Below are 144,179 nucleotides of genomic sequence, written 5' to 3'. Positions count from 1 at the left end.
AAGGGAAAATGTATACTTTGATTAATGTTTATGCACCAAATGTTAAACAAAGAGAATTTTACGAAGAGGTATTTAGGGAGATAGAAGAATTTAAGGAGGGATATGTTATTTTGGTGGGAGATTTTAATATGTTTATGGATAATAGAGTAGACAGGTCAAACCCCACTAATGTAGAAAGGAGAAATAACATTACTATTAAATAAATTAATTAAAGAAAAGTATTTTGTTGACGGTTGGAGAGTTCTTAGAGGGGCGGAGCCTGGGTTTACTTTCTATTCTCCAGTCCATCATACATATTCTAGGATAGATCATATTTTTGTCTCCGGAGAGTTTGTAACTAAGCTATGCAGAATGGAATTAGGGTTAATTAGAGTAACAGATCATGCATTGGTAAGTTTAGACTTTATAGTTAGTAAGGATTACAAAGAAGCGTTAAGGTGGAGATTGAATACTAAGATACCAAAGTGGTTGAAAAAATGCAAGAGGAATTGTCAGAAACCTGGGAAATAAATGAAAATGGAGGAACAAGGACGGCAGTGGTTTGGGACACCATGAAGGCTGTGACTAGGGGGATCTGTATTAGGGAAACGTGCAACCTAAAAAGACAACAGGATGTATTGCAGGTTAGATTAGAGAAAGAGATAAAAAAAGTTGGAAAAAGAATATTGGCAAACCAAAAATAAACATAATTTAATAGAACTACAAGCAAAGAAAAAGGAATTAGAGAATATGAATTTAGAAGAAGTTCAGAAGAATTTAATTTATATGAAAAGAGAATATTTTCAAAATAGTAATAAGAATTCCAAAATGCTTGCTAAACTCACACAAAAGGAAAAAGCTAAAAACGGGATAGGATCAGTAAAAAATAAGCAAGGCAATTATTGTCACATGATGAAGGATAAAATAAAAAAATATCAGGAATTTTTCGAAGATTTATATAAAGAAAAAGACACCCAAAAGAAGAGGATGGAAGTGTATGTGGATAAATACTTGAAGAAGGGACTAGAAAAAGAGCATAAGGAAGTAATGGACAAAACTATATCACAAAGTGAAATAGAGGAGGTTATAGAGCAGCTGAAAGTGGGGAAATCACCTGGGGCAGATGGTCTAGGACCAGAATATTACAAAATTTTCAAATCATTAATAATGCCAAAATTATTGAAATTATATAATGCTATATTGGAAGGGGAGAGGATTCCAGAATTATGGGAGCATTCGATAATAATTTTAATTTCGAAGCCGGATAAGGATTTGACTCTCCCTGACTCATATAGACCGATATCGTTAATAAATCAAGATGCAAAAATTTTCTCAACTATTTTGGCTAAAAGATTAAATAAATTTATAGCTAAGTATGTAGGGGAAGACCAATGTGGTTTTATAGCAGGAAGACAGATGAATACTTTAGTGAATAGAGTTTTAAATGTAATACAGGGGATAAAAAAGTCAAAGATTAAAGCTGGTATTTTAGCGTTGGATATTTTTAAGGCTTTTGATTGTGTGAGTTGGCAAGCATTAAAGATGGTTCTAAATAAAATGGGATTTGGGAACAAATTTAAAGCTATAATAGAGCAGTTATACTCCCAAAATACAGCCGTAGTGGTAGTAAATGATGGAGTTATGGATAAGATACGACTAGCCAGAGGGACAAGACAAGGCTGCCCACTCTCTCCTGTCCTGTTTGTATTGGTTATGGAATTATTGGCAAATGCAATAAGAGATGATGGGGAGATAGAAGGGATAGGTAGTAGTAATAAAATAAAATTGAATATGTTCGCAGATGATACCTTGGTAACCATTAAAGATCCTGTAGGGAAGATGGAAAGAATTAAACAGCAGTTGAAAGAATTTGAAGAAGTTACTGGGTTAAGAATTAATTGGGCAAAATCAGAACTGATGTTATTTAATTATACTAAAAAGGAGGAAAAGGAGTGGGAAGGGAAAGTTATAGAATTGAGAATTAAAGAAAAAATTAGATATTTGGGAATTAGAATTACTAAGAATCTAGAAGATTTAGAAAATGAGAATTTAAGTGGTTTGAAAAAAGAGATATTAGAAAAATTGAAAATATATAAAAGACTGAACCTTTTATGGTTTGGAAGAATAGCATTAATAAAGATGAAGATTTTACCTAAGATTAGTTTTGTTTTTAGGATGCTACCAATAAGAATTTCAGATACAGAGTTAAAAAGTTGGCAGAATATTATAAATAATTATTGTAATGCGGAGAAGAAACCTAGGATTAATAAAAGCAAATGGTATTTAAGCCAAAGACAGGGAGGATTGGGACTCCCAAACATTAGTTCTTATTATCTAGCAAATAGGTTAAGACATATTGCTGAAGCAATTTTAGGGGTAGGTGATTTAGATTGGATGGAGGACAAAACTACAAGTAATATGGAATTAAATTTGCATAATATATTTTTTAAGGAAAGGGGGGGGGAAATAGGTTGATGATGTAGGTAATCAGCTCTTGAAGTTCCATTGGGAACTTTGGAACAAATATAAAAATGAGTTGCTTCCAAGCAGCTCCCCTTTAACACCAGTGATAATGTTAAAGAATTTTCCTGAAGATTTAAAGAATAGATTAAGTAAAGTTCTAATAGAGAAAAATAAAATGAAATTAAGAGAATGGTTAAGAGGGATGAATACAAGAGAGAAGATGGAAGAGGTTTTAAAGGATAGAAAATTAACTTGGTTAAATTATTGGCAATTGGAACAATGGACTAAAAATTGGGTAAGAGAAAATGGAGAGTGTAGAGAAATGATGAAGTTTGAGAAACTAATTGATAAAAACAAATGGATAAGGGACAAAATACAGTGACAAAAGGTTTAATGAGTTAATTGTACAATATATTAATTGAGAAAGTTTTGTTGGATAGTGTAGGAAAATCGGTTTGGGAGACAGATTTGAAGATACAGATAGGACAGCAGAGTTGGGAAGGACTATGGAGACAGAGTGTTGAGAAATATGTTAGTAAGAATAAAGGAGAATTATTATAAAATTTTATGGAGGTGGTACCTAACTCCGGTTAGATTAAACAAGATCAATAATCAGCATTCAGCAGATTGTTGGAGGGGCTGTGGTGAAAAAGGAACGTATTTACATATGTGGTGGGATTCTAAATATGTGCAAAAGCTGTGGAAGATGGTGTTTTTAGAGATTGAGGAAATTGTTGGAATGAAAATAGAAGATACACCAAGAGTTGCATTACTCTCGCTGCAAGAAGATTTTAAATGTAGTAAAGAAATTAAGGAATTGATAACGAATTTACTGATAGCTGCAAGGTTAATCGTAGCTAGGAACTGGAAGATTCAAGGTGATTATTGTATTGAAGAATGGTATAAAGAAGCGTGGGATATTGCTATTAATGACAAATTGACATGTAATATTAAAGTGAAAAGAGGTATAGTAAAAACGAATGATTTTGAGGGAATTTGGAAAAAGTTCCTAGTATTTGTGTTTTCTAAGGGAAGCGGGAAACCACCAGCAGAAGAAACTATGAGTTTTTGGAAACAGGATTGAGATCCCGAGGTGGGGGGGGGGCACTTTTATGTTGAGTATGATTATGTCTAATAGATTAAGTGTGAATATATGATATAAATGTTATTTTGTGGTTATGTATTATGTTCTTTTTTTGTCAATTGTATTGTTGTAGGTAGAAATCAATAAAAATTTATTTAAAAAAAAGAAAAAAGAAAAAAAGAGAGGTTTTGCTATAAAAAGCCCACTAGAGGGCGCTGTCTCATTAAACTGAATTGGCCACGTGATTGCTTCTCTTCCTGCTCTCTTCCTCCATGTAATTGCACCTCCTTGCAGAAGTGGAAGTGATGCAGCTTCAGAGCCAATGGCAAGGGAATGCGATTACCTCACCCCCTCTGTCTGAAGGAGCTCTATATCCAACCAGAGGCCACCAGTGAGGGAGGAAGCAGCAGCCAGGCACCTCTCCACCGTGCCTGAGTCCAGCTCCAGCTGAGAGCCCCCTCCCTCCTGCTACCAACTGTCTCTGCAGAGGCCACCAGTGAAGGAGGAAGCAGCAGCCAGGCACCTCTCCACCGTGCCTGGGTTCAGCTCCAGCTGAGAGCCCCCTCCCTCCTGCTGCCAACTGTCTCTGCAGAGGCCACCAGTGAGGGAGGAAGCAGCAGCCAGGCACCTCTTCACCGTGCCTGGGTCCAGCTCCAGCTAAGAGTCCCTTCCCTCCTGCTGTCACCTGTAACTGCTGAACTTTCCAACTAAGATTGTAGTGCCTGAATTTCCTTTCCTTTCCCCCCTCCTCCTCCTCCCTCCCAATCCCCTTTCCTTTTGTGTCATGTCTTTTAGATTGTAAGCCTGTGGGCAGGGACTGTCAAGAAATACTTTTGTAAGCCGCCGTGAGAGCCGAATGGCTGAATGGCGGCATAAAAATCCTTAAATAAATAAATAAAAAAAATTATGACAGGTCCCAGGTCCTGTCATAATGTCATAAAGTCCAGGGCCCCACTCAGTAGAATGGGCAGAAGGGCCTCCCAAATACACTCAAGCAGGCCTACCACATTTTGAAGTAAGTGAAATAATAAACATTATTATCTAAAATAGGGTGGGGGCATAATGCCATCAGGTCCAGAGTCTAAAATTGCCTAGCTGCACCACTATTCCCAACCACATGCTATCCATTCTCCCATTGTAAAATGAGAGGGAAAATCTATACAGTTGCTTCCTGTTTTCATCACTGTAGCCAATTTGACTGTCTTGCTTCATTCAGATAATTTGAAAGGCCTTCTCAAAAATGATGGGAATGATCACACTTCTTTTAAATATAGACTCAAGAAATACTAGATTAGGAAGAATATTCAATGATAAAGGGAGGTTGGAAGTTAGTGATTCAGCTAACTGAAAAGAAAAGCAGAGCATAAAAACACCATAAGAAGTAAAGCGATAGAATTGCCAGATCAGTTTAGCACGAACAACAATACACTTCTATCATTAGAGCCCTAAGCTATTATTAGAGATTTACTCACAGCGACAACAGAGAAGAGTGAAGACATTTGAAAAGGGAATGAATAAAAGAAGAAGAGGATATAAACAGAACATCATGTGGTGGCATAAAGCATGAATCAATACAATGAAAGAAGAATGCTAGGCTGAATTTTGTATGCTACTACCAACCTTTGGCAGGCTCAAGTGTAGGACATTCCAGTGGTCTTGACAATAAACCTCCTGGTCTAGTTTTTAAAATGTAGTGGAAGCACACACATCAGTGTGCTGGGCTGGAAATTTTGACCATCCCATTTTCAGCATTTCGGGGGGTGGGGGTGGAATGAAAACTCAGATTTAGGTCATGGCTAGACCAGGTCTATATCCTGGGATTGTCCCAGGATCATCCATGTGCATCCAAATGACACATGGGATCCTGGGAGCAGTCAGAGATGACCCCTCCATTTGTCTGGGATAATCCTTAGGTCTAGGGTGACCATATTTTGGAAAACAAAAAGGAGGACAACATGGTCGCCCCCAAGGGGGCGTGTCCAGCACCAAGGGGGCGTGCCCACCCGAACATAGTCTTGGTCACATGTCTGATTTTACAGCACACATTTAAGACAAATCTCTTCTTCATAACATCTTAATGTTAAAATCACTGAAATAAAGAACAAGTGAGAGATTCAATGTATCTGAAATTAACTTCACTCACTCCTACTTTTGTAGGTTTTGCTGTACTTTGAAGCTTTTGCTATACTCTTTGTGTTATTTTATTTATTTATTTATTTATTTATGTATTTTATTACATTTATATACCGCCCCACAGCCGAAGCTCTCTGGGCGGTTTACAACAATTAAAAATAGTAAACATTAAAAGTATACAAAAATTTAAAAAACAGTATAAAAACAACAGTATAAAAAGTGTTACATTCTCCCCTTCCCTCAAATATTTTTTCTGACTGTATCTTCACTCATTGCAAACTGCTGTTGTTGTTAACAGGGTTTGCTACTGGCCCCAGATCTGTTTCAAATTTGGTATGGCTAAAGCTCTACCTAAAAGCTATCATGGTGCCAACTTTCAGCTCTTTATCTTTAAAAATGACAGTTTAAAAAATAATAATTTTAAAACCTCATTTTTAAAAAAATTCCTTAAAAATCAATGGATGAATGGATCTCTTTCAAATTTGGTGTGGCTAAAGCTCTACCTAAATCCTATCATGGTACAAAGTTTCATCACTTTATCTTTAAAAATGACGATTTTAAAAATAATAATTTTAAAACCTCAATTTTTAAAAAATTCCTAAAAAATCAATGGATGAACGGATCTGTTTCAAATTTGGTGTGGCTAAAGCTCTACCTAAGTCCTTTAATGGTGCAAAGTTTCATCTCTTTATCTTTAAAAATGATGATTTAAAAAATAATAGTTTTAAAACCTTAATTTTTAAAAAATTCCTAAAAAATCAGTGGATGAACAGATCTGTTTCAAATTTGGTATGACTAAAGCTCTTCCTAAGAGCTACCATTATGCCAAGTTTCATGTCTTTATCTTAAAAAATGACGGAGTTATAAGCATTTATGTTAATTCCCATTAGAGCTGCTCTTTGTAAAAAACCGGATTTCCCCTCCCCCTCCCGGATTTGCCGGTTTGCAACAAAAATCCGGTCATATGGTCACCCTACTTAGGTCTAGCTAAGGCCAAAAGATCTGGGAGAGGTGAGAATTTCTATCCTTGGGGAGGGGACAGTGTTTCCACATTCCTTTTTAAATGTAGCCTGTTATTGAGTGGTCTTTATGTTTTTTCAAAACACCCTTGGCATTTGCAGGATCTACCCTACTGCTTTAAAATGATTTATAAAAGTAGTGACAATGATTGAGGCCCAGGACACACTCCATGTACAGTTCTCAAAACGTTTTCAAAGTGTCATAGCCTGCTTGGTGTAGATCAGTTCTTCTTGAGTGCTTATTAAAGAGGGTGAGGTCACATGGTCTCCAACAGCATTCACATAGAACTGCTGGGCTCCTCCAAATGCTGAGTTAAGTGGTTTGTAGTTGTTTGTTTTTTAAAAAAAAAAAAAAAGAAGAAGAAGAAGAAGAAGAAGAAGAAGAAGAAGAAGAAGAAGAAGAAGAAGAAGAAGAAGAAGAAGAAGAAATCCCCTCAGCAACTGGAAATCCTGTCCCCTTCCCCAAGGAGAAAATTCTCCAAATTTCCCCTCTCCCTGTGAAAGAGGCAGGGAAAAATGCCTCTTTCACAGGGAGAGAGAAAGTTCCAGAAAGTAGGGGCAGGATTTGGCCCAGCACTAGTATTAACATTACTCTAGGATAAGTGCCTTGCAAAAAGCATAAATATCTCCTATTTATTTATTTTATGAAATAAATATCTTAGCATCTGAAATGCGTTCCTTAAGTTGTTTTTTAAGGGGTCCATTTGAAACTTCTTCTTTTTTTTTTAGAAAATGATGACAGTTGTCATTTTCTTTCTTTTTCCAAGATGAATAAACTTGTTACATTTTTCTTTTCAGTGCATTATAGTAGATGACAGGGGGATGTCCTCTGTGGCTATGACTAATAACGGAGTCGGCAACCATGAGCTGAAAGAGGATGAAGAAATAATTGTGACCTTGTGAGCACAAGTAAACAAGATCAAAATGTTAAACGCCCCCCCCCACCCCTGTCTGTCGAAGTTAGAGACAACTCTCACGTAGCATTGCAAAATCTTTCTACTCCCATTCAAAATACAGCATTGCTTGAACCACGATGCTACTAAAGTTCAACCATCTTCACTGGTAACTATATTCAGATATTTACTTAGATCCTGACTGATCTAACTTAAGCTCTACATCTCATATAGGCAGTTGTTAGGAATGCTTAGGGTGACCCTATGGAAGGGAGGACAGGGCTCAGAAAAGAGAATTTCAGCAGGTGTAATTTGCAGGAGGCCTTCCCCCTTTTGTATCTGGTGAAGAGGACAGGGCTCCTGCAGCTTTATGTGTTGTGATGAAGAGGGAATATCACCAGGTGCTGCATGCATACAAATGACACCTGCTGAAATTCTCTTTTCTGTACAACTGTTAAAGATACAGGGGCCCTGTCCTCCTTTCCATATGGTCACCCTAGTCATGCTGTTGTAGGGAACTTCACAGTTGAACAATGCACTGTGTGAAATTGTACTTCCTTTCATCTTTCCCAGGAAAATCAGGAAAGACAAAAGGAAGTACTTTTTCATACTGCATGTTGCTAAACTATGGAATTTGCTATTGCAAGATGTTGTGACACCCACCAATTTGGATCATTTTTTAGGAAAGGAGATTAGAAAAATTCATGGAACACATGTGGCTATATGTTACCTCCAGTATCAAAGGCAGTATGACTCTGTAAACCTATTGCTGGGAACATGAACAGGAAGGTACTCATGCACTCATGACCTGCCTATGGGCTTCCCATGGACATTAGGTTGGCCACTGTGTCTGGGATAATGCTGGACTGGCTAAGCCTTTGGTCTGATCCAGCAGGGCTCTTATGTCCTTATGTTATGTATTAGCACAACAAAGTTGGCTATTCTGAAGTGCTCCAATTTCACTTTCGTTTGCTTACTGTTAAAAGTGTTTTTAGAAATTATTTTTTAGAAATTATTATTTTTCTTTCCTATAGCATGTAAGTGTTCCATTCTTCAACAGTAATGCTGTTCTAAAAGTCCAGATTTCGATACTTCCACAAATCTTATTTTAATTCCACCATATGGATCTACTAGCAAACTACTGCATATGTTTAGCATCTCACCATACTTGATGTATTCCCTCATAAATTTACAAATATACGTCTAACAAAATTAATAACATAATCAACACAAGGGCATGATCCAGACAAAGTTAAGGACTTTTAAGTCCCACTGACATCAATGAGAAACTTATAGCACAATCCCAGAGTCTACTCAGAAGTATTCCCCTTTTAGTTCAGTGGGACTTACTCCCAGGAAAGTGTGTAAATGCTTGCTGCCACAATTTAGTGGTGGTTCAGAATTCACATTTACCCATCTCAGAACACTCAGCCATATCCTTAACCACCACCCCTGAATTTCCTACTTCTGGAAAAACAACATCTGTCAGCAGGTGTGGTCCAAGGCAGGTTGCCACCTAAAGCAGGATCTGCCTGCCACTGCCTCCTCCCTGTGGCCTCCTCATCCCCCCTGGCCTCCCCCTCAAGGAACACCCACTTGCTAGCCCCCACCATGCCTCCCTGTCACACTGTACCTGCTAACCGTGCTGGCTAGCCAGCTTACTTTTCCTACCAAAAGGTCGCACAAAATCAGAAAGACCTTACAGGCAGTGCATGGGCCCTCACTCGCCCCGCACCTTCCAAACCTTCTGGTTTACTTTCCTTTTCCTTAGCACCAGACCTGTAAGGACTTCAGGAGCTGTGCAGCCCGTGTGTCCAACAAGATATTTCTCACTTGGTGTGGGGCAAGCAAGGCAAAGCGGGGAGGAGTGAGATGGTCATGCGAGTGGGTAGAGGATGCTTCTTGGTCATGCCGGCTTCCTGCAGGACCAAGCAGTGGCAGACCCTTTGGAGGGGGAGAGCGCCACTCTTACCATCCTCCTCTGCCTGCTGCACTTGCTTCCTACTGATTCATGGTAGGGCCTGCCCTCCCTGTCAGGAACTTTGGAGCAGGACATGAATGCTTCAGGAAAGAGGCCTGTATGGGTTGAGATGTGAAAGGAGGACAGAGAGGACATAGAAAGGAGATCTCATCCCTTCTGCTTCTTCTGCCATTCAGGCAAGTCAAGGTAAAAAGGGGATGACAGTGACTTGAAAGAGGACAGAGTTTGAATGGGACATTAAAAATGCCATTCCACTTTTGATGCTGTCATTATGAGTACAACAGGTTTTCGAAATTTGGAAGTGGGCTATTGACCTATTTTTCTGATATTTGGGGGGAATGGGTTACTGAATCCAGTCCCAAATAGATCTAGTGGGAGCAGGAGAAGACAATAATCCATCACTTATGCTCAAATCTTAATTTTGTCTGGATCATGACCTAACAGATTAACCAACACCATCCTGGTAGTGTTGCCCCTCTGACCTCCAGGCCATTCAGTGGGTAAAGAAGGAAATTCACATGTTTGTAGCCTGATGGCAATTAAAAACACTCAAAACTTCCTTTCTTCCAACGTTCATCCATCCCTAGCTGTGTGTTCCAAAAATGCTGAGAGTTTGCAGGAAAGGGAGGTAATTTCATACACAGGTTCCCCTCATGGGGAGACACCAGTTGCACAACTAAAATCCTGTGTGAGTGAAACATACTTCACACCAAAAAGGGGCAGCGGCTCTAAACCCTTGAAAGTTTCTTGGAATGGGAGGAAATTTCAAACACAAGTTCCTCTCATGGGGAGGCACACAATGCACAGCAAAACCCCTGCATAGCTATGCAGCATGATCTGTTGCTAGGCAGATCTCAGAAATAGAGATCACTTGAGAGGAGCAGAGCGGTGGCAGTGACTCTATAGGTGAACAATATAAGCCGTTATGTGCAACAGATGACACACTAACTCATGATGGGTTAAATAACCTCTACTACAGACTGTGGCTGAGTTTGGATGACACACTAATCAACTGGGGGGAAGGGTTAATAGGAACAGAATGGGAAACAACCGTTGATTTGCGTGTCGTCCGAACTCAGCCTGTGTGTTATCAGGGTGGCTTATTTGGGCAAAATAAGCAACAGTGGGTGGGAAAAGAGATCACTTGGGTTAAATAAACCAATATGGGTTAAATAAAACAACTTCATGGGTTATATGAACTAACCTGGTTTATTTAACCCATCATTGGTTAACATGTCATCCAAATCCAGTCAAAACCTTGAGTTCCTAGAAAAATATAATTGATCTTAGAAAACCTCACTAGACTTTTTCAATGGTTTTTAACCAGTGGCATATGCAAATAATTTATCCCAATAGTGTTTTCACTTAATGGTATGGTGCAGTCTGTTCAGCTTTGGTTGTGTTGCTGTAAAAGGGAAAAAAGAATGTACCACAGCTGCTTAATATATAACATAAGCCCTGATAGTTTATCTCTGGATGAAATAATAATAAAAATAATCTCACAGCTTAGAATTTAACATTTTAAAAGAAGACTCTGCAGTCTATCAAATATATTCTATAATTTTGTTTTTAATTGGGAAATATATGTTTACAATTTGTAGGAGACAGGCAGACACTTCCAGAGATGACTCATCTCTCCTGGCAAAGGTCTTTGTGGTATGAATGTTGTCTAACAGGTCCCAGAGAAACAGACTCTGGAGACTTGAACTGAAATCTAATCTAAGACATGGGTTTACTGATGATAAATCACTACCCCTTAGCCTCAGTTCACCATCTGTCACACAGGCATGCTAGCGACCCATCTCATAAGGTAATAGAAAAGAATGAATTAGGAAAGAGTTGTACATCATGTAGCAGAAATGCTCCATATTTTATAATGAATAAAAAAATGTAGAAAGAAAAGAACAGAAGGTTTTTGAGCATCCACAAGCATGTGCTTTTCATTATGTAGCCAAGACAGGTAGCCAGGTTTGTCCCTACAAATTATAACTTTCTTCACTTAGTCTAGGGATGGGCAGACATCAGACTTCATGACCAAAGTTGGCAGGGGGCACTACAGGGATGGGGAGGAGGCACTGAGAAATCCCCATGCCCCAGTGGAGGGGATGGAGAGATTGTGGATGGCTGTGCAAAGGGGGTGATGCTTACACTTCCATGAGGAATTGGTGGACTGTGCCCAAACTCGGTACATAGCAACGCCCCCATCAAGGTTCAACCGTGCCACATGAGAAAGCTAAGTGGAGCAAACAGAACTTAGTAAACATGAGGGGGCATCTTGGGAAGGGAGTTTCAGGTAGCATACTCTGTACAGCACCATGTACATTGATGGTGCTATATAAATAAATAAATAATAATAATAATAACATTGAATTTTCCACCCCCTTTATGGTGCAACATCAGGTTTATATTGACAAGCGTGTGGTGAATCACTTCCCCCACCAACAATCCCGTGTAGACCAAGGCATGGAATGGCATGGGTACCTGACAGTTGCGGAGCATTTCATGGGCGGGGTAAGGGTGCGACATGACAGGGTTCTGTTCGCAATCTGTTACTAGGCAGATTTTGGAAGTGAGGTCTGGTGGCTGGACTAGAGCAGCAGCTGCTGTTTTGGCTGCTCTTGCCAGGAGATTCTATAGTTGCCTAAAATAACCAACAGTGTGTATCGATAAGCAGGGGTCAAAACTAGGGCTGTGCAGGGATCCCCTGACCTGGATCTGAATCCAGAGCGAAATCTGGAGATGCGAATTTCCCCCATAGACTTACATTGGAAAAGAAAAATGCCTATAACTTTTTTAGTTTTCAAGATAGAAACATGAAAATGGGCGCCACAATAGCTTCTAAATATATCCTTAGTCATGGCCAGTTTGAAGGAAATGGGATCATCCCTGATTTTGGGGAAATTTTTAAAGTCCCCCCCCCCATTTACAGAACTGCATTCATCTCCGTCATTTTTCAAGATACACACATGTAACTGGGCACCATGATAGCTTCCACATAGGACCTTAGGCATGGCCACTTTGAATGAAATGGGATCATCCCCTGATTTTGGGGGAATTTTTAAAGTCCCCCCCATTTACAGGCAATCATAAGGTCCTATGTAGAAGCTATTACATTGCCCAGTTACATGTGTGTACCTTGAAAAATGATGGAGATGAATGCATTTCTGTAAATGGGGGGGAAACTTTAAAATTTCCCCCCAAATCAGGGGATGATCCCATTTCCTTCAAAGTGGGGGGATGGTTGAGGGTTAAATCTTTAAAAATTCCCTAAAAATCAGGGGATGATCCAATTTGCTTCAAAATTGGTGTGACTAAGGATCTATTTAGAAACTTTTACATGTGTGTATCTTGAAAAATAAAAAGTTATAGGTGTTTTTCTTTTCCAATGCAAGTCAATAGAAAAAACCCGGTTTGACCCAAAATGGCATCCGGAGCTCCGAACAGATTCAGACCTCCCCTGACCTGATTTGGATCCAAATTTAGGGGGTCCGGATCGGCCCAATCTGCTCTGGATATGGGGATCCAGAATGGAGCGGAGCACAGCCCTAGTCAAAACTGCCTTTCCAGTACTGAAGGCTCTAGGTCTTCAAGCTCACATTCACAGAGGCACAAACTCTTGTGACAAACGACTATTTGTCCTTCTGTCTTTGAAAGGAGGGAGATATATTGCCATTTCTGTTTTTAAATGGTAGAGAGGAACTCAGACATTACTGCAATCTGGCCATCTCAAGTAACTTCACAGATAAAGATGATATGAAATACGGTACAATCAATATGAGACCTCATTAAATAGGGAAAAGTAAAGAAAAACATACCTTGTAGTTCTGCATCAAACAAAGAGTTTTTATAATGTTATTCAGGGTGTGTTATTACCTCTGCTTTAAGAGTTTTTTTCCTCCCTTCCAGCCATGTTAAAATCCCTTCTATGTTCTATGCCTTTATAGCTAAAGCATTTTCAGTTCAATGATAGGGGTTGGTACTTTAGACTGTCTTTCTTCCTGCTGGCCACTATAGACTACAGATTCATTATGATAGTTAAAAAAAAGAAACGAGATCTGTAATTTTTAAAAAAAATAGAAAAAAAATCTTGCAAACAGTGGGATCGTTTTTATATTGCTTGTAACAACAGAGTCCTTCCGTGTTCTTCTTGATAGACTTTCTTTTCTTTTTCCTCCCCTCTCCCCCAGTGGTCTTTTCCATTTCAGCTCAGCTTCTGGGTGCTGGTAAGATCAGAAGGCTAATGTTAAGATATATAAACGCATTGAAAGAAGACAGCATAAAGCATTGTTCATTTAGAAGCTAGTCATTTCTCAGATCATACTGCAGCAATATGAACTGCAATATTAAATTACATAAGCTAAAGTTTTCTCACAAAGAAAGCATCGGCAGTCAATTTTCCTTCACCGGATGGTTCTTCTATTATATTTATATTTCAAAGGTCAAATCATTCACCCAAAGTTCAACACGCTTAGAACTCACCTTGGCACTCAACACTAGCCATTTCTGGGATGCTTCTAAAGTCCTTTTTCTATATAAGGTAGGGTAATTACTGAAAAAGAAAAGATACCCTTATGACAGTGGTTTCTTTGAAATACATCAAGCAGTAGCTAGGAGAAAAAACAGAAAAGAATAGAATTGCACTTAATAGAAGCCCTATTCAGGCACATACATCTGGGTTTACTAGAGGGAGTATGGGATGTTCACACAAGTCCACAGGAATGCTGACTCCAATTCAGACCTTCAGTAGAGATGGGCACAAATTTGTTCACTTTACATTTCAATGAACTTACCCAATTCCTACTTCCCAGATCTAAACTAGGGCTGGGCATGCTCCCCTGATTCACCTCAGAGGCTGGTTTGGACCCCCCAAAACAGCCCCAATTCGACTCAGGGGGCTTTGGGGGTTGCCCACCTTGCCTCAATGCCAAAGCTGAGGCAAGATTCGGGGGCCCTGAGGCATTCTCTTATTTTGCTTGGCTACTCATTATTACTTTTAAAGCTGTAGTCCTATGAGACACATTTACAACCAATAAACTGTAGGGTGAGGTACAAAGGAGATCAGTGGGAGGAGGCGACATCGAATTTCAAGGTGAACAGCGGGATAACAGCAATGCTACAGGAGAGGTGTAAAGAGGCTTAGGACGTACAAGCGCACAGGTGTAAGTTTGCAAGCTTTCGTATGCTATGGAAATGAAGTGGGTATGTGTCAATGGGCCCCAACAGTTGTAAGTGCATTTCAATACCACTATAAAGCAGTAGTGTGGCTCCTGCTTTCATACCACTTTCATAGTGCAATATCCTGCTTGGTGTAGATTAGACCTTAGAGCAGTACGACATTGGAACCAGTTACCTAGAGAGGTTGTGGGCTCTCCCACACTAGAGGCATTCAAGAGGCAGCTGGACAACCATCTGTCAGGGATGCTTTAAGGTGGATTCCTGAACTGAGCAGGGGGTTGGATTCAATGGCCTTATAGCCCCCTTATAGCTCTACTTTTCTATGATTCTATGTGCTGCTGCATGTTTATGACAGATTTCCATTAGAATGAAGCTGAAATGAGCAGTGTGGAAACCTTTTGGGAGTGCACACAAAGAATGATAAAGAGTTAGCCATTGTGCAGGGGATGGAAATTCAACTCTCTATTGCCAAGCCAACCAGGTAACACCCCTCTTATTCTACAATGTGGTGTGTGTGTGTGTGTGTGTGTGTGTGTGTGTGTGTAAGAGGTGCCAATGATCTTCACAGTAAAGCACAGTAAGAGAGAGAACACATCCTTGCATCACTGAGGCCACTCTCTTGCCACACTGTATGGAAAGTTTCATTGCTCCTTGCAGCTTGGCACAACAAGATAATGGATGTGTCCTCCCTTTGCCAAGGAAACCATAAGACATTCCCTGAACTGCAAGAGTGAACAGTGAAACTATCCTTACTACACAGAGTAAAACTCTACACAGAGTTTACTTTGATGCCTCAGCAATTCAAGCATGGAGACACTCCCCGCTCTCCACTACGGTGAACCAGCTTCTTTGACCCTCAGTGGCAATGCTACACAATCTGGGCTGATTGGTTACATAATACTGTGATATAATCTTGTGGTCCCTGATTGGCTGGAAGAAGAAAAAATGACATTAGAGAAGCAGCATCAGCACAAGAAAACCAAGCAGTTGAAAACAGTAATAAAGATGGGGTGGGCGATGTGCATTTTCCCTATCTCTCTCTGGGCCTTGCTTGACCTACCTGATAATCCAGTGGGGAGTAGGGGTGAGGCCGCATTGCAGCTAGCGCGGGCCGTCGCCCCTAGCTAGATGTAACACGTGACGGGGTAAGGGAAAGCCCCATCACGTCTGCCATTTTTTATCTTTAAGGGGCCATGTGCGCAGGAGCGCACCAACGAAAAGGTAAGGTTTTTTTTTAAAAAAAAATAAAGGGTTCCCCACTCCCCCTGCCCCCAATTTCCCCCCCACAATGTCTGATACCCCCCTGCCCGCTCGCTTGCCTGCCCATCCCCTGGTCACTCGCCATGTCTGTCCCCCGCTCACCATGTTCGTCCCTCGCTCACCATATCCGATGTCCCCTCCGCCCCCCCCACCCGCAATCTCCCCACCTTGGCTCTGCTCTTCCAACCCCATCTCTCCTGCCAGGTCTGCTCTTCCCCCCTGGCCCCATCTCTCCCCACCATGAGCGCTGTGCCCAGTGCGTGGCTTTTCCCAGCTACTTGCGAGTAAGCCACGTAGCCGGGAAAAGCCACGGAACCAGCTAGACCTTCTGCAGCCCTGGGCTCAGCTGAAAAACCAGGCCACAAGTGGATCCGGTTATCCCAGGTCAAGGGAGGGTTTAGCCCAGGCTGACCCCGGGATCCCCTGTGCGTCATCTGCATGCACAGCAGGGAGCTCAGGCCTCACACCGGGCTAAACCCTCATCTAGCAATGGCCTCTCTCTGACTCTGTGTGCGTGTGTGCGTTTAAATATCTCCCCAGATTATCCTTTTGTTCTATAATTTTTCATGAGGGAAAGAAACATCATTAACTACAACTAACTTCAGAATAGGATTTTTCCTTCACAAAAGAGGCCAAAGAAAACATTTAAGGATTTTCTGGAACAAGAGCCATCATTATTTAAGCACCACATATAAATGGTTCAATGAAGAGAGCTCACAACCCTCTTAGTGATAATTGGTTAACCATTAAAAGGAATCACACACAAGCTAGGGGACATTTCAATATTTAAATCCAGTGTAAAAAGATAACAAGCGGCAAGAGAAAAAAATGACACCAAACAATATGTGAAGGTGATATGATTTTCTATTCTCTACCAGGCATTTACTTTGAAATAAATAAAATAAAATGAATCAAGACTGCACTCTGTACCACTGGAGGTTTGTCAAACCTCCTGCAACATGCAAGCTACCAAGTCACCAAGTTAAACAAAAAGCCCTCCTCAGTAACAAGGCAACATGAAATACCATCACCCACATTTATAGCGAGGAACATTTTGACAATAGGAGAGGGGTGAAGAAATGCCCCGCTTTGACAAACTCCCACAAACTTTCCAACTTAGAAGGCTGGCAGGTAACTAAAAGGATCAGTAGAAACAAAAGTGGAATATACACAAAACAATCCTGACTCATCTTATGCTATGCTTTAATGCATAAAGGAAAGATACACTTTTGCTTTATTTAGACTCCTTGCATGGGAAGCTTGCGGTGACAAGTACAATTTGAAAATGCCAGAGCTGGGTGAAAAAGCATCTGCAACCTGAAAATTAGGAATTAATGAAGGTTAAAAAATTAATGAAATTTAGATGACACTACTTAAATAGATCATAACTCTATCAAAAATGTTTTAGTTAGTTGGGTCTGTTTAGACATGATTAATTGATTAAATTAGCTTACTTGTAGCAATATGGCTTTCATGTTTCCAGCTGAAATGCAGTGAATGTAGGTCATCAGGCTTAAAGAAAAGCACTCAAGGGGTGTGTGTGTGTCTTTGTTTCTTTCTAATTGTGGTAAATGGATATGCATACCAAAGGCCAGCTTCTTCCTTAAGTGTTATGAAATACACCGTTCTGAATTTTAACAGGATCACATCTGAATATTTATAACCTTGCCTGGGAAAGGCATTTATGTCCCATATATATATATATATATATGATTGTTTATATCCCTCTCTCTGCTATAAATTCCCAAAGTGGCCTATAATATAAAACTGCAACAATCAAAGCATAAAATATAATAACACAATTTTTAAAAACCAAATAATAATAATAATAACAACAACAACAATGGCAGAACCAATAAATGAAGAGAAATAAGTAAGTACATTAGCAGGCTCACCTTCCAAAGGTATAACAGAAAAAGAAGATTTCGTCCAGTTCCCAGAAGAGAAGGCAGAGAGGAAGACACATGAGCCTACCGTAGGAGTGCATTGCAAAGTCAAATGTACCCAACATTGACTCTTGGTCTCTTGCAGGCCAAGAGACCAAGGATCCCCAGAAGCCACAATTCATGAATCTGAGGTTTCTGATGACACAAACACCTCCCCACCTGGGGTCCCAAACTTTGCATCGCCAGATCACAAGTGCAGCTGAGAAACCAGGGTGGAATTAATGGAGAAGAGACAGAGTGCTAGTGTCTGAGCCAATGGAGTGGCCTTTCAAGCTCTCCACTCCTGAAAGGGAAGAGGCAGGGCTTGAGAGGAATAATCTGGGCTGAGAAGGACGAAAGGTCTAATTTGGACTCCAAATCTTGTCAAGTCATGCTGTACATTCAGAGCTTTCTGAAGCCTTGCAACTCCAACCTTACCAGCTGGACAGCACCACCCTCAGGTGTCCTGGTTGACATTAGGGTCTAGGATCCCTGCTTGCAACCCACACCTACAATGCCCACCACCACCACCACCTCCACCACCACCACAGTTACTGCCTTCTTCTCCCCACCCCCAGGTTCCTACCAAACTTACCTGGGATAGGAGAAGGAGAAGGCAGCACCATTGCAGGTGTCTCCAGCTCTTCAGAAGCATATCCTTTCCTATGAGAAGTTTCATTTTGGCAGTCCCCTCATCAGTGGGCAAAGACTCCACAATGAAAAACTGGAATACCCACTGCAATCATAGTTTTTCTCACCTCTAACTTCTTCAGGCCCGGCTATGCTTGGTGGGCCCTTAATGACCAGGGGAAAGGGGAAATAGCTGCAAAGGCGGCAGTGGGTGCTTCAAGCTATGGGGAAAGGTGCTGGGGACATTTTGCACAACCACAAACAAAAAGGGTCAAGCAATCTCCTCTCCCCTGTTCCCCATACGTACATACTGTTGTTCCACTCAATATTATAGCAAGCCATAGCTGCATTTTGGAAAAGTTTAATGCAGCTGTCTGTATATAATGTATAGAAGTCTTCTATCACTAACATTTCAGTAGATTTTCTTCATTGTTTGACACTATTTGTTCTGCTCGCACAAGAGTGGCAGATGAGGCAGGCCATTCTGAAATGTTTGTTTATCCCATTTTCCTTAACAAGATTATTTGTTAATCAATTGTTCTCGAACCATTTCAGCCTTACTTATGTTTTTTGTCTCGTTCTTATTGATTTGGCCGTAGAACGTACATGTTGCTGAGCTATTGCATTTAAGAATGGCTTATGAATCGCTTCTCATTGATTTACTTTGTACGGAATATGTTGGACATCAAACATGGCAATTTAACATTCTGTCACAGAGATACAGGCTTTCTCCTTTTTTCTTCTTCTTCTTTTTTTCTTTTTTGAGTAGGAAATTATTTCCTGATGGACTCCATTTATTTCTGTAAAGAGCTGTAAGTTCTATGAATTGGGCAAATTTGCTTTTGCAATTTATATTATAACACAACTCACCCCATCTCATACCCTAATATTAAGGCTGCTAAATGGCTTTTACATCATGCTAGGGATGGACAGAACTGTCAAGCTCAAGCTCAATGAAGTTTTTATGTTCCACCACTAAGATCATTTCCTCCCAGTTTTGTAGGGGAAGTTTTCTGCACAGGAATCCATGTGCATTTTTGTGCATGTTTTTCAAATGTATGCATATTTGTATACATGCACCCATTGATTAAACTGTGTTGGTATGCACTTGAGATGTAAGCAGTTTTCTTTGGGCGTTTTTCAAATGTGTGTATGTTAATATACCCCAATTTTTGTTTCGCTTTGCAAAGCACAGTGCAAGTTCAGAAATGTACTGATTTCCAGCTGCAAATTGCATTCAGGTCCATATTTCGTTCTGGGAGGTACCAATCAGGCAGATCCTCTTTTTAAAAACAAAACTCAAACGCCCCCCAGATTTATAGTATCATGCTATATTTTCCCTTACCTCTGGATCTACAGCTCCCATATTTCTCTATGGTAGCACTCTATCATTTTAAATGCCTCTTACTCAAATTTTTGGTCTAGTCTGTGTAGCATCTCCATGCCAACACTATTGTTTGATTTGGATGCAATATACATGCAATATACAATGTATACAATATACATTGTATATCCACATATACACTACATCAGGGTTGGGCAACATGCTGCCCTTGGATTGTAGGCAACCCCTGCAGCCCAACAGTGAGCCCCCCTAACCCTCCAAAATGGGGGGGGTTCCCAAAATATTTTTAAGATTATTTTTATTGCCAAACAAAATGACTCCTGGAATTGCTATGGGGCACCAAAATGATCAACACTACTTGCAAACAAGCTAATTTACCTTTTGATGCTCCACAGCAGCTCCAGATGTCACTTTGATTTTGTTTTATTTTATTAATTTGTGTGGAGGGGGGTTGAACCTGTGGAGGGATGGAGGGGGCAAAAATGTTTCCAAACTTCTCAAAATTACCCAGCCCTGCACTACATGTATGTGTACTCAGACATGGACATGTTTGCATCAGAAGAAGAAAAAAGTCTTAGGACTTCAATGGAAAAGTCATTATCCCTGGACCATCCCAGGAAACACCTACTGAAACAACCTCTCTTGCAGAAAATTCCTCAGAGGAAGAGGAGTGCCAAAGGGAACATGTTTTCTTTATTCCCTATCTAAGAATGTTTCCTTGTCAACATCCTCTCTCGATATTATCTGAGTTCCCACTTTCACACCATGGCAATCCTAGAATTACAAGAGACTAGCTTTTTGCTTAATTTTAGTCCTGCAATGATCTACAATATTAAACCATATTTAAAACCACATAAAATATTATCACACAACAGTTAATGGCAGTAAAATATCACCTATGACTAAACCGGGGGGGGGGGGCTACATCCCATGGCCAGATCTTTAGCCCAAAGGAAACCACATGGACTAGTATGTTGGTGCCAAACTCCCCTTGTTGCCTATTTCTTTGGCTCTTGTGTTTTCTGGCTGCCTGCTCTTTAGCCTGGCCTGGCCTGACTGTTCTTGCCATCTCTCACCTCTTCACTTTGTTCTTAGATCCTGGTTATAACTGCCCACAGAATTTACCTCATCTATTTCTGCCACTTCATCCTTTTCCTGCTGACTGGGCATGGAAATGAATCACTGATGTCACAAAGCCATTGCTTAAGCCCACCAACCTCTGGTGATTAGCATACCTGCCATATCCCTTTAGGCCAGGGGTGGGCATCATGTGGCTCTCCAGGTGTTTTGGCCTCCAACTCCCATCATCCCTAGTCAGCATAGACAATGGTGAGGGATGATGGGAGTTGTAGGCCAAAACATTTGGAGGGACACATCCCTACTTTAGGCAATGTTGGGTCATCACCACTTGGTTACAATAATTTGTTTGGTGGTTTTATTACATTTATAAAAAATCCTTCTTCAACATGCAGTACCACAAGATGACTAAGACATGAACATGAATCTAGCCTCCTATCAGCATGCAGTCAACCCATCCTATGATTGTTCAGATGGAATGCCAATAATGTACCTTGTTCAGATTATCATCCAAGAACCTGTGGGCAAAGACAGCAAGGTATCCGTGATCAAAAGTATCCCGTTCCAAACTTTACACTATGGGAATGAGATGAAGCAAATGACATTCCTCAAGCCTACTAAGTAGAAATGAAATTCTCATTCAGCGCTACCTGCCAAATGCAATAGGTCCAGCTCTTCCCAGCATGGAGAGGACCATATTGTATCTGCCTGCCATATAGCTGCTATGGATGAGTAGGTAGCAATCCTAATTCAGCATTAAAAACATGGCTGAATACAAAGCCAGACTTTTAGGACATAAGTGCGCAAAGTCCTGGGTATGGATGCATGAATCTCTCAGCTTTGGTTTCTCCCACATTTGTTTTTGTTTTTTTAAAAATAAAAATCTCAAGTTCTGTTTGTCCCAAATATAGATAGATAGATAGATGATAGATAGATAGAGATAGAGATACATATTTCCCCTCCCCTACAACCATACTCTCATAGCTGACTGGTGCAAGAGAATATGAAAGGGGAGCTGCCTTTGGGCTCTGCTGATAACATCACATTTTAGACTGTCTAGCCATAGTGACTTGAGGCCGTCTGGTGGGCAGGTGAGGAGAAGTATGCATCAGTAATGGACTGGTCTGTTACTTGAAGCCAATCCGCAGTTGCCCAAGTACTATAGACAGTGAGAGAGATCATCTCAGCTCTCATTTTAAGATTAGGATACCTGCACCGGGGGGGGGGGGGAGGGCAGGGGTGGATTTAGCCTTTTGCCATTACAGTTTATTGACCCTTATTATGCAGAGCTTAGAAGTTAATAATGCTGTGTCTCTGTTTTCCCATCACAACAATTCTTCATTCCATTTTGGTGGCTTAAGACAATATAGTATTCTGATAGTATACAGGCTATTGTATACTGGTTAGTATACTGGTTTCATATCATTCTTATAAGTAGTTTTGAATATACACAATAAAACATTTTTCATGAGCAAATAAACATCAATAAGCAAATAAACATCAATAAGATGAGAATAGGTGTGGTGCTCTGTCCTAAATATATCATCACAATTAAATATTTCTGGAACTTAGATATGAATTAGCATTGCAAAAAATAAAATAAAGATTTTTATTTGTGTGCTTAAAAACTGCATGAAATAAACCCTGATTGTGACGGCTTTTCTGTGGCTTCTTTTAGGAGTTGAGGAGGAAAGAGTGAGGAGACAGCCACAAATCTAAATCCAACCTCTTATGAGAAATGTGCATTGAGAGAAAACCATAAGGATGTTTGGTTTTTGAAAGCTACTACCCTAAAGTTGTGTCATTGGAATGACATTTGTATTTTCCTAGAGCTGTCTGAAAACATCTTGTTGGAATAGTTAGTGTCATGTTTTGCTTTCGATGGGAGGCAAATGATGAGGCTTGCCAAGTAATCTACTAAGCTTTTATTAAGTAACAAATGTCTCTTCTACCTGAAGAGAGCCTAACCTCTTGGAAACGTCCCCCTAGGCAAAACTATGCAAACTAAGCAAGACAATTGTTTGCTCAAGAAGAATAGGAAGCCACTTCCCAAACGCCCAACGCCCGTAACTTCAAAGAGCCTGGTGCGGAGGCAGGTTCTGGCATAATCAAACTGACTTTCTCATGCCTCCCTTCCGCCCCATGCGTTTGAGCTTCCGGCGGACCCTAGCATCAGCTAGCTTGTCGGGATGCTCACCTCCGAAAGAAAGCTCACTTCCCACTGAGTGTGTAGGATTTGGCCTTGAGGACAAAAGCTCTGGAGAGGGCTGACTCCCAGCTGGGGAATCACCCATGAAAGCTTCCTCCTCCACTGGTACAGGCTGGCTGGTGTCTAGCACTGCGTCTTCTAGTTCTGAATCTGATTCTGATTGATTACCTGAAACGTCTTCTCCCAAAACAGGGGCAGTAGGGTTAGACATGACAGTAAGTACACATGAATAGCTCAGAGATGGATGTGTGAACACTCAGGCCATGGCTAGACAAGGGGGTTGGAGGGCGACGATCTCACGGTTTTATGATCGAGAGAACATCACCCTCATCTACACATGGCGTGCGACATCACGGCTGCCATTTTGGTTTTTTTTTAAAGAAAAGGAGCGCATGAGCGCTCAAATGCAAGGTAACTGTATTCCAAGTGTGGTATTGGCTGCATCCTGGGCCTTGTGCGGCTTCATCTAGGTTGTTTTAATTGTGAAAGCTCTTCCTACAGGAGCAGTGTACAGTACATGTTTATATAAGGTGACAAAACCGACCCTAGTTGGTTCTTCAGCATAAGTGCACAATAAAAGTTGTATGGTAATATAAGGGACAGTCACCTGAAGGGCCATCACGCTCAGCGTATCTGACCCTTATCACATTGGGGAACCATCAGCTGATCATATGAGAGAGGCTTATACCACTGGTGGGGAACTTCAGACCCAGGGGCCCAATCTGGCCCACCTGGAGTCCTAATTTGGCCCTCTTGAATTCCCTAGGTGTTCACACCCACTTCCCCATAGCACCATTCATTTGGTGGTGTCCTGGCTTTTGTGGCATTTCCCCCTCATGCTAAGGCTATGCATGCTATTTTTATTTCCCTCCAAGCTCGCACACAGAGACCTGATTCAGATCAGGATTCTAGCACTTCAATAAAGAAGTTTTTAAGGTTGTTCTCCATCTGTTCTCATCCCTAGCTAACACCACCTCCCCATGGGGGGGGGCAGGGGGGCAAGCCTGCATTGATTCCATGCATGCTTCAAAAAACATTTAGTATGACCCTACTAATTGGATATGCAATCAGTTTATAGCCACATGAAAGAACTAGTCTTTTTAATGCATCTGCTGCTGTATCCAAGAAATGTCAGATACTGCCTATTGAAAACACACAGCACAGAACGGCTGAACACACTGCTTCCTGTCAAAGAGATTGAGTCAGGTTACAACAGGCAGCGATTTTTCATATCTGACACTATTGTGTAATTGCTGTATGGGATAAAGATGAAATTAGTCACGGCAGATGGTCCCTGCCTATCTCCTGGTGGGTAGATTTCTGCACTATCTACATTCCAGGCAACTAACTGCCTGAAAGGTCATAATAATCAACATGTGGGAGCAAAGTAGCTGCCACGTTCCTCCCCAGGAGTGAGTGTGCTTCAGTGATTGCACGTTGCCCAAGTTATAAAGCACTTGGGAAGCCTAGAATGAAAGGCAATTATAAACGACACCAACTTCATCTTTATATGAAATATGCAACTGGGAAATAATCATAACTACCTTTCATTTTGTTATAAGTCACATCCATTGTCACTATTATGCTAGTCTTCTATTTATATGCTTGCTGACCATAAATCATTAAGATATCACCTTTAACTAATAACCCGGATAACTCATTTGCACTCGTACAACTTCAACGCACAAAGACCATTTTGTATTTACTAAGGGTGCTTCCGGAAGAAGCTTTTATTTGCAATTGCATTGCCTTGTTGGTGAATTTACAGAGGGTCCAGATGACATCACCTTTCATTTGTAGCTCCCCATGTTGCCCCATCACTTCTTCTGTCTTTTATCAGGAAAAACCCATTAAGGGGGAAAAGATAGAGTAATGGCACAATGCGTTTTCACTATTCGGGTACTTGCAGGTGGAGGGCTCCTAGCACTGAGTGTCATGCCAGATAATCTTTAATATGTGCACGAGACAAGAAGGTAGTCTAGGTAAGAAAATAGCTGGGTTCAGTATCAATTCACACTTGTGACTTTTGTAATATACTATCTCACCAAGTATTAGTGCACACGCACGCGTGCGCACACACACACACACACACACACACTCATACTTGGTCCAATTGCCTAAGGGGGCTTGTGTTTCTGGGGGGTGGGTGGGGGCCCACATATCCCATTTGTTGTTTATTCGTTCAGTCGTTTCCAACTCTTCGTGACTTCATGGACCAGCCCACGCCAGAGCTTTCTGTCGGCCGTTGCCACCCCTAGCTCCCCCAAGGTCAAGTCTGTCACCTCCAGAATATTATCCATTCATCTTGCCCTTGGTCGGCCCCTCTTCCTTTTGCCTTCCACTTTCCCTAGCATCAGCCTCTTTGCCAGGGTATCCTGTCTTCCCATTATGTGGCCAAAGTACTTCAGTTTTGCCCCTCAAGTGAGCAGTCTGGCTTTATTTCCTGGAGTATGGACTGGTTTGATCTTCTTGCAGTCCAAGGCACTCTCAAAATTTTCCTCCAACACCACAGTTCAAAAGCATCTATCTTCCTTTGCTCAGCTTTCCTTATGGTCCAGCTCTCGCAGCCATAGGTTACTACAGGCAGTACCATTGCTTTAACTATGCAGACCTTTGTTGTCACTGTGGTGTCTCTGCTCTTAACTATTTTATCAAGATTTGTCATTGCTCTCCTCCCAAGAAGTAAACGTCTTCTGATTTCCTGGCTGCAGTCAGCATCTGCAGTAATCTTTGCGCCCAGAAATACAAAGTCTGTCACTGCCTCCACGTTTTCTCCCTCTATTTGCCAGTTATCAATCAAGCTGGTTGCCATAATCTTGGTTTTTTTGAGGTTTAACTGCAACCCAGCTTTTGCACTTTCTTCTTTCACCTTTGTCATAAGGCTCCTCAGCTCCTCCTCGCTTTCAGCCATCAAAGTGGTGTCATCTGCATATCTGAGATTGTTAATGTTTCTTCCTGCGATTTTAACTCCAGCCTTGGATTCGTCAAGCCCAGCACATCGCATGATGTGTTCTGCATTATTATCCTTCCTATACAGATCTTCCGTATATTCTTGCCACCTTTTCTTGATCTCTTCTGTTTCTGTTAGGTCCTTGCCATCTTTGTTTTTGATCATACCCATTTTTGCCTGAATTTACCTCCGATGTTTCTAATTTTCTGGAAGAGGTCTCTTGTCCTTCCTATTCTATTGTCTTCTTCCACTTCCGCACATTGCTTGTTTAAAAATAATTCCTGATCTCTTCTGGCTAACCTCTGGAATTTTGCATTTAATTGGGCATATCTCCCCCTATCACTGTTGCCTTTTGCTTTCCTTCTTTCTTAGGCTACTTCCAGTGTCTCAGCAGACAGCCATCTTGCCTTCTTGGTTTTCTTTTTCTTTGGGACGTTTTTTGTTGCCACCTCTTGGACAATGTTGTGAACTTCTGTCCATAGTTCTTCCGGGACCCTATCTACTAAATCTAGTCCCTTAAATCTATTCTTCACTTCCACTGCATATTCATTAGGAATATTAGTGAGCTCATATCTAATTGATCTATGGGTCTTCCCTATTCTCTTTAGTTTGATTCTAAATTGTGCAATAAGAAGTTCATGATCTGAACTACAGTCAGCTCCAGGTCTTGTTTTTACTGTCTGTATAGATGTCCGCCACCTTTGGCTGCAAAGGATGTAGTCAATCTGATTTTGGTGTCGGCCATCTGGTGAAGTCCATGTATAAAGCCGTCTTTTTGGTTGTTGGAAGAGAGTGTTTGTTATGCACAGTGAGTTGTCCTGGCAGAATTCTATCAGCCTATGTCCCGCTTCATTTTGTTCTCCTAGACCATACTTACCTGTAATTCCAGATGTCATTTGACTGCCCACCTTAGTGTTCCAGTCTCCTGTAATGAAAATAACATCTCTTTTTGGTGTATTACCAGTAGGTGCTGCAGATCCTCATAGAACTGATCTACTTCTGCTTCTTCAGCATCTGTGGTTGGGGCATATATTTGGATCACTGTGATGTTAAATGGCTTACCCTGAATTCGAATTGAGATCATTCTATCATTTTTTGGAATGTATCCAAGCACTGCTTTAGCCACTTTATTATTAATTATGAAGGCTACTCCATTTCTTCTGTGATCCTCTTGTCCACAGTAGTAGATCTGGTGGTGATCTGATGTGAAGTGGCCCATTCCAGTCCATTTCAGTTCACTGACACCCAATATATCTATATTTAATCTTGACATTTCACCAATAACCACATCCAATTTGCCCTGGCTCATAGATCTTACATTCCAGGTTCCTATGGTGTGTTGATCTTTAGAACATCGGATTCGTCGTTCACCACCAGCACTGTCGGCCGCTAGCCGTCCTTTCGGCTTTGAGCTAGCTGAGTCATCACATCTGGGGCTAGTTGAACTTATCCTCTGTTCCTCCCCAGTAGCATTTTGACCATCTTCCGACCTGGGGGTCCCATCTTCTGATGGTATATCGACATATCTCTGGTTGTACTGATCCATTTAGTTTTCATGGCAAGAATACTGGGGTGGGTTGCCATTACCTTCCCCAGGGATCGTATTTAGTCTGACCTCTCTACCATGACCTTCCCGTCTTGGATGTCCCTTCACGGTTTAGCTCATGGCTTCCTTGAGGTGCTCAAGCTCCAGCACCACGACAAGGTAACAATCTCCTTTGCTGGAGCACATATCCCATGCTGCATGCAAAATGCTGAAACTGAGCAGACTTTTGAAATATGTTGTGATATTGCATAGAGCACCAGTGAGCAACAAGTGGGCCATGGCCTACATGCAGCCACCTCTTTTCATGGTTCTGCTGCCACCTCTCCCTGCACAGCCATGCCATCAAATGTGGTGATGAGGCAGCAAAAAACCCAGCAGTTTGTCACTAAAATTCCACAGTGAATCACTTCAGAGCCTCAGAAAGGCCCACATTAGCTTGCTGTCAAGTTAATCCTGCTCTGCAGCACTTTGCTGCCAAATTTCAGTGGCAATCCACCAATTTCTGTGGTATTGCCTCTGCCGTGCAGCCAAATTCAGTGGTGGAGTGTAGCCCACATGACAGGAGAGGGGTGGAGGCTGAAATTTGGACCCAGACTGTCAAAGCTGCCCACACCTTGCATAGATGCTTCCTATAAAAAGAAACAAAGCCACAAAATAAGCCTTTGGATCTCAGTGGAACTCTACACTCAACCTTCTGCTAGACTAATTAAAAGCAAACTGGATATTTGGCTTTGGATTTTTGTTGGTGGGTGGGTGGGGATTTGGTTAAGGACATCCTAGAAAAACATAATTATCTTAGAATACATTATCATGGCAGGCTTTGCACTGCATGATCCCTTAGGATTCAAGTGAACCAATTTGCAAGAAAAGATCAGACTCCCATCTTCCTCTTCTATGGAGAAAAAGCATCCATTATATATGTGTGTGTGTGTGTGTGAGAGAGCCAGTCACAATTGTGCACCTCAGGTGTGTTGAAAGGGACTGTGTAGGTCTGGCAACTCTTAAAAAGAACTGCAGGGATGTCTTGATCATGAGGTTCAACATATAATTCTAGAACTGAGAATCAGATTATTCTGATTATTCTCAATAGCACTGACAGCAGTCGGGGGAACAGAATAAAAGCAAAATAGCTCCAGCCGCTGCTGCCATTGTACATAACAGTGTGTTGAGTTCGTATCTGCTGAACTTGAAGGGCTCAAAAAATCTGTTTGAATTTTCTACTGGAATTCACTCACCCACCCAGCACAGATGTATTTACCTGCTATCCTGCACAGGTCAGACCATGCAATCCAGACATCAATGAGTCACATGGAGAGAACACATGCACAATTGTGATGTGGCCATAGCAGAACAAGAGCTCCAAACATCCTTTATTATGGGGGAAATGGTGGCATCTATGATCAACCCTAATTGCCAGGTTGTCTATTTTGTGGTTGTTTTTCAAGGTTGTCTACATCATTCCAAATGCCTTCAAAAATATCAGAGTTGCTTATTCTACTTCGTATGCAACCCACCAAGCACTGCATTGGATGGTGCCCATTCATGTTAATTGTTTCCTCTTTCACACCCAAACAGTATATTTCAGCTTTGCAATATGTAGGTGCTGTTTAGATTTGTTAGACATTCTGTTTGCTTTTATTTGTTTTGTTTTTTAACTGTGCTTTGGATAAAGCATTTTGACTCAAATCAGCTTATTCTGTTGATATTAAACCAACTCCCTGAAACAGATTACTGGTTTTGATATTTATGAGTTAGTAATTCATTTTCTAATGGGAACAAACAATGAATCGTCTGTGGATTTAAATGTACAAACAGATGGGAAATAACCCATAGTAATTTCTGAATATGGTAAATGGGTCAAGCAGATGGGGTTTTCTTCTTCATCGTCTTCTTAACATGTTATCTATTAACTTCTGTTTTGCGTAGTGTTATTAAGTGTTATATATTCTTCTGTAAAAAAACCAAAAAACCCCTCTACCCTGAGACCTAGTGGCAGCATAGAAGTATAGTATAAATAGCTAATTAGCATTAAGGAAGAAATATCAACATTATTTGGTGTTTTACATTCAAACCAAACACCACAACAAAATCTCTATGTTGTACAAAATTAATATTTGCTTCAAATACAAAAATATAGCACCACCCCACGTACCTGTTTCCCTTGAATTATCCCCTACAGCACTAAGCTGTCGCCGTTGTTGTTGCTACCGGGTGGATAGATCCGTTGCATACCAGGAAATGGTTTTAAGGGGGGAAATGTAAAAAAATCATTAAAAAATCAACGGATGACCCAATCCGATTCAAATTTGGTATGCTGAAAGCTCTCCTTAATATCTATTACTGTGCCAATTTTGATGTCTTTGTCTTTAAAGCTTATGCAGATGTAAGCATTTGTTTAATTTTTCTTCAAATCCTGCTCCTGCGCCCCAGTGGCCGCTCAGAAAACAACAAATGATACGCTCGAAAACTTGTAGCAAAATATTGCACTTCTTTTGGTTAAGAAGCACAATTAAAGCAGGATGCATGGGAGTACGTCACAATAAAAGCAGATTATAAACTGGAAAACTTCGGAGTCCTTTGCACACAATTCACAGTGATTGCACAGTATAATGCTGGTGTGATAAAGCTCATAATATTCTGTGTTGGTATTTGAGAATCTAGCACGATTTAAAATATATTTTTATGTATTACCTTTATTGCTCATCTTTCTCCTAAGGACCTAAGGGTGTTGTTCATAATTTTCCCCAAGTCCCTTTTATCTTGTCAACAAACCTGTGACATGGGATAGGTTGAGATTTGAGGAAGGTTCACATGACCCCCATGAAAGTATATTGGGGGGGGGGGGGTGATACAGAGTCACAGGGGCTAGTCCTCTGCCTCCAGCCACCAGCAGTATCAACCCTCAAAGCAGAAATGCTTCCCTGTCATCCATGCATTTGCTCAGGGTGGGATAAGACTCTATGCATGTATTGATGTACAAGTGCAAAACTATTCCTTGCAAGGAGGGAAATTACCCCATCAGGGTCTCCTATTACATTGCTGAATTCCACACATGTATGTGTGAAGAGGCCTTTCCCACACCACCTGATGCTGGGGAAAATGTTTTGTTGTGGGTGTTGGGGATGTAGTTATGGCATCCATCAGCAGTGGGATGTGAGTAGCCCATAGAACTCTGGGACTCCATCCCATGTTCATTCAATGCATAGGGAGGTCATTGTATTCCTATGCTCTAACCGCTACCCCACACTGGTTCTCCCTCTGCACCCCGTGGTTCATGTTAAATTATTCAAAAACTCACCTGTTCAGCCCAAACTCTCTTATAACCCCCAGTGGAAAAATATATGTTTTGTCTTATCAGTAATATGAAACGGTGCTCCTGCCTTCAAAGGTGAGGGAGCAGGTGTAAAGCAGACAGAGCTGTTTCTATAGCAGCACCAAGAGTTTGAAATGCCTTCCTTGGTCATATCTGTAAGGCACATATATTCTTACATTTCAGGCAATACTATATCTATTTATCTATCTATCTTTGGCAGAATTCCATCTGTTCCCCACCTCCACCCCTATTTGTTATCTTCAGCTGCTGGAGTTGCCATAGGTTTTTCTTTCTTTCTTTCCAGTGTTCTAAATTAGTTCTTTTCTTTTGTAATTATTTGTTGTGAACTGCCCATGAGGCCTATATTTAGTAGAATGGTGGGGTAGAAGTGTTTTAATTGAACTGATCGATCAATCAATCACTATCTTTATAAGCAGTTTGTTTCTGTCTAAGAGCCAAATATCTGTGGAGGAATTGCCATGGCTCAGTGTTAGAATGCATGTTTTGCCTATGCTGTGAGAAACATCTGCAATACTTCAACATCTGGGTAGTAACAGTTTAAATCCCACCAACTTGAGCCTTAACAACCTGTGTCCATTTTGGAAGGAAGAAGTATCTGGTACTTTAGTAAACCCTATGACAAGTCATGTGCATACAATCCATTGACCTAGTCCGTGTGTGTGTGTGTGTGTGTGTGTGTGTGTGTGTAGCCAAGACTATGCTAATAGTCTTGTGAACCCCCCAGAGAGCTCCGGCTATTGGGCGGTATAGAAATGTAATAAATAAAATAAATAAATAAATAATAGTGTAGTTTAATGAAAATGAACCAAGGTAAGACGAACCCAGTCATATCAAAATTCTGGCCATGGATCCTTAGGTATATTTGATTATCCAATTTAGCAATCAAGACCCATGAAATTTTCAGAAGTATAACACCAATGCCTTAAAACAGAACAAATTTGAAAGTACAACATATCTCTGAAGATTTGTGTCATGTGCAATTTTTTGTCATTTCACTTAGTGAATATTAAATAAGCTATATGGGCTGCAACTGCCAGGAGTTTATTTCATCAACTGAATATTCTAATAATATTTTCATTAAATATTTATATGAACAATCAAACACTGAATATGAAGCACATATCCCTTGACATTCAAGATGGGTTCCAGGCTTATATCAGCAATTTCTAATGTTCATAAGGCTCATTTGCTATAGCTTTGAATGATATTTCCCATTAGCTTGGACGATCTTGATTCTGACCTTACAATCGGTATTATTCATCATATGTCTTCTGCTTTCTCTATTTCAGTCCCTCTGTGAACATTTAAATGTTGTGCATTGAACGTACAATATCATATTAATTAACATATCTTGTTATTTTGAAAGTCTGGAAAGTTTAGGGGGGATATATTACATAAACTCACAAAGAATGTCATAAATTCTTATTTTAAGCAAACAAACAAATTCACTGCATTGTTTGTAGAATGTTTGATAGATATGCATGTTCTTAGACTGCATTCCTGAGCACACATGCTATGGACTATCATTGAAAACAGTGAGACTTGCATCTGAATGAAATTGCACTGTTAGCCTGTATGGGGTAGTAGAAAAGTGTGTCAGGCCAGGGTGACATTCACATTCTCACTTTGTCTTGAAGGTCACTGGACTTACCTTGAGGCAATCCCTCTCTTTTGTTCACATGTTACTGTGAGGATAAAATGGGGGGGGGGAGACATGTACACCTCACTGACTTCCCTGGAGAAAGTGTGAAATATAAATTTTGACTTAGATAACAATTAATATAAATTATAATTAAACTTTTTGGTTAGTTTACCATTGTGGGTTGGTCAGAAATTGATCCTCAAGATGAAACATAGTTACAGTAAACTATATGTCAAGTTATTTGCCATTTAAGATTGGTCATTGAGCTATATTTAAGAGCGGAGGTTGGATTCAACCTCCCCTCTTAAATATAGCTCCAAGATCAATCTTAAATGGATTCATGGGGGCACGTGGGCTGTAAGAAAGGAGGGAGATTAAACAAAGCCAAAGAAGAGGATTTGGAATGATTAGCTTTATAGATCAGAAAAGTTCTAATGCATTGTTAAATTTTGGAGCTTATTGTTCATTCAATTGGTAAATCGTGTTTCAGATAAAATGGTGATCTGGTGGCATGCACATGAAAGATAGGGGAAGCTTCACAAATAAATAGATATATTATTATCAGCCACTGTCATTGTACCATCCCATTTCCAACCAAATTAGGTACGAAGCAAAAATGCAGCCAGACCACTCCAATATAAAAATACTCCTGTACACATTTTAAAGGGCAAGCCCAATCAAGGTGAGCACACACCCCTGAATACGCTGTCCACAATTGGGCTTGCAACCCAACAATCCTGTTTCAACATTCTCCATGGATCACAATAAAGGTTCACCTTGAGGAAAGGGGAAAAATAGGTGACAATGGGAAACTCCCTGAAACCTGGGCCAGAACTACACCAAGCAGGATAAAACACTTTGAAACCATTTTGAAAACTGTATAGGGAGTGTGTCATTGGCTCCAGCAGTTGTCAAAACTGTTATAAACCGTTTTAAAGCAGAAGGGTAGATCCTGCCCTAGAAGCAAAGAGTGGATACCCAGCAGCTGGAAAATGACACAAAGAGCATCACAGGCAGGACAAAAAGACCCATGATTCTTTGACAGGAACTGAGGTCCACTGTCTCAAGTTGCAGCCATTGAGATGTCCATGCAGTTATGCAAGCCAAACAAGGTGGTGTATGGCAGGGCCAGGCTTCCCGTGACGCACAATAAATCCCCTGCTCAGGTGATGGAGTAGGAGGAATGGTGGATTATGCCCCTCCTGCTGGAGGACTGCTGGTGGCACTCTGGGAGAGCAGCCACAATGGGACAGCAGCCACAATGGGAGAGTGGCCAGCACGGCTCTTTGGAACATCTGCCTCCCACCCACCCCGCCTGCATCTCTCACTCTAAAGAATCTCTCAGAGTAAAAGATCAGGTGGGCAGGCTGTCCTGAAACCTTCACTTTAGGAGAGGGTTCAGAGCAAGAGATCAGATGGATGCCTGGATGCCCACCTGCCTGCCTAATGTCTTAGTTTCTGGAGAACCCTGCCCAATCTCTCTCTCTTTGAGGACACCCTCAGGGTGGGAGATTGGGTGGGAAGGTGAATGGGTGGCCTCTGTACAGGGAGTTTCCAGGCCCACCTCCCAATGCCTTGTTTCAAGGAAGGACTCCCCAAGACACGGCATTCAGGCCTGAGCAACTCTCCAGAGAGGACTCTCATTTGGAGTGATGGGGTGACAGTGGCAGGCAGAATGATGGGAGGAGCAGCAGTGCCCATCTCCCACCTCAGGCATTGGGATATCTTGTGCCACCAGTGGTGTTGGCCTTTCATAAACAAAATACATGAAACCCCATAGATGCTGGGCAAGTATTTACAACCCTGATTTGCATGTTTGCTCAGAAGGAAGTCACACTGTAGCCCTGGTACAAATGGATAGTGAACATGCAAAGGGGCTCTCCAGAACACATTGGCTAGACCCACCCTCAAGACACCAACACATGTGTAGGCCACATTCATCGACCACCCCACAATTGGTATCGTACTGAAGGGGGTGCATGTGTATATGAGTGCCCATGCTTAGGGCTTCCTCCACAAGAACACTACTGATGCCAATTGTGCACCATTTGGGGAGCATGGCCAACATGTGGGTCAGTGTTTACAAGAAAGGTTACTCTGCTCACTCTCAGAAGCCCCTTCATGTGTTTGTACTAAGCGCCTGGAATGATGCTTTTCAGCAACGTTGATCACTTCCAAACAAGTGTGCACTGGATCGCAGCTCTAGAATCCAGACTTTTCTTTATATACAGGAATTTGGGAGTGCACCCATTGGCTCACTCACTTCTTAAAGGAGGGCACTACAACCCTTGTCATTCTGGGTTCCATCCAACTATGGATGCATTATGTAGAAATATGGAATAGTCTTCTTTTTTTGTTGCTGCCTCTTTATGATCCCTGCAGATCTCTGCTTAAACATTTCCTTTTCGATCCTGAAACAATCTCACTCTGACATGAAACTGTATAAGCAGATATGTAAATCCAGATATTATCAGGGGGGAAATATGTTGTACATTAGATAATTTTACCAAAATGTTCAGACTTTCTCAGTGATTAGTCACTTGCCAAAGCTAAGGTAATGTTTGTTTGTGGAGTTCAATGCTGTCAAGAGTTTGTTGCACCCAAAGTAGCTTAAAGCAGTAAATGCATTTCCTGCTGTGTTGCACTTCTCTATACTTCTTGAACTAATTACCATAAGTCCTGAGGAACTGTATGGGGCTTCTTAAATAGTTTATAGCTAATCCTTCTTCTTCCGTAGGCTGTTGCAGACCTTGCTTTTCTTATCCCGCCTCCCCCAAGCAACTTTGCCTATCAAGATTTACAGTATTAAGCTTTGCGCTATAATGGCGTCAGCTCTTCTCATTCTCCCCCAAGACATATTTATCCTGATAACTACGATCTTAAATTCTGTGCCTCCAGACTCATCCGAACACATCTGCCCTGCCTTGTCATTTTCTATCAGAGCTTTGAAACTTTGCTGTGTTGCTCATCTTTCTCTTCCTATGTACCACCACATTCATCATTTATTGATTCTTTAAAAACCCTCTTTAATAGGAGGGGCTTCACAATGCCAGCCATGCTCAAGTTAGAGCAAAATGCAAGCACTCAGTGGTGAGAGCAGCAAATCCAAATGAGACAGAGCAAATTTCATTTCAATTCTCCATCGTGGTTATAACGTATTTCAGGACCAGTGGATACAAATCAATGCATTGCAAAGAAGATATTCCAGGTTGATAATCAAACTGAGAATCAAAGGAAGGAGAAATAGAGAGGTGTATCAAAAGAGACCATGCTGCAAATACCTACTAGGCAATCTTGTCTATATAGCTATTTATTTATTTATTTATTACATTTATATACCGCCCCATAGCCAAAGCTCTTTGGGCGGTTTACAAAAGTTAAAAACAGTGAACATTAAAAAGTTTACAAAATTTAAAACCATAAAAAACATAAAAAACAACAGTATAAAAACAACGGTATCCATTTAAAAACAACAGTTCTGGGGTCCGTTAAAAAACAAACAAACTTAGCATTGTTAAATGCTGTTAAATGCCTGTGAGAAGAGAAAAGTCTTGACCTGGCACCGAAAAGATAGCAATGTTGGTGCCAGGTAAGCCTCATCGGGAAGATCATTCCACAGTCGGGGGGCAACCACTGAGAAGGCCCTCTCCCTTGTTGCCATCCTCTGAGCTTCCCTCGGAGTAGGCACTCGGAGGAGGACCTTAGATGTTGAGTGCAGTGTACGGGTAGGTTCATGTCGGGAGAGGCATTCCGTCAGGTATTGTGGTCCCAAGCCATGTAAGGCTTTATAGGTTAAAACCAGCACCTTGAATTGGGCTCGGAAATGCCTATGACATACCTTGGCTTTCTTGACAGATGATAAGGTTAGATTTCAAACCTGTTACCCACCTGAAGATTAAACAAAGACAAGTATAGACAGCCAAGCTCTCAAGGCATCCACTCAAACCAGGAAATCAATTATGTGAACACTGCAAAAGCTTTAGGGATGCTTATCTCCTGTTCTTGTGATTTCCTAAAAGTAGCTATTAGGAGTCCTACATGCCACAAGTAAGCAACAGACATTCAAAGATCACTATACAAATAAAAGCTCAATTCTAAATTCTGATACAATCTTCTAGTTTTCAATAGAGGTGAAGCCCAAGCTGGGAAGGAGCACAAGCAGAGGTATCTTCTGTGAGCAAAGCTACAGGTATTTGTTAATTTGTTAAATTTCCCATTATAAATGGGGAAGAGACTTGAGGCTTCAGAAAGGTGGCAAGGCAAGGTTCTTTCTCGGATCCAAACTGTCATTCTGAAGCCCCAAGACAAAGCGACATGTAATCCAAGCCATCCAGTTGAGTTCTGAGGCAAATATTCTTTCTGTACACAGCTCTGGTAACTGGCTTACCATGCTAACCTGGGCAAAATCAAATCTGGCTGCAGCCTTGTCACCCAAGAACAAAGCCAGATCCAGGAGAACTCCCAAGGCTGAGGAAGACCAAGTCTCTTTCTCCATGCCTCTCCTAGCATGGAAAAAGGCAAAATGGGCAGCGGGGATGATGTCATGCCCAATGATGTTATCCAGCCAACAGAGAGCCCACTGGGGAGCAATTTATCCCTCACCTAAAACATGTTCTGTACCCTCGATCTAAAGGGTATCATTAAAATGAACACATTGCAAACCTCAATTTCTTTTATTATCCCTCAGATAGATTACAAATACTAATAAAAATACTAATAAAAATCTGTTAGTAAAAAGCAAAGCTATCTCTCTGTGTATACATATAACCACTATCTCAACAGGACAAGAAGACATCGGGGAGTACAGAAACAAGAAAACCTATACCCTGCAGTGATTTATATGACTAGCTTGAAATTTGCTCTTTCGGTTGTAATTACAATTACACATGACGAGGTACACTTTTCAGTAGGGCCTTTGTTTCAAGAGCTCTCTTTTGACGAAATATGATTATACCTGAACATGTTTTTACACATACTCAATAACAGCAAGGTTATACCTATCTGTCTCTCTATCTATTTCTTGGTAATTTTAACCGGTCAAAACAACAGATTTGTTACGGCATCCAGTTTCATGCACTAGCATCCATCAGTTGTTTTCAGCGGTTGAAGTAGGGCTCTAGTTTACAAAACCCTGCACCAGAATACATTTGTTCATCTTTTGAAATGCCATGGGACACTTTGTTGTTTTGTTGAAGCACAGACTAACACTGTTGCCCCTCTGGAAATTAGCCCATAATCCATCCTTTCAGTACACTGCAGGTAAGTACAGGTCAGAACTCAGCCGTTCCACTTCGTTCAGGTGACATTTTAACACTACTGAGAAGAGGCTCTGTCTCTGAAACTCTTCGCTCAGTTTATTCCACCACCACCACCCACCCAAACAAAAATTAATATCAGGCCAAGTATCCGTTTTTTCTGAGTTGCCAATGACTTGGCCAATGGCAAAACGAACAGCCACATGGGAAGGCTGGTTTTAAGGAAAGCGAGAATTCAGACTGGCTAATAGCTCCCTCTAGTCTTGTTAGAAAGCACAAATAATGAACTCCAGTTCATGCCCTGTTAAGAACTTCCTTGCTGTGTATGAGTGTAAGTCATTCACAACAGATGCTTACTTCCCACTAGCAAACTAGATTACTATGCTCCTCTTGCCCAGATACCAAGAAATGATGGATGAACAAGAGCAAAAATCTAAGTTAGAATTTTAGGACAGGTAACACTACCAGTGCTTTTGCATGGAAGCTTTTCCGTTCATCCTTCTGGTAGCAGCTCCTGAGTCCCTCCTGCCAGATCCCCAAATGTCAGCAGCGCCCATGTTCAGAAGACACCTTAAACCAAGACTTTAACCATGGCGAATAAGGCAAAAAAAAAAAAAAAGCCTTATGTACCACGGTTAAAGCTGTGGTTTAAGGTGTCTTCTGAACAGGGCAATGGTAAAGAAAAAATAGCCCTTTCACATCTATGTTCATGCAGGAGAAGTGTGTGTGTGTGAGAGAGAGAGAGAGAGAGAGCATATGGCAGCCTTCCCTGACCTTATGCCCTCCAGATGTGCTGGACTATCACTTCCATAATCCCCAGCTGGCATTACCAATGGCCTGATGACTGGGGATCCTGGAAGTTGTAGTCAAATCTATCTGGAGTACCCCAGGCTGAGGAAGGCTGGCAAAATGGGCATCTCTCAATGCCAAGTATAGTTTTTTTAAAAATCCATATGAAAATGTGTGGCTCCCAGACAGCATCTGGGAGTGTAGGATGCTGAAGATTTCTTCCTCAGTGCCTGTAGACAGAGGAAGGAGATCTGATGGTGGATCACAAGATGGAGAGGGGGAAGTGGGCATGCTGGAGGACAGGGGAGAGTAAGGGCTGGGATATGCCATATCCTATGGCCTCACCAATCCCCACCTCATGCACTGAAACCTAAGTCATCTAGTCTGTATTTTAAACGGAGGAATGGGAGCGAACTCTCCTTTGTCCTTCTTTCACCTGTAACATGGTATAAGATGTGCAGAGGACCCTGAACTCGGAGTCCTCTGACTATTGGATGCACACCCATAGGATTGTGCTCAAAATATATTGAATACTTCCAACTTAAACTTCAAAATACCTGTGAGGGATTTTTGCTTTCTTTTTCTAAATAGGTAATACAGCTGCTTGGATCCAACATAGTACAAGCAGAAGTCTGCTCGCACAAAGGGACTTCTACTCATGCAGCAGGACGTATCTGTACATCTGCTATGGCAAGGTATCATAGGACGTTACAGTGATGGGCGGCACAAAGCCACCCACCACTGAACATGGTGCTACTACTGCAGCTGCATCTTGCCAATGCTAGTAAGTTCACACGGGTGAGGGGGGAATTGATGTTGGATGGGTCTGTCAGAGGAAATTTGTCAGGGGCTTGTCTCATATCGAGAACCAGCTCTCTGTATAGAGAGTGGTTGGGTCAGGATATGCCTTCCATTGATGGAAGGGCTTTGTTCACAGAAGATGCCTCTGCCCTATTTTTGGAGATCTGCCTTCCAGCCTGAACTACAGCTCATCCCATTCGGCAGAGTTCCCTGACTCTCTGTGTTGCATTTTCAGGGGGATGGAAGGGCTGAATTGAGAAAGAGGGGACTAGGAAGTCCACTTCTGCCAGCCTAGTTGCATTTGCCCAAATTTGGATCCAATCCAGAAATTTCCGTAATCTACTATTCTTGAATCATCTGTCACTAAATCATAATGAAGGTGACATAAATAATCCTTATTTTTAACTTTTAAAAAGTGGGAGTTTGTTCAGACCTGTTGTGTTATCCCATCACCACTATGAATATCAAGCATTACCCTATTTCAGCTGTTCTTTCACATTTCCAAGATCTGTTCTGTTTTATTTCTCATATTTCAGAAGCATTGTGTCCTATCATAACTGCCCGTTTGGATCTTCTTACCTCTTTTTTAAAACTTTGTTTCTCTTCCCATTTGTATTTTGCTTACTCAATCACACTCGGCTGCTTACTCTGCCTTTGAAAGCACTGAGTGCTCATTCCCTGAAGAATTTCTCTTCCTCACATCAACACTAGAATGGCTCTTCACATTGAATTTTTGTCACTGAGGTGCATCTGCAAGAAGGCAAAATGGTGAAGGGCTAGATGTTGAACAACTCAAGGCAGGGGTGAACACTAGTCTGACTTGGCAGACTGACTCTGGTTACACAACTGAAAGACTCCTGAGATTCTAGCTATATGTGAAACACATTTCACTCTTTTGCAAACATCCTCCAAAATAAAAATTTGGGGAGGAACATGCTTCTGGTTCCCTCTACTTTTGCCAAACCACAACTGAAACCACTTTTAAAATGGGATGGCAGGAAGAACATTGGCAACCTTCAGAAATAACAGGCATCAAGACATAATACTTACAGATGTCAATATATACCCTATTTCTTCGATTCTAAGACGCACTTTTTCCCCATATAGACATCTCTAAAAATGGGGTGCATCTTAGAATCGCGGGTGTGTCTTAGGGTTTTTTTTTTCTGTTGGTGGTACTGAAATTAGTGTGCATCTTACAATCGATGGTGTCTTACAATCGAAGAAATATGGTAGTAGAAAAATCTTGCCCACAGTTCCACCCAATGCATGTAGCTAAACAAGTCTCTAGCAATTCCTAGTATATCCACTGTCTTGTTAGTCCAGTATAAACTATTGCCCAGCATTTTGGCCCTAAGCTAATCACAGAGTACTCTAGAACACCGATTAGGATCCAGGAGTGGAAACCTCATAAAGGAGTCTTAGGAACAACTTGAAATATGTCCTTAATGAGGCTATTGTACCTTAAACATAAGAAACTCCATTGTACATACAGAACCTGTTGCATGTCCATCGATATATCACTGGGATTTGTAACCTAATTTTGATTAAATGATCATTGACTAAATACCATATCACTTAATAATTTTTAGAACTGCCAGATTCAGGAATAATAGAAAAGCAAGGTTGGCATGTTTTGTGGCTTAAAGTTTAAAAGAGATGATGATGATGATGATGATGATGATGATGATGATGATGATGATTCAGTATTAAGAAATCAGGTAACTGAACCAGAAGAACAGAACATGATGTAGGATTATGTTCAGCACTGAGACCAAAAACCATCTAAAGCATGAATGCACTTGTACAAAACTGGCACTCCATTTAACATGTAAATTGTAAAACCTCATCTCTAAATGGTATATGAATCCCCTTCTTAATTCATACCCAGTAGCACTCTTTTAAATGTGAACATCGGGTGGTGGGGTGGTATGAAATTTGTCTAGGTGAAACAGAAAAGTGGCCAGCTAAAAAGGATAGAGAACATCTGGGTAAAGGAGACAGAAACATAAATCAGAGTCATATTAGGCAGGTGCATACATAAAAGGATTTATTCTACACAAATCTACATTTTAATCCCAAAACAGTGTCAAGGTTCAACAACCTATACAAATGGTAAATAGGGAGAGAAATTTTGCAATGTGTGAAATAACCTGAGGTACTTGCACAATGCCAATATAAAAATCATAATTGACCACGGATACCTTCCACTTGCAAGTTCTTCTTTGTGCAGAAGCCTTGAAACCATTGGCAGCTGCGTAAGAATATGGTGGTTTTTGCAGATTTCATTCCAGAATAATTGGATTTTATTCATAGTTCCAATTAAAGGTTAAAAAATGTTTTCTAAATATGATCCGCAAAACTCTGCCACTGATAGCAATATTTATTTTTTGACTCCTGGTAACTGAGCAATTTATTTGCAGTCTATTTGCTATTGACACAGGAATCAGAACAGAAGGAAAGGATTTTTTAATGTAAATTTTCAGTGCAAAATAACTTCCCGAGTTTGTATGCTCTGTGGCAAGAGAGAGGAGTTCAAAGAGATAAAGCTGTAGGTACACTGAGAGTTATTGCAGAGTGAAATTAACCACACACGCATCATCATCATCATCGTCATCATCATCATCATCAATTTATTTATTACCTGCCTCTCCCTCTGGATTGAGGCGAGGAACAACATTAAATACAATATAATACATAAAACTAGTTAAAGATACAGGAGCCCTGTCCTCCTTTTCATATGGTCACCTTACCCATAGTGACCAATAAGTTTAGACTTCAAAATCCTAGTTCTAAATTAGGAAGAATAAGGCTGCAGTCCAAAACATGCTAACCTGGGAATAGGTTCCACTGGTTTTAGCTTGATTAATGGTTTAATTTGCTTTTAGCTGTGTATATTATTTATTGTTTTATATTGTTGCATAATTTTATCTGTATGCCACCCTGATATCCTAGTGATATAGGGAGGGATACAATTGTTTTAATAAAAAAATAAACAAACTCAGTGGAACTTACTTCCGAGTAGACATACATACGATTGTCCTATAAAAGAGTTAAAATGTTCACTCTCTTGTATACATGCATGAGGTTGTCTGGATAGCAGCCACGGTTGTTCAGACTGATATTTAATTGGTTTCCTGGCTGGGCTAAAGAGCCCATTAATTGCATCAGTTCAGTATTTCCTAGTCTTATTTCAGGAGGATGCAATTATTTCAGATTATGTGAGCCTGCACAAAGGATAGTGGCATGCTGTACCATTACTGGGCAAGATGCTGACAATTTCTGACCTTCTAGCATTCCGAACTGTCAGATATTTTCAAAGTGACCTTTTATGCTGCAATTTATTTGCCACTTGGTGTCAATCTCGGATTACCCTGGCTCTTTTAGACCACAGAACGGTTGCTAATGTTACCTTGCCACCTGAATAAGTGACTTAAGGCATCATTTTAAATGTTTACAAACCATTAAATGTGCAACAGCCTGAACTCTGTGGGAAAAGATGACATCATTTTAGCCTTTTTTCTCAATTTTATAACACTACTTAAATGTTTTAGAAGATAGGTCACTACTACTATGTTAGTAGAGCAGAACATTTTTTTTCCAGGCAGATATCAGAGGGAGAAACCTTGTCTGGATATAATGATAAGTAAGAAGGCTTGTCAAATTGGGATGATCATATGAAAAGGAGGACAGGGCTCCTGTATCTTTAACAGTTGCATAGAAAAGGGAATAGCAGCAGGTGTCATTTGTATGCCTGCAGCACCTGGTGAAATTCCCTCTTCATCACAACAGTTGAAGTTGCAGGAGCCCTGCCCTCTTTGTATCTGGCCAGTCTAGCTAAAGAGGGCAGGGTTCCTACAGCTTTAACTGTTGTGATGAAGAGGGTAGCCCTGTGGAGCTTAAATAGTAGGAAAGCATTTCTGCCATGGGTGACAGGGGACATCGCATGGTATGCATCCATGGTAGGGGAAGGACTATCCTAAGCAGCCCCATGGTCACACAGGATCACACAGCTGTCCTGGGTTTATTATGCTAATTTAACATCAGTAACTGAAGAGAAAACCAGTGTCTTGCTAGAAGTCTAAATGAACAGAATCAAAACTGCTGAGAAATTCTAGTTCATACCATTTCACACTGGAGGATCTCTTTGAAGTCGCTTTGTTGAAGACTATCTCTTTATAGTAGAGGGTGGGGATCACGCGGCCTTCCAGATGTCATTGGACTGTAACTCCCATCATCCATGATGAGTGGCCATGCTGGCTGGGGCTAACTTATGTTTTGAAATTTGCATTTCTCCAAATTTTGTAAAGCAGTTCCCCAAACAAAGCATATCTACAAAAATGCATGTTTTAGGAATAATATCATTAAATATGCAATATATTAGGAAAATTACTTGCCAAAAATGTGGACGTTTAGCAAAACTACATAAAAAGTGCATGTATTAGGAGAAGTGTGAACAAAAATGTACATTTATTTATTATTTATTTATTTTTAAATGTTTAAATTTTAAATTTAGGGTAAGCTGAATTTAAGATGGGAAAAATGAGAAATTGAGACAAACTGAAATTGGCAGGTAAGTCCATTCCTAGGAGTAAACTAGACTTATATGCAGATCATCCTAGTATATGACTCATAGGTTGCAATTGGTAATTGGCTTTGTCCCCTGAGCTACCATTTTGTATCTGGCTCCAACCCACCCACTGCTATTATGGACCTGGCTGCGATTGACAGACCTAAGGATTCAAGTTTTTAGAAACCCAAAATAGATCCGTGGAACCTGAGGTCTGCCTATGCCTGCTGTAAAGCCTTGGGCTATTGAAGAAATGTGAGTATGACAGCTTAATGTATGCAAACATTATCCGTCACATATGGATTGGAGCAGATGTTACATTTGGAGCGTCAAATTTCAACCATGTGGCAAGGTCTCGACACACATATCTATATATCTGTAATGTTTATAAGTAAGCATTATGCTTACATGTTTACATCTCATTATGACTCTCTGGGCCCGTGCTTCCTGCCAACTGCTTGAGGGTGGCTTAAAACATGGCAGTGCCCCACGTAATAAATACTTCCAAATGTTACACTTGGGCAGCGGAGGCTTGTGGCTCAGATTTCGGTGGCGCTGTGGATCCATTCTGAGTTTTAGTCAGAATAAGCCAGAACTCTAAATGAGCTATTCAAAGTGTTAAAATGTATCCCCCCAAAGGGGTTCAACACCTTAGATCGCTTCTTTAGAGTTCTGAATGTTTCTGACTGAAACCTAGAATGGATTCCTAGCCCCACTGAAATCTGAGCCACAAGCCTCCACTGCATTGGGGCTGGTGAACATGCCACAGGGAATTAATGTCTGAAATGTATCCTAGTCCTATGTGGAAATGGATAAGATCTGGAAGGCACAGTCTATGGAATTCTGAAGACGTCTAAGATTGAGGGAGAAATTTGTTCAGTTGATATTTTAATGAGAACTAACCTAATTTCTCATTTTCAAAACAATATGCAAACCACAACTCAGTTATCCTTCAAAATTTGCACTTCTTTGAATTTTGCAATATGGTTTTCCAATCAAACAAATGTGGATATTGGGGAAAAGCAAACACACAAACCCTATAGTCATGACAATAACATTTAAAAATGTTTTGCATTAGGAAAACTGCTTGTAAAAATGTATATCTTAGGCAAAATTGTGTACAAAATTCGTGTATTTTAATTTGTTGTACACAACTTGATTTTTTTATCAGATAAATCAGTATATAAAATTAATAATAAATAAAATAATAAAATGTATTAGAAGAAACATGAAGGAAAATGTGTACAGATTTTCATATGAACTTTTAAAAATATTATCAAAGGTTGAGGTAGATGAAACATAAGATCAGAAAAATGAGCAACCGAGAGAAAGACCGGCCAACGCCCAGCCTAAGTTTGGGCGGGAAGGCCAGCAGTTGCGTTTGGGGAGGAGCGATAAAACGCTCACCCCACACTAGGGCTGGTCACGTGGACTGACTGGGCTGGGCTGCTATATAAGCAGACAGCCCCCAGCAACTCGGCCTCTTTCAACGCGCTGACTGCACGTGTAGCAGTCAGCTGTAAAAGTTGGAAGAGGCAGTCTCCGGGAGTGGAGCAGCAGCAGCAGCAGCAGCAGCAGCAGCAGCAGCAGCGTTGTCGTCGTCGTCGTCGTCGTCGTCGTTAGCAACGACCACGTGGCTGAGCAGGGAGCGTTTGCCAGCCGACGGAGCTTCTCCAGGCAGCGCCGGGCTGTCCCTCGGCCCCAACAGAGCCAGTCTTCAGCCCGTCTGGGCTTGGTTTGAGAGGGCGCGAGTTTCCCGCAGGGGCGGCTGGTGACTCCGAGCCCCTCGATCTAGTTGGGCGGCGATTTTCTTAGCCTTGCCCTTTTTGCATTCCCTGAACTTTCCCGGGTTCTGGGCTTGGGGAGGGCTGGGAATGGGGACCTTGGGGGGAGGTTTCCCCAACATCTTTCACCAACAGAGCCCGTCTTCAGCCCATCTGGGTTTGGTTTGAGAGGAAGTGAGTTTCCTGCAGGGCGGCTGGTGACTCCGAGCCCCTTGATCTAGTTGGGCGGCGATTTGCTTAACCTTGCCTTTTTGCATTCCCTGAACTTTCCTGGGTTCTGGGCTTGGGGAGGGCTGGGAACGGGGACCTTGGGGGGGGTTCCCCAACATCTTTCACCAACAGAGCCAGTCTTCTAGCCCGTCTGGGCTTGGTTTGAGAGGGTGCGAGTTTCCCGTGGCTGGTGACTCCGAGCCCCTTGATCTAGTTGGGCAGTGATTTTCTTAGCCTTGCCCTTTTTGCATTCCCTGAACTTTCAATAATAGGCTGTAAACCAACCACATTCAGTTAGTAGGCCACTACCTTAGTTTCACCCTGATTATTAACTGTTTATTAGGCCAATTGTATATTAGTTTAACCCACATTTCCCGCATCACTTTCCATATTGGTGTAGTCAGTTGGCGCTTGGGCGCAAGGGCATCCAGTGTGGTTTAGCGGCCACCCACAGTCTTTTATCTGTAGGCTTTTGGCCTAACCTGAGCATAGTGCCATGGCACCTAAGAAAGGAAATGGGGGCAAAAAGGGGAAGGGCAAAGCACCCAGCACTCCTGCCAAGCGGCCACCCCCCCAACCTCTAACATCATCTGAGGAGGATGAGCCTGATATGACTCAGGTGCTAAAACGCATTGAGGCGTTGGAGCAGGATAACGCCAAACTCAGGCAACAGCTCCAGTCTCGCAAACCTAAAGTGATGAAAAAAGCCAGCTATCGCAACCCTCTTTACAGACCTCTTACTTCTTCACCTAAGCAGGTGATGACCACATCTCAACCCCCAGCTGGTGAGACTGAAGAGCAAATTCAAACAACGCCAAGGCAAGCTGAAGCTTTAACTCCAGGCCCTGCACCCTCAACATCTGCAGCTGCTGTGATCTCTGACGTCGTTCACAGTGAGTATTCATCGCACAACACGGCCAGTTCATATCCATGGCCAGCTTTTGGTTCTTGGGGTGTCCCGCCTTGGGCCCTTGGACAAATGTGGCCTTACTCACCTCCATTAGAGCAGGATGACAATAGGGAATTCAGTACACCACACAAATCTGTTACAGATGCATGCACCCAGGTTTGGACGGATGCAGGTAAGGCTAATGAATCCAGGGCCACCTCAATTTCCCAAGGCACACAAGTGGAGCAGGGCTCAATGCATAAGCCTTCTATCGACACATCTAGCACGGTGCAGGCAACCCAAACAGGACCTGTAGAGTCACCTGAGGCACCGACGGACCCATATGCTTCAGCGATGGGTTCACCAATTCCCTATGGAGCTATATCCACCCCGGTGGGATATCATCTTCTTCCCGCCACGAAAGAAAAGATATGGAAAGGGGAGTACGTGAACCTATTTTCACTACTCTTCAGGGAGGAGGAGAAGACAGAGAAGGACAAGGAGAAGGATAGAGATCACGAGGTGGTTAAGCGCAAGAAAGTCGAGAGAACCTGGGCCAATTGGTTGGCCGGGTACATTATCTTCATGGGGGTGGCTTTACAGAAGCACCCCAGTAAAGCCACAGTATTGATTAAGTACCTGGACATCATATTCCGTTGCTATACAGAATATTTGGGTCCGGCGTGGTTGGCTTATGATGAAGCCTTTAGATTAAAAGCGGTTTACACTCCAGAGATTAAGTGGGATGTGAAGGAGCCGGAGCTATGGCTTCAGTTCATGACACCTGCTAGGCCCGTAACGGGGGACCGAGCTGATAGTGGGCACATTTTGTCACGCCCGGCGGGCCCCTCAACTAGTAGGGGCTACGCCGGGCAGTCGGTTCAATCCCGACTCTTCTGTTGGGAGTTTAGCTCCAAGGGGGCATGTGCCAGGGCACAGTGCAAGTTTAGGCACGAATGCTCACTTTGTGGGGCAGCCCATCCATGTTCAGCATGCCCACGGCTTAGAGGAGCCAAGGCAGGCAAAGAGCTATTTGCGGCCAAGAAGTCCAACAACAATGGACCTTCTTTCAAAGGGCCCCAGTCCGGTGCGGGTGGAGGTGCTAGCTAAATGGCTGAGTAAATACCCGCACCGTGAACATGCGCAGTTTCTGTTTGAGGGTTTTAGTTTTGGATTTAGAATACCTTTTAAAGGAGTTAGGGCCTCCTTCTTCGCCAAAAACCAATCATCCATTCGCGGAATGGAGAAGGTGGTTTTGGAAAAGATTAATAAGGAGGTCAAGGCCGGGCGGGTTCTGGGACCCTTCCAGAGCCCGCCCATGCCTCGTCTCAGGGTGTCCCCGCTCGGCATAGTGCCCAAAAAAGCCCCTGGTGAATTTCGTTTAATTCACAACCTCTCACACCCGGTAGGGGAGTCGGTTAATGATGCTATTCCTGATGAGTTGTGCACCGTACGTTATGCCTCGTTCGACAGTGCCGTCCAGATGGTTCGGCGCTGTGGAAAGGGGGCATTGATGGGAAAGTGCGATATCAAATCTGCCTTTCGCCTATTGCCAATTCATCCGGAGGACTTCGAGCTGTTAGGATTCCAATTTAAGGGCATGTTCTTTGTGGACAGGGCACTGCCTTTCGGATGCGCAGTGTCCTGTGCCACATTTGAGTGTTTTAGCACATTTTTAGAGTGGCAATGGAGACAGAGAAGTGGTTCAGATAACAACATTCATTATCTGGATGATTTTTTGTTCTCTGGCAGTCCAAACTCCAAGCAGTGCCTCGAATTCATGGCTGAATTCGAGGCAATGGCGGCCGAGCTAGGCGTACCGCTCGCTCAGGAGAAGACCGAAGGGCCGGCTACGGCCCTATCCTTCTTAGGAATCCTCATTGATTCTGTTGAGCAAGCGTGCAGCTTACCTGCGGATAAGTTGGAAACCCTACGTACGTTAATAGACGAGGCGTCTAGAGCCAGTAAGTTGACACTGCGGCAGGTGCAGCAGCTCATTGGACACCTCAACTTCGCATGCAGAGTAGTCGCCCCTGGGCGGGCTTTCCTCAGGCGCTTGTGCGAAGCTACAATCGGGGTTAAGCGGCCCCATCATAGAATCAGGGTTTCTACCGAGATGAAGGAAGACTTGCGGGTATGGCACTCTTTCCTCCAGGATTACAATGGTGTATCATTCTGGAGGCAAGAGATTAGGCTGGAATCGCAGTTCCAGGTCAGGTCAGACGCCTCGGGAGCGTTCGGTTTCGGGGTCATTTTTAGAGACCGGTGGTGCGCCCAGCAATGGCCACGCCATTGGCTGGTAGGGGACATATGCCGGGATCTGACTTTCCTGGAATTGTTTCCTATTTTAGTAGCAGTTTGGCTCTGGGCGGAGCTTCTCGCATCAGCAACAGTGCATTTCTGGTGCGATAACATGGCCACTGTGCAGGTAGTGAATTCCTTATCTTCAAGGAACCGCAGGGTTATGAGACTTGTCAGGGCAATGACAGCTCGTTGTTTAAAACATAACGTGGTTTTTTATGCCCGTCACATCCCGGGACTGGATAATGGAGTGGCTGACGCTTTGTCGCGTAACCAGATATCCAGATTCCGGGAATTGGCACCCTTCGCCAGACGGGAACCCGAAATTATGCCCAAGGAGCTTTGGGATCTTGGAGATCCGAAGCCATCGAAGCGATGAATATGTCTATCGCCCCTAGAACCCGAGCCCTGTACGAAAGAGCAGGTAGGGAGTTCAGCGTTTTTAGGGGGAAATATGGCCTACCAGAGTCCTGGCCGATTCCTATCGACCACGTCTTGCAGTTTTGTGTGGAGCTCCATCGCAAGGGGCTATCCACCAGGACTTTGCGGGGAAAATTGGCTGGCTTAGCCTTTCAGGCAAAAGTCATGGGTTTGAGCGACATCACAGCGGACTTTAGGGTGCGCAAGATGCTCGAAGGTTGGGCTAGATTTAACCCACCACCACCTGACAAGCGCAGACCCATCACGCCAAATATACTTTTGGGATTGTGTGCGCAATGGCCTAAGCTTTGCATATCCAATTTTGAACAGTGCCTGTTCCATGCAGCAGCACTAACAGCTTTCTTCGGGGCCTTCCGAATTAGCGAACTCTTGGCAGGCTCCAAGGCCGATAAGTCAGGCAGTGCTTTCCAGTGGAAGGATCTGCAGCTGGAGGGACACCGAGTGTGCCTACATTTGCGCCACTCCAAAACAGACCAAAGGGGGCGAGGGACATGGGTAGAGCTTGCCTCAGCCGACAGGGAGGAAATCTGCCCGGTGGCAGCCATGGCTGCCTTTATTGCTCTCAGGGGTAGATCAGAAGGGTTTTTATTCTGCCATCAGGATGGCAAGCCCCTTTCTAAATACCAGTTTTGGGCCGTGGCTAAGAAGGCCCTAGCTGCAATCGGTTTAAGCAGCGATCAGTTTGGAACACACTCGTTCAGAATCGGTGCAGCGTCAACCGCAGCTGACGCTGGACTGAACGACGAGCGGATAAGGTCAATTGGCAGATGGCGATCTGCAGCGTTCAGGACATACGTTAGGAAATAAACATTTTTCTTGTTCAGTTAATAGTTCACATTTCTTTGGCAGATGCTGGGATGAGACCCGAGCCCATTAGGATCATCATATGCGGCCACAGCATGGTTTTCTGGGCATGCAACAGAGCCTCCAGATCTGCAGTGGGCACGCATTTGGGACTACAACCGGACGCCACCATTCAATGGATTGGGCGTCGGGGATTGAGATGGGGCGGTCTCATGCATCTTTTGTTCCGCTCTGGTGTTGTGGTTCGCCCGCCGCAGGTGTTGGTTATACACCTGGGGGGCAACGATCTTGGTTTACTTAAGGGGAAAGCCCTGATCCTCCAGGCCCAAGCAGACTTTGAGCGGATTTGGGAATGTTGGCCAGATACTTGGATTGTATGGTCCAACATGCTTCCTAGGCGCCAATGGCGCGAGGGGCACAATGCATGGGGACTAAACAGGGCGGTCAAGAAGGTGAATAGGGAACTTCGGTTGTTTTTGCGGGGTAAACGGGGATGGATCATCCCGCACCCAAGCATACCAGTTTGCAAGCAGGATTTATATAGGGCCGACGGGGTACATCTCTCCGATGCAGGCAATGACTTTTTCCTACAGGATCTCCATGTGGGTTTGCGGGACTGCCTCCCTGGGTGGGGTAAGTGAGCCTAAGCGGAGGCTTGGCCCACTATCATGGCAGGGTTGTGCGGGAATTGGTTAGTTTGGATAGGGTTGGCAAGTACACTGGCACCCATTGGGGGGTGATGGGCATAACCAGATGGCCTGCTCCACGGGGCTTCGCGGCCCCCGTGTCAGGATATGGAATGCCTTTGGAGCCCCTCAGGTTTCATCTACTTACTGCCGTTATGGCAATAAGCGGGGGTGAAATCTGGCGGACTCCCCACACTTTAAAAGTGACGGTCAAGGCAGGAGCCGGGGAACCGCCTTCTGCCTTGGAGTGTGTCTTGCCCTTGACAGGCCTAGGGGCCTGAGAGAAGAATGAATTCCCGCACAGGCACATGGAGATCCGGGGAGGGATGTTACTACCATGTTATAAATAAAGAGGCCCAAGTTTAACCCACATACGTTGTCTGTGTTTTATTTCTGCTTCCTTCTCCAACACGCAAGACCGGCCAACGCCCAGCCTAAGTTTGGGCGGGAAGGCCAGCAGTTGCGTTTGGGGAGGAGCGATAAAACGCTCACCCCACACTAGGGCTGGTCACGTGGACTGACTGGGCTGGGCTGCTATATAAGCAGACAGCCCCCAGCAACTCGGCCTCTTTCAACGCGCTGACCCACCCGCCCTCCCTCTCCTAGAATGGGATTAGCCAGTCGCTCTCTTTGGAGAGGGGGCTAAGTAGGAATTTTTCCCCACGGGGTTTTCGCTAGGGGTGTGCACGGACCCCCCGCTCCGCTTCACTTGCAGATCCGCCATTTTTCGGAGCGGGTCGCTCCGCCCCGCCCCCGCTCCGCCCACTTCCGCTCCGCTCCGCCCGGAGCTCCGGATCGGATCCGGAGCTCCGTTTTTGCCCCCCCATAGGCTTGCATTGAAAGCTAAAAAAGTAAACAACTTTTTTTCCGTTGAAGTTAGAAACCTCACGTTTGGCACCATGACACCTCATGGGCGTATACACACACACGCCAAGTTTCAAGGCAATCCCATCATCCCCTGATTTTTGGCGAATTTTTGAAAATCGGGCACCCCATTCACACCCCTTGGGATAGCTCCGTCAATTTGCATGTTACAAACCTCAAACTCGGCACCAGGGCAGCTTATCCATGTGTCCACATGCACGCCAAGTTGCAAGCAAATCCCATCATCCCCTGATTTTTGGCGCGGCTCTACCCTCTAACGCACCTCCCATAACCCTAATTCACACCCCTTTAGATAGCTCCGTCAATTTGCACGTTAGAAACCTCAAACTCAGCACCATGATAGCTTATCCACGTGTCCACATGCACGCCAAGTTTCAAGGCAATCCCATCATCCCCTGATTTTTGGGGAATTTATGAAAATCGGGCACCCCATTCACACCCCTTGGGATAGCTCCGTCAATTTGCATGTTAGAAACCTCAAACTCGGCACCAGGAGAGCTTATCCATGTGTCCACATGCACGCCAAGTTGCAAGCAAATCCCATCATCCCCTGATTTTTGGCATGGCTTAACTCACCCCAAATTGTCCCATTCTACAACTACGTCAATTTGCACGTTAGAAACCTCAAACTCAGCACCATGATAGCTTATCCACGTGTCCACATGCACGCCAAGTTTCAAGGCAATCCCATCATCCCCTGATTTTTGGGGAATTTATGAAAATCGGGCACCCCATTCACACCCCTTGGGATAGCTCCGTCAATTTGCATGTTAGAAACCTCAAACTCGGCACCAGGAGAGCTTATCCATGTGTCCACATGCACGCCAAGTTGCAAGCAAATCCCATCATCCCCTGATTTTTGGCGCGGCTTAAACTTTTTAACTCACCCCAAATCAAGTCCCATTCTACAACTACGTCAATTTGCACGTTAGAAACCTATCCTTTGGTCCCATGACAGCTTACCCATGTGTCCCCATGGACACCAAGTTTCAAGGCAATCCCATCATCCCCTGATGTTAGGGGAACTTTTGAAATTTGAACACTCCAGTATGTCAGGGATTTAAAGTTGCAATTGCAGACAGCTCAATGGGGCCAGTTCCAAGGCAATCCCAACATGCCACGAGATAACCCTAAATCTTCTGGCACATTTGAAAAAGGGATTATTGAATTTGATAAAGTCTAAGTGAGCGCAGGAAGGACTTCTCCCCTTAGTCAAAGCAAGACACATACACCATCGCTGCAAGGCGGGAAGGGGAGAATTATTATTATTATTATTATTTATTTATATAGCACCATCAATGGAAAGCAGGCAGGCAGCATGCATTGTAGTGCCGCAAGGATGGCTTGAGCACTAACGCATAGCAAACCAACCCATAAGTGGGCGCAAAGTGAGGCAAAGATGGCTGGTTGTTTCTTTCTAAGCCAGCAGTTACGCCTTGAGGGGCACAGAGGAGGACGATTGGGAGCAAACCAGGCACCAGGCGGGCAGAGAGGCAGGCAGAGTAGGCGAGGAGTCAGTCCTGGCAGATGCCCCACCACAGCAGCACCCCGGGGGAGGCGGGCAGGCAGGCAGGCAGGCTGCGGGCATTTCTGGGGGCACAAGGAAGTGATGGCTGGTTTCTAAGCCAGCATTGCAGTTAGTCACGCATTGCAAACGCAAACCATCCCAGCGAGTCGGTCACCGAGGAGGACAGGCTAGCAGAGGGGCAGGCAGAGTGACATGTCATAGATCTAGTATTGGGGAGGAGTCAGTCCCGGCAGATGCCCCAACACAGTAGCACCCTGGGTGGGCATTGGAAAACGCCATCTTGTGGGTCAATACTTCCCCCACCCCATGTCCTGCAGGGTTGCCTGCCTAACCCTTGTGGGGATGGGAGATGGAGAGCTTAGAGTGGCAGTGCCAGCAGCAGCCTTCGGCTTTCCCCTGGAACCAGTCGCCTTGCCCGCCTCTTTCCCCAGCAAGATCGCCTGGTGCTGCCTATGAAGATGCATCTTCATGCTGCTGGTTCCATAATGCCCTGTCGATGAACCCCTGCTTAGGCTGAGTTTGCAGTGGCGACAGACAGCAAAGCGGGGATCCGCTCCCAACTCAAAGTGGTCCCACACGATGCTTGTCTTTCGTTTCTGTGGTGACACCACCAATTGCCCGCCTGAGCTCTCTGGTGTTGCCACAGAAACAGGGGTGTGGGATGAGACTGGGGAGAGAGCCTCGGCCTGCTGCTGCTCCTCCTCAGCCCCCACATCCTGGAGGCCCACCGCCTCCTCCTCCTCCCCCCCCTCCACTGTGCTGAGGACCTCGTCTAGGTCCATCAGCGGGCTCGTGGGCTGAAAGGAGAATGAAGGAGTTGGGGATACTCCTCCTCCTCTAATGGCACTGCTGCCACGTGCCTCTTGCAAACGGGCACTTTTCCCATTCCCACCCTCAAAAAGAGAACGCCGGGCACAAGTTGCAGAAGAGAGTGGCTCTGCCTGCTGCTTGTCCTGCTTCTGTTTTGGAGCAGTCAGCCAAGGAGTTGCCCGTTTGAGTTTCACAGGAGGAGAGGAAGCCCTGCTGGCAGACTGAGCCTTGCTGCTTTCAGCACGCCTGCTTTCTCTTTTCATGATGACTAACAAAATATTAATACTACTAATACTATGTATAAGGTACTACTAAGAATATGTATAAGAAGAATATAATATGTTTAAATGTAGGGAAATGGGACAAGAACAATAAAATATACTACTACTAATATGTATGAGAATATACTACTAAGAATATCTACAAGAATATAATAATATGTTTTAGAATATTACTAATAAATGTAGGGAAATGGGACAAGAAATGGGACAACCACTACTATAAGAAGAACAAAATATGAATACTACTACTAATATGTATGAGAATGTATACTAATAGACTACTAAGACTATGTCAAAGAATATAATAATAATATGTTTAAGAATAGGGAAATGGTGTGCGTATGCTTTCCCCAAAATGCTCAATCTGTGGCTGCCTGTTGAACTTGACAAAAGCAGCCCACTCCGTCGAAGTTACACAGAGAAGAAAAAGAGAATCCAATTTTTTTGGTATATTTGGTATATAGAAGATAGAAGGAAACACAATCAGGATTTAAGAGAGGGGAGGGGGAAAAAGAACCAACCACTACTATAAGAAGAACAAAATATGAATACTAATATAATATGTATGAGAATATATACTAATGGACTATGTGAAAGAATATAATAAAATATGTTTAAGAATATAAATGTAGGGAAATGGGACAAAAAGTGTGTGTATGCTTTCAAAAGAAAGCTTTCACAAAAGCAGAACAGTCAGGCTTTAATACAGGGAAGGGGGGGGGCAACCAACCCAACCACACACTCCAAAATTCAAAAATAAAGTTTATATTAAATCAAAGTAAGGGGAAAACACAGGGCAAACTAAGCTACAAGTCAGAAAGAAGCAAACAAACACACACACGCGCCAAACTAAACCTATATTAAATTAATCTATCTCCAAAGCAGGAGCACTAGCTAAGTAAGTGTTCCCTCCACGAACGCCAACCCACAAAGAGACACAAAACAGAAAGTTCTCAGGGTGGGTCTGCCTTAGTCCCCCCTCCAACGCTGGGATTGGAGGAGGATGCTTTCTGAGGAGATGAATTCTCATCAGGATTGGGAGTTGAATGTGCCTGTCATCGCTTCCAAAAAAATAATAATAATAATAAAAAAAAACCCAAACCCCGATTTTTAAAAAAATATTGCACGTGAACCACAGCACGCAGAAAGTTGAGAGTGGTCTCAAAATGACCCCCATCCACGACTCTCTGTGCACAAGAATTTTCAGAACGATAGCTTAAACCCCCCCCCAGTTATCCCCGATTCTTTCCCTCAATGCAATCCTATGGGCGAAAAGCCGAAACGCCGTTTGAGCCCTGCGGTTGACCCGATTTTTAAAAAAATATTGCACGTGAACCACAGCACGCAGAAAGTTGAGAGTGGTCTCAAAATGACCCCCATCCACGACTCTCTGTGCACAAGAATTTTCAGAACGATAGCTTAAACCCCCCCCCAGTTATCCCCGATTCTTTCCCTCAATGCAATCCTATGGGCGAAAAGCCGAAACGCAGTTTGAGCCCCGCGGTTGACCCGATTTTTAAAAAAATATTGCACGTGAACCACAGCACGCAGAGAGGTGAGAGTGGTCTCAAAATGACCCCCATCCACGACTCTCTGTGCACAAGAATTTCCAGAACGATAGCTTCAAAAACAACGTAGTTATGCGCGATTATTTGCCGCAATGCAATCCTATGGCGAAATGTTTTCAAGATGGCGACCGGAGCGCTCCGACTGAACTCGGAGCTCCGAAAAATGGTCGCTTCTCTTCGCCTTGCTTCTAGGGGGTCCGCGGTCCGCTCCTACTCCGCCTCTGGGTAAGGCGGAGCAGGCCAATCCGCTACTGCTTCTACGCTCCTAATCGGAGCGGAGCACATCCCTAGTTTTCGCCTACTTCATACTGGGAGCATAAAGAGGACGGGTGAATAAATAGGTTAATCCGTGGCAGGGTTGTGCGGGAATTGGTTAGTTTGGATAGGGTTGGCAAGTACACTGGCACCCATTGGGGGGTGATGGGCATAACCAGATGGCCTGCTCCACGGGGCTTCGCGGCCCCCGTGTCAGGATATGGAATGCCTTTGGAGCCCCTCAGGTTTCATCTACTTACTGCCGTTATGGCAATAAGCGGGGGTGAAATCTGGCGGACTCCCCACACTTTAAAAGTGACGGTCAAGGCAGGAGCCGGGGAACCGCCTTCTGCCTTGGAGTGTGTCTTGCCCTTGACAGGCCTAGGGGCCTGAGAGAAGAATGAATTCCCGCACAGGCACATGGAGATCCGGGGAGGGATGTTACTACCATGTTATAAATAAAGAGGCCCAAGTTTAACCCACATACGTTGTCTGTGTTTTATTTCTGCTTCCTTCTCCAACACGCAAATGAAACTGTCTGCAATCCATTCATCCCTAAAGGAGAATATTCAGTCTATTGTATCCCTAGGCCAATATCAGCAACTCTGCTGAAATGTTCATAAATATCAAATCTAATCACATTGTTTAGTATAAATGAGAAGTATTGTTCTGGTTATTTATTGCTAAACACGGGAACATATTTTCTGCTTCAAAAATAAACTAGCTCTGGGAAAACAGAGCTTAATGAGAGGCCGCTAGCATCATAATGAGTCTCTTCTAAAGATGATTCAGAGGTCAGGGTAGGTTAGTTTCAGTACAATCTGCTAGACGGTTACTATAAGGACATTGCATTCCACCACTGAACCTATGCTAAAAAGCATGCACAGGAACAGATCGCAAATTAATTCCATACGTAATTCCCTTTAAATGAATCACATATTTTTGGAGAACACTGTGAAATAAATATTTCCTGCTCCATTGTCATAAACAAAGCACAGCATAGATAATAGTTCTTTTTTTAGAATAGCAAATGGGGGAAAGGTACACATTTGTTTGTTTTCTTTCAGACAATCAATTTACTCTCAAGCAGAAGCTCAAAGACCAGGGAATCTTAAAAGAAGAAAGAAGGGGAGGAATAGGAAAAAAACCTCTGCATTGTACCTTGAAGATTTTCGAGTCAGTTCCTGAATAAGCTGTGGACAGATCCTACAGAAACCTCCTCCTGATTTTATTTGAATGGTAGCTCAATCCTTCTTTGCACTTTCAGAGCTGGTGTATGTGTATTATAGGGATGGGTGAATTTATCAGTTTTGCTTCCTCCCACATTTGATTTTTTAAAATCGTAAGTACTTAACAACCCATCTATGAAGACACTGGCATTTTTTGTATGATTTCTTACTAAAAAAATAAATAAACTGAAACAAAATTATCACCCATCTTAACTGGCCAAATTCATAGGTACAGATATTCTCAGCATGGAGAGGACTATGGCCTTAGCTAGACCTACAGTAAAGTCCGGGGGAGAGGAAGGGAGACCTCGCATTGTGAATAACATGAGATCTCGCCCTCGTTTACACACAAGGCTCGACGACCTCAAGAAGAGAGGCCCACCATTTTTAAAATTTTCTTAAAGGGCCAGCTGCGCACGAGCTCTCGAGCGGAAAGGTAAGGTTTTGTTAAAAAAAACAATTATTTCCCTGCTCCCCCCACCCTAGCCCCGATGGGTACAGCGCTCCTGAGCACTGCGCCCCGTGCACAGCTCCCAGTTCCATGTGAGGAATTGCGCGGAGCCAGCTCAAGCCGCAGAAACGGGACACACCTTCTGCAGTCCCAGGCTCAGCCTGGGACCGCGGAAAAAGTGGGCCCAAAGTGGAGGGTTCTATCCCGGGGCAAGGGAGGGATGATCGCTCCCTGATCCCGGGATTCCCTGTGCATCATGTGGACGCACAGGGACAATCCCGGCGTTTACTGGTCTAGCTAAGGCCTATGTTGGAGCTGCCTGCCATACAGATATTGAAGAAGAAGAGCCTGTCAGGGAAAAAAAGGTAGCACAAACATGGGGCATGTCTAGATGAGGGGGATGGAGGGCAACGATCTCGCAACTTTATGATCATGAGATCATTGCCCTCGTCTACACGCAGCGCACGACGTCCCAGGGAGAAGAGGACATCATGGCTGCCTTTTTGTTTTTGTTTTTTTGAATCAGAGAGAAGCACAGGAGCACTCCTGTGCAAACTGTAAGTGCTTTTAAAAAATACCTTGTGCTCCCCCCCACCCAGGTCCCGGCTCCCTGTGGTTACTCATGAGGAGTCAGATGGAAACAGGACAGTGGGCCACACGTTCTCGGGATCATCCCAAGAATGTGGAATAATTGGAATTTAATGGTAGGGAGGTGTCCTGGGCCAAGGAAGAGATCTTCCCTCCATGCTCCCGGGATCCCCTGTGCACCATGTGGACCCACAGGAACAATTCCAGGACCATTACCGGGATATCGCCCCATCTAGCCATGCCCATGGTTGAATACATAAGGGTTCAAAGCCAGACTTTTAAAAGCTAAGCATTCAAAGCCCTGGGCATGGATGTATGAATCTCTGAATAGGGAAGTCGCAGGAGCCTAATTAGGTCCAAGAGTTTGGTGGCCTCCCTGGTGCCCCTCCCCAGACCCAGCTCGCTGACCCACGGCGCATTTGCCAGCCTGCTCCATGGCTTAGTGACTGCATGGCAGTCCCCTGCCCTTGTCTAGGCCCACCATTCATGCCTTTAATGTTGCAAAAATAGGGCCTTTACATCCACCATTTCTGCAACTTTGGAAATACGCAATTTCTGGAGCCGCCATTGTCAGGTGCTTGCAAGGCCTCAAGGAAGCTTGTGCAATGCTGCATACTGGGGTGGGTAGTGGCAACAGCTTGACAGGTGCCTGACAAGAGGGAGACGGGGTGAGTTCATGCATCCCTATCTGTCAGCTTTGGTTTCTCCTCTTTCCATGACATTTATGAAGAAATTCATGAATTATGGTAAGTTCTTATAAAAAGGGGGAAAAAACAATGAAATTCTAACCAATCCCTTGTGTGCTTTGTCATTGGTGCACTTTCCCTTTAACTTCATATTCTTGGTGTTTCTTTTGCTTGAAGTCTTGCCAGAGAGTTACATAAAGCCCTATTACTTTACAAAGTGCCACGTGGTCATTAAGTTCAATAGACAAGTTTTAACAGACAACACCATGAGACCAAAAGCAGTGTCACATTGGAGAGCTCTCACTGAAAGTCAATGATCAAGATTGTTCTTCTGCAAATCGCAAAACCATAATGTACAAACGAAGGAAAGGAGCTATTTCCCATTAATTTCTAATATCACATTGATCACATGACTAGGATATTGGTGCAAGAGTTATTTGTATGGCTTAGCCAGCTGCAGCAACATCTGCACCAGCCCTTAAAACAGCCTTCCCTAACCTGGTGCCCTCCAGATGTTGTGGACATCAACTGCCATCTGCCCCAACCAGCATGGACAGCAGTCAGGAAGGCTGCATGTTATTGTCTAAAACATCTGGAGGACACCAGGTTGGGGATGGTGGCATTAACAGTGCTGAAAAGTGGAAATTCAAAAAAAAATGTGGGGCAGGGCTTTGCAGGGTCTGTGCTCACCATTCATTTAAGAGATGTCTTGAAATGGTCAAGGATCTGAGGTTTCACGGGACTTAACCAATTGAAGTTACATCTATAGCACTCTCATTCCTATCTATTTCTCATGTTAAGGCTGCCAGTTTCAATCCATTTGTTTACAACCTTTTTGTTTACAACCTTTTCAGAATCACATGCTCAACCCAAAAGGGCAGACTGCAGTTTCATGTCTTATTCTATAATATGAAATATTATAGTTTTGTGAACAGTGGAAGATGAATCTTCCAATAGCTAGCTACACAAGCATTCCTCCTGGGATCTAGTGAGTCTTCACTTTCCCTTTGTGCACTGAGAAACTTCTCTTCACAGACTGAATTCCTGTCTCAGTTCTCAAAGGAAGTAATTAGCCTGCTGCTGAACCCATTCTTGATAGCTAACACTCACTTCTGCCTCCAAAGGTCCACCTTTTACTTAGGCACCAAGTCTGTAAAATCTTTCCAATACTACCAAGTGTCCATACATTTATTGGTTGACTTCATATAGTTTGCCTCTGAAGAGATGAAAAAACCCTGAATTGCTTTTTTGTTTTGCCCAGTGCCCTCTTAAATATACCATACTCCTGGGATATCCAACATAGTGCCTGTGGGCACCAATTTGCCCACAGACACCAATCTTGACACCTTCCAGGCTTCCTGCCCCTACTAATTTAAATTTTATTTCTTAAGATGTTCTTCAAAACAATCAACTGGGAGGTGGGTGTGATGCAAAACAAAGTGGTTTTATGGTTTTGTGGTTAGAAGCTCAGGGCCCATCTTTGCTTTGTACCTAAGTTCTTGGGCAAGTTACTTTATTTTGGGTTTGCATGTTTATCTTCTGGGAAATGAGTGTTGGGCCATGCCTACCATGCCAGCCATTTTGTGACTGTACAACCCCCATTGTGGCTATTTGTGGCACTCTCAAAATTCCAAATGTGCCCACTGACCCAAAGCTATTGGGGATGCCTACTGTACTCAGTTTGTTCAGAACTGTAGAAAAGCCAACATTAAATGTATTCACAAGGAATTCGGTGCATGGTTATCATAGAATAGTAGAGTTGGAAGGGGCCTATAAGGCCATCAAGTCCAATCCCTTGCTCCATGCAGGAATCCACCTTAAAGCATCGCTGACTGATGGCTGTCCAGCTGCAACTTGAAGGCCTCTAGTGTGAGAGAGCCCACTACTTCAGAAAAGAAGAGTGTCCACTGCAGATGTTTAAATCCTTTGGGGGGGGGGATTCCAGCACAATCTTCTTGTGTCTGTTATGTTCAGTGGGGCTTACTTCTCAGAAAACGTGTACAGAATTGCAACCTGAGTGTTTCTGGGAACCTCTCTTGCATGGCTAAGCCTGCCCTCAGTCCTGGATCCAATTATTCCTTTCCTTTTCTGTGGTGATTCAGGGGTCATTTCACAGGAGCTTCTGGCAAGTTACAAATTGGGTTGATATGCTGTGCTGAGCATCAAAAGTGCAGCAAAGTGCTTGCTTTCCTGCCTTCATCCAGCATGCAGAAGAGGGGATCTCCATGCCAGCATGACAATGTTCTGTCACTCAGCTTGTTTACTACCCTAACGTTAAAAAAAGCAGCCAATTCAAAGCAGATCCATGGTTCCCACAAGGGTTCTTATCCAGTTTGTAAACGGCTGGGAGGGTAATGCAAATTAGCACTTGGTCTCATCCCCAAGGCACATGTGTATTCAAAGGAGAGGCTCATTCTGTCCCCTTGGCTCTCATCCCAGTAGTGGGCTTTCCATAGCTTCTTTTGGAAGAAAGATTCAAGAACAACAACAACAACAACAACATGCTTTGCAAGGTTCGATTAACACGAAAGTCCATTTCATGATAGCTGAGGAACAATATGCAATTCTGTCAACTGAAGGCAGATACCAGTTAAAGCCCCATGAATATCACTGGGATACAGGCACACCCAACCATTGTGCACAATCTGCACTAGCATGGATAAGGGAGACCAACTGCAACAGCATTTATTTCTTTTTAAGCAGTGGGATAATCATACATAATCCTTATTAAGATCAAGAAAAGCAGTACCAAATTTGTTAAATGAATCCTAATGAAATAGCCTCATGTTTAATTCCTAGGCTTTGTTGTTGCTGCTTGAGTGACTCCCACCCCACCCCGAGTGACCTTTTCTTCTCATTTTCTCCCTGTTTATCACTTATTTGCTTAAAATTATAGATCATCACAATAAGCACAGAGATGGAATATCTGAGGTAACTGAAATAGTATCCTCCACCACTGGTCCCTGCCATTTTAAAAGTTTGATTCACAACTCTCTTGGTTTTTTTTTAATGTTTGTTTGTTTTTACCACACGGACTATTTTCTTTGGCCAGCCAAAGGAGCCTGTTCTTAGCTCAAATCCCATGTTGAAATGCCAAACCAGAACAAATGAGGCAAAGAGACAAGATGAAGAAATGGAGCAAAGCTGTTCCATTGAAACACTGGATAGGATTACTAGACACCGACTTGGAAATATTTGTGATATGCTTAAAACCTCAGCCATAAGTAGGAAGGGAAAGACTGACATGATTCATTAAATATATCCTAGGTTTTGGAACCTCATGAAAAGGGGAATTATTTCCATCAAATGAAACTATTGCACTGACATAAGCCAAAATTCAGTAAGATTTATTTATTTATTTATTTATTTATTTATTTATTTATTTATTAAAATTTATATACTGCTCTCGCAGAGGCATCAAAGTGGTGAACATAAAATGCAACAGCATCAAAACAATGATAAATATAACAATAAAAATACACAATCCAAATTAATTAGCAGTAAAACCATTCACTCTGTTCTGTGCTACAAACTAGAGCTGTGCACCACTTCAGTTCCAGATGCAAATCCTGAACCAAAGCAGGCCAATTCAGACTGCATCATTCTGAATCTGGATTGCGGCAAGATAGGTCCAAAGCAGTCTGGATTAGGTCAGACTGGGTCCAAAGCACTTTGTACTACCTTCAGACCAATCCAGACAATGGTGAGCAGCTGACCCCACTCACCAAGCTGTGCCTTACTTATCTAGAAGGGGCTTACCTGACCCATCCACTTACACTCCAATAGCTTGCATCTTTATGGCTGCTGTTGTGTGCAACATGAGATATACGTAAATACAGCGCTCCCATCTTCTTTAAATTTGGCAGCTTGCATGGAGGATGGGTGGCTGCTGGGCACGAGCAGGCAGGTCAGGTAAATCCCAGCCAGATATGTAAGGCTGGGCACGGCAAGCAGGGGCAGCAGCTCAGTGGGTTTGAGGGGCTAGCGGGGTGGGGGGGGTGGGGAAGGGAAACCAATGGTCTCCCAGTCATCCTCATGCTTGGGAAACTGCAACATCTGACCTGCTACAGACGGCTGAATCCCACTTTGTATCCAGATCCGAAGTGGGTCAGACCAGGTCTGAAGCAGGCTGAGGTAGATCAGGGCTGATTCGGAAGCTGCAAAGCAGGTTGTAGTAGCTGCACAGCCCTACTACAAACCATAGCTGCCTGGGTCACACTTAGGGATGTATGAGAAAGTTATTTCAGTTCAATATTGTTCAGGATCTACCCAGTTCATAGCTTCTGCACTGAACCTGGACTTATATGCAATCTGCAGTTGAAGTCCATACATTTCTGAGCATACAATGTAATTCGTGTACCCTCAAAAAGGTGTTGGACAGCATGAGTCCATTTGAAAAAATTGCATGAAAAAAGGGGAACCTTTGAAAAAATGTGCACTTTGGAGGGGGGAAGTGTAATATTGAAAAATGCACACAAAATGCTTTAATCAATTGGAGAAGTATGCATACATTTCAAAGATGTGCACAACTGATGTGTACATTTGGGGAAATTCATTTGGATTTTCATGCAAAAAGAAAGAAAGAACGTTTGCAATCTGATATGGACTCAAGTTGGAACTAGCTTCAAAATGAGATTCAAAGGACTTGACTAAGCTCAGGTTTTGCTGATTGGCACATCCCTTGTCACACTTCAGGGAAATTCTATGTGAAGATATGAGTCTAGGTGATGAGAGATGTGGGTGAAGATCAGTAATGTGGGCCTGTCTAATGGCAGTTGGTGAAATGTTCCAGAGGATGGGAAAAAGAAAACTTTATATTTTATTTATAGCTAAAATTTCAAAATGTCAGTCACAGAACTTTAGCACAGTCCAACAATTCGAAGGATTCTAATGTTCCTATACAGCTCTGTGCTTGTAGGAGGTGTTCCCATTTTCTTCATTTGGTTGGGAATTGCACATAAGAATTTTCCACTACATTGAGCATTCACCAGAACTAGAAAAACAGTGGACAGCATTAGTGCATCTGGAATTCTGCTCATTGAGCCCAGGGTTAAGGTGACCATTAACACCAACCATTAACACCAACCTATTATTTATTCATCATACAGAAAATGGCAGGTTGATAGGGAAAAGTTGGTGGAAACTCCAAATGTTGAAGAAATTGAAAAAGTCACATTAGTGTTCCAATAACCTTTGGTTGATATTTAGTTCTTCGTAGGGCATATCTAGACGATGGGATATCCCAGGGATCGCACAGGGGATTCCGGGAGCAAGGAGGGATGATCCTTCCCTTGCCCTGGGATAATAGGGATGGCTTTGATCCCAGTTTTTCCCATGGTTTCGGGATCATCCTGAGACCGCGACAGGTGTGGGCCTTCCTCCTGGTTTTGTCCTGTCTCCTTGCAAGTAACCTGAGGAGCTCCGTGCCCTTCGGGGGTGGGGTGCGGGGAGTGGGAGGTTTTTTAAAAATAAATAAATAAAATAAATAAATACCTTTATGGTTGGAGCACTCCTGTGCTCATTTCCTATATATATATATATATATATATATATATATATATATATATATAAAAATGGTGGGCGTGACATTTTCTTCCTCCCGGGATGTTGCGTGCCGCGTGTAGACTAAGGGGGAGGATCTCGCAATAAGCATATCGCAAGATCCCCCCCCTCCACTCCCCTGGCCTAGACATGTCAATAGTGAAAACGTTAAAATGCAGACCACAGAACTTTTATCAAATTGCCAACAGGCAAGGTAGAACAACAAAAGGTATCTTAATTATGGGTTGTATCCAATCGTGTCATTCTACCAATGGAAGGGAAATTGCTGGTGGAACGGATTTCCCCTTCCTCCCTGCAGCCCTTGTGTGACCCCCCACCCCCAAGGGTAGATAATTTCCATTGCATAAGCCTGCTTCCATTCATGCAACTGTTCGATGCAACCCTATATTAAACTTTAGCAAACACAACAAAGAAAACTGCCTTTCTACGGTGTGTTGATGGAATTTGCAACTGTTGAGATCTCCATATCACAAGTAATTTGCATTCAGATAAAAACCTGCCTTAACCAGCCAGCAATTATTCTATGCCTCATGAATTCAAGTTGGTCCCTGTGCATTAATTTGTCTATAAATCCTTAGTCTTTGTCACTAAAATCTTGGCATATATCTTTGCAGCACGCTTAATTATTTAAATGGGACTATAATTTTCAAGAGCATTATCTCTACCTTCCCCCCACCCCTGAATGGGTAATTACAGCATTTTTCACTCCATGGCACAATTGAGTTTTCATGCCTAGAAAGAAAAAGATGGCATCAGTGCCCAAATGACTGTCAAGAGCATTGTGTATTATGATATATGTTGTTCTGACCTCATTGTTCCTTGGGGTGCTTTGTGTTATGGTGAACTAATGCTCCCATAATATACAATATCCTTTCTGTACTGGAGAAATAAGAGGAGATGTAGTCCTACAGATACAAGACTCACAATAGAACTAGAATCCCATGAAGCTAATTGGTGGGAGATTCAGGAAAGATAAAAGGAAGAACTTCTTCACACAGTGCATAGTTAAATTATGGAATTCACTATCACAAGATGTAGTGATGGCCACCAATCTGACGATTTTAAAAGGGGGTTGGATAAATTCCTGGAGGGGAATGCTATCAATGGCTACTAGTACTGATGGCTATGTGCTGTCTCCAGTATCAGAGGTACTAAGCCTACATACACCAGTTGCTGGGGAACATGGGTGGCAAGGTGCTGTTGCACCAATAACCTGCTTGTGGTCTGATTTAACATGGCTCTTCTTATGTTCTTAATAGGAAAAAGTAAGGAAATTGCATCTATCACAAAATTGTATAATATATTACATCTGATCAGATCCTAGGGTGGTCAGGTGTCTTTCTTTACAGAGGACAGTTCTCCCTTTGAAGGTGTCTTCTATTTAAAAGGCTATGTAGCCCAAGTCCAGTTTAAAGATAAAGACCCATAAGAGGGAGAGCATGGATTTCAGGTTGCCCATCAACAATTAGCACCTGGACAACAGACTGAGCAGGCACACAGGTCTTGCCCACCATGGTGAGATGTATTATAAAGTAAAGGTTTCACAGCAGCCACCAGCCTTCCTACTGGTTGACCCCACTTTGAAAGAATATTTGTTGTTTATTCGTTCAGTCGCTTCCGACTCTTCGTGACTTCATGGACCAGCCCACGCCAGAGCTTTCTGTCGGCTGTCGCCACCCCCAGCTCCCCCAAGGTCAAGTCTGTCACCTCCAGAATATCATCCATCCATCTTGCCCTTGGTCGGCCCCTCTTCCTTTTGCCTTCCACTTTCCCTAGCATCAGCCTCTTCTCCAGGGTATCCTGTCTTCTCATTATGTGGCCAAAGTACTTCAGTTTTGCCTTTAATACCATTCCCTCAAGTGAGCAGTCTGGCTTTATTTCCTGGAGTATGGACTGGTTTGATCTTCTTGCAGTCCAAGGCACTCTCAGGATTTTCCTCCAACACCACAGTTCAAAAGCATCTATCTTCCTTCGCTCAGCTTTCCTTATGGTCCAGCTCTCGCAGCCATAGGTTACTACGGGGAATACCATTGCTTTAACTATGCGGACCTTTGTTGTCAGTGTGGTGTCTCTGCTCTTAACTATTTTATCAAGATTTGTCATTGCTCTCCTCCCAAGAAGTAAACGCTGCAGTCAGCGTCTGCAGTAATCTTTGCGCCCAGAAATACAAAGTCTGTCACTGCCTCCACATTTTCTCCCTCTATTTGCCAGTTATCAATCAAGCTGGTTGCCATAATCTTGGTTTTTTTGAGGTTTAACTGCAACTCAGCTTTTGCACTTTCTTCTTTCACCTTTGTCATAAGGTTCCTCTGCTCCTCCTCGCTTTTAGCCATCAAAGTGGTGTCATCTGCATATCTTAGATTGTTAATGTTTCTTCCTGCGATTTTAACTCCAGCCTTGGATTCGTCAAGCCCAGCAAGTCGCATGATGTGTTCTGCATACAAGTTGAATAGGTAAGGTGAGAGTATACAACCCTGCCGTACTCCTTTCCCAATCTTAAACCAGTCCGTTGTTCCGTGGTCTGTTCTTACCGTTGCTACTTGTTCATTATATAGATTCCTTAGGAGGCAGACAAGATGACTTGGTATCCCCATACCTCCAAGAACTTGCCACAGTTTGTTATGATCCACACAGTCAAAGGCTTTAGAATAGTCAATAAAACAGAAATAGATGTTTTTATGGAACTCCCTGGCTTTCTCCATTATCCAGCGGATATTGGCAATTTGGTCTCTAGTTCCTCTGCCTTTTCTAAACCCAGCTTGTACATCTGGCAATTCTCGCTCCATGAATTGCTGGAGTCTACCTTGCAGGATCTTGAGCATTACCTTGCTGGCATGTGAAATAAGTGCCACTGTCCGATAGTTTGAACATCCTTTAGTGTTTCCCTTTTTGGGTATGGGGATATAAGTTGATTTTTTCCAGTCTGATGGCCATTCTTGTGTTTTCCAAATTTGCTGGCATATGGCATGCATCACCTTGACAGCATCCTCTTGCAATATTTTAAACAGTTCAGCTGGGATACCGTCGTCTCCTGCTGCCTTGTTATTAGCAATGCTTCTTAAGGCCCATTCAACCTCACTCTTCAGGATGTCTGGCTCTAACTCACTGACCACACCATCTGAGCTATCCCCGATATTATTATCCTTCCTATACAGATCTTCCGTATATTCTTGCCACCTTTTCTTGATGTCTTCTGTTTCTGTTAGGTCCTTGCCATCTTTGTTTTTGATCATACCCATTTTTGCCTGAATTTACCTCCGATGTTTCTAATTTTCTGGAAGAGGTCTCTTGTCCTTCCTATTCTATTGTCTTCTTCCACTTCCGCACATTGCTTGTTTAAAAATAATTCCTGATCTCTTCTGGCTAACCTCTGGAATTTTGCATTTAATTGGGCATATCTCCCCCTATCACTGTTGCCTTTTGCTTTCCTTCTTTCTTAGGCTACTTCCAGTGTCTCAGCAGACAGCCATCTTGCCTTCTTGGTTTTCTTTTTCTTTGGGACGTTTTTTGTTGCCACCTCTTGGACAATGTTGTGAACTTCTGTCCATAGTTCTTCCGGGACCCTATCTACTAACTTTAGTCCCTTAAATCTATTCTTCACTTCCACTGCATATTCATTAGGAATATTAGTGAGCTCATATCTAACTGATCTGTGGGTCTTCCCTATTCTCTTTAGTTTGATTCTAAATTGTGCAATAAGAAGTTCGTGATCTGAACTACAGTCAGTTCCAGGTCTTGTTTTTACCATCTGTATAGATGTCCACCACCTTTGGCTGCAAAGGATGTAGTCAATCTGATTTCGGTGTCAGCCATCTGGTGAAGTCCATGTATAAAGCCGTCTTTTAGGTTGTTGGAAGAGAGTGTTTGTTATGCGCAGCGAGTTGTCCTGGCAGAATTCTATCAGCCTATGTCCTGCTTCATTTTGTTCTCCTAGACCATGGTTACCTGTAATTCCAGATGTCATCTGACTGCCCACCTTAGCTTTCCAGTCTCCTGTAACGAAAATAACGTCTCTTTTTGGTGTATTATCCAGTAGGTGCTGCAGATCCTCATAGAACTGATCTACTTCTACTTCTTCAGCATCTGTGGTTGGGCATATATTTGGATCACTGTGATGTTAAATGGCTTACCCTGAATTCGAATTGAGATCATTCTATCATGGAGCCAGCACCAAGGGGGATAGTGGACAGCATGGAGAGTTTGTGGTTGGTTCAAAATGGGCTTGGAATTTCACTACCCCTCCTACTTCCCCTGAATTCTGAAATTCAGAGCCATCACTACCAAATTTTGATCAAAGATATCCTGCCATAGGGACATAAAGATTGTGTAAAATCCGTTCCATGCGTGTTTGGGATTGTAAGGCACCTTTCATTTCATCGCCCACGCATCCACAGAAACAGATTTTTTTTTCTGAATTTGTGCAATTTCACATGTCTGCAAATGCACAAACTCTGCCAAAATGCGTAAATTCTCCCAAAATGTTCCTTTTCATGGTTTAGCCTATTCTGGAAATGTGCATTTTTGGCTGATTCCCCCCCCCCATTTTTGCGCATGACAAAAATTGCACAAAGTTCCTGAAGGTTAGGAAAAATTTCTGCAAGTCCATGGATTCCACCTGACAGGGGAATGCCTGTCTGCTGCAGAATCCATGGGTTAGATTCTTAAAAATCCAAACTCATTTGGTTATATTGTGGATTTCTCCGACTTCTCTAGCTGGGATACCATAATCTTCCATGTTTTTTGAAAAATTACCATAAGCTTATCCTAAACCCAGAACTCTCTTATCAACAAGACTATCTCATGATATCTACCTTGTCACAATACATTTACACTTCTGTGCCAAATGTGCTGCATTATCATGATATTCAATGTTTTCACCAACAACAACCACCTTAGCAAGACATCAGGTGTTGTGACCTAGAGCAAAATAATATATGGACTGCTTATACAGCTTTAAGACTTCATAACCAGTGATGCAATGCTGCAATAAAATATGCTTGTGTAAGATTTCATCTGCAATCCTATACACCCTTACCTGGAAGTTAGTCCCATTGAACTATATGGCTACAGTTTGATAGGAAGATGATTTACAAATATCCATTGCTTGGGCTTCTCAAAAAATAACTCGAATAGAATTTCTCCTTGTGCTTTTGCACACACCACTACATCTATATCTACATTTTATATGAACAAATTAGCAGTAAAAAAAAAACAATGAAAAAATTCACTCTTCCAAAAGTTCAAAGACACTGGAAGCCTAATGAAGACCATTTTCACACAACAGAGAAGTAGCTTCTTGTTACACTGCTCTGATAGTAATTATATTTTTAAGCTGTTTTAAAACTGTTTTGATGAAATATGGTCTACCAATTTTTTTTGTCACCCTATTAGACAAAGTTCACAGTTTATATCACAATCTTCATTAATTCATGTACAAATATCTTCATAATTATTGCAGTCCATAATGTATCACTCCTTATGGGCAGCCGGATATAATCCATGAGAAATGGCTTTTTGACAAAGATGGTAATTATGAGGCCGTTTAGCATTCGTTAATGAAACAACTGCATTCTTTATAAATGCTTCACATTAATGGTAATCTTAAGGCTGTATCATTAGTAAATGCAAATTACCTTCACAGATGTGGTTTATACATGTTTTCATGGATTTTCAAATAAAGCAACACATTTTAAAACCTGAATTTTATGAAGTAATGTTGAAATATATGGGGATTCACTGTAAAAGAAAGAAATGCACTAGAAAATTCCAAACATTTCCACTTCAATCAAGGCTTACTTTTAATATGCATTTCTTTCCTCTCGAATCTAAAATGTGATTGTGATTTATTTATTTTTTTGGTAGGTCAGGATGAAGTAAAATGAATCAGTGTTCTGTTTTTACTGGCAGAAGTGAGAAAGGGTTCATAGTGAACAACACCTTCTATATGGATGGTTCCATTAACAAAAGTCATAGTTGCAATGTACCAACTATAATTGCATTTTCTGTGAAGAGAATACTGGGACAAAAGATGAATAAATCAAGAAGAGCCTGTAATTTAATCATTTATTTAATTAGATGCTATGTCTACTTACATACAAAACAACTTTCTGTACCTAAATATGTTGTCTACTTCTCAAAATAGAATATAGGATTGTTCCAAGTTTTGTTTATTTTAACTTTTTAATAATGTCCATTGTGGATATTCACATTAAACACAGATCAAGTCATAGAAATGAAGAAGAGAAACATCCTGAAGTATTTTAATAAACATTTGTGCCTGTGTGTGTGCATGTGCCTGTGTTTTAAAAGGGTGCTTTTTGTGATACAATGTGACTCCCATTATATTGCGAATAAGAATAGTGATGCCATTTTGGGATGGAGGGGGTGTATTTCATACAATAGGTGATTATTCCTTAGAATGCATATGTCTGGCTATAACAGAAGAATGAGTGGAAGGATGGTTGACAGCAGAAGAATGTGGTGGAAAGGCGTCAAAAGAAATGACAGGTGGGAAAAGTCAGTTGAGAAAGTCAGTAGTTTGACTTGGGAGGGACAGTTAGAGAAATTAGAGTGGAATTAGAGGAATAAGAAGAGAGTTGGGGAGATTAGATAAGAGAGAGCAGGACTAGATTTAGGATAGCTCTTAAAGAGGGGAATCACCAACAGTTGCATTAAGTTAGGTTCTTTATCAAATGGTTATTTAGGAACATATGAAGCTGCCTTAGTCAGATCATTAGTCCATCTAGCCCAGTATTGTCGACACTGACTGGCAACAGCTTTCCAGGGTTTCAGGTGGGATTCCTTTCCTCACCCTACCTGGAGAAGCCAACAATTGAACCCGAGACCTTCTGCATGCAAAGCCTATACTCACACTGAGCTATGGTCCCTATGAATAAATATAGTTACTGATGTAAATTCATGAATGGATTCTGTTCTGAGGAATGCTAGGATAAATTTTCTCACTCCACATGCTGTTTTAACACATCCAGGTATATAAAAGGAAAGTCCTATTGTGCAGGAGAGCCATAAGAGAGCCAGTGTGGTGCAGTAGTTAGGGTGTTGTACTGGGATTATGGAATCCAGGGTTCTAGTCTCCATTTGGCCATGAAGCCCACTGGGTGACCTTATGCCAGTCATTGACTCTCATATTAACCTATCTCACAGGGTTGTTCTACAGATAAAATGGAGATGAGGAGGATCATGTATGCCACTTTGAGTGAAATATACATGTAATGAATAAATGAATACTGCTTTCCATAGGTTAATGGGTAGTGTTAGTAGTGGATTTTGAAGAACTCTAGACTCAGTGGGAAGGATGGGAGACTTGCCTAGGGACTTCTAGAGGCCAGGGTCTTGCAGGAGACCCCCTTACCACCCACAGAAATTCATGCAAGATAAGGGGGTTTGCACAGAGGTTTTTGGCCTTTGTGTAACTGTCATTGTTCATAATAGGCTTTGGGTGAGTTGGATGAAGTGTGGTGTTGTGCTTACCCCTAGGGAGGAGACGGAACCAGGTATAGAGGAGAGGATGCTTGTAGCATCCTCACACCAGCCAATGCTAGGGTAAGAAATGTGATATAAAAGTACTCCCTGCCATTGTCAGCCTTTTTTTCCCTTTTTCTTTTTTACATTGGTTGCTTAGGATCCACCCACCCATCCTCCAGACCACAGTGTAGTTGAGTACCAGTTGCCATGGGAACAAGTAGGAAATGTTAATCTACTGTATGGTCCCGATTGACCTTGGAAATCAGGGCTTTTCTGTTACTCTGCGCTTCTCCAATTGCCACTTAGGTAGGTTGGTCGCATCAATAGGAGATCATTGGGTTGGTCTGTGGTGAGCACCCTGAAGCACTTCTAGGGTGAAAGGGAACTAGGCATGTATGACAATTTTGTTCCATTCACAAATCATGTGAACATGTTCCATTCGTGAACCTGCATGTGAACACGAACACTCTTTTCTAGGAATGATTGCAAAGTCCTAAATTTGCTACCATGTTCTAAAACTTGTGTGTGGGGGGGGATTGTTTGTTTGTTTGTTAAATGTGCACTTTGTAATGTGCATTTTTCTAAAAACAAATGTGCATTTTCATGCTTTAGTTGATGTGAGAAAGTACATAATTTTGGGAGAAATATGTACAGTAATGCATATTTTTCCGTTTGGAATGGATACTTTTTCCATTCAAAGGAGCCCCAAAACAGGTCATAGTATCATAGAATAGTAGAACTGGAAAGGGCCTATAAGGACATAGAGTCTAACACCATGCTCAAAGCAGGAATCCACATCCCTAAAACATCTCTAAAGGAAATTCCTTTAGAGATGGAACGAGGGATGTGTGAACTCATCATAACCTGGGTCGTGCAGCATTCACTGGACCACCACCAGTCACCTGAACATAAAGTGGCCTTCTACTCATAATTACAGGCATAAATAGACCGTTTACACCCATATTTGTTGTGTAGTTGGCCCCTTTATGGCTGCCATTTGCATAATGGACATTTACAAAAAGAACGAGCCACCTGAAGTGCACCTCAGCATTGTGTCGTGACTGTGATATACACACAATATACCCACTAATTGAATTATGTTGGAAATATCCCTGAATTCTAATTCAAGTATCCATAGTAAGATCTTTAAATGAATCAAAGAAGTGATTATTTTCAAGGCAGAAAGTGAAAGACAGTCTGGTGAGGCAATCCAATACCTGTCTATTCAAAGGTAAGTCTCAGTGAGTTCAGTGGGACTTATTCCCATGGAAATGTGCATAGGATTGCACACTCTATTTTTCATCCAAATCTGATCAAATTTGTCTTTGATATTATAGTTACCTAAGTTTTAATATAACTTCCTTATGATAAATGAAATAGTAAGGAAACATCAAAAAAGTGTATAAAATATACATGTCTATGGCTTAACATTGATTTCTAGATCAGCTAATAGCTTGCACTGAACATCCTCTTGTGAGATAAGAGAATTTTCATTATCACACATCTACAATATAAAAAGGGAATTATTTTTCTCTCTCCCAGAGGCTATAAGAGATGCAGTGTTTGTCAGTTAACTTGCAAATTAGACTATGAATAATTTAGAGTGTTTAGAGGTGGTTGGTCTTCATTTGGGAAATGGTATGGAATTTATTCATCATCTATAGCAAAAGGCAAACTCACTTCCTGTATGTGCTATGCAATATTTGAATATCCAACAAGCAAAGAGAATGGGCGGTAGCCAATGGTAGCTTTGTCTTAGTACATGGAATAACAACCAATGGCCTGTAGGCCACATATGGTCCTGAAGGCCTTAATTACAGCCTGCCATGGGTTCTTTAACCCCTTGTTGCTGCTGCCAAATCCCACCACTGCCGATTTCCACTCCTTCCCCTAGAAGTCCTCTGTTGCCCATGCAAGGGCCTTTCTTACCTCCTTGTGTGAGCTGCTGGCCTGTATTCTTCTCCAGAACAAAGTATGCTCCTGCCGTTAAACTAGAATCTGTCAGTTTAAGCAACAGAGAGATTTTGTCCTGGACCAGGACCCTGAACCTTCACCTTCAGAGGATCATGACCCCCTTGTCCTTTGAAGAAGAGGCTCCAGAGTTAACAGTTCAGAGAAAGATTTGGCCACAGAAATGCATCATGAGGCTTCCACCAACCTAGAACCCAGTTCACCAAAAAGATCCTGGGGATCAGGTCCCCTGAATCCAGGGCAGTTGTCTTGCCATCTTCAGAATCTATGGACTCAGGCCATGAGGACATTCACATGTCACAGTTCCTTCCCACATTGATAAAGTTTGAGGTTGTTAAAACAGGTCAGGCCCTTTTAAGATACAAAGCCTCAGTCAGGGGGGAGGCAGAGCCAACTAGCCTGAATACAGCTAAATTCTTATTTAAGGCTCAGGGTTATCTGCTTCCTATTGGAGCAACATACAGATAACTTTGTCTGACCTCCAGTCCTACTTGGAATTTTCTGTGGTGCTGATGAAGTGATCATCAGCTTCCCTGAGAAATATGACTCCTGCTAAAGATCTTACCAATAGCAGAACCCTGCAACCCAGGCTATAGCAGAGAACACCAACAGAACCCACAGCCTAAAGTGGTACATATTTATGTTTCCCTATGTGACTTGTTCTCTCAAGAACTATTAGTTTCAGAATTCCTTGTACATAGGCAGTAAAGAAGGAAAAAGCACCATAAATAATTAGGGACAGTGATCCCAGGAACAGTGGGAGCCAGTGCTTCTGCCAGCCAAAAAGATACACAATAGGAAGCAATCTTTGTGAGACTCTTCTTCAAGGTAGATGTTATGTCAAACAAAAGCAATGAGGGATAGGGGCATGGTAGAAAATTCCAAGTGTGGATGATGGTGTAATTTTCAGAATTTAAATATAAACTATTCCTCCATAACTAATGAGATTGTATGTACTGGATAGGATGTGTATGGAAGGAATACATGTTCACAGTGGGGCCCCACAAAATGATGTTTGGGACATGAAAGTAACTGCCCTATAGACTGTCCTGACTTGCCCTCTTCTGGGAACCTGACCACCAATCTCCTGCTTCTGGTTCTTTAGATTTACAATTGCTCCAGGACTTGACCTCTTGCCTGACACAGAACATGCTACCTTTCTCCAGCAACTGGTCTGTGCTAATTCTGGCCAAAATTATTTGCTCTGAATGAACTGTTTGTGGGTCTGATCCCTGCTGGGCTCTGATAGCTTGTTTGTTTTTTAAAGGCATACACAATCATCAGGGTTAAGATAGTATATAAAACACATTTAAAAATAATACTGACAGCCCTGAAACTCACGAGGCTACATTTCCATCTTGTCCTTTTCATCATAGGAGTAGCAAATGTTCTAAACCAACAGTTCATTTCCTCCGTTCTCCAGCCAGTCAAAGCAAAAGGGCATTTTAATGCCAATGCAAAATGGCATGTATGCACAAGGTATAGCTCACATAATTAGTGCTTGGTTTTTTAATCTCTGAAGTAAGATTTTTTGGGGGGTGGGTGGGGGGAGTGCTTTTTGACCACAGGTCTAATCTTGTGAGATTTTTCAAATGAGATTTCAAGGACAGTAAAGGAGCATTCTTAAGCAATCAAGCCAGCAGTGAAAAGTGCAAATTCTTAAAATGCAAGCTAGAAGAATGGTAGAAAAGCAAGTGCAGCAATGCCACTCCATGCCCAGGACAAGGTAAATTAGAACCACTAGATCTGGGGTAAAATTGGAGAAAGAGAAACTGAGAAGTTTCCTCTGTTTTTCCCAGGTGGATAGTTCATATAAATCTGCTGTTATTGTATGTTTATTCTGCAAATCCCTGATGAACTGGACATAATTGACAAAATCTCTATGTAGTTTGCAGGTGTCTGGTGTGCTAAATCCAGATTATTTCAAAATCATTACATGCAGCAGGAAAGGAAATCATACAAGTTGGTTGCTGATTTCATTTGGCTCAAAGGGTTGCCCACTCCCACCCCCATCTTCTGGTAATATTAAATTATTTGATAAAAGCATTTTGCACTTTCTTTGCAAGAAGTTCACCTGCTTCATCTTTCTATCCACAGTCCTACCACTCAACCCCATTAAACTTCAATTTATTCAAAAACTAACAATCTCTTATTACATCCATAATCTACAGTATATTTCTGAGATTGTGTTGTGATGTATTCCACAGCAAAAAAAAGTGTCCATTAACATGCTCACATTTTTTAAAAGTGTGCAAAGAAAAATCCATATATTTCTGTAGTTAAGGTCAGAGAGTAGATAAAACATTCTACCATTATAAAGGGGTAATAGGGGTAATAGGGGGGTCATTCTAACGTACATAAAATCAAAAATGTTTCACCAATCTTCCTGAAAATTATATGTGCCAGAAAGAAATGTTGGTTTTAAATACCCTGAAAATTTCAATAAGATTGATGAAAGATTGAGGTAAGGAGGGCAGTTTAAAGTACAAAAGAAAAGAAAAAATCTCTCTGAATCAAAATGGTTCTGATAACTTCCATTGGAAACTTTTTTATCCATGAAATTTTGACTATTGAACCCCTTACTCATTAATCCAGTGGTGGTGTCTTCTTCGTCCTTCCTTCTAGTTGGTGGAATAGCTTTTCTTTTTTTAAAATTCCTATTTATTCATCCTATTAAAGTGAATAGAGAGGCCTTCTTCAACCATAGTGTGACACATGCTCAATAGCGTCGCTCTCCTCCTGCCTCAGATAGATTAGAATGTTGAAAATAAAATGGCCACCTAGCACAGACCTTGTTGAAGTCATCAGTGTCTTCTCAGAAGTAAGTTCCTTTGAATGCAATGGTCTTACTCCCAGGTAAGTGTGTAGGGGATTGTAGTGTTTTTAAAACTGCCTGGAAACTTGTCAGAGTTTCCTCTCCTTTCCAGCACAATAATCCTACAATTAACAACCTGCTTACTCTGTGTGTGTGTGTGTGTGTGTGTGTGTGTGATGCCCCTGCTAGAGGAATCCTCCTCAGAGGAGGAGCAGAGCCCCCAGAAACCAAGGTGACACATCAAGTACTGGCACCAAACCAGGAAGAGCCTGAGTCTTTAGGGGAAACAGCTGCAGGTCCTTACCTGACAGGGGGAGGGGACTCTAGCTCTGGAGCAGAGGCTAAGCAACCCTATGAACCTCAGGAGCGCCATCAGCTCAAGCAACAGATCAGTAGGCCTCCTGTAAGAAGGAGTGCCAGTTGCAAAAATGGTCTCCTTGGGAAAAAGCAACTCCTCCTGAGTAGGGCTCTGGCCAGAGAGCTCTGATGGACAGCAGCTGAGACTGGGTGGGGCTCGGCAGCCTTTGTGAATAAAAGCCAGCAGTGAGAGCTTGCTGGTTTCTGGAAACAACATATCACCAGCTTTGTTCCTAAACCTCTGTGCTATGATTTTGGACATCTGCTTGACCCTGCTACTGGATTATGTATGTAATGGGCGGCCTCACTGTATTTGACTCTTTGCCTGTTTGACTACTTCATCATTTGCCTGAACTTATAGCTTGTCTGCTGGAACATTGGTCTGCTGTATAACCAAGACTGCTACAGCCAGTGCAGGACAGTGTGTGTGTGTGTGTGTGTGTGTGTGTGTGTGTTCTTTTATACTTCATTTTATCAATGCTGCTGCTTGATCAAGCTTCCCCCCACCTGCAATTTCTTTTTTTAAAAAAATTCCACGTATTTGATTTTTAAAGAATTTTTATTCCTTGAGTCCCTCTCTGACTTCATATTGTGACGCAGCCACTTATGGAGCCTCAGAGCTGATCAGGATGGGGAGCAGGATGGGTTGCACTGAGAAAGTGGGTGGGAAGGAGGAATATCTTGAGAAAAGTTTTCCCTGCCTTTGGCCACCCTACTCTGGCAATCCAGTCGGACTGGAAATCACAATATGGATATATACTGCTCTGGCTCTTATTACCTATGATGAGTTTTAATGTTGATAACTGGGGAGGAAGATATGTGTTTGTGTGTAGGGAGAGGTTCGGGGCTGGGGAGTCTTATGAATGAAAAGCATTGCCAATTTTTTTTTTTAAAAAAAACCCATTTAAAAGTTGGAAAACCACTTGAGCCCCAAACAGTGCTCTTCTATTTTGCCACGGCTGGGACATGTAGTTTTGTGAAGATATAGGAGGTAGCCACTTGTTTTTCTGATTGTCTGGGGTTGGTTGTAGTTAATAGGGATGTGCTCCACTTCTCCTCGGACCGGAGAGGCAGGAGCGGATCGGGGGGCTTCGCCTCCGCTTAAGGCGGAGCGGATCGAGGTGAAGACGGATCCTTCGCCTCAATCCGGAGCTCCGTAAAAAAGGTAAGGGGGGGTTATTTGGCCCTTCCGCTGTCGCCTGTGCAGCGACGGCGGCAGAGCCAGGTAAGGGGGAGGGGGGTCTTACCTGCATCTGTCCACGGTCCTGCAGCTGCTTCAATGGAGCCTGAGGATTCAAACAGGCCTAGTCTTCCTGTTTGAGTCCTCGGGCTCCACTGAAGCAGCCGCGGGTCTGTGGACAGATGGAGGTAAGGGAGAGGAGGGAGGGGGATTTACCTGGCCCTGCCGCTGCCGCCACCCGTGCGACGACGGCAGCAGAGCCAGGTAAGGGGGAGGGGGTCTGACCTGCGTCCGTCACGGCCCATCCCAGCTTCACTAGAGCCTGCGGCTCAACCAGGAAGTGTAGGCCACAATCGGGGCCTACAGTTCCTGGTTGAGCCGCGGGCTCTAGTGAAGCTGGAATGGGCCGGGACGGACACAGGTAAGGGGGAGGAGGGAGGGGGCCTTACCTGGCGCCACTCCCCGCCACTGCGGAGCTCTGATTCGGAGCCAGAGCTCTACAGCGGAGCGGAGCGGCCCCTAGGCAGATCGAGGTGGAGCAGAGCAGGCCCAATCCACAATTTGCGGATCAGGAGCGGGAGGTCCGTGCACATCCCTAGTAGTTAAGGGAGATCCTCCACCCACCCAGCCAAGTGCTGAAAGCTAATATACCCTGCTCTGGTAATCAGTGCTAGCAGCTGTATAAACAATTGGGATTGGTACCAGTGACTGATGATGTAGCATCCCTTGTTAAGGCCACTTAATGAATTATTAGTTAATGACTTATCAAACATCGAGTCCAGGCCAGCTGATAAGATTTTGGACTGGTCATTGGGCCCTCATTGTATAATGAAGCCCCTGGTAAGAGACGTTGCTGAGAATTTCCTCTCCTTTCCAGCACAATTTATTTTTGTGGAGAGGATGACACGTTAGAGTTTGGGGAGATATTTCATTAGGGAGAGGGTGATAGAACTCACCTGGGAAAGAATAACTTTGGGCTAGGAGGAGGGATGTGTTACGGCTGGGGAGGGAATTGCCATGAGTAAGACCAGATGCAGGAATATTTCAACTGCATCTGTGGTGATGGGGCTCATTGCTATTGCGAGCCACCAAGCCAGTGTGTTAACACTCATGATTGGATCCAGATTTATGCTGGATCAATGGTGATCTCTACACCGCCTCCTTCCCACAGCAGCCCCTCCAGATCCCTGAAAATGCTACATAGAGAATCAGGAGAAAGGGATGACCTGTGGGAGGACAGGGATCCCCAAAATTCTGGCAGAGGGACCTTCAGTGAGCAGAGCCTTTCTTCTCACAGAAGGCAGATCCTGGATCCAAGCCTTAGCATTTATCATCTGTTTTGTTCATTGGACCCCAAAGACATCTTCATTAAAATCAATGGTGGAGGAATAACCAGCACTATCTGCAGGACCACTAAGCCCAGTGTTCAGGATGAATATTTTTCAGCAGGATCAAGAGGTCATTACAAAAATGTGACATATCCCATGAAAGTGAAATAATAGCTGAACTCCTCAGTAGTAACTCAAATCTATTTTAAGGAGGCACTAGGTTGTACATTTAAAAAATCCATTTGATTAGATGATGGGATGAATATCACTCAACATTCCTTAACTAGCTCTACCTGTAACATAACATTTCCATGCAAAGTATCAACAATGTCTCAGTATTTTTAAACAAATCATTTGAAATTATTAATACTCCAACAGCACAAACTCTTCTCAGAAAAAGAAATCATGAAGCTAAAATGTCCTTTGCCCATTTCTCCAAGCTTGACAGTCTGGTTTTAATTTTGGATTTAAACACATTAATGCAAAGTACGTTAAAACTGCTCTACTTGAAGATTAGGGTGAGACTGAAATTAGCTGAATGTCTCCTTTGAAGCAAAGGTAAACACTAATCAAACATGTTTTGAAATAATCTGAATGGTAATGGTGAATATTTATGAGATTTGCTATTTCATGGCTTAAAGAACAAAGGAGGAAAAAGGCATCCAAAAGGTCAACAACAGAAAATCCTCTTTCTTGTTTGGAATGGGAGAAGATAATTCAGCCATGCAAACAAAGATGTGACTTTAAAAAACATCATTTTTAAGAACCATCATCCTGAATTTCATTTGATATGCACAAACGAAACACCATCTTAGACAGTTCTTCACCAGTTAAATACCATTATTACGCACTTCTTTTCCTGTGCATCTGTTGAGCTAGTTATCACTTGCTATAAAAAATTAAGTGGATGCTCACTTGCCCAACAGGCTCTCCTCCCTACGCTGGTGCAGATTTTGTTAATGTGGCTAGATACAATCACCCCCTCACTTGCTTCTCCTGATGGAAACAGTGCCCACAACAAAACTTAATTGGATTTAACCCATTATTCTTGCAACAATGTTTGAATATTTATGGCTACCAACCAAACAATATGGACGTTTACTAGCTATCTCATGGGGGTATACTGTCTGGCCTAATAAATGCCACTCTTGTTTCTGGAAAGCTCTGGTTACTTTTCCCAAATCCATCACATCTAACTCTGAACTGAACTGTGGCCCTTGTGTTCATTATAAGTGATCTTGCATAGAGGCATTCCCTGATAACTATGCTATACAAAAGGCATGTGGAATGAACGGCCAGACATTTTGGATTATGCTCCTGGGTTGTATAAAGTCACAAATAGATAGTCACAACAGATAGATTTTAATTGCTATAGCAACCAATTAGTATGCACCCTTCTTTGGGATGTGGATTCATTACAAAATGGAATACTTGATTTAAACTAGGAATGCTTGAGTTAAACTAATGATTTTAAATGGGGGGGTGTTCCTGTAGCTTTTTAAAACAGTGATTTAAATTGCTGACTAAAATCAGTCTACGTTGCTCATGGCTAGCTCATGTAATGTGATATCTGATAGGATTTAATTCCCAGTAATTTCTAGAGGAATGCTGAAGGGAGAAACCAGGAATGGATAATTAAAAGAAATAAAAATGTTCATCCTCGGTAGTGATCCACCATTTCAAACATTTTTTTCTTTATAATGAATTCTATGAGGACTATTTATAGGATCCCTTTTTCTAAGTAAATTATGCTAAAATCCACAAAAGTAGCAGTGCAATCCTATGCATGCTTACACAGAAATAAGTTATTGAATTCAATGAGACTCACTCTCAGGGAAGTGTGCAATCTTAAAGCCGGTCAAAGGTTGAGAGCTGTTGGATGTGGCTTAAGTGGAGATGGAGGCCCACTGGCAGGACAGCATGTAAGCCAACAGAGGCCTCCTTCCCCCCTACCATCCCCGGTAGATCCAGAACATGTCCCACCAGCAGTGTGTCCCCACTTGGTGGAGAGGAAAATGGAGAATTTGGGAGAAGCATGTGTGTGGAAGGGGTGGAGTGTTTGAGGATTGACATGATTCTTAGTCCTGTCATTCCACTGAACCCCACCTATAAGGGATCCCTTAACTACACCATCCCCGGAGCTGTACAGTTAATTCCCACTGACAGCAATGGGAGAAGGAAAGGGGGAAAATAGAACAAAAATGTTTTTTTTAAAGCTACTGCCCCAACCTCCTCCGCAGAATCTGTTCCCTGCCGCCGCTGCCATACGATTGCTGTGTTAGTTATTTAATTCTCGCTGTAAGAAGCCACGTATATTGATTTTTTTAAAATAATATTTTTCTAACAGCCAAAAATGTGGGCCATACAATTTTCTTCAGAAATACTAAATACAAGCACTTGAGCATCACCAGCAAAGCATTTTGTATGATAGCAAATATCAGATATATCTGCAGGGGGTAAATTGTCCTTGAAAGACATAAAGGCAGCATAAAGGAGAATTTATAATGTCTCTCTTGGGTTTGACGATATTAATTTGTCTCAGCCCATTTGGAAGTCTTGGCCACACTGACACTTTCCTAGGTGCATTCTAATGAGGGTGTCATTGTCTCATTAAGCTAAATGGCATTCAGCATCAAAGAACACAATAATTCAGGGACAATTGCCACAGAATATATTGCAATCCAATATTAATAAATGATAGCCATATGTATAGAATGAAATCAGAATCATTAATGTGTTACTTTAAACAATCCACACTGCATAGTAGGTAGAACATGTTTGGACATGAGTGGAGAAATATGAACAGTTGTGCATCTTGGGAAATCCTCTGTCTTTATACATAGGAATCATCATAAACACACTTGAGTAAACATATTAATCTGCTAATATTGTCTTACTATCGACTTCAGCTGCAATTATTTGATGTAAACCTCAGAATGTGTTCAAACTGCAGAAGCAAAAATACCCTCACTACTCATATTCCCAGCTGAAAATGCACCTGATGATTTAGAGATTATCTGTGTGTACATCTGTAAACTATGCAGGATAGCAAACGAAATTAAATCTGTTTCCCTGGGCTTTTAGGCGAAACAGTCTTTGCATTGTCTTGACTCCTTTGGCTGCTTTCTATGCACCATTATCACCCTGCAAAAGAACCACAGTTGCAAGGAGCAGTTTCAAGTGGGTATTGGGTTCGAATCAAAGCACTGCAGTAGCCAACTAGCTCAGACATCTCTTAGAGATACAGGGTGTCTTCAGATGGGTGTTTTTCATAGTATTGGTCTACTGGTCTTGCCATTTACAAAGACCTGGCCCAATATTCCATCTAAATCCACGCATCCGATATTCTTGATTTCTTTGGCATAATCAGCTGCTTCTCTCCACTTTGGTCCTCACTGTCCTGCAAATTACTGATTTTCTGCATATTTGCCTTCTCTAGCTTCCTGCTTCATGAGCATTAATGTTTCCCATCTCTATCCTTATACTTGCTTGTTTTTATTCTGGCCCATAAACTATGAATGAGCAGCAAGATTCCAATATAGTACTATGTATTTTGGCTTGGGAACACAATATTCACTCTCAGGTGACCCAAATAACCTTGACAGTCTAGCTCAACCTTTCCCAAGCTGGTGTTCTACAGATGTTTTGTCCTCAACCAACATGGCCAATGTAGTCCAAAACATCTGAAGGGCATCAGGTTGAGAACAGCTGGTGTAAAGCATACTGTATTCATTCTCTCTACTAAACACATGCCAAATTCCAAGCAGGTACAGTGAATATGTAAGGTTGTTTTTACCTGTTCTGGAGGTAATAAGATGATCTACTGAAGTTACATTCACTCAGTAGCTAAGTTCAGGACTAGTAGTGGCTCCGATGTCAGTGGGGCTGGGAATCCACTCTGTGTTTTAGTCAGAACCAGTCAAAATTATAAAGGAGATATCCAAGGTGCCAAACCCATTTTGGAGATTGGGTTCAGTACATTGTATACCTCCTTTAGAATTCTGACTAGATCTGACTGAAACCCAGAGCAGATTCACAGCCCCACTGTCATCAGAGCCACCAACTTCCACTGGTACCAAAAATGTATTTTCAACTGGTAAATATTCTTTGTATGCATATAGAAGAATAACTGTTTACCTCTCCCCCTGCATGCGCCCCACACACCCCCACACAGAGTTTGTATGCTAGGTCAGAGGCCATATTGTTGGTTTTGCTTGACCTTTATCTAAATTGTCATTCTTTTTTGAAATAGTGATTGTTCTCTGGATAAATAAAGGGAAGACACTGTGGTTTCTATGTTTAAATGCACAGGAATGTAGATGTTGTATGTTTTCCAGCTTTAATAGAAATACCCATCTTTTATTGTCTGAGATAATATTTTAAATGACCCATGCAGTCTATAAATGTCACATTAACAAATGTATGCCTTGGGTGATGGTGGAAGTACAAGCTGAAATAAATTTTGCCAGAAATGCCAGAATGGCCTCCACCTATTATTGTATCTAATCTATTACCTAAAGCAGTTTTACCACTCTGCTGGGAGTGCAAAGAAAATTGAAAACAATATGCATGCTTTATTTGCTAAGTGAACTGCCATAAACTATAAAACAACAATGCTGAACACCATGATAAATCAGAAGATAATGGATTCCTGTATTTATTAACAGCATAAAATGAGCAAATATGTTTGGCTCCAAACAGTCTTCTAATTTGGTAAAATTGAAGGTTACTGCAGTTTACATGAAGCAGAACATAATAGAGAAGAGAACATTCAAACACACACAAGGCTCACAAAGTCTGTACGAATATCAGGGATAACAGGATCCCAGTCCCAACTGTTTCTTAGAGCATAAGCTGCTGTGTTTAAGCAAATCACAGTTGCCATCTATATAGACCCACTGTTAGTGGTACTAGTTCATACAACTGGAGGCTTCACAACACCCCCCAGCTAGGTCACAGAGCATTCCCACAAGCAATTGGCATGGGAACTGCCAAATCTCTGGAATGGGCCCTACACATATAAACCCGAATGATCTCCACTGATTATTACTTTTATGCTAGTGAATTCCATAAAGTGTATTTCTGGAATCTATGTATTATTTGTATTATTAGTTCACTCGTTTTTAAATGAATTTGGATAGATAACAATTAGAACTTTACTGAATGTTTACTTACAAACATCGTCACTATGAATGTACTGTGTTGTGGGGTGGTGCTTCCTGAACTGCCCCCTTGATCACCATTTGTCAGTTCAGGAGATGTTCAATTCCCAGTTGACACAGGCATCAGCATCAAGTTTTGGTTGGTTGGAGGAAATGTATAGTCTTTGTGGAAATGTGATCTCAGCTGAGCAAGTAAACATGATGATGTAACAATGGCACGTCACCAATTGGATGTGGCTTCATGATAATGTCAAAGTTAATTCAGAGTGAGGGCAATGCTTCTAGCCCTGACTGTGAACAGGTAAGCACTTTCACCCCATTTTGCGAACCCCCTTTATCACTGAAAGAAGGGGAGGCATTTTTGAACTGATGAATGTTTTAATGAAAAGTTCTTTTTTTCTTTTCAAGTTAGTCATAATAATGGTGAGTTGCTGGTTTTTTTAATGATATCGATAGTACATTTTTTAAAAAAAAATCCGAAAGATAGCATTCTCAGGACCTTTAAAATATGTTTGCTTTTAAAGGAAGGTCATGAGGGAGGAATGCAAGAAATGTGATTTCTCAGGCACACTTTCACAGTTAGGTCAATATTGTTCTGCCAAGGTACCAGTGAACATTTAATCCAAGCCCTTCTAAAGTAAAAAAAAAAAAAAAGCTTTTTGCCATTGTTTGAGATCTCTTCAATATGCTTTCCATTGAGGCAGTTCTCAGCAAACAGTCTAAGCACAAGAGACTTTAATTACTAATATATGCATGATGCATCCAGAATTAGAGGTGTACTTAAAAATGCATCCTTGACAAACTTATCAAAATAATTTATTAACCCAAATGGTAGAAAATTGCACAAAAATTAACTTAGGAGTAGCAAATTTTAAAATATTTGGAATTTTTTAAATCATACTGCATGTTTCCAGGGATATAAAAGATTAAAGTATATTCATATTGAAAACTAATTTTCCCCACCAATATTCCACAGAATCAGCTACATAATCTGATATTCAGTGATCTACAGTCAACATTTTTAAAAGATTTGACATTCAGCACTTGATTACCCTCCACCAAATATGTTTTAAAAAATGTGTGAAGTATATAACTTAAGCAGATGTTGCTGTTTTATTTTATTTGTATATGAAAGTGTCGTTTAAAACCCTCCAGATTTGGAATTCTTAGCACAAAATTCCAAGGCAGTGAGGCTGCAATTCTATGACCACTTCTCTGTGAGTAAACCCCATTTGGCTTACTTCTGAATATACATGCATAGGATTGCACTGCTAGTTATACATAGTTGCAATCTAATATCTCTTTTTCATACCAATGCCCTCAGCTTCTGACTTTGAATTACTAACTGTCAAACAAAAACAGATGAAAGGACAGACTCAAGTGGAGTGAAAATTACCAAAGAATCAAGTCCTTGTAGTGTTGGAATGATAAGTAACTGCCCCAAGTCCCATGTATAACAGGATTTATTAAAAGTGCATCCTGTAGACATTATCGGGTGGTGGTATTGTGCATGTGTGGTGCATTTGAGGCATCCAGGACTACAGTTCCCATGCTCATTGATCCTCACATCACACACGTTTACTGCATCCAGGACAGGAAGGTTCAGGCTTCAGTAAGTCTTTGGACGTTTGTACACATAGATGGGCTATCCAGTATCTAAGGGGACTATATCTTCCAGAATACCACATATGAGCATCTAAAACCTCATTAAAGTCTGAGGCCTACTGGCCTGGATGGGACCTGCTCTGCATTTTTCCTGCCTCTGATATGTAACAGAGACTGAAAAGAGAGGGAAGAACAGGTGTGGCCTCTCCAGGCCAGAAACCATGCAGAATCCAGGAAGGTGACTAGGCCCGGTTGTCCTCCCAATGACACTGCTGGACATATGCATATAGAACTTCTTCACATGAGTGGGGATCCTAAGAGCCATGCTGGATTAGAGCAAGAGTCTATCTAACCAGCTGCTTGTGGGAAGGCCACAAGTCAAACATGAGTGAAATTGCATCCTGAATGGCCCAGGAAAAGGAGAATTTATCATTAAGAAATAATAGTCATAGACAATGTAGGGTTTTAAACATTAAAAGCAGCACCTTGTGTTGGGCCCTTAAGCAAATTAATAGCCAATGTAACTGGCACAGAAGATGCTAAATTTTGTGCATTGTTCCCACCGTCAGAAAGTAATGGCAAAATTCCCATTACTTTTAGCAGAGCAGGATGTCAGTCTATGTCAGATTTTAGACTGATTATTCTGACATTCTGGACACTCGTCCTGTTTCCCCTCCACCCCTAGCATGCTTTGATGGTTGCAAAGTAAAACTGTCAGTGGCCAATGAGTGTAAAACTATTGTTTAGCCCAAAAATTAAAAGGCATTTATCAGATACAGGGGATGGGTGGGAAATCCACCCTGTCAATTTTTTAAAAAAATAGATTTACTAATTCTATTTTAATAGGTTTATCAAATTTGTACCTCCTCCGCCTTTCACTGTCCCAAGACAGAGTTTTCCAAGGATTACAGAGTACATTGTATTCCAAAAATCCACATTTTTGTGAGTTTTCTGTTGCAGATCATCTCAGGGAAAATGTGCACAAAATGTGTATATTTAAGGAAAGTGGATACAAAATAGTATTTCAACAATGTAAAGACGCAATTTTAAATTTTGGAATGGCAGGGCATATCCATATTATAGATCTTGCCTTTTTCTTCACAAATTACATGCATGGGATGTTTTGGGAGAGCAGAACAATGAAAATGAGTCTTTAAAAATGTAAGGCAATGGGATTATATAAAAGTTTCCCTAAGCCTCCTTGTTTCCATCCACAAAGCACAATTTCCTTTTCTAGACCAATGCATTTGTGCTGTGTTTGTTCTCACAAATGTGACACATCCTTATTGTTGAGGTCTCCTATACCAAGAAGCCCAATTCTAAGAGTGTAATAACATTTCCGCCAAAGCCACACAAACACACACACACACAGAGGGAGAGAAAGAGAGAAGTGCAAAATGGAAATATCTTCCTAGGTCTTTAGTATAATTGTTTGGTTTTTCCTGTAACACCAATCTGCATAGATTTTCAATTTGCAGCTGGCAACTGTAGGAAGGAGTTATTTGAAAACCAGCAGGAAGCAGAAATACAGAAAGAAAAAAGCAAAGCAAATGAAAAATACAATGCCTCGGAGTAAATACACAAAGTGGCGATGAGAATGATCCTATCCTCAAATTAAACCAGCTGGGTGGGATACGATTACTCCTAATCCACCCTTGCAACCAACAGAGCAAAATGCTATGCCGATGTTAAAAATGAAATCTTTCACCAATGGGAGGCTGGTGGAACTGTTGTCGTGCAGGTGGAACTCAGCCAACACAAGATAAAAGCCGGGCAGCTTTGCAGGTATGTCCAGTGAGGGAATAGGCCTGAATAGGCTGTGGTCTGCAAGGATATCCCACATAGACACAACCAGGTTAGGCTGTAGGTGATAAGGACCACGGGCAGCTCACTTTGGTGGCTGGTTACAAAGGTCAAGCTGGGTGCAGGGCAAGGCAATAGGTGGAATGCTCTTCGAATGATACTCCAACAACAACCTGGTAAGTGTTGTCAAAGCTTTCAGCCCTCAAGGGATGTGAGGAATTGCTTGACGTTACAGGTGCTTCCTTCTTCTAAGAAGCTCACAGGAGCCATATTGTAGTGATGGGTGGGGCCAAAGGAAAAAGAGGCAGGGCCAAAGGCAAATGGGCAGGTCTCAAAATACCAGCATACATTAGCTTAAAGCTCTTACTGCAAAGATCTAAGCCGTAGAGGCATTTCAACATTTTACATTTGGGGAAAAAGCAGGACATCTCCCAGAAATGGTTGTAAGAGAAAAAGGTACGTGGAAAGGGGAAGAGGGGCATGGCCATCTGTGGAATTCCAGAAAGCTGGATTGGGATGCCAGGTGGGCCAAATTTGGCCCATGGGTCTGAGGGCTGAGATCCCTGCACTAGACGTTGTATGGTAGTTAAGCAGGACCTCCCAAATTACAGGTGTCCTGGGACTGAGCCCTCTGGGTTAGAAGAAACAGGGAAGGACAACCTTCTGAGGAAGAGAGGATGGAGGCATCGCTGTCCCTTGGAGCTCCCTTTGCTTGATGGGTGTCTGGTGGGGATTGTTGTTTTGCAGCATCACTGATGGGATTGTTCCTCAGACCCACTTCCCACAAATTCTACATCTTCAGTTCCTTCCTCTGATACTGAGGTATGAAGACAGGGTATCTGAGTCCCTGGCAAATTATCTCATTAGTAGCACAAAGGCCAAATTCAGCCTGCCAGGCCACTCCATCCAGCTCATGGAGGCGTTAGGCCTGCACCCTACAAGAAGAGGGAAGGATGGGAGAGTGTCTGTGCCACATCCTCGAGGAGAATGCTTTGAAGCTATGGCTCAGTGGACTTTGCTTCTTCCCAGCCTTTCAAGATTGGGGAAGGTGAGGGTGGAGCAAAGCCAGCTGCACATTTAGCCAAGGCCTAGAGGAGTGCACAACCAGCTGTGTCCACCTCTTGCCATTCCTCGGCTCCTCCCAGCACCGGCTGAGTCCCCTTTTCCATGAAGACAGGGCATGAAGCAATTGCTCCATGCCCCTCTCTGCATGAAAAAGTGGAAGAGAGCCAGATGATGTCAGATGGGCTCCAACTCCTTGACATTATCTGTCTCCCCCAGGAGGCAGCCTATCCTTCCTGGGACATCCAGTTTCTCACCTCTGAACTAAATAAGGTTGAAGTCCCTTTCACCTCTCTGATTCTCCACTTAAGGTGATTATTCACTGCCTTGCTGGAAAAGAAAAGTGCTGCGTTCTCAGCATATTTATTTTCCACCAGAAGATACCAATACTAGCATCCAGGGTCTCTTATCTTCCTATGTTATGGTAGCAGGATGGTCCCCATATCTCCACGATATGGGATGGTGTCATAAGAACCTTGGTTTGGACTGCAGAGGAGGCAATTATATCCTAATTTTAGGATGTTTTAAAAATGATTTTAGGATGTTTTAACAATGTATATTATGTTTTAATTCAGTTTTATGTATTTTATATTTACTGTTGTTCCCCACCTTGATCAGAATGGAGAGGCGGGTGAGAAATAAATTTATCATCGTCATCATCATCATCATCATTATTATTCTTGCCCCGAAGTAGGAAAGAATTCTGCCTGCCCTTTGCTGGTACATATTTATATGGCATGTCCCTTTTGCATAGGAGGATTTCTTCATGACCAGCGTAGGGTTACAAATGAACTGCCCCAGGGTAAGATTTGAAATGGTAACTTCAGCTTGTTGTCATCACATGCTGGGGGAAAATGTAGGTGATTCTGCAAAGGCAACATCAAACAAAGTTTTGAAAATATCTCTGTGAAACAGTTGGAAATTGCTAATTTATCATCTTCAACAGCAACAACAAATACAACAATGACAACAAAAGACCATAGGGCCTTACCATCAGAGTCCATGTTTATTGTTTTAACCTTATTAATTCAGCCGGCACAAAGAATAAGTTTTAGTGTCATGAATTCTCTCTGCGTAAGGCCACATTCTACCCATGTAAAGCTGGCTTATTCTTGTGTAAACTGAGGTTTATTGTGCGATGTATAAAATGAGGTTTCTTCTCATTTGCTGTTGGCAGTGTAATTTTCTTTTGAATTAATTACGACAACTGAATCACTACAGCTCAATTCAACTGACTATTGTAATTTATTTTAAGGATTATTCTTGGTTAATGTATTCTTTACTGCAGTGAATAAGCCAGGTGAATTGGGTTTCAGAGTTCCAAATGTCAAAAGGCTTTGAGCTGTGCTTAATATGCCACTTTTAAAGTTTGGCAATATTTCTCCAGCTCCCTCTGCTCTGCCTTCCAAATGCCGCTAAAAAAAAAAAAAGGCTTAAACATATATTTCTCCAAATGCTTAGCCACAGAGTTGCCTAATTAACTTTCAGACCTGTGGCTCAGAGAACTTCCCACTATCAAGTAATTTATTTAAATAAAAATGAATAAACATGTGCTGTTTGTCCCCGAGTTTCAATTCAAAGCTTCTGCTGAGATTTGCCGTTAAAGAGATCATTCGGGATAAAGATCCTCAAAAGAACGTCTTTAAAGATTGGGAGAAGCATTACATTATAGATGTCCTCATAAAACAAGGATGCAATACTCGCTGTTCATATTCTCAAACTTCTGAATATTGAGAAATTTGAGGTAATTTGGAAAAAGCAAAATATTTCCCTCATGACAGCATTCTTTGACAAAGCAAATGCTGGATGACAAGAAAGTCTTAACTGGTATCCTCGATTAATCTTATTCATTTTTGTGGAACCATATAATTATAAGCTGCCTGACACTTAATCATGTTGCAATTGCATCTCTTTAAAACTGAACACTTGAATTTGTCATATTTGACAGACATATTCACCACAAGCTGGGCCATAGTACTGGTCATAGAAGGTAGCTACAGGCCCATTTACAGATCCATTCGTTGTCCAATCATATGGTCCCTGGGATAGTGTCCCACCATAGGATTCTGCAGATCTCTCTTCCCCAGTGGTGGACAGAAATGTCCACCCTCAAAGGGGAGATCCAGCCTCTGATTCCCCTTCTCTCACTGCCTCCCAGCAGCTGTGGAAACCTTCACAGCATTTCTTTTCTGATATTAGAACTTAACATTGACAAGGCGTAAAAGGAAGTGACATGCCATCAAACCAGCCATGGATGGCTATCTGGAGAGTACTAGGTTGGGGAAAACTGACATAGCCTATCACAGAATCATAGTAGGGCTGTGCAAGCCTCGGGCCTCGAATTCGGAAGTCTGAATCACAGAGGCCATTTTCTTGCACAGACCTAGGTTGGTAGGCCCCCATGCAGCCTACAACTCCCAGTATCCAGTGCATGGGAGGGCTGAACTTACTGGGGCCTTGCCAGCACCATCGCCCATTCCTTGTCGCAATCGCCGCCTCCTCTGCGCAAGATCACAGGCTTCTGCGCAAGATCACCAGCCAGGGAAAGAAAACGTGAGATCGCCACCACCTCAGTGTGACCATCTCCTTGGCAATCATCCCCTCATCAATCATGTCCTCGGCGTGATTGCCAGCTTCCCCACGAGAGCAGGTGATCATGTGGGGAAGGAGGAGGTGATTGCGACAAAGAATGGGCAATAGGTCTGTGCAAGAAAATGGTGGATCCACCATAAAATGGCCTCCATGATTCAGACTTCTGAATCTGAGGCCTGCACAGCCCTAAATCATAGAATAGTAGAGTTGGAAGGGGCCTATAAGGTCATCGAGTCCAACCCCTTGCTGAATGCAGGTATCCACCTTAAAGCATATCTTACAGATGGCTGTCCAGCTGCATCTTGAAGGCTTCTAGATGCAGCTGGACAGTCATCCTATCCTTTGCTGACTTTCTTTTTCTTTCCCTCTTTTACCTTTATTCAGTCAGCCATGATGATAGTTTCTGACTGAATAGAGCAGTAGCCCATGTTAAAATGATAAGAAGGTATCATGGGCCCAATTCAGTACAACCATCAGTATAGTGCCTTTATGCAGAGGATTCCCACAGGGTAAAAAAAAAAAGTCCTATTTCCCCTTGCCTCAGTACAAGATTGCAGGAAATGGGACCATTGCAGGGAATAGGTCTGTGCAGACTTCCTCATATCCCATCCAGACCACATGTAACTTTCCTGCGATACAGAGGAAGGGCTTGAAGGAGTTCTGCCATAGAGGTGTGGATCAGCAAAACTCAAGCTCCCTGAAGTTCTCTGAATTCAATCTTGAAACTTGTTCCGACTCAAGTCTGTCTCAGTTTGCGATCTCCCCCCACCTTTTCATATGAAAATTCAGACATATTGCCATGCATAGTTTTCCAAATGTGCACATCAATTCTGCATATCCTTGAAGTGTACACATTCTTCTCCCGGTGATAAAAGTGTGTTTGTGTGCATTTTTGAAAATATGGATTTGTTTCATGGACATTTTTCAAATGTACGCATGCTTTTGAATGAATTGCTTTGGGTCCAAGAACCACACTTGCACACTTAGCTGCAGACTGCAACCGAGTTTGGGTTCAGTCAGGAGAGTGCAAAGTGGGTAAGCCCTGATCAAAAACAAACAAAAATGAATTTCTCATGCATCGGCAGAGGTGTGCATGGACTAGAGCTAACTTGAACATTTTCATGAGAGAATTTTTGAGAAAAATTCCGAGACTTTTCTATTTCATACACAAGCTAGAAAAAGAATTCTACTTTTCCTAGTTTTCTCCAATGCCCTGGAACAACTCTAGGCCCAGGGTTTTGTGTTTAGGGTGGCTACTTGTGATTATCGAAAAAGAAGGCATAAATCTGCATAAAACTTGCATATGCTAATTGCAAAGAATGGGAGGTCCATGCTAGAGCTATGCGCAAATGTCCTTCCAGAAATTAGATTTGTGAGCATAGAAAGTCAAAAGGCCATTTTCTGGATTTTCTCCAGGGGAGGATACATTTTCCAACATTTTCTTGGAATGAAGGGCTCATCATTATATGTGGTCGGAGCACAGGAGCTTTTTTATTTGCTTATTGTTGTCTTTGCTGGTGCTGCAAGCTGTGTCATTTTGCATCCTCCACAAATAAGGCAGCCATTTGCCCCCTCCTACAGAGGATACTCCTCTATTTGAAAGGCTGACTGAGGACTGTCCTCTAGTTTGAAGATGGCCTCTATTTGAATGTCTGTCCAGTCCAAGTCTGATTTAAAGATAAATAGGAAGAGCTGGGCCTTGAAGTTACCCATCAACAGCAGACTGAGCAAGGCACACAGGTCACATGGTCACAATCTTCCACACTATGGTGAGATGTCCCATATTTCTATTTAAATTATAATAATTTCTAAATTGGCATATGCAAGTTTTATGCAAATATATGCCCTCTTTTTTGCAAATTGCTCTAGCATGGACCTCCCATTCCTTGCAATGACCCATGCACTTGGATGAGTATGTGAGTGAGAGGGGAGAGTTGTGTAAAAAAATGCAGGAAAATTCCTAAGGGAATTCTTCATGAATGGGTGCTGTGCCTATAGACAGTCTGGACTGGGCTCTGTATGTATTCTAGGATAGCAATTAATGGGAATGGGCGAGTCTGTCAGTTTTACTTGCTCCACATTTGAATTTTTTAAATCTCAAGTTTTTTCTCTCCCAAGTATGAACTTCATGAATTCGGATAAATTGTTCTAAACCAGTGGTTCCCAAAGTGGGCAGTACTACCCCCTTGGGGGTGGGTGGGATTGCATAGGAGGCGTTAAGAGGCAAAGGGATGGCGGGGGGGGCAATAACAGGGGGCGCTAACAGGCAATGGGGTGGCAGGGGGGCGCTCAAGGTGTACTCCCACCCCCCAACAAATCTGGACTACAACAGAATTGGGAGAGAAAAGAAAAGGGGGAGGGGGAGAGAATTGCAGTTCCCCAGGTCCTTCCTGGCTAAAGAAGATTCAGCAGCACCTTTTTTCAGAATGCTTACTGAAACAATTCCTATCTGCCCTTGCTTATTTCAGGGTGTCCAACCCCCTTTTTTCGAAAGTTATTTTGGTAAACATGGTATGTGTGTATCTTCTGTCACCATAAAAACAGAGCTGCAGCACAATCCTAAGTATGTCTACTCAGAAGTAAGCCCCACTGAGATCAATAGAACTTACTCTGAGGTAAATGTGCATAGGATTCAGCCTGAAAACGAAGAGAGGGTGAAGAAAAGACAGGAGAAAATGAATTGTAGAAATAGAATAGCAAGGTAACTGTGGGATATTTAACCATATTTAAAGACAATAAGTACAGTAAAATTAGTGCCCCTCTACTTCAGTCCCAGCCAGGTTTTCCATAGGAAAACTCTGTACCAGGTGGCAGATAATTATTTTAAAATTTTAATTAAAATACATTATCCTTTCCTATAACAAAATGGTGCTTACTCCTAAGTAAGTGTGTTCCACTGAAGAAGGAAATCCTGTTTGATTCCTGTATCCATGCTTGTGTGACATGATAAGTTAAAGGCACAATTTTATGCATGTTCAGACAGAAAATATGCATGTTTAGACAGAAAATGCATGTTTTAATGGACCCCAGAATTGTTGTTTTAAATGAATACTGTTGTTGTTTTTATACTGCTTTTATGTTTTTTAATTTTTTTATATACTTTTAATGTCTACTATTTTTAATTGTTGTAAACCGCCCAGAGAGCTTCGGCTGGGGGGCGGTATATAAATGTAATAAAATAAATAAATAAATAAATAAATAAAATAGTCCTTCCACTCCTAGAATCCCCTCTAAATTGGAAGCACTGCCCCAGACTTGCTGAGGGAGGGAGGGGAAAGAGAGCGAATGCCTCTGTTTGCAGCCAGCGAGGCAGGGCACACCAACTGGATTTTGCATAAAGTATTCAATTAATTGTTACTGTTTTGAATTATTGTTATTATCTTCCTTAGTGGGTCGTTGAAAACTGCTATTCTGAATAATTATTTTTATAGTGTAGGGTAGGGGGCGCTGGGCATGAGTTTGTGGAACCAAGGGTTACCTGAAAAAGTTTGGGAACCACTGTTCTAAACTATGAGCTGAAATGAAATTCTCCCCACTCTGCACCAGCCAAATGCAGCAGGTACAGCAATTCCTAGCGTGGAGAGGACCATGATGTAGCTGCTTACCATATAGCTTTAAAGATGAGGACCCATTTCAAAAAAGAAGAGGTGGCAACCCGAATTACACACTCTCATGGTTGAGTATGCTGGGATTCAAAGCACTCAAAGCCCTGGGCCTGGACAGCTGATAGTTGTGAGTACAGGCCAACTGGGAGCCATAATTAAACAGCCCTTGAGACCTTATAATTTTTTTGTAGAGGTAAAAACCCTTAACATTTCTCAGTATTCTTAAAATATTATACTGTTGTTTTTATGTTTTTGATGGTTTTTAAATTTTGTATACTTCTTAATGTTTACCATTTTTAACTGTTGTAAACCGCCCAGAGAGCTTCGGCTGTGGGGCGGTATATAAATGTAATAAATAAAATAAATAAATAAATAATTAAATAAATATTAATGTCTAACTTTACCAAGATCTGCAACCTTCATATGAACATGCTCTTAATTTTTTTCATTATGTATTGAAGCAAAAGTTCCCCGATTTCTACTGGTGACCTGGTGTCGTCAGAAATCGCCAAAATATGTTCCAACGTTTGGACAGCATTCTAGAAATATAATTAAAGCTTTTCTGAAGCATTTGATTAGAATTAATTCTGAGTCCACTAACAGAGTAATAACATTTAGTGTCAATCATTTTAAAAGCGTTCTGCATCATAAGGGAGGAAAGCTATTATCAGGTCTAAGAATTAGCAGAAGTGTCAAGCAAGTAAATAGCCTGTCACACTGCTGTTAATACTGATTAAGCTCTAAGGCATCTGCCCCTTTCATAAATGAAAGAGAAGAAGAGCAGTGAGCTAAACTGGGGAAAGAGCCACCCCATCTTTGCCAAAAACAAGGGCACAAGAGCCCCTATCCTATATGTATTTAGATAGAAAGAAGTCCTGCAGTGCTCCAGTTGACTGGCTGGCTGGGACATTAAGCTGGGAGTTGTAGGGCTTCTTTCTGTCTAAACATACATAAATCAAAATTTACCTTTGCAAAATGGCCATTGTCACAAAACCACTTCCCCCTCTGTTTTGCTTCCAAGTGGCAGCAACAAAGAATGTGTTGAGGCTTTCACTTTTCTGCATAATTCTCAGGGCATTTCATAATTTATTTTGCATTTATTTTGCTGCTGTTTTGAGCTACACTACTGCTTTAAAATGGTTTATAATAGTATTGACAGCTGTTGAGGCCCATAACTTTCTCCATATACAGTTTTCAAACCACTTTCAAAATTTTATTTATTTATTTATTGCATTTTATATCGGCCAATAGCCAAAGCTCTCTGGGTAGTTCACAAAAATTATATCCTGCTTGGTGTAGATCTGGCCCTAATCACTGCGAAGGGGAGAAGGGTGTTGTCTCTGTGTTGTTGTTCTCTGTTACACACCTCTCCATTGCCCTGCAGCCTACCAGGTGACTGAACTTTCTGAACTAAAAAAGGCCCACAGGAGCTGAAGTCCTTAAGGACCACTGCCATATGTTCCTTTCCACATGCTCCATTCATCATCTGGGTTCTTGGTCCAAATCCCCAAATTTCCTGAGGTATGGTGGACAACAACAGGAAGTATGGCTTTCTCAGTGGTATCCCCCATTTTTGTGAAATGCTCTTATGGTTGAGATCTGAGAATTGCCAACAAGATCTATGTTTAGGCACCTGGTCCCTCAGATGCTGTCTAGGGGGCACAAGATTGCTCCCTTAATGAATTTGGTGGTTTGCTCCTATATGTTTTAATATCAAGGGGGGATCTACACTACTTTTTTAACGTGCTTTAAAGCACTTTGAAAACGTTTTGAAAACTGTATGGAGTGTGTCCTGGGCCCCAACAGTTGTCAGAACTGTTATAAAACGCTTTAAAGCAGTAGTGTAGATCCTGCAAGTTCTTTCCCCTCTTTTCTTACAAAAGTAAGAAAAGAAACTAATGAATAAAATATATAAAAGTGACCAAGAGAAGGAGCTGAACAAAATCTTCAAGTTAAATCACGTAACAGATGCAAAAGCATCCTTACAGTTTCTCAAAAGTGGAAAAAGAATGTTGTGCCCCATAGAAATTCAGCAGCTGTTGGTGCGTTCTGTGAATGCAGATTTAATTATGATTACAGCAGTAGTCTAAAGTTCTCAAAGTTTTTGTACATGGTGCCGAGCAGGAAGAAAATCCTAGGGTTTTCTTCCACACTAGATGAATCAAGATCTCTATTTAATTGCGGTCATAGACCCATTAGAAACAATAGGAGTCATCGTTAAAACCTTAAAACCATAAAACACAATCATTAATTCATTATACAACAAGCTAAAAATAGTAATTAAAACACACACATATTGAAAATACATAAGTATAGTTTAAACAGATGATACAAAAGATTTTAAAAAACATAGAAGTTACAATTAGGATGAAGAAATTGTCTTACGAGACCTTTGAATGGAGAAGAGGAACTTAGCTACTGACTCTGTTGTTGACTTGTTTGTACCTGAATCAAGATCAAGATCATTCACAGAAACTCCATACTCTGAACCCATGAAAATGTGTAATCTAATTCTGGACAGAGTGTGGTACCAAAAGGAGAATCTGTTGGCTCACTCCCTGCTCCTATGGATCTGGTCCTTCCTCCAGGTAAGTTAGCAGTATAAATCTCATGCTTTTCTTGAATTGTTGTATAATGCGTTATTAACCCCTGGGTTGTGTAATGCATTATTAACACTCTACTTTATTTTGGTTTTCCCCAGCTAAAGTAAGTGCTGCTCCAAACTTTGGAGTCAATGGAGGCATTTTCTTTATAATTTCCCCTTCCCGCTTGAGGGGCAGAATTTTGGGGGAAATGTGAGAAGGAGGTTTAATTTTCCCTTCTCAGAGTGCCATGGTTCCAATCCAAATCAGGACCACACATGATTACACACCAGTAAAAAGTAAAACAAGCCTCAGCTACATGCTTCAAAATGTGTAGTTGGCTGTTGTGGAGACCCTCCATGGATGCAAGAGGCTCTCCTCTTCAGAAAGTCGTCATCTATGATTTCAGAGTGATGAAAGTGATGACAGAAGGGGGCAGATTGCTCTACATGGAAGGGCTAGAAGGTGATTGATATGTAGACACCTTCCTAAAATGCAAAGATAGGGGAGACCTCACAGATTCAAAAGTCATCTAGCGCGCGTAGAAAGAAGCTTATACATAGCTGGACTGTTATAGGAATAAGGATGAGTTAATATCAGTTTTGCTTTCTCCTACATTCAGGTTTTTTTAACTCAAGTTCTTTCCCTCCCAAATATGTATTTAGTGAATTTTAGTAGTACCTTTGTAAAGGTTTGAGGCCTATAGAGGCAATGTAAAAACATCAGGCCTTAGAGGCCTGGGGTTATTCTGTTGGGATGGGTATCTCTGAAAGTAATGGTTAAGTTGCATTTCTCCACTGAAGTTTCATTTCTTCAAGGTTGAAACAGTACTTTCTTTTTCTGGGGGACAGGGTAGAAAAAGAGAAGAAAAAGCCAGCCAAAGAAAGAACAGGAAAATACAACAGCATGAGGAAGAAGGTGCTGGAAAAGCATAAATGCAGGTAGGGCAAAAGAACTCGTATTTCTGCAACTTGTATTTCTTTTTAATGCCTTTGTATCACTCATCTCTATTGACTAAGTACTTTTAGTTGTAATATATTTGTTTTTCTTTACTAGTAAACTGTTGTGTTAAATTACAAGTGTCTGCAGTGTTACTCACCCCCATGTCTACACCCAAAACACCACATTTCTGGAAAGTGAAGGAAGGTGAGACTCATCAACCTGAATTGAAATTCTCACTCATCTGCACCAGCCAAATTCAAAAGGTACAACTATTCCAGGATGGAGGGGACCATGATGTAACTGCCTAACATAAAGCTGTTGAAGATGAGGACCCTGACAGAAAAAAAATAGTGGCAACCTTAATTAAGCACTAACTTGGTTGAACATACAGGGATTCAGACTGAGACATTTAAGACCAAAGTTCTGGACCAACAAATCTGTCAATTCTGGATCAACAAATCTGTCAGTCAGTAATTTTTTTAAAATTTAATTTATTTTTTAAAGTTCTTTTTGTCCCAGATATGGAGAAATCAAAACTGAACTGAAATTCTCACCCAGCCCTATAGAGGAAAGGCACTTCAAAACACCCTATAGTTTGCAGAAGACCGTTTTAAAAATTCCGACTGTGAGCAGAAAAATAATAAAAAATTCTCTTTAGTTGGTGCTCTATCTTATCTGGTGTGATTATTTATCAGAAGCCTTGCTTCTATGGTCCATTGCATCCTGGATAAAGTTTGTGCTTGGAAAAATAATGCCGCTGCAGTAGTCTATAAAATGAATTCCTTATCCCAGCATAGATGTATTTTATACAAATTACGTTCTACGTATAAGACAATCCTTTGGAGCATTTGACATCTCTTTTTTTATAGACTGTTGTGCAAAAAGGAGAAAATGACCAATTATAATCTGAAGAACCCAGAGAAAATTGTGATGCATAAATTTTGTTTTTAAAGCATATATACCCCCGATGCAGGGAGGGAGACCTGAGCATGCGGCAGAGGTATTTTTATTGTCATACTGAAACACCGGGGGAACCTATCTCTGTCTATATCCAAACAAGCCTTTAAGAAAACTCATCTGTTTTAAAAGCTGCTTGTGAATCACTGCAGTGGAGGGGTTTCAGTTTGGGAGCGATAGCAAAATGCTTTATTGAATGTATGCAAGCGACTCCCTGGAACAATGCCAAAGAAGCAAATCATTGACCCTTAGTGACATTGTATTTGATAGATATGTGCTTTTAAATTTGACCTTTTGGACACATATCCTTTCTCCAGAGTAGGACAAAAGATTGCAAGCCCACTTCTCAGGCAGATGAAGCACTTCATCCATTTTATTTTTCAATTGGTATTTCTCTGAATTTGTCTCTTTCCCATGAACCCTTCTTAGCTTTTGGATTAAATTAAAGTCTATTCCAAGCAGGGATGTCAGAGAAATTCACAATGGAATTAGATGAATACAGATTTCTATAAATCCAATCCGTGGATTCTGCAAGAGACTGGCTTTTTCAAAGTTGCACGGATTCCACAGACTTGTGTACTGTTTTTGTTTGTTTTTCTTTTCTTTCCAGATTTTTACGCAAATTTAGTCATAGAAAAATATGTCAACAACAACAACACCCGAGAATGCACATTTCCCCTCCCCCTTACGCTAAAGCGTGAAAATCCACATTTTACGGGGATTTGAGCATTTTTGCAATTGTGAATTTGCGAAAATTCAGGAAATTGGGAAAAAAATCAGAATCTGTGAGATAAATGTCCCCATCTAATGACACTGCTGTGCTGTGAGGATGCAGTGCAGGATAGGAAAAAGAGAAATCATGCACATGTTGCCCAGGTGATGTGCCATGTGCTCCCTTCACCCAGCATAATGGGCAAACTTCACCAGCCTTTATAGTAGTCTCCAAAGCATCAGTGAAAGGAAGGGGTCCAACTTCACAGGCTGTGAATGAGGCTGCAAATTGAGGGTTTATGTTTTAGCGTAACCCTAGTCAATGTCTTCCCCAGGATTTTTTCCCCAGTTTGTCCCCATCCTGTTCAACACCCAAGGACTTCACTTGCCAAGACTGCGTGAAGGTTTGTGTCATCAATAAACTGATGGTGCCCACTCTTTTTCATGTGCTCAGATTTTATACAGGATTTGGCTGGGATTGGAGACTGGATGCAGGCAAGACACCTGAAACCGAAACCAGACATGACTGAAATAATATTTGTAGCTGGTTGTGTGTGTGCTAGTGCACATATGCACTAGGGAGATCTATTATTGATGGGCTGCATTCTTTGCTAATCATTCTGGCTCAGAGTTCTGGGCCAGAACTCTGCTATGCATTGCTGCCATTATACTTCAAGGTTGCTGCTGTGTCCAGGCACTCATTTTAACATCTCTCTCTGCCTGGCTCAAAAAACTGCAACCCCATTTTAAACAGACACAGAACTAGTAACATCAGTCATGCCTTCGGCTTCTGAAGGCTAAATTACTGTAACACATTCTAGGCATGAATCTGTTTTTAGTAGAATATTGATGGAATGGAATGTTGAGAACCCATTACACTACTGCTCTGCCATTTGCACTGGGGTTTTTTTAATTGAAAGTGCTATGAAAGTGCACAGGTTCAAGGATTAATAACAATAATAATGTTGCATTGGTCAGACAGTTTTCCAAAACCTCCCCTATCTTTAATATTATCTTATTTACTTCCCATCAAGAATTCTTTTTTTTTTAAGGTGATGGGATTTGCAAACTCTTGTGCAAATTTGATGGAGGGTGAGGAAAACAGGGGTTAAATCCATATCTGAGTTTAAAATGCCTGCCAGCAGGGCGCTGTTAGTACATTACTCTCAATGCAATGCATTTTCCAATGTGCATGTCCATTCAGCACAAGTGGCCGTGAAAAGCTATGTGTAACTAGAGCTGGATCAGGGCATCAGTTGCTCTTTAAAAAAGGTTAATTGGTATTGTAAATATGCCAACAATAATGTTTGTGATTGGACAGAGACCAGTCGGGGTCACCATCCAGCTGGGAATGCCTCCACCACAACTCCGGAGCGAGGATAAAGGGAGAATGTGCTGTACTTGCCTCGCTCTGGGGGAAAAAGTCAGGGCAAGTCCCCGACTTCTATAAGTCGCAGCTTCACGGGAAAGCCCTACAATGGGAGTGAGTGCTGTATCGTATAACGCAGCACCAACGCAGACCCACCACAGGGCTTTCAGACTGTCTAAGCAGCCCCTGCTAAAAGTATTGTTTGCCATTGTTTTATGTTCCTCTAAATTAATAAAAGTATTTTTAAGAAGCAAAAGAATGCCTCGAAGAACACAAAGGCTTGAAGAAGCATTGGCTCAGTAAGAACAGGGCCGCTAACCTTCAGATAAATCTACAAGGGCAGTTATGCTGTTCATGCTGGAATCTTTTGGAAAATAGTTCACAGACAGAAAAACCTTTACAATGTTGTATGCCCTTTCACTTTCTTTATAACCTTTTTCCTAAAGAAAAAGAATGGAACAAAGAGTGCTCATATACCGACAGAACAGGCAACACTCAGAATTGGGCGGGGGGGGACCCATCGACACAGGTAAACATTTTGCATAGGCCAGATCCTCTGCTGAAGTCGTTAGGCAGCGAAGCCATCTATTTTTGTTGGAAGTATTGCAACCTCATCAACAAGTTACAGGAAGGGGGCGGTTTTGCAGTTAGTTAGTTAATGCATGGGAATTTCGGGCATAACTAGCCTTAGGATCTATATAGCCTACAGCAGAGCTTTCCAAACTTTTCATGTTGGTGACACACTTTTTAGACATACATCATTTCGCGACACAGTAATTCAGTTTTACTAGGAAACCGAAGGTTAAACTAACCCCTTATAAGAGATATGGACACATACATACATTGTAATAACAAAATGTATGGAGACACAATATATCTCATGAAAACCTTTCATTTATATTTAAAAAAAATATATGATTTGCAAGATAATCACATACATTTCCAAGACTTTTCACATTGAACCAATTTTGTCAAGCTGCGATCAAGCGGTGGTTGAGACGGTGTTCTATCAAAAAACTGGACCCATGGAATTTCTCAAATGCGTCACTTCAGGTGCAACCGCATCACCGGAAGTGATGTGGAATCAACTGTTTCGACCCAATTATGCATACTGCGCATGCGCAGTACCTGTATGATCCCTCGACTGTGGTGTGCATACACGGATACAACGGAAGGGGAATATACTAGTGCACCATACTAATTGGCACCTTGGCTGCGTAAAAATACATGCAAGTTGGTATTGCTTATTTCACATAGACTCAGAGGTTTCTCGTTACGTTCGCGTGACACACCTACACACTGCAGCTGATACACTAACGTGTCGCGACACACAGTTTGGAAAGCTCTGGCGTACAGTATGGTTTCCTGCTTTTCCTCTTCCTTCCTCCCCTCCCTGTTTTTTCTCTCTGACCTCCTCCATTGTTGGGGGAAGTTGTGTTTCCTCTCTTGCTACTGCTGATGTTATAGAACACAAAGAAATGGACTGCACAAACTTTATCTGAAACTCTACGCTCTACCTGCATTTTTATGCAAGAATATTTCGAGTAAACCATTTTACCTTTTCTTCAGTAAAGAAGGGTGTGGTCTTCTTTTTTAGCCTTGTGTGCATGTGGGACTGGTAAATGCTCATACCTTTCTGCCTTTTTTGTTTTTTCTCTGCCTACTGGCTTTTTAACAGGAGGCGTCATTACTAAACAATCCCCATCATGTGAATAAGAATAGCAATGGGGTGTGGGATGCCTTGTCACACTATTGATTCTTCTATTTATGAACTCAGTCTTTGTATGCAGCTAAAACGTAATCTAGTTTTGCTATCATTTGGAATCTAGTAAAATGAAAATCACAAAGTGTGCAAGGCCCATCTTGACTCATGCCCCATAGGGCGAATGCATGTTCCCTGTAAGTTACATAATTTTGAAATACGGTGGTGATTCCGTGCAATCAATCTACAGTAGAGTTCAGAGATGGTCACCAAATGTGCTAGTTAAAATGCACACTGGCTATAGTGCCCCTGACCTTTCATCCCTGCCACATGATCTAACAAAATTTCTCCATTAACTGACAATTTATATTCCCTTTGTAGACATACTTCTGGCTGGCAGAAATGCAGACCAAGATTTCTGATATCGAAGTAAAAAGTTATTTGCCAAGTTTCATATCCCCCAACCAGAATTATTATTATTATTATTATTATTATTATTATTATTATTATTAATAATAATAATAGTCAAAACTCATCAAAACTATTGAAAAAGAGGCTGGGTAGGGATCCCTGCCAAATCACTTCCCCTTTGTACTATATAGAAATAGTGAAGTATTCTACCAGAATACAATAAAGAGCACTACGCCCTGTGGTAAAGAATGTACTGGAACACTGAATAAAGAGGTTGCTGTTACAAAAGACAAGATGGAAGCAGCCTTTTTATGAGAGGCCAGAGATCAGGTGCCCTTACTTTGCATGGATTTTGAAAATCGGATTTGCCAAGTCTTTGATGATTGGTTAACAGTCCTCCACATCATTGGCCTAGGAGTCATTTCCAGCAATCCTAAAAGGCTGAGCTTTCAAAACTAGAAGGAAGAACTGTGAGTTGAAAAAAGGGCGGGGGGAATCCCATTGGAACTTATCATGGGGTAAATGTCCTGATTTTGATCAGGGACTGCATGGATCTGTGTGCAATGACAGTCAGCCATCTGCCCCACCCTGCAAATGCAGAAATCAATGTGAAATTGCCTGAAAACAATCATGAACATTTGGGGACTTCTGTATCTCAAGATGTTGAGCTAGCGAAGTATAAAGACATCTGCCTAATAAATCTTATATTTTCCCCCTACTTTTTATGCTTGTCACACGTTTTAGAAATAATTCTGCCCTTTTGTGCTTAAATTCCATCTTGAAGTACAATTTTCTTTAAAAAGAAATTCAATTTCATGTTGCAATCCTTTATGCAGCAGCTAAAACATTCTTATTTGCTCAGGTATTATAAAGATTTTTATCTGAGCAAATCTCAGTCAATTTTAAGTTTTGTATGCTGCCTTTATTCTTCTTTTTGGTGTTTTACTGCATTGATTTTATGTTATACACCATCTAATCACATGAAGGGCAATATATAAATATTTTAATAAATACATATATACATTTTTCTTTCATTACAATTATTTGTCTTTATTTCCCCATGGCCTACTCTATTGCTATGCACCATAGCAATAACAGACTAATAGGATGACCTTACCCAGATAATACTGGGCTTCATTTTACAAGACAAATGTAAGGTGTTCTGGTGGCCATAGCAGATAGATGCAACAGACTAGCAAAGTTTTGCGGGTTTCTCAACCTGATGTTTTGAAAAACAGACATAGTGCAGGATAGGACACTGGGGAAAACTCTGCATAACTCTGTTATGATAGGGGCACAGAGACAGAAGAGATTGTATGTCACTGGGGTGTGGGTAGTCAATAGTCAAATGAACAAGGAATGCAAAGAGCCATTGGAAGAAAGGGAGGCCAATGAGACAGGAGCATTGAGTGAATACTGATCTGAAATAAGTCAAGTCACTTGTTGAAAACTGTGGCAGAATCTACTAACTGTTTATAACAATATTGACAACTGTTGGGGCCCAGGACATATTCCAAGCCACTTTCAAAGTGTTATATCCTGCTTGGTGTAGATGTGGCATGACTATAAAAAGAAACCCAGTATTATCTGAACAAGGGCATCACATTCATCTCTACAAGATGTAGTGATGGCTACCAATTTGGATGGTTTTAAAGGAGTAATGGATAAATTCCTGGAGGAGAAGGCCATCGGTGGCCAATGGCTATATGCTCCCTCCAATATCAAAGGCAGCATGCCTATGTACTCCAGTTGCTGGGGAACATGGGCATGAAGGTACCCTTGTGCTCATGTCTGGCTTGTGGATATCCTGCAGGCAGCTGTTTGACCACTGTGTTAAGGGAATGATGGACTACACAGATCCTTGGGGCATGTCTACATGAAAGGTTTGCCCCTGGGTTGCTTTGCAGTAGTGGCACATCATCTACATGATGCAGCCGCCATTGCAAAGCCATCCAGGGCAAACCCTAGAAACTCCGCTCCCAAAAAGTCAGGCACTTACCCCAAATTTTTTGGCAGCGGAGCCCATAGTGCCCCCTGATTGGTCACCATGGGCGGCCCCATGCCTGTAGAAGTAAAATTAAAATTGGGTGGGGGAGAAGAGGAATGGGGTCATTCCTCCCCACTTTTAAAATTTTATTATCTGTTTCTCTGCAACTGTCCATGAGTGGCCAATCACAGGGGTGCTATAAATCGCTCATTTAGAGAAGCGCCAAGTGTCTGATCTGGTCCATTGAACAGCAAGAGCTCCGTAGATCAGGAAATTAAAAAGTTGTAATTCGGAGTTAAATCAGCCCAACCTATCAATCAAAGACAAAACTAAATATGTTAGTCACATGCTGAACCCTGGCATGCGGTGGGCCTGTTCAGAAGACCCCCTTAAACCCTACTGGTTAAGGCTTTTGGTTAAGCAGCAGGGTTCAAGGTGTGTTGTGCGATGCATTTTGCTAAATCCTGCTCACTCACTAACCACAGTCAGACCGTCTACAGCAGGGTTAGCAGCTCTACCGTGGCTTAAAGTGTTGTGTGCGGCAGCAAGTGTTGTGGTTAAAGCTAACCCCAGAGAACCACAGTTTCACTAACCACAGAGCCTGAAGTGTCATCTGAATAGGCCCATTATGTTTCTTTGCTTTAATAAGGTCACTGACCTTGTTAAGAGGACACCTTAAATGGTGGTTAAGGCTTTTTTTGTTAGGAATGTGGAACAGAAAGTCCTCCACTCCCATCTGTCGAAAGCTACCTTAATTTTGACCATTTTATTTTATAATCCTTTGTTCATTGGCGTTGCATATGTGGCTTGTTATTTCTATGCAGGTATTTAGTTGATCTCATTAAGGCTGATCTCATCTACTGTCTCTGCAGAGGCCACCAGTGAGGGAGGAAGCAGCAGCCAGGCACCTCTCCATCATGCCTGGGTCCAGCTCCAGCTGAGAGCCCCCTCCCTCCTACTGTCAACTGTCACTGCTGAACTTTGCAACATGTGATGCCTGAATTTGCTTTGCTTTCCCCCCTATTCCTCCTCCCTCCCAATCCCCTTTCCTTTTGTGTCATGTTTTTTAGATTGTAAGCCTGTGGCAGGGACTGTCAAGAAATCTTTTTGTAAGCCACTGTGAGAGCCTTTTTGGGCTGAATGGCAGGATAAAAATACTAAAATAAATACATAAATACATAAATAAATAAATAAGGTTAACTCAAGATTTACAACCATCTGGACGCTATTTCTGTTCACCACTAAATATAAAACATGTTATTAAATTTTAAGACTGAGCTTTTTTGCAATAAAGATTTAAACAAATGATACATATTAGACAATATTTAATATATATTGAACTGAATCTGTCTCCTTCCCACTTTTACGAACAGATCTCCTTTTAATTGGGTCTGCAGACAATGATGTATCTAAGCGATAGGGGGAGGGGGATGTAACAGAAGTCTATCATTAGATTTAAATTAGATTTTATTTATTTATTTATTTATTTCACTTATATACTGCTCCCATAGCCAGGGCTCTCTGGGCGGTTTACAGAAATTCTATGTTTCATTCGATGTTCAGAGAACTATACAAGTAATACACAAATATGATATTTGCATTTGTGTTGTACCCTGCCTCAATCCAGAGGGAGAGGCGGGCAACAAATTATTATTATTATTATTATTATTATTATTATTATTATTATTATTATTAGGTTTGGAAATACAGATCCATATGAAATAACAAATTAAAAAAAAGAATGCTTCTAAAATATAACAGCCAATGTGGAAATCCAAAGCTACAAAATGAAGCAGAGATAGACTATGCATTCAATGTCCTACCTATACTGAACTTCCAACATTTAGGGTAAAATAAATCTTGGTACTTTTTTTGATTTCTAAAATCTCTTCATGTCTTTAACACCACAAACAAATGCAACTGCAGTCGGAGAAAAACCCCAGAAGAAAATAATTGTGTGAGGTTTTCAGCCTTGCCTCTTTTTGTTCTCAACATAGTCTCCAGGCAGCCAATTCTTCTTCAGTAAATGTGTACACATATCTCAAGTGATAAGATTCCCTTTTTATCCTGAGCCAGCTGGGCAAATGACAAGTTGGTGTGGCAATATAAAACTGAAAGGGCTGCTTCAGAAGACTTCAAACCTTTCTGCAACTGAAGTTTCATTTTCAAAGTTTAAAGCAAAGAGGTGCAATTCTCAATATGGCAGCCAAGGCACACAGTTTCCTGGCAAGGTTATATTATATTTAGCATTACTGAGCTTCCTGATAAAGACTGTGTTACTTTCTTTTGTGATCAAGTGCCCTACAATCTGTACTGCTACCATTTATGATGCCTTTAATTGGGCACACAATTATCTATTTCTAGAAGAGGTAATTGATTTACCAGTGATAGGGCTTGTAAAATAAAAGATCGGTAGATTCCCCCCCGTTCCCCTCCAAATCTAGCTATCAGTGTAATTTCAACCACTCACCTTATTTGGTTTCTCCTCTATGCAGCGGATAATTCTCTACCCAATGGATTGTTACTCTGATTGCCATATAACTGTCCACTCACAGAAATAGAACCAGCCTCAACCTTATTATTCACTCAGTTTTTTAACACTTAATTTTAACTAAATTATACTGTTTTAACTCTGTATTTTAACCTTATATCAATTTTGCTGCGTGGTTTTATCCTGGTTGTGCTTTTTATACTGTATTTTGTATTTGTGTTTTTAACCTGTTGGTTGTTTTATGATGGTTTTAATTTTTGTGAGCCCTGAGAAGTTCTCCAAAACTGAGTTTGATCCTTGGGGTGAAAGGGGTTCAACATTCCTTAATAGTTGAATGAATTGAACGAGGTGGGAAAAAGTAGATACAGCACAGGCATATAACTTCACTAGCAAGTTGGTGAACAGGCAACCCACAACAGGCAGTTTGGCTTTTTCTTAAGAGACAGCTCATTAGGACTGAGGAGCCTAAGCCCCAAGGCACTTCCCATGAGCTGCAGAATTTCCTCCTGGCCACCGGTGACACTCAAGTGCAGAGGATAAGGAGCCAGCCACTTCTTCTTCTGGCGAGCGGTCACAATAATATAAATGGGCTTTAGGGCACAATCCTACACATGTTAAGACAGAAAAAAGTCCTACAACTCCCAGCATTCCCCAGCCAGCCATGGCTGGCAGAAGCATGCTGGGACTTGTAGAATTTTTTTCTGTCTTAACATGCTTAGGTTGTGCTGTAAATCAGATTGCCAGAGCTCCCGTTTGAGACCTGTAAGAAACATAGATGGAAAACAAGCAGATAGTAACTTGGTGTTAGGAAGAATGTTGAGGCTTCTACAATATTCTTGCCTGAAATGAGACCTCAAGCTCCAGCCTCTGGAGACTTTCATGAAACATCCGAGTCTTCGGGTGAGATAGTCCAGAGTTCTCCTTTGTTCCCATGTAACTAAGGAAGTTTTTTTTTTGTTTTTTTTTAAAAAGAGGGGGTGCAGCCTTTTCTTTACAAAACTGGTATTGAGCCACTTTAAAGTTTTCCCTTTACATCATGGGAACATTTATATCCAGACTAACATGTTGCATCAGCATGGTGATCGACAGTGAGGTACATAATCAATGTGACCTATCTTTCCTTTCTCAAAGGGAGCTTCAGAATTTGACCTCAAGGAATGCATCCAGTACTTTTTTCTATATATGAGTTGCCTTTTTTCCCCCTGGAAAGCAATTTAAGAACTTGTGCTAATAAAGAAGAAGAAAAATTGCAGTTCAGGCAAAGAATTGACCTTGCAACTTGCTTCACTTCTAGTGATCAAAAGAGGTCAGGGGCCTCCTTTCGGTGTTGCCGCATTGTCTCTTGTAATTTCTCTTCTTTCTACCCTCCAACTCTGCGGCTAACTATTTCCCGGCATCCCACCCTGTCATGGCTTTCATTCACCAACTGTCTTATCATGAAACAAAGAAAAAAAAAAAAGGCTGATTTCTCTAATAGCAAATACGGTGCTCTTCACTCCAGCACATCCAGGATTAATTCCTTATGCACCTGGAAATTTGCTGCTCCTCCTGCTCCATTGCCTGAGCCAACAGCTTCACCCCACCTCATGTTAGGGTTAGGGTTAGCCCTGACCCATTGTCTAGGTGAGGTGTGGAGAGAATAGAAATAACTGAGAAACCCAAGATTTTAGTGTAACTTTGGTGGGGCAGTAGTATGTCCACCTAAAAACAAAACCTAACAATAAAGACAGGAATCCATGTCTTTTTTAAAACTGAGGTCTTATTTCACACAAACACAAAAATTCTTAGTTGGGAAGTATTTAAAAAGTCACTCTGCCAATCCAAGGATTATATCAGCCCTGGAAAGTAGCCTAGTGTTTTACCTATGTGCAGGAGGGAAGAAGGGACAAGGCAGAACAATGCATAACAATCCTACAGTGTAGACCAATGGTGTTACCCTACATTACTGCTTTAAAGCACTTTATAACAGTTTTGGCAATGGTATATGGAGTGTGTCCTGGGCCCCAACAGTTGTCCAACTGTTAAAAAGCACTTTAAAGTGCTTTAAAGCAGTAGTGTAGATTCTGCCCTAGTCTCCTGGCATGTTGGGATGTGGGGGCAAGAAGGAAATGCAGTCAGGGCCTTGTAAAGTTGATTTCAGCAGCACTGTTGTGGGGCATGGGATAAGGATCTGAATTGCTTTCCTACCCATAGGAGACTTTTGTGGCTGAGTGATTGCAAAAAAAAAAAAAAAAAAACTGAAAGGAAAGAGTTAAATCACTCCAACTCCAGTGCTGATGATGATGATGAATAAATATTAACATGCCCCTGCATTTCTCTGAAACACACACACACAGAGAAACAACTGTGTTTAGTTTGAGCCTCAGAGTTGTTAAATAGAATTTTTACAACAACAGTGGAAGTTATTACAAGGGGTGTGCTTCCCCTCAGTCCCAAACTCTGAATCCAAGTTGAAGAAGATCGAAAATAAAGTGGGCAGGGAGTAAATTAAGGTGGCTGCAAATGGGATGGGCAGGGAAGGGAGTCCAATAGACTCCCAGCTGGCCTCGTGCTTGGCTTTCCCAGGAACCCAAGAGCACCAGGGGAAACAAAAACACCCAGCCTGCTTTGGATTCATAATCAAATCAAGGATGATTTGGAAGCTCCAAATTCACCTCCAAGTCATAGAATCATAGAATAGTAGAGTTGGAAGGGGCCTACAAGTCTATGGAGTCCAACCCCCTGCTCAATGCAGGAATCCACCTTAAAGCATCCCTGACAGATGGCTGCCCAGCTGCCTCTAGTGTAGGAGAGCCCACAACCTCCCTAGGTAATAGTCATTGTCATACTGCTCTAACAGTCAGGAAGTTTTTTTTCTGATGTCCGACCAGAATCTGGCTTCCTGTAACTTGAGCCTGTTAGTCCATGTCCTGCACTCTGGGATGATCGAGAAGAGGTCCTGGCCCTCCTCTATGTGACAGCCTTTCAAGTATTTGAAGAGTGCTATCATGTTTCCCCTCAATCTTCTCTTCTCCAGGCTAAACATGCCCAGTTCTTTCACTCTTTCCTCATAGGGCTTTGTTTCCAGACCCCTGATCATCCTGGTTGCCCTCCTCTGAACACGCTCCAGCTTGTCTGCGTCCTTCTTGAATTGTGGAGCCCAGAAATGGATGCAAGACCAGTGCTGAACTGAGGGGAGTCAAATCTCTCTCTCTCTCTCTCTCTCTCTCTGTGTGTGTGTGTGTGTGTGTGTGTGTTGTGTACAACCCTAGTTATTACTACTCATCCCATCTGGTAAATTTCTGTCAATGGCTAGTTTGGATTTCCAGCCAAAACTATCCATATTCCTCACAAAACACACCACATGTCACAGCAAAGAGCAATATATTTCAATTGCTCCTTCACAGACTGCCTCCCAGCCCAAGCCAAGGCTCACCTGCATTTCAAAAGCCATTGATCTATATGCAACCATATCTACATTACCCTTCTGCCAGCAAAGCATGAGATGGCCATATCAATGCAACCCTTACGATGGGCAGGGTATCACAATAACATTGATGACCCAGAGAGTATGCCTGTATAATATCTATTAATAAATAATAGTGGCCCAAATATTATTTATTTATTACATTTCTATACCGCCCAATAGCCGGAGCTCTCTGGGCGGTTCACAAAAATTAAAACCATTCAAAGTATAAAACAACAGTATAAAACCATAATATAAAATACAATATAAAAGCTCAACCAGATAAAACCAAATATGTTTCAAATTCATCCTCAGCAAGAACTATTCAGTCTAAAAAGAAAACCAACCATCTAGTGTACAACCATAAACACAGAAATGTAAATTTCTTGTAAGATACATAGTACCTGAAAGATATACAATTCAATAAAATAACACAAAATGTGTCATATTGAATTATATACAAATTATTATTATTATTATTATTATTATTATTTATTTATTTATATAGCACCATCAATGTGCATGGTGCTGTACAGATAACACAGTAAATTGAGTTAACTGTTGTCATTACTGTTGTTGTTAAACAGAAACCAAGCATATATTCTAGTGCACAGGTAATCGTTTATATTCTAAAGGGGCTTGGGAAATGTTTGCATAGAACCTAGTAAGTTACAGTCAATGCTATGAAAATATACTCAGAAGTAAATCCCATTGAGGGCAATGGGACATTACTCCCAGGTAAGTGTAAAGGATAGCGGCCTTAACTGTTTTTCTACAATGGTATCATCAGAGAGATTTTTTAAAAGTCAATTAATGGCACAATCCTATGCATGTTTAGACAGAAAAAAGCCATACAACTCCCAGCATGCTGCAGCCATCATGACTAAATATGCATAGGATTATGCCCTGGCAGTTGCCAGCAAAGCAATCCACCAAAAACCTTACCTCTAGCAAATACAGGTACATTTGAAGTTTTCTAGAAGATAATTGGATTGGAGCCATCCGGTTTTTCGTTGTGACAGTTCATTCATATGCAGGACAATCTCTCACCAGTTAGATTTTAAGTGCTTTATTCATTTATTTATTTATTTATTTATTTTTAAAGGCAGTTTAACATGTGTATTTACAAGCATTTCAGATAATAGCCCACTTCCTCATGGATTTTGAGGAGGAGTAAAATGACAGCCCGGATACTACCTCAGCTCCAGATGCCAGTATTATTCTTGGTCACATTAATTCTGGGCATTTGTGATAAAACCATTCATTAACTGATTTATTATGTTATTTAAAAGATATTCTGTTAAAGGGTCTTAATGAGATTAAATGATTATTTCAGGAAGCAGCCTGCCAAACTGTCCAGATATAATTAAGGAAGTCAGGAAATTGGCCATTGGTTTGCCAGCAGTATAGGTAGGCTCGTTTTCTCACAGTTGTTCCTTTGCCCAAAATTATAAAGCTGTTCACCTCACATGTACATATTATTTATATGAAAACAGTAATTGTGGCCAAATAAATAAAAAAATACCCTTTCTCTCACAGAAAGTGCAGCTGTAATATTTCCAGAGGGGGGAAATTCCATCTTTCATGCAACTGATGAAGATATATGATTCATTCCCATTTACCACTTTGTTAACAATTCCCTCAGTTTCGACTGAGTGTCCTTTTGGAGTTCTTCACAGTTGGTTTTGGTTTTCACCATCTTGGGTCAACCTGCTCTGACACGCTCATGGTACAGCTGTGTTGGTTGCCCAAGCAACCAAGCAGATAGAGAGATCAGAGAGGTAGGCAGGAGCCCTATCAAGACTATGGGGATGGGTTTCTCCTGGGTGGGTGAGCCCCAGATGTTTCAGCAGAGAGTAAGCAACCATGACACTTCTGGTAAATACTGCAGGCCCAGAAAGGCTGAGTCCAACAAGGTGTGTGGAAGGCCCTAGAAAAGAGTGCAGGAAGGGAAGGGGGAAGACTGGAGTTCAACTTAATTTTCTCCTCTGTTTCTCTGTTATTAAGGAAAGCGGTTTCTGCCCACCATCCTATACTAATGGGTATGGACACACTGGATAACACCTCCCAGAACCCCCAAACTTATTAATTTCTAATTTGTCTGTTTCTCCATCAACCCATCATCTTTGTCACCTCTAATACAAATGATGTACTGGACATATGCCGGCTCAACATTAACTCAGGCCTGTTCAGACAACATGCTAAGCCATAGTCAGGCTGCTAACCCTTTTGCAGCAAATGGTTAGTGAGTGTGTTTAAACTGTGGTTGTGTAGCCACCATGGTTAGGAATGGTTCACACAGCATGCTAAACCATCATGTTTAGTTCAAAATGCTTAACTACCATGGCTTAGTGTGTGGTCTGAACAGTGTCAGCTACTCTTCTCACATTTCCTTTTACTATATTCTAAATATTAGCATTGGAGCTGCAGAGAATAGAGGTATATATTGGAGGCTATTATTTTCTGTGCATTTATACCTTCTTTTTCCAATAACACAGTGGTATTAGGTAGAATCAGCATTATCAACTCATCTTAATAAGTGGCATTAAGAGTCCAGAGTTCCATCTTTGATTCACTACCTTTCTGGCTCTCCATAATAACATTGGGAGCCATCATTTCTCAACAGGTCCTTTGTTGCCACCGCAGCATCAATCATTCACAGGTTTCCAGTTGAGTTACTCAGGATCCTCAGGGCTCTATTGTTAATCTTCATTAATATATTACTGACTTTCATAACCAATTTACTTTTGATTCTGTATAAATCAAAGCAGTGAACAGAGGACATTCTCATTTCTCTTTGTGACTGCCACTGACTTTGGATTTGGGGAACATCATCACTGTAATCACTCAGAGTGGCTTGAAAATGCCAGTCTTGTCAAGATGAAATTGGCAATTGCAATTCAATCATTATAACAACAGCAACAAAAGAAAAAGTTTATCTCCAGCTCAAAAACTTTGTTTCCCTTCTGATTCTCTCCAAGATACAGGAATGAAGTGTGGAATGCTCTGTCAACAAAGATTCCTCAGGTTCTGATGCTGTAAATATCAGGCTTCCTCTACCTGGGGCCCTCCGGATGTGCTGGCTGTGAGAAGCTAGGAATTGTTGTCCAACAAATCTGGAGGGCACCACGTTGGGGAAGGGTGCTGTGTGTTTTTAGGCAGCATGTAAAAACATGACTCTTTAAGAGGGCATTTGGTTACAGCTCTTAACAGCCTTTGGTTGTGTGCTTTAGTCCTTATTATTATTATTATTATTATTATTATTATTATTATTATTTATTTATTTATATAGCACCATCAATGTACATGGTGCTGTACACAGTAAAACAATAAATAACAAGACCCTGCCGCATAGGCTTACATTCTAATAAAATCATAATAAAACAATAAGGAGGGGAAGAGAATGCACCAAACAGGCAGTATAAAAGTCAGAACAAAATCAAGTTTTAAAAGCTTTAGGAAAAAGAAAAGTTTTTAGCTGAGCTTTAAAAGCTGCAATTGAACTTGTAGTTCTCATATGTTCTGGAAGAGCGTTCCAGGCGTAAGGGGCAGCAGAAGAAGATGGACGAAGCCGAGCAAGGGAAGTAGAGACCCTTGGGCAGGTGAGAAACATGGCATCAGAGGAGCGAAGAGCACGAGCGGGGCAATAGTGTGAGATGAGAGAGGAAAGATAGGAAGGAGCTAGACAGTGAAAAGCTTTGTAGGTCAACAGGAGAAGTTTATATTGGATTCTGGAGTGAATTGGAAGCCAATGAAGAGATTTCAGAAGTGGAGTAACATGGTCAGAGCGGCGAGCCAAGAAGATGATCTTAGCAGCAGAGTGGTGAACAGAAACCAATGGACTGATGTGAGAAGAACATGGTCAACTGCTGTCCTTTCAAACTGTTGTTGTTATTGTTGATTAATTTGGGATTTTAAGATGGCTTAATATTGCTGATTTAGTCTTTTTTCCATCTTGAGTTTCCCTCTCAGGGAATTAAGTGAGATATAAACTTTCAAAAATGAATTAGAAAACAAATGAATCATAATTCAGCAGTGTGGATTTGTCAAGATCCATTATTAAATGAGGATGTCCCAGGATCTTGTGAAAACAGCGGTAGTGCCTGTGCAATATATTAGCATTTTTATTACCCCAGCAACACCTGCTCTTGCACTTACCTTCCACACCAAGCCTTGTCTCCATGGTTAGTTAGTGAGCTATGTTAATTTCTTTCTAAAATTGATGCACTGCAGCAGCATTCCGGCATGGTGGACTGTTACTTTCCCCCCGCCCCGCTTCCATAGCATCAAAAGTTCACTGTCAAACAGAGACAACTAAAGCTGCTGTCCTTTGCCCACTTAGCTGAAAGCAAGCCTCATTCATCTCAATAGGACTTTGGCATAGACGTGTACAGGACTGCACTGTGAAGATGCACTTGTCTTTTCCACATTGTTAGAGAATCCCAGCTTTTGTTTTGCCAAAATGGCTACCAAGACAAGCTTTAAAAAGGCCCACTGGTAGGACATCAACTATGGAAGAATAGATTGGAACTATACTTACCACCAGAAATGTGTTACCCTTTACAAGGTAGTCAAAGTCAGCAATCTCCATTAGAATAATAAAAGTAATAAAAATAAGAAATATATGTGGTGAAGGAGGATGAGGAGGAGAAATTTTTTCAAGTGTCTATAGCAGCCAGCTATTGTATACAGAAGAAGTAGACGGATACAGCCCCTGACTGTAGGTTTAGAAGCTAAGGCAGGGGTGGGTGACTTCCAGGGGTCAGGAGATTGTTTTACCCCTCAGAACCCACCAGGATTGCACTGCAAAAATTGCTGCTACTGCTGTTACCATCACTGAAATTGCAGCCAAATTTGATCTTGCAGCAGCAGCAAAAAAAACAAAGGGGCAATTTTGCAGCTGCGACAGCAAACAGTGTGTGTGTGTGTGTGTGTGTGTGTGTGTCTACATGTGGTTCATGGGCTGTGGGTTGTCAATGCCTGATTTAAACGGAGGATAAGAGAAACTGAAAATAGGAGGAGCTGGGAGAATGTTTTCAACTCAAAAAAAGTACTGCCATTTTGAGTTTTGGATGCAATCCTAGCAAAAGTCCTACAACTCCCAGCATTCCCCAGTAGTTGGGTCTGTTTGTGTAAGTATCCAGCAATTTGTGGTAAGAAGGTGCTACTTTTCTCATGTTTACTTTAGGCCTATATAAGTCATTTAAGATAGGGACCCCTCAAAAAAATCAATTAGAAATCAATATGGTGGCCATCTTTCAAAATGGTGGACTCTATCTTAAAAATGGCATAGATAAGCAGTTGAAGTGTCTTTTATAATGTGGTTTTTTTAAGTTAAAAAATTCAATAGTGCTATTTTAAAGTAAGTATTTTAATAAATTTGCTTAAAAAATGAGAAAAAATAATAAATAAATACTTTTTTATTGTAAAATTTCTTCACTAATCAAACACCATAGTTTGCGGCCCTACATGTACTAAAACAGCCCTCACAATATCTTGAAATCATGGGGGGAATCCGCACGTCGTTCCGAGATCGCTTCTAAGCGACCCCAGTGCGGTGTGAAAGCGATCGCGTAACTGGCCTTGGAAGAACCGACGAAGAGACGTCCTTCCCGCTGCCCCCGCTGCCCAACTCCCTCCTCGCCGGCTGGGACGGGGAGCTCGGGGGAAGAAGGCGGGGTGGAGAGCTTCTTCAGCTCTCCACCCCGCCTTCTTCAGCCGAGCTCTCCTCGCTGGTCGGCGAGGAGGTCTGTGGGTGGCGGCGGCGGCGGGAAGGACGTCTCTTCGTCGGCTCTTCCAAAGGCCAGCTACACGATCGCTTTCACGCCGCACTGGGGTCGCTTAGAAGCGATCTCGGAACGACGTGCGGATTCCCCCATGGCCTGGCTCTCAGAAGGACACCACATTTCCTGGTCATGGCAGCAATGGGGCAATACAGTGGCAGCAGTGGTGATGTGGCAGCAGCACGGTGGTGGCAGGTGAGCGGGTAAGTCCCAGCGGTAGCAGCTCTCATTTGGGGGGCAAGGGGGACAAGGGAGGGAGCACAAACTCCTACCCAGACTTGCACCTGGCTTTCCTGGGTGTCGGCTGTACAGCCAGCACCCAAGGACCTGCATGCTCTTAATTCAGTGGTTTCCCCCATGCATCTCAGACCTGGGCCAGATCTGTACCAAGTAGGATATGGCACTTTGAAAACGGTTTGAAAACTGTATATGGAGCGTGTCCTGGGGCCCAAGAGTTGTCGTTACAGTAATAAACCATTTTAAAGCAGTAGAGTAGATTCTGCCCTGGACTAGCATGGAGGAGCTTGGCATGGGTCCCCTTCCATTTTGGTTGAGCTCAACTATACTGATAGTTCTGCTTGCTGAAGATGTGGAGAGTCAGAAGCTACTTTTACACACATGTACTGAGGTGGTAAGGGAATTTATGTTTTGGGGAAGGATGTCAAAGAATCAGTCTCATACGAGGCACAGGCTGTGAACTTTCCTTTGTTCACTTGATGCTTCCTAAGTTACATTCCAGTCCAATGGACTTGAAATAAGATGCATGCAGCTTGGATTCAATGTGTTTCTGCCTTAGTTGCTAAGCAACTTGTATTATGGGCTTGTAACTCCTGCTCTCTGTGTGATATTAATGACTAGGAAGCAGATCTCCTAAAATTGGGATCTTGCAAGATATGAAGAAATAACTTTCCAAAATTGAAAGACATATGAGGTGACTTTCTGGAATACTTTTATTACAATAATATTGTTTCAGAGCAACTGTTGTGACCTCAGTCTGTAACACTTTGCTCATCTAACACACAAAAACCTATCTCTCATCCTCTTCTTCCTACCTTTTGTTTCCAAATTATTATTATTATTATTATTATTATTATTATTATTATTATTATTATTTTATCTTGTTTGTTTCCTAGTTATCAGACTGAACCCCACGATGCTGGATTTTCACTAATAAGTTTGAAGATTGTAAGAACAGAGACAAAATTATTAGACTCCTTTATTTTTCCCAATAGACTTTTATCCACCCAAACAGGTGTAATAGCTGCTTTTCATTATGATTTTTCCTTCATTTCTATTATAATTTATTGTTATTGTTCTATATAATGAAATACTCTTAATGGTAAATAAAATGATCAGGGTGATGGACCAGGTACACAGTTTTGAAATTCTTTGTATCGATTCTTTTAGGATAAATTGAGAGGAAATCACCAGTAAAACTGAGACCTTTCTGTTGGCTTTTGCTTTTTTAAGCTTTAATGAACTGGCCATTTCTCTAGCCTTTATGCAATAGTGCAGTTAGGTAATTTTGGACCCTGGATTTAATGGTCTTGCATCAGAGAGGGTAGTTTTTAGTAGGGATGTGCTCCGCTTCTAATCGGACCGGCGAATTAGAAGCGGAGCGGGGGGCTTCGCCTGCCCTTAAGGCGGAGGCGAAGAGGATTGGGGGGCCGGCGGAGCGTGGCGAAGAGGATTGAGGTGAAGGTGGATCCTTCGCCTCGATCCGGAGCTCTGCCTGAAAGGTAAGTGTGGTTTACCGGGCCCTGCCGCTGTCGCCCATGCGGCGACAGTGGCAGGGCCCGGTAAAAAAAAACCTCCTCTCCCTTTCCTGCGTCCATCCGCAGTCTGTTGGCTTCTTCATAGAGCCTGTGGTTCAACCAGGAAGTCTAGGCCGCACGGCCTAGACTTCCTGGTTGAACCGCGGGCTCAATTGAAGAAGCCAACGGACCGCGGATGGAGGCAGGTAAGGCCCCCCTCCTCCTTGGTCCCTTACTGGCTCTGCCGCCATCGCCGCACGGGCGGCGACAGCGGCAGGGTCCGGTAAACCCCCCCCCGCCCTCCTCTCCCGGCCTTACCTGGCGCCACTCCCCTCCACTGTGGAGCTCCAATTCGGAGCCGGAGCTCCGCGGCGAAGAGGAGCGGAGTATGGGCGGAGCGGAGCGCTGCGGAGCACCGCGGGCCGATCTGAAATTTTCCGTGCACACCCCTAGTTTTTAGATGGTAGTGTGTTAGACCAGCCCTGCTATGTTTGGGGAGCCTCCCACTCATTCTACTGAGTCCGCAGCATCTGCCCCAAAGCCTGCTCAGATGGCACCTATCAAAGCTGCATCCCAATTCCCACCAAGTTCATATCCATAGCAGAGGTTAGAAACCAATCCTCACTTAATATTTTGCAGTTGGTGTATTAATGACCAAATTACTCTGGTCTTTTCTTGAAGATTAAAGTAATCATGTTCATTCCTTTAATAAGTTGTGTTTGAAAGTGATTTTCTCATTATGTTACTGATCTTTCTCCCTTTCGTTCCTTGTTATCTAACCATTTGTAAAGCCTGTTGCTAATTAAGTTTATATGAAGATGTTATTTTTATTTTGGAGGGTGATTGGGCTGTAATTTTATCATCAAGCGTGTTTAATGCTAATTGCCAAACTCTATTTAGTTCATTTTAAGTAACAAGATGAATGGGTCAATGATGATACACACTGTACATGAAATACAGCCAGTTTTCTTTTTCTCTCCCTCTCTTTTATTTTTAAGCCTACTTTGAGAAGCAGAAGTAGCATTAAAATGCATGCATCTGAGCTTGTGCAATGTCTGCCCTGGAAAAGAGAGTCCCAAATGTCATTTTAAAAATTCTGAGATAAATTCATAATAATTTCATTGTAGATAGCTTTAGACGTGCAAATGCTACCTGTTGCAGGGGCAGAGAAAAGCACATTGTGTTGATGTCACACCACAATTTGTATAATACTAGATTTTATGAGGCAAAGTGGAGGAAGAGATAGAGAAAGAAGCATCAGCTCCATAGGCTGGATCTGAGATCTGCTTTCTGTAGACAGAAGGGCTCAACTTATAGAAGGTGCCCCCACCCAATTTTCAGGAAAACACACATCACATTCAGCAGGGTCCCCTAACCAGGTTCACACGTTTGTTTGTTTTAAGGTTAAATGAGGGTTGTTTAACCCTTGCATAAGCCACCCAGCACAATAAGCTATGGTGACTGCCCATCACAGTTTGAATATTCAAAATGGCCACCAACACGTGATTTTAAATGTATTTTCTTCCAAAATATGGATTCATACACATATTTTGAGTCATAATTTTTAAACATATTCAAAAATCAAGTTGATTTGTATCAGAATTCAAAAAGATGAAATTCCTGAAGGCTTTATATTGCATCAAAATTAATACTTAATTCCTCCTGTTCTCCAATACCTCCCCACCGTATTATTTGAATAGCCAAATGGGTTTCCTTTGCCACCTATCATTTATCATCTTAAGTGCAGCATTTGAGAACGAATGAAATGCCTGTTTAAAACCCACTGCATCAGCTAGAGGAGCAGAACACTTTATGATAAATGAGAACAAGTTATGAGTCTAAAAGCATCCTTCGTAGCACTGCCATTTAAAGCCTATGGGAGCTGACTATCAGCATCAAAAGACAGAGACTTGTATTTGCTCTACCTGTTCTGACAAGTTTAATGCAATTATTTTATCGTCATTTCTACTTGGCATCTCATTCCTAGACATTATGAGGAAATAACATGTGACAGTCAAGAGTTGATCATATCATTTATGTTGTGCAGCAACTGGCACAGTGTACATCGACCACATTTTCTTTTTTAATCTTAGATTTTCTTCAAGGCAACATTTAAGTGAGTAATCAGAATACTGAAAAAAGCAGATTTTCCATATCTGTATTTTATTGTCGTTTTCACATCAACAACTGAGCACACTTATATGATGTCATACTTAAAAAGGCCAGAAGCAAGGACAAAGGCAGATGTTTCTTGGTTTCATATTTCTTTCAGAGTATGATTAATTCTACAATGGTATTGGAAATGTTTACTGAATTTTACAAACCTGTTGTCTTTCTGACCTAGATTAATTGGATTTCCTTGAGATGACTGTAAGGAAGTAACTATAAAGGGGGAAATAGGCACTTCAACATTTATTTATTTATTTATACCCCACCCTTCCTTGCAAGGAGCCCAGGGTGGCTAACATGTCACTCAAAACACCATTAAAATTGTAAGTCTAAAATTACAAATATGTAAAATGCAATAAAACCTATATTAAAGCAGATTAGACATTTGCCTTTACCCCAGAGCCTTGTATAAATAAATATGTCACAACAGTGTTGGGCACAGCTGAATCTCTACTGGAAAGTATTTCCATAGCTATGGTGCCACCACAGAGAAGGCTGTGCCATGTGTGAATTTGAATTTGAGTGTATGGAGATGAATTTGAATGTATGGAGATGAAATTTGACCAAGCTAGTTAGAATAGGCAAACCATTGATTTACTATTCTAGGCTCTTAGGTCTCACTCTTCTAAACTAAGGATTGGTTTATGCCCTGGGTATAATCCAAAGACTGCAATCCTAAATAAACACCCTTACTGTGAAACTAAATGGGATGTGATAATGACAACTAAATATGTAGAACCATATCCATTTGGATTAAAAATTCTGAACATTCTTAACAGTTATTTGTTGTTTGCAGGGAGTGGGGAAATCAATTGTTAGGGTGAGCTTACTAACTGTAGAAGCCACCCTACCAAATAATAGATTAATATATGTGGTGACGTGCCTTTCACGATGTGTGACAGTGGGAAAAGCTCTGTGGGTGGGGAAAGCTGAGGTAGTGATCCTTGATGTGAGGAGTAAAGGGAGGCTTAAATGTTGCCAGTGCTATTTTTGAAGTGAACTGGAATGAGAAGTTTCCATTCTAGCCTCAGGAAGGCCAAAGAGAAGCCTTCCATTTCAGAGGTTTAGAAACTGCATGTCTGTCTCTACTTCTGCATCCATGATAACCCATGCATCACCTCTGACTGGGTCTATTGTTTGTCATCTCCTTTACTTAATCTTCTGTGTCCTGCTTGTCCTCCCTCCATATCTCTTGCTAAAAGCTGAAATATGCCTCAGGCACCTGCCAAAAAGATTCATGGCCAGGAATGTATCATGATACAATGTTAATATAAAACTTCACCCCTTATACACAGAGAGAGAGTGGGGGGGAGGTATCAGGATAGAAGGAATCATAAGACAATCTTTCTCTGGATAGCACCTTTGAAATCCTTTTAGTGTTCCAATCACAAATCTGAGGAGACACTGAGTGGAATACACACATACTCACTTATCTTTATTTTAATTATTAAACTCAGAACTAGGAATAAAAGAGAGCTTCAAGCGACTGAAATGCTAAGAATTTTTCTGCCAAGAATCCTCACTGAGGCGGCCATCTTGCTAGTCTGTGCCTTTCAATCCCCTTCACTCTTGCTGCGCCTGAGCCTCTTCTCACCTACAACAATCCCAAACTGTGCAGACTAAGGAAACTTATATTGCTCTTACTAATCCCTATTGTGTCCTCCATTGGTACATTAGCCAGCTGGAATTGTCTTCTTCCTTAACATTTTGCCACGTCTTTCTATCTTTTTCTGTGGTTTTATTGGTTCTGAGGGGATTTGTCTATTGTGAGCCTCCACCCCAACCCTTTCCTCACCTCAGGTGAAGGCCTTAATTCTTTAACACCCAAATATATGCATTTTGTTTGTATCTTTTTCTAATGCACACATTTTTGTACACAATTCTAGAGTGGAGAGCTGCATCACAAAATCTGGAGAAGTACAGAATCCGAAGAAGAATCCGAAGGAAGTGAGGCAGGTGGCTACTAGGAGGAGGGCTTTCTCCGCTGTGGCACCCCGGTTGTGGAATGAGCTCCCCAGAGAGGTCCGCCTGGCACCTACACTGTACTCCTTTCGTCGCCAGCTGAAGACCTTTTTATTCTCCCAGTATTTTAACACTTAATTTAAATTTAAATTTAAATTTTACTGTTTTAACTCTGTATTTTAATTTTATATCAATTTTGCTGCGTGGTTTTTATTCTGGTTGTGCTTTTTATATTGTATTGTGTATTTGTGCTTTTAACCTGTTGATTTTCTTACTATGATTTTAATTTTTGTGAACCGCCCAGAGAGCTTCGGCTATTGGGCGGTATAGAAATGTAATAAATAAAATAAAATAAATAAATAAAGAATTGTTGTAATCCAGAAAGTGTGAATTAGGCTAGTTCAGCTAAAAATGCAGACCTAAGAAAATTTTCTAGTATCCCTGACATGCAATTTGGTTAACTTCTTCCACCAAGTAAAATGTATTGCTTTCATTCATAGAAGAGTGCCCATCTCCCAAAGAAAATACAGACTGTCCTATTTAAAAGGTTGAATTAGCTTCTTGATGATCCTGCCAACCAAATATTGAGATATGCATACATTGCCTCTGAGTAATAACTTAAAGTAAAATAATCTACAGTTGTCTTCTAAAAGTTCAGATTGCCAGCATCCTGCAGCTTGGAATTTGAGACTTTGGACCAGATTCTAGGGATGAATGAGAATTTCATTTTTGCTAGCAAAACAGGCGAGCATACCCTATTCAAAGCTCCAAATGTGAATGTGAGCACGTGTCCACCAAAAATATCCATAAATTGTCGAATACATGCTCGCATTCCTCATGTTCCTGATGACTAGTTCAATTAGCACAGATTTCCTAATGGACTGAATCAGCCCTGCTTTTGTCTATGAAGGAACATCATGTAAATTAGGAAAATTGAGCAAATTGGGGAAAACTTGTGTAAATCTCCCATTTGATCACTGCTCAATTTGTGCAAGTTTCTCATCCATGCAGATGGAGCTGTGACTGCAAACAAGAACCGCCCAGAGAGATTCAAAACTGTCCAGAAAGCTTTGGCTATTGGGTGGTATAAAAATGCAATCAATCAATCAATAAAAGATTGGAAGTCGGGCACAAGATGAGCAGCGAGACGATATTTGCAGAATCCAGGCTACCAGATTCATGGCAGTGCCTCTTTGCAGCTGCACTTTTGTTTATGATTATAATCTAAATGTAATTCAAATTTGTTTGTTTGTTTAGTGAGTGGTACGAACAAAAGAAGAAAGAAAATATAAAGCAAAACAGGTTAACTCTCAAGTTTTTTTTGTCATAGACTCTGCATATCAACCACCTAAGAAAAATTGAGAAAAGTTGGTCTGGAATGAACTATCATCAGGTCAATGCTGAGGCTGAATGGACATATTCTTAGTTTCTAATTTGGGCTGAAATACGGAGCTCCGGAGACAAAGATTTTTTACATGCAATATATATGCATTTGTCTGAAATGCCAAAGGTCTAATGAAATTAGTTTGTCAATATTGTGCTTACTATATTTACTTCACTCAGTGTTTTAGAGCGCAATCCTATGAAAAAAGAAGTCCTACAGCTCTCAGGCCCCAGGCAACCATGTTGGCTGGCTGGATACCACGTGGCAGATTGTGGCCATTGGCATATTAGTCCATGTGGCGAACAACTAATTCCTCCTCCCTCATTCTGAATACTGAGAAGATTGGGGGGGGGGGTTCTTGACTTCCACAGAGTTTCCTGTTCAGGAACATGGCTTTTCTGCTGATTTCCCTTCCTTGTATGTCACCATCGTGGATTATATATTTGATATTGCAGTTTTCAATCTTGCAGTGTCTGATTTTGATTTATCAACTCTGTTTAAGAGGATTCCTTCAGGAGGCTTCTGGTTTCCACCCCCTTTAGGGGGTTCACAATGCAGATCAGTAAAATGGAAATAATCATGAGAAGGAACTTTCTCCAAGAAATGCTGGGTTCAGCAGAGCACTCCCAAGGGCTAAAGTGTCTAAGTACAGACTGGCTGCAGCCTTGGTGGGTTAGGAGAGCCTTTCTAGAGGAGAGTCAGTGGAAACATTCCCTAAGAGGCCATATCATGCTGCTAAGGATACAACCATATCAAAGTGGTGTAATACTTCCATCGGACTAACTAGGGCCACTACTTTATTAACTTTACAACAACAGTTCTTCTATAGATTGACTCATTTGTTAAGCAGTAGGCAGGTACTATCCCCCCACCTGTCTAGATGAGAGTGAGCCTGACTCAGCCCTGAGTCCAGAATCAGTGTACTGGCTGCCTCTATCCCCATCTTGCAAGACCTTTTGTATGTTGAAGGCAGGTGCATCTCAAGGTGTTTGGGCAGCCCAAGCAAGGTACATTGTTGGCACTACCAAAACATGCTACCACACTTACTCTCATATAAATATGTTTACTGGAGGGAAAGTGCCATTAATTTCATTGCAAAATCCAAACAGTGTAATACCTTCATTAGGCCAACTCAAACATCACAAAAATGTGCAAGCTTTTGAGATCTCAAGCATAAAGGAGCATCATCAGTTGCTTCCTCTTTCTTCACACAGGGGAAGAAAGAGGAAGTAAACAATGACCACATGGCCCATTCAGTGGGAGTAACGAGTATGCAATAAAATGCTTGTTTGATGACACTCAAGAACTCTTCTTAGAAAAGAAGTAGATCCTGAAAATATGAAGTTGGCTACCCCTGAGATACTGACCAGCTTCAGTTAGGACATATAATACCCAAGAGCTAAGGTGTTTCCTCTATTCTGAACGGCATAACACTTTCGGTTGCTTAGGGTAGACCCACTGGAATCATTGACCTGGTTCACACATAACACTAAACCATGATTTGTTGCTCTATTCAGGATTTGTCATATCTCACTTTTCTTCTCTAATGGAACTAGGGATGACTCCTCCCCACACTTCCTCCTGGACCGCACTCACTGAGCTACTGCCATTTACCAGAATTATTCACTGAGTGCCGCACAGTCCCCGAGTAACAGGTGGGCACTGATCCCCTTAGCAAGCCACCATTTTGCATAAAAATGGTGGCTCATGGTTTTCCAGAAATGCAGTGTTGCATAAATGGCAGACTCCCTTCCCCTTGCAGACTCCCACAAAATCCCTAGTTCCATCATGGAGGTGGCATATGAAAGGCGGGATGTGAAATAATAAATAAAAGCTTGGTTCCAAAGGTACCTAGTTCAAGGGGAAAGGCATTTCTTCTCTTCACAATATACTCAAAAGCTTCTCTGAAATGAAATTTGACCCTCTGACTGAAAGAGGTTCAACATCCAAAGGAAGTGAGGCGGGTGGCTACCAGGAAGAGGGCCTTTTCTGCTGTGGCACCCCAGCTGTGAAATGAGCTCCCAAGAGGGATTTGCCTGGCACCTACTTTATATTCTTTCCGGTGCCAAGTGAAGCCGTTTCTATTTCCCCACTATTTTGCCAATTTATTATCCTAGTCTTTTAACTGTGCTATTTTAAATCTGTGTTTTAAATCTCTGCATTGCTGCTCGATTTTACTGTGGTTGTACTTTTGTATTGCGTTTTTAAGCTTTCATATTATATTTCATGCTGTGGTTATGGTTTTAACTTTTTTGAACCACCCAGAATGCTTCGGCTATTGGGTGGTATAGAAATTAAATAAATAAATGAACATCCTGGCATCACACACACACACAGGGATTACATGGAGAAGTTATAAATAATAATAATAATGTTGGGAATGTTGTTGTTGTTTTAAAAATCAAATTTGTTTTCATTTGGTGTCTCTTGTTGCACAATGAGTAGAAGATGAAGTTCACAGGTTTTTTGGATGTATGAAGCAGGTCATTGTTTTTCGACAAAGCTTTCCATGTGCCTTGTGTCAGAATAAACTAGAAATGTCAGCATTTGATACTGTAAAGACAGACAAATTGGGTAATTCTGAAATTAGCCTCATTCTGCATTTGGGATATTTTGAGGACAAAACAAAGCTGAACGGTGAAAACTTAACCATGTGCACTTTTGTATCTGGGGTGTGCCTTCTCTCTCTCTCTCTCTCTCTCTCTCTCTCTCTCAGTAGTCAGAATCATTTGTTATAAGCATAACAGTTTTTCTTCTTTCAAAACACACTGGCTTCATTTATTGTATGTGTAGCAATTTTAAAAGTCAGTAGAATCAGCAGGAAACAAATTGTCCTTGAAACAAGGAACAAAGGGCAGCATTTATCAAAGCTGAATTGGCCAGCAAACTCCTTTGCTGAAATTGACTTGTCTGATTCATGATTATTCTTTTAAATCAGGCAATCTGTATTTAATTTAAAAATTCTGAAATGGATCTATACAACTACATGTTTAAATGGGACTTTGATTCACTAAGCCCCAAGGACTGTTGTAAAATGTCTGAAATGAATCAATGCTTTCCACCAGCGGCTAAAATGGTGATGGGGAGAGGTTAAGGAAGGTCTAGAGGGGAAGAGAAGGCAAGAAAGAAGAGGGGCATAAGCTCAGCCAGGCACTATGAAGAAATCATAATTTTTAAAAATGAAACTCAAAACCACAGAGGTCTGAAGCATACATAAGAACATAAAAGGCTGCCTTGTTCAGATCATTCCATTCCAAGTACTAGTGAGAACATAAAAAGTTCCATATCTGCCCAGTATTTTGTTTCCAATAGTGGCTAGCCAGATGCCTCAGGATAGCTTACCAGTAGGACACAAAGGCAGCAGGCTTCTCTTGCTGTTTGTTTCCAGCATCTGATATTCAAAGATATACTGCCTCTAGACATGAGGTTCCATGTAACAGCTTTATCCTTCTTGGATTTGGCTATACAGTATACATATATCTATACAGTATGAATCCAATGCCCTTCATATTTTGAGCCATTGCTTTCCCCCAGAGGCAATTTCTAAGAAGTAGTAACAATATTTTAATAACAATAATAATACAAATATACAATTCATTAAAAGTGGAGGGAGGAGAGAGATATTCACAATAAAACCCTTAACAGAAAAAGAAAGAGTATTGTTTTAACGCCACACATCTCTATTTACAATTCATCCCAGAATAGATAACGGGTTGAATCATACCTAGAACACAACCATTGAAATGAATGGGACTTAAGCCAGTCATGTTAGTGTAACTAATACAGCAGTCCTAAAGCACTTACCAGGAAGTAAGCACCACTGAACTTGATGGAGTTACTTCTGACCACACATGCATTGGATTGCACTGTAAGTCTAGATCCAACCCAAAGCCTTTAAAAAGGGGGGAAAACTCTCAAGGTGTCCATTTCTACATTTGTAAAACCAGCTAACAAACCATTTTGTTGGGTGCAGTTCACATGGCCCTTTGAGGAACATTCTGCGAAAGTCTCCTCACAACATCTGATGAAAATTAAGGCTTGGATCTTAATTTTGGAGCACAGTTCATGGAATGGAACTATTTCCCTTCACTCTGCAAGTTCCTGCTTAGTGAAAGAATGTCCCTGTGGCCTTGCTCCTCTGAAGTATGGTGTAGGGCTTCAGATTATGTTGGTGGAAATCACCTTCTCCCATATGTGAACTAAAGAGCAACTTAGGATCCAAGACTATATTCCTTACAATGGTTGTCATGGATGCCATGCAGTCCTAAGCTGGACCTGTTAAGGCAGCATCAGCATGGATGTTGATGTCCCACAAAATCCAATGGTTCTCCAGAACCACATCTGACTGTGGTTCTGGAGAAAGATAGGCAATACATCAATTGGTCTCATTGGCCCAACAGAAGGTACAGGTATAGCCTGTTCCAGGCAGGTGGATTTCCCAGTGAGTATGATAGAGTTTCTGTAGATCCTCCAACCTGGCTTGGTGCTGCACTGAAGATCTGGGTGCTGAGGCCCGTCTACACTGCCCAGCTCAGGCCAATTCCAGCAGACCAATTATGTCATCCATGATCAAATAATGGATGTCAGAGATCTTATTCTAGACCAACTTGCCATTCACCAACAGCACTACTAGGACAGAGGGTACAGGAGCCAGGCCACCAGGATACGGGAAGGATTTATTAGGGGGATGGCATGTAGCCATCTAGTTCTTCCACAACTCTGATACGATTCTCTCATGATCATACTGAACTGTCACCTACCAATTATAAGGCCAACCTCCTGCTCCATATCCATTTTGCTCTCAACCAGATAATCCTGACATGAAAACAACTAACCAACAGGTACATGTCTGCTCTATGTGGAGCTACAGCTATAACACAAGTAGCATTACTTCAGCAAGTTGGCCAGGATAAACTCATAATGGCCAGTGATGGTAAATTGGGGCCAATAGAGTAAAGTTAAACAAGATATTTTTGATTTGGTTTTGCTGTTGTAAAAGAAGTCCTTTTAACAAGGTGAAGAGAGGGGGAGGAGCAGGAAGAGAAGAAGAAGAAGAAGAAGAAGAAGAAGAAGAAGAAGAAGAAGAAGAAGAAGAAGAAGAAGAAGAAGAAGAAGAAGAAGAAGAAGAAGACCTCACTCAGCTTTCAGGTCCTCAGCAGGCAGCAATGCTGGAAAGTCTCAAGGAAGGAAGTTCTGGTTAAGCCCTCCAGGGAGCTTTTCAGGAAGCTCAAGCAGCCAGAGGGGCTGCAATGACTGAACGGAAAAAAGGAAAAAACAAAGAACACACACCCCACCTCCACCCTTCAACCATCTCTTCACTGTAAGGGAAGCAGTGAAGCCCTGCACAATGAGGAATTTCTCCAAAGTTCTCAACCCTTCCCACAGTTTTCTTTTGCCTCTCCCCACAACGAATGGTAGAAAATAAATAGATTGAGCAATTCAGCCGAGTGCTAACTTATGCTTTCCATGATTATTTCAATGTCACTCTTTCCACCTTCCATGTTTGAGTGGGAGTGCATTTGCAGCAGGCCTAGGATAAGGGTGCAACGTGCCCAGAGGAAATAAAACTCCCTTGGTCCTTTACACTGGCAGGGTTGAAGCTTAGGTTGACCATTAAAGCCTGCTCCATCCTTCCCTTCTCTTTTGCCATAGTGAGACAGAGGTCCTAGCTAGACCTAAGGTTTATCCTGGGATCGTCCCGGGGTCATCCCTGTCTGCTCCCGGGATCCCCTGTGTGTCATTTACATGAACAGGGTTGACCCCAGGACTTCAAATCAGTGGGCACTTCAAATCAGGCTGAAAGTTGACTTATGCTATTGCTCAAGTAAAGGCCTTAGCTGTGCAAATACTTTAATATATGCTGCAATTTATAAATAATTAATGGTCAAGATGGCCAGGGAAGATGGTCAGGGAAGACGGTCAAGAACTATTTTCCACTGCCACAGAAACTAGGACCTGAAATAATGGGTATAAGTTACGGATACCTAGATTTCGATTAAATATAATGAAAAATGTCCTGATGGTAAGATCTGTACAACAGTGGAACAGTCTACCTATGGAGCTTCTGGGTTCTCCATCTCTGGAGGTTAAGAAGACAGGTCCAGGTTTCAGGGTCGATGAATGTGCATTTTGCAAGTTGGAAAAGCCATACATCATGGGCACTTAACTCATAGTATAATGCCATTAACAATACATGTCTATTCAGAGGTAAGCCAAGCTGAATTCAATGGGACTTACTCCCAGTTCCTGGTAAATGAATATGGGGTTGTATCCAATGTTAGTCCTACTTAGAGTGGTCCCATTCATTTTAGTGTGACTATTCTAAGTAGGGAACATCCCATAATCTTGACATTAATGTTACAGAGTGCTCAGGTGCTGTATCGCCTGTAGAATGACCACTGCAGGGAGTTGCAGGATTCTGAAATGTTTGCAACGGGACTATGTTAACATGATGTTAACTCATAACATCATCAGCATGATTTATTATTTATACAGTCTTTCTGCCAATAGGCACTCGAGATTGTTTCCGATCTACCAGTTCCAATATACAATGCAACATCAACAATAAAACCCATTCAGTACAAGATGGGAATTCACAAAAGCACCAATTGCTTAATATTCCCAAACCATTTCATCCACTAAACAGAACTGTGCCTTAACTGTCAGAAGAGCACTTTGCTATAATTACAAGAGTCAGAGAAAATCTACAATTTATATCTATGGCTACAGTGTTTGTGATTTGTATTGATCACACAAATCTCTTTCCAGACAATTCTCCAAAGATAAGCCTTTTCTACTAATTATGTCACTACGTAAATAGCGCTAGAGGGGTGTTGTTGTTGTATTTTGCCTTGTGCCTGTGACGATGCGCTTGCCCACAAGCCAGGGACGATGCTAGTTGATGGCAATGCCCAGAGCCATCTGCCATTGCAGATGCCAGCCTATGAAATGCCATCTTCAATCTATGTTTTGATGCTGGAAGCTCTTCCACACCCATCTCGGACTGTGAGATTAACCATTGACTCATAATTGGGTTGTGAGTCAAACTGTACATGGGAGGAATATCTAGGAAAGAATTTTCAACATTCATAGCTAATGAATATGAGCTGCCCTGTCCACATATGAAAGATGCCCCTTATGGGGGCGGAGGAATTGCAGCCATGTTCCAGAAAGTGGTTACTGATTCTCCTTGGCCTACACTGCATGCAACCCATTCTAGAATCATTTATATAAAAGTGTTGGCTGGAGGTTATGTCTGGTAGCTTGGGATTGACTCTGAAATTGAAAATGAGAACAGTGTGTCCTGTTTGATGCAACATACTATAAACCTCAACACTTCCCTCTGAAGTGACCAAGGATTCTTGTCCAATTATCCTTGTCTGTTATGCAGGCTAATTCCATTGTAACCTCTACTTGACTGCAGTCAATTCCTGCCGGCACTGATCTTCATCTTATCACAAAATCCCTTCAACAACACGCACTACTGCACTGCACAATATTTGTGGATGTATTAAGTGTGATTTCCAGTGATGAATTTGAATTTACATTTAGTTGAGTTACAGGAATTTGCAAACCGAATAAACTTGCCTGAGCTGTCATCATTACTTCTCACCTTCCCCAAGCAAACGGCTAGGGCAAACAGAAGAAGCAGGCAACAAAGACTGCCTTAAAAAGGATGGTTGATTTACCAAATTCCTCATTGTTCAACACTTAAGAGTACCACTTAGAGATATGGCTTAGATGTGTTAGGCAGTACATAAATCCATTAAACGAACAAGCAAAACATCACTATACCAAACTAGAGCAATTGTTAAGCTACGTGCAACTTTATCACCTCCACCTTAGCTTATCTGAGCATCAAAACTGGAGTGGCATTTCACCTGGTAAAGAGTTATGTAGATGTTGCAGTCCTGCTTTTAAACAAATGGGTTGCTGATTTTATTTTATAAATTGGAGGTTTTACTGTCACTGTTCTTTTAAGAAATGTTTTATGCTGCTGTTTTAGTTCACGGTATTCTACATCTTTTTGTTTTATCATTTTTATCTGATAATCTGCTTTGAGGAGGCTTCATAATTTTGTCACATTTCTATGGGACCTAAAAAAGATATTGCCATACTGTAGCTTTTTTCCTACTAGTATGGCTATGTACAGTTCTTGAAAATGGGAGTGAACTGTGAATTCTGTTTCATGTGTTTGTTATCCACAAACAACCCAGAAAGAGAACCCATGCTTTGTTGTTATGTGTGAACCCAGAACTGTGGGTTCATTCATTGGTAGTTTCGCCACGCTTCAGAGGCAGCAGACAAGAACAGTAAAAAAATAAATAAAAATCCAGCCCTCTGCATGACTGTACTACATTGCTACGAAGGAATTTGGGATACAGGGAGGGAGCAGGTGAAGAAGGAAGGAAACAACAACTCACCAGCCTTGCTGAAAGGACTCCCTCATGAAGGTTCCTCCTCCCTCAGGTGTCACCACCAGCAGACATCTCAGCAGGTTGTACAGAGGGAGATGTGAGGGGGAGAACAGCCATTACACCTGCCTTGTTGAAAGCCTCCCTCGTGAAGGCTCTTCCTCCCTCAATTCTCACCACTGGCAGCTGTTCCAGTAGGCTGAACTGAAGGAGATGGGACAGAGAGCAGGGCCATTCCACCAGCTCTACTAAAAGAATTAATTTCACACACACACACTTCCATCCCCATTCCTTTTTCCCTTTGTCTTGTGTCATTTTAAATTGTAAGCCTGTGGGCAGAGACTGCCTTGTTTAATTGATTATATGTAAACCACTCTGGCCCCATTCAGAAGACACCTCAAACCATGGCTTTAACCATGGTGGTTAAGCCAGAAAGCCGGTCTGTGTTCAAAAGATGCCTTAAACCATGGCTTTAACCATGGTGACTAAGGCAAAAAGCCCTGTCTTCTGAACACAGCCCGGCTTTCTGGCTTAACCACTGTGGTTAAAGCCATGGTTTAAGGTGTCGTCTGAACAGGGCCATTGGGAAACTTTATTTTTTTGTTCAAGAGCAGCATAAAAATACTTCAAGATAATAAATAATAAAAATAATTACCAAGAGATTGAGAAAACAAACAACAATTTGTTCAGTTGTCCATCAAACAAACCCTTGATAGGGCAAGAAACCATGGGTTGAATAAATCATGTGATACATGTGTGAGTCAGGCCATTCTCTCTCTCTCTCTCTCTCCACACACACACACACACACCTATGCTAACAAAGTCTGTTGTTCCCCATTTGAGGCTATATTATCTCCCTCCGAACTCATTTAATGTTGCCAGTATTATTTCTCCATAGCAGATCGTCTGCCAATATAGTTACACAATTTGCACGCATCTTGGAAGCACAGCATTTTATATTTATTAAACATGTCATGGCCTGAAGAGTGGTGATTTTCCAATTTTCACTAAGGCTGTCGGTATTTTAAAATATCACACTAGCCGGGGGGTTCTATAATATTAAGCTGCAAGTTGTGGAGAAAGGGGCTGTGTGCCAAATGACTTTCCTAAGAACAACAGCTTTGAAAAAGCTGTGTTAGAATATCGCTGCAATGTACCAATCATGCCCACCGTTCCAATTCTCATAATGAAATTTCAGTCTGAGATGCTGAAAAAATAATTTCCAGTTTTCAAAATTCTCTGCATGCCTGCAGGGACTTAGATAGACAATTTCCTTTCAAGATATTCTGCTGTACTGGAGTGACCTTAAATCAAATACTAGACTAGCTTGACCCTATGAGCAGTCGTGCTGAGGTTCACATAGAAGAAAATACAGCAGGGGTGGGGTAAAGAGGCACATGACCCATGGTAATATTACAGTGGTACCGCTGGCAATGAAAACATGGGATGTCCAGATGGTGAAGTGCTGAAATTCTTTGCAAAAAGAGGTCAGCTAATTAATTAATACATAAAGCACTGAGAAGTAAATCCTGTTGAGTTCAGTGGAGGTTACCCCCATGTAACTGTACATAGGATTACAGCCTAAAAGTGCAGTCCTAAAGGATTGACATTCTATAGACAGAGTGCTCCAATCTCAAACCCCACCATGTATATTATGCTCCAGCAGCCAGAGCCAACCAGAGACAGTGCAAGAAGCGGCAGAGCCTTTTACAGCCTCCTTCCATTTTGCTATTTAGAGCTGCCACATTCTTGGAAGAGTTGCTGAAGCTGGGAGTGGGAGGGAAATCCGCCTGTGGGAAGGGAAATGGCTATATCCTATATGGTTTTCTCTGTCTGTGTCTCTGCAGCGTACAGGTAGGGAATAGCCTGTTCTGAAATCCCTCTTAAGACAAGCTTCTGTATGAAACTGAACATGCCTTTAAGTACAGGAAATACTGCTGATGGAAGAAGCAGACCTTTAAATACTGCTTTATACCAAACCAACAGACCTTGACATTAATCCATAATAATCCATAATGCTCCATGAAATGGCAGACAGCACATATTCAAAGGAGTATAGGGTAAAATCTGGTGTATAACAATGATTCTTTTGATTGATGGTGATCACACTTGCCACCGAAGCTGCAATCTAACTGTTCTCTCTCCTTCTCCCTCTTATTATATATGGAAATCTGTTAGTATGCGCGCATACACACACACACACGAAATGTGTCAATTCCCTTGCTCATTTTTCACCTTTATTATACTTGGGATTAACTTTCCGATTTGAGTTGTTCTACATTTACTTTGATAAACTCAATATATTGCCTAATAAATAGACGTTTCATTTCCAGCCATATTGTGCTGCTAATATATCGTGTGTATTATATTTGTATGTGGGGGTTTTTTTTTCCCCTAATGCATCTTTCAGAAGGCTTTAAATTTGATCATGTTCTCTACATAGCAATAAAGCCATTTCCATTGCAAACTTGTAACAGTAATGGATAGCAGCCTTCAGGGAAAACGTTTCTGAGGAATTTATTTCACCTCATGTTGCTCATCCACCCAAGGAATGAATTTGTTTCCGTGACAGATATGGACTATACGCATCATTTTCAAAACAGTCTTGGGGCTCCACAAATCAATATCCAGAGAGAAATATAAGATTATACCATTTCTCCCATTTTCATTCATCCTTCTTGTTTGCGCTACAGAGCCATGAACTGAGTAATGCTGTATTAACAATCATTAGAGAGCCCTCTAAAAATTACTCAGGCTGCAATCCTATATACATTTACATGGGAGGAAGTCCCATTGAGTGTAGTGGGGCTTACCTCTGACTAGACCTGCATAGGATTGAACAGTAGATTAATGAGTGCCACAAAGTCATGGGTGGTCCTTAATTTATGGCTTTATTTCATTTAAAATGATGGATGAAACTGGTTTCAGTGACACCATTTTAAAATGGAGCAACTGTTCCCAGTGTGTTTCAGATTATATATGATATTTAATCTGCATTTCAGGTTGTTATGAGATATCACAATGTTTTTGTTTTCATTTCACAATTTGATCTTTGAACTTCAGCTGTGACTTCCCATGACCACCACTGAAATCTCTTTGTCTTGCCACTTCTGAAATTTGAAATAACACTCAGAAGAATATAAAAAGAGCTGCACTGGATCAAACAAAAGGCCTAGTCTCTGTCATTTTCACTGGTTTTTGTCCATCATTCTGTTTTATTCTATCTCCTCAATAATCTGTGGGTTTTTAAAAAAACAACAACAACAACAACCTCTTGAAAAACATATATAAATACAAATTTTAAAATATATTTAAATGTGTGCTTCCTCTCCAATGTGTGTGTGTATGTATGTGTGTGTGTGGTGTATGATGATGATGATGATCCATTTTACCCTGCACTTCAGCTGAAAAGGAGCAGATAATAAAGGCCAGTAATAACCCCGTCCTAAACCTCAGTATTATAATCTAAAAGACACTATACAAAAAGAAAAGACATTGGCAGGGAGGAGGAAAAGGGCAAACTCAGGTACTAGTTGTTCTCGTTTTTGTTTTCATTCTTATCTACCACCTTCAAAAGCCACCAGCCCTCTCAAGGCAGTTGAATACTTACTTACAAAAAATGTATCAGCGTTCTTTCTGGCAGAGAGGGGCAAAGTAAGGCCTCTGCAGCTGCTTCTTTTCTAGCCAATGGATGGGACAAGGTTGGCCTCCCCATGGTGTACTTCCTTGGTATCTCCCAGCCCTCCCCATATCCTGCTACCACCAGCAGAGGCCAGAGTATGCATCCATCAGGCCCATAGTTTATGTAAAGGCGTAACTGATTTCAAGATATGTGTCCAACTGTCCATTTTGAGACATTTCAACTAGGCATGTGCTCCGCTCCGATTAGAAGCATAGAAGCAGTAGCGAATTGGCCTGCTCCACCTTGCCCAGAGGCGGAGTAGAAGCGGACCGCGGACCCCTAGAAGCAAGGCGAAGAGAAGCGCCCATTTTCGGAGCGGTTCTCTTTCCGCGGAGCGCTCCGATCGCCATCTTGAAAACATTTCGCCCATAGGATTGCATTGCGGAAAATAATCGCGGATAACTGGGTTGTTTTTGAAGCTATCGTTCTGAAAATTCTTGTGCTCAGAGAGTCGTGGATGGGGGTCATTTTGAGACTACTCTCACCTCTCTGCGTCATGCGGGTCACGTGATATATTTTTTAAAAAAATTGGGTACATTTACAATACAAACGGTAGGGTAAACCGGCTGCGGCGGCGGGGTTTATTTGAAGCGATGACAGGCACATTCAACTCCCAATCCTGATGAGAACTGATCACCTCATGAAGCATCATCCTCCAATCCCAGCGTTTGAGGCGGGGACTAAGCCAGAGTCACCCTCACAGTCAGAGAGCACTCAGCCTCTTGTGGGTTTAGTGTTCGTTGGGAGAGGGTCTACTTAGTGAGCTGCTGCTGTGTACTTTGGAGATAGATTAGGATTTTAGCTTGGCGTGTGTGTTTGTTTGCTTCTTTCTGACTTTTAGCTTAGTTTGCTCTGTGTTTTTCCCTTACTTTGATTTAATATAAACTTTATTTTTAAATTTTGGAGTGTGTGTTTGTTTGTTTGTTTGTTTGGTTGTCCCCCCCTCCCCTCTCTTAAAGCCCGATTGTGTTTGATCTTCCTTCTGCTTTTGTGAAAGCTTTTTTTTGAAAGCATACACACACTTCTTGTCCCATTTCCCTACATTTATTAGTAATATTCTTAAACATATTATTATATTCTTATACATATTCTTAGTAGTATATTAGTATATTCTTATACATATTATTAGTAGTATTAATATTTTATTCTTCTTATACATATTAGTAGTAGTGTTTGGTTGGTTCGTTTCCCCCCCTCCCCTCTCTTAAAGCCTGATTGTGTTTCCTTCTATCTATATACAAAAAAATACCAAAAAATACCAAAAAATATTATTCTCTTTTTCTTCTCTGTGTAACTTGGACTGTGAGTGTGCTGTGTGTGCACTGCTTTTGTGAAGTGCAACAGCCACAGATTGAGCATTTTGGGGAAAGCATACACACACTTCTTGTCCCATTTCCCTACATTTATTAGTAATATTCTTAAACATATTATTATATTCTTATACATATTATTAGTAGTATATTAGTATATTCTTATACATATTATTAGTAGTATTAATATTTTATTAGTCATCATGAGAAGAGGGAGCAGGCGTGCTGAAAGCAGCAAGGCTCAGGCTGGCACCAGCAGTAAGCAGCAGGCTGCCTCTCCTGCTGTGAAAATCAAACGGGCAACTCCTTGGCTGGCTGCTCCGCAACAGAAGCAGGAGAAGGAGCAGGCAGAGGCACTCTCTTCTGCAACTTGTTCCCGGCGTTCTCTTTTTGAGGGTGGGAATGGGAAAAATGCCCCTTTACAAGAGGCACGTGGCATTAGAGGAGGAGGAGGAGGAGGAGGAGTATCCCCAACTCCTTCATTATCCTTTGAGCCCACGAGCCCGCTGATGGACCTAGACGAGGTCCTCAGCACAGTGGAGGGGGAGGAGGAGGAGGCGGTGGTCCTCCAGGATGTGGGGGCTGAGGAGGAGCAGCAGCAGGCCGAGGCTCTCTCCCCAGTCTCATCCCACCCCTCTTCCACTGCCACCCCTGTTTCTGTGGCAACACCAGAGAGCTCAGGCGGGCAATTGGTGGTGTCACCATGGAAGCGAAAGACAAGCATAGTGTGGGACCACTTTGAGGTGGGAGCGGATCCCCGCTTTGCTGTCTGTCACCACTGCAAACTCACCCTAAGCAGGGGTTCATCTACAGGGCATTATGGAACCAGCAGCATGAAGATGCATCTTCAGAGGCAGCACCAGTCGGTCTTGCTGGGGAAAGAGGCGGGCAAGGCGACTGGTTCCAGGGGAAAGCTGAAGGCTGCTGCTGCTGCTGCTGCTAGTGGTGGCACTGCCACTCTAAGCTCTCCATCTCCCATCCCCACGAGGGTTAGGCAGACAACCCTGCAGGACATGGGGTGGGGGAAGTATGGACCCACAAGATGGCGTTTTCCAATGCCCACCCAGGGTGCTACTGTGGTGGGGCATCTGCCGGGACTGACTCCTCCCCAATACTAGATCTATGACATGTCTCTCTGCCTGCCCCTCTGCTAGCCTGTCCTCCTCCTCGGTGATCGACTCGCTGGGATGGTTTGCGTTTGCAATGCGTGACTAACTGCAGGGCTGGCTTAGAAACCAGCCGTCCTGGCCTCACTTCCTTGTGCCCCCAGAAATGCCCGTAGCCTGCCTGCCTGCCTGCCTGCCTGCCTGCCTGCCCGCCCGCCTCCCCCGGGGTGCTGCTGTGGTGGGGCATCTGCCAGGACTGACTCCTCGCCTACTCTGCCTGCCTCTCTGCCCGCCTGGTGCCTGGGAGATGGGCTTTGCAGTTCGTGCCCAGCACCCTCCGGCACGCTTGCTCCCAGTCGTCCTCCTCTGTGCCCCTCAATGCGTAACTGCTGGCTTAGAAAGAAACAACCAGCCATCTTTGCCTCACTTGCTCCTTGCGCCCGCTTATGGGTTGGTTTGCTATGCGTTAGTGCTGCCTGCCTGCCTGCCTGCCTGCCTGCCTTCCCTCCCTTCTCGCCTTCCCTCCCTTCTCCCTCACCATCGCAGGGATGGTGTATGTGTCTTGCTTTGACTCAGGGGAGAAGTCCTTCCTGCGCTCACTTAGACTTTATCAAGTTCAATAATCCATTTTTCAAATGTGGAAGAAGATTTAGGGTTATCTCGTGGCATGTTGGGATTTCCTTTGAACTGGCCCCATTGAGCTGTCTGCATTGCAACTTTAAATCCCTGACATACTGGAGTGCCCGATTTTCAAAACTTCCCCTAACATCAGGAGATGATGGGATTGCCTTGAAACTTGGAGTCCATGTGGACACATGGGTAAGCTGTCATGGGACCAAAGGATAGGTTTCTGATGTGCAAATTGATGTAGTTGTAGAATGGGACAATTTGGGGTGAGTTAAGCCGCACCAAAAATCAGGGGATGATGGGACTGCCTTGAGTCTGGGCGTCCATGTGGACACATGGATAAGCTGTCATGGTGGTGAATTTGAGGTTTCTAACATGCAAATTGACGGAGCTATCCCAAGGGGTCTGAATGGGGTGCCCGATTTTCAAAAATTCCCCAAAAATCAGGGGATGATGGGATTGCCTTGAAACTTGGCGTCCATGTGTATACGTCCATGAGGTGTCATGGTGCCAAACATGAGGTTTCTAACTTGAACAGAAAAAAAGTTGTATACTTTTTTAGCTTTCAATGCAACCCTATGGGGGGAAAAAACGGAGCTCCGATCCGGATCCGGAGCTCTGAGCGGAGCGGAGCGGAAATGGGCGGAGTGGGGGTGGGGCGAAGTGGCCCGATCCAAAAATTGCAGATCTGGAAGTGAAGCGGAGCGGGGGGTCCGTGCACACCCCTAATTTCAACTTCCTAGAATGGCATTGCACTATTCCTAGCAGTGCCAAATCTGGTGGAGAGCTGCCCCAATGTAAAGAGCTACACCCTTTGTCCTTTTCCCCTGCTGTTAATGGTTTAATGGATTAATGATGGATTAAGAAGGCATTTGAGGCCACGATCAGCTCATGTGGGGGAGGCCAAGTGTGCTTTCCAGGTTCTCCGGAAAATGTGCGATTCCCCTGGCCATGCTAATAGCATGCTGGGGGAATTGCGCATTTTCCAGAGGCCCCAGAAAGTGTGCTTCACTGAGCGCTCAGCAGTACCGGCTCCCTCGCACAGGGCCGGCTGAGCAGCTCTCGGCAAACTCATGGGGCAAGCTCCCCACAAGTTCTACAGTCCCTATAAATGGCATGACCAGTCCCTATATGGGTAATTATGCAAACTCATGGCAGGGGAAATAAACCCTCTCTGGCCATGATTGTAGAACAGGCCTATTGATGATGAAGTTAGAGGCATCACCAACAAGGTCATTTCCCACACCAGTACCAAGCCCCCTGGGGTAGTATAGGGGTGTGCAAAGGGTGTGCCAGGTGTGCCCAGGCACACCCTAATGTCTCAAGCAATTAGCACTGAATTGAGGGGGGCCTTGAGTAGGGATCCATACAGGGATCCAGACACAGCAGAAATGGCCCTCTAGCTGCTCTGCTGCCACCCTTCCCCGGCAGCACACCATTGACCCCAGAAGCTGGAGCAAAAAGGAATTGTTCTGTTGGGAGCCGCATTTCAAAGTGGCCAGGAGGAGAGTCCCTGCAGGCTAATATCACCTCATGAGAATCTCCTCTGGTCAGTGTCACCACAAAGCCCCATCAATGCTGGGGCTTGAGGAGCGTCTTCTCATTCCTCCCCTCCTTCACCTGCAATGGCACTCCCACAGTCAGGCAAGCTGAATGCAGAGTAGGGCATCAGTCTTTACAGTGTTTAATAAATGAATGAATACAAATAATATCCTTTATGACTGAAAATTCAATAAATGTTCATGTTTAAAAATAAATAAATAAAATTCCCTGGGTGCACACCCTAATGAAATGTGCTGCACACACCTGTGTGGGGTAAGCTGCTTACTGTGGGATGTAACCACATAATCATGGTCTCCCACACAGTCTCCTGGATTCAGGGACAGAGAGAGCTCCAGGAGACTAACAGCCACAATCGTTTGTAATGTAAGTCCAAACACGTATGCATTTGCCTATGCTTGTACACATTTATCTCAATAGGTGAGTTAGAAGCCGGAACCCAGAAGGTTGAAGGATTTCTAGCCCTATTTATCCCTCCCACCATTAATAACCCTGCACTTAATAGTGGATTCTCAGATCGACCGTCATTTTTTTTTAAAAAAAATGTTAAATTTATGCGGTAGTCTTAGCAGTTGCCTGAGATTTGTGGAATTCACTTCCCCTCCCCATTGTTTATGTGGCTCAAACTTAATAGCTTAAAAAAAAAAAAACTTGGAAGACTTTTCTTTTATTTCAATCTGCATATTCTTAATTGCTGTCCTGCGAATTCTTGGTACTACTCATTTTACAGATTTCTTTGTGGATATTGTTTATGGATGGCAATTTTATATTTTTATTTTATTATGTTCTATTCATTGCTTCCACACCAACTTGTAAGTGCGTTTAGTCCTGAAAGGCGTTTAGAAATCTGTTCATCAATCAATCATCCAGGTCCAACATCTGAAATCATTTCCTTTAACCTAATCCCTTGTTCTTTATCATTTTCTCCCAAAAGAACGAAGAGAGGATGCTCATTGGTCTCAATGGGGATCTTTTCCCATCCTTTATTTTTACCTGCCAGCTTCAACTGTGTGGATAAAGGAGGGTGGACCATTCTCCATGGCAACTGAGGAACCTTCATCATATATAACTACTATTACATATTTTTGGCCATTCCAAGACAAAGCCCCCAAATGTGATGCATCTATTAGTCCTCCTAGAAGGTTCTTCCCTCGTATCCAGAAAAAAAAAAATAATCAGAAAGATTCCTTCATTCAAATGTGTCATCTATCAGGGTGCTTGACAGAAAATAATCTGTTTGAGACATGCACAGAAAATCTCTTAGCATTCACTTGATGGATGAGGCGTAGAGCAAACGTGTTTTTGTAAGACAGCTCTGATGATAAACTCTTGGAAATACTTCAGTGTAAAAAGGATTTCAACTACCCTTCACATTTGTTATCATTTCTGAGAGGTGATGAGTAATTAATTGGGCACAAACTCAACAAACGCAGCAAGACACTCAATCTGGGTTAGGCAAACCTACTGGATTATTTCAAATATGGTCAGGAAAATGGCAGGGGTCAGTCAGTCAGTCAGTCTGTCTGTCTGTCTGTCTGTCTGTCTCTATATCTTTATATACCTTCTTATCCTTCCTGGATGTGATGATGAGTGTTTTATAGTTTTTGTTTAAAATTGTGTTTACCAAAATACCCTCATGAGATAAAGTGCTGATTCTTAGAGTAGCCCAGGGATAGCAGATAAACTTCAGCTGCACAGAAATACACAATATACACAGAAAGCATCCAATGTTCTCATTTTTTTTGCAAAGAAAACAACTCAGGCTACATTTATACAGGCTCTATAACTCACCTGTGCTGCACCTTTCCCCGATGCAGGTTAAAAAAATAATGAGATGCAATCCAGTGG

This window comes from Elgaria multicarinata, chromosome 9 (assembly GCF_023053635.1).
Source record: "Elgaria multicarinata webbii isolate HBS135686 ecotype San Diego chromosome 9, rElgMul1.1.pri, whole genome shotgun sequence".
NCBI classification, from domain to species: domain Eukaryota; kingdom Metazoa; phylum Chordata; class Lepidosauria; order Squamata; family Anguidae; genus Elgaria; species Elgaria multicarinata.
The sequence above is the reverse complement of the archived record's forward strand: the minus strand, read 5'-3'. Positions refer to the sequence as shown.